General features: G+C 40.8%; 3 protein-coding genes across 7 annotated transcripts; 2 read left to right on the forward strand and 1 right to left on the reverse strand.

The window, feature by feature from the left end:
• Positions 1-9,250: 9,250 nt before the first annotated feature.
• LOC146622374 (furin-like) lies at positions 9,251-86,168 on the forward strand. Its single transcript, XM_085365087.1, has 10 exons — positions 9,251-9,430; positions 10,077-10,180; positions 26,785-26,898; positions 54,522-54,632; positions 54,860-54,953; positions 58,453-58,638; positions 76,870-76,993; positions 81,790-81,959; positions 85,470-85,532; positions 86,007-86,168. Exons 1-10 carry the CDS (start codon positions 9,266-9,268, stop codon positions 86,166-86,168), a joined length of 1,293 nt encoding a protein of 430 aa, XP_085221213.1. The 5' UTR covers positions 9,251-9,265.
• A 7,837-nt stretch (positions 86,169-94,005) lies between these two features.
• pou3f2b (POU class 3 homeobox 2b) lies at positions 94,006-95,277 on the forward strand. The gene has a single exon (XM_085365088.1). It carries the CDS (start codon positions 94,132-94,134, stop codon positions 95,275-95,277), a length of 1,146 nt encoding a protein of 381 aa, XP_085221214.1. The 5' UTR covers positions 94,006-94,131.
• A 9,316-nt stretch (positions 95,278-104,593) lies between these two features.
• On the reverse strand, positions 104,594-121,371 carry fbxl4 (F-box and leucine-rich repeat protein 4). 5 transcript variants are annotated; one of them, XM_085366178.1, is made up of 9 exons: positions 121,319-121,371; positions 118,225-118,855; positions 116,135-116,468; positions 114,737-114,981; positions 114,275-114,488; positions 112,410-112,481; positions 109,766-109,890; positions 109,192-109,379; positions 104,594-108,465 (listed from the first exon to the last, which is right to left on the reverse strand). In XM_085366178.1, exons 2-9 carry the CDS (start codon positions 118,719-118,721, stop codon positions 108,302-108,304), a joined length of 1,839 nt encoding a protein of 612 aa, XP_085222304.1. In that variant the 5' UTR covers positions 118,722-118,855; positions 121,319-121,371; the 3' UTR covers positions 104,594-108,301. The 5 variants fall into 5 exon arrangements, with proteins under 5 accessions (XP_085222304.1, XP_085222302.1, XP_085222306.1 ...); XM_085366176.1 differs by lacking the exon at positions 121,319-121,371 and adding an exon at positions 121,221-121,307; XM_085366180.1 differs by lacking the exon at positions 121,319-121,371 and adding an exon at positions 120,999-121,210.
• Positions 121,372-144,179: the final 22,808 nt, after the last annotated feature.

Consider the following 144,179-nt stretch of genomic DNA (forward strand, 5'->3'; position numbering starts at 1 on the left):
TAAAAAATGGACTTCACCACTACACTCTGGCAAATTAATTGCACCAATTAGTGGAGCACTCAAAATTCAAAATTTTAATAACCTGTCTACCACACAGCAAGTTGCAATGACTTGAAACAGCACTGCTTTACAGAATGTAATAAAATAAAAAGTGCACTTATCCAATGCACCAGGCATTAAAAATGAGGAAGCGATCTCTTTAAGCATATTGGGGTTGATCATTAATTGTCTCAGTTCCTGATGCACATTTGCTCTCTACCTTGTATTCATTGAATTTTCCTCTACATTTTGGAATTTGATATTTTCATATAAACACCATTAAGTGGACTTTCACTTGTTAACCTCAGAGGGTCAGAGTAAAATGTGTTCTGTCTATGCAGCTCCGGCATATAGTCTGTGCCCACCACTCTGTATAAGTGAGCTCAGAGACAGGAACTATGTTAACTTTGGAGATGACTCAGTTGATGTCAGTCTGCTTCTTAGAAATGAGTCATCACATGAGTTTGTGTTCTGAACATACAGCTTGTATAGACAAGGAGAAACATCACCTTTGCCTTCTCAGACCTTCACTGAAGTACAGAAAATAAGAAGTGTTAAGAATTACAGGATACAGTCATTGTAATAAGAAAGCGCAACCTCTTTTATTTAAGACACGGCAAAAAATAATCTGGTTCTTGGTAGGTTCTATAATTTTTTTCAATAGAACCTCAGATGAACAACGTTGACATGTTACATGTGATAATTTAACAATAATGGACAACCAGTGTGTGAGTTGACAATTATTTAGTTACATCCAGGTGCTGCCTAATCAAATGCAGTGATTAACTATGTGATCATTTCTGTAAAAGCAGATGTTTTGGCAGTTTGCTGGTCTGAAACATTCAGGTGTGTGTTCACACGATGCCAAGGAGCAGAACTGAAAACAATGATCCCACTCACAGCAGCACATCTACAACAGAATGGTTTTGGGGGGGGAGTAACAAGGTGTTGCAATGGCCCAGTCAAAGTCCAGAGCTCAACCTGATTGAAATGTTGTGGCAGGACCTTAAGAGAGCTTTGTAGAAAAACAAATGCCTGCAAAGCCTTTTGTTAAATAAATAAATGAGAAGATGTGCATCACCACAGATGAACATCGTGTTTACATATGTAAATCCTTAGTATTGACAGAGAGCGCACGTTCTTTTTGACATGACTGTAAGTACCATGATATTGACTGACTGAGAAATTGAGGTCTGTGCTGATCTAATATAAGAAATACACTTTTAACCAGAAAAATTACTTGCAAAACTAAATCCATCATATTCTTTCTGTTTTCTTTTCCAGGTTTAGATCACACAAACAAGGACCTAAAGAAAAACTTTGTGAGTAAACTCAAAATCAATGTGCCTTAAATGAATTTGAGCATTATCTTAGAGGCTTTTCTCTCAGCTAGAGTTGCTTCTCTGTTCGTTAAAAGATGAGACAATAAAAGTTTCATATAGTTATAAAGCTGCGAGGCTGGTGTTACACTGGCTGGCCATAAAGCATATGTGAAGTGGCAGCGTTGTTTGCTCCTGCCTTGTCATTTATAATCCTATAGGCAGTTTGAAGCGTGCAGGCCAACTTGTACTTTGTCACAGCAGATTGTCTGGCATGGATAAGCCTGGCTGCAGAGAGAGAGAGGGAGATACATAATTGCTCTCTTGTACAGTCTGCTGCCAAGACATCCTCCTCCCGTTATGCCTATATACACTGGCAAACAAGTCATTCAAACATGTTCACTTTTATGACACACACACATAAACCACACCGACACGCAGCAGCATCTCCTCAGTGACAGTGATTGCCGTCAGTCAGAAGAAAAATGTTGACAGTCTAATTCAAGTGCCACTATCGAGAGTTTTTTATGGGATTGCTTCATTTCCTGTCATGTCATCCTGATGTTTTGTGTTGAGGGTTATGCTGTCGTACACTACTCCGCATTTGTTTTCTGTCTCGCTTTTCCAGGAGGCCCGTGCCAGTTTTGACCTGCGTGCATCTCACGATCCCATGCCTGTCAGAAATGAGGAGAATAGGTAATGACTCCTGTCCTTTTACTCTTACCTCTAGATATCCGATCCCTATATTTCTCCCTTCCAAAACCAGGAAACTGATCAAACGTCGTGTATAGTGGCCCTAACGTGAGACGCAAACATTCAAGCTAAGCAACCGAGCTAATTCTTGGACCTAAAACTAGCTTAACTGGCTGCAACAAGCGACAGCTGTCCTCTCACAGAGAAAGAATCAGTGGACGTTGGTTAGAATGTGAGAATCTTGAGTTTGCCTGTCTGAAATCAGAGATCTATCATGTTACACTGGAAGTCTGCTGCTGTCATTTCATGAAAAAGCTTAACTGACTAACTGTAGCTCAAGACATGATATCAAGGTCAATTTCTCTTTTTGCTAATTAAAGATTTCAAAACTAAATCGTTGCACGTGTCTGGTGTCAACCTACAACATATTACCTGTTTTTTTCATGCTTTGATTATTGGAGGTGAGACATCCAGTATCTTAGTGTTCTTTTCTGACAATGTGAGCCAATCATATTGAGGAGATGCCATAATTACTGCGTGTGCTCAGGCTAAAACCCCTCCCCAAAAAAGAAAACGCTCATCTCAGCTTATTTAGTCTCTGTATGTGGCTAACATCTTATTCCCCCTCTGTCTCAGTCACGGTACCCATTGTGCAGGGGAAGTTGCCATGGAGGCCAACAACTCCTACTGTGGTGTGGGCATCGCCTTCAATGCCAGGATTGGAGGTGAGGAAAACAATACAGCCTTAAAAAGACCGTAGGAGGCAGTGCATTGTGGGTGTGCTGCACTGGCCAAAACGAGGACATGGCATAAGAAGCAGTTTTTAAAACACTTGTTATACTACATTGGTGCTATATTATTATTATTATTAATAATATTATTCGTTTACTTGATGAAAAATGCATGCTTTGTGACTTTAGGACAGCTGTGCAGCTCTATTGGTAAAGACAGAAGAAAGGGTTTTTTAGTGGTGCTCAGTATACCTTTGGGGATTGACAGTAGGGCCAGCACCTTATCTAACAGAAATCTATTCATTTCTGACCAATTATAAACCACTAGTTTTTACAAAAAAAGAGGAAAGGAAATAATTTTAGCACAATGCTGTGATTTTTCTTTGCCTGTGGTTAAAACCTCTTTGGAGGAAAAACCCTGCATGCATAATACACCTGCTCTAACTTTACATGGTCTCACTTACTTTATTATGAAATGATAAATAATTCAAACTCACCTTTACTGGCAGAAACTCGAAAGTAACAAATATTCCAAAAACCAAAATATCACATCCACATGCTGAATTACTTTTGAGAGAAAAGAAAAATGCTCAGCATCATTTCCAGATGCAAATGGAAATGATGCTGAGTAAAACGGTTGATTTTATGTTTGGTTTAGGTGAAAATTAAAATGTCGAGCAGAAACACTGTAAAATGTGGCAGAAAATCACAGGAAATCGTGCCAAATTTTCACAGTGAAGTTTTCCTTGTCGGTATAAATTTTCAACGCCTGTGTATATATTTACAGTGAACATGGCTTTAGGTTTATGCGAATACAGGTCACTACATATTGACTGGGTGCTATTCAGGCATGCTGCCCCTATTTAACAGCTCATTTTTTAGTGTAATGGCTTTTTTAGTGTTGGTAGTAACATCGGAAAAGGATGAATGAACTGAATACATAAGATTGCCCATTTTCCCGTTGTGAAATCAAAGATTTTTACAGGGTTTACCAAGAGTGCTGTAACCCACAAGTTAATGAGGAGTACATAATGTGTTTGAATAAGAACACTTCCTGCAGCTCTCAGATCCTAAATGACTCAAACTGAGTTTAATGCAGCGATGGCATCAGCACGAAATAGAGAAAATGAGAAGAGGAATCCCTCAGTTGAACTCTGGCATTTGAACTCTGCTCTGTGATCTTTAATCTCTGACCCGTCCTCGTTTGTCACAGGCAGATGAGCGTCTCATGCAAAAAAGAGAGCGAAAGAAAAACAGTTTGATGGAGCGAGAGCACGAATTTCTTCCCACAGTTAGATTCGATTTTGCTTTGTTGGTTCCATTTGATTCTGACTCATAAACAGTCTGTATGGCACACAGGAGACGAAGGGGCAAGACCTGCATGAAAGATGCATGTTTTGACTTGAGCTGTCACACAGCTGGCTAAGTGAAGTTCTTTGCCTCTGTTTGTAGTGTTTGTATTGACGATTTGTGTTCTTGTTTTTCATCACAGTCACCACACAAACTTTTCAAAACCTTAGAAAATGTGCATTATTCCATCTGAAAACATGTATTTTTCATCTAAACTGACTGTACATGCAATAATAGATGCTAAGCTGAATACATGTGGTTCTTGGCTATGCCTCTCCAACGACCTAATTCTGAAAAGTTGCTTCGTCAGATATCCCAGCTCTTGAGCATATTAACATCTCAGCACAGAAACTCCATTTCTTAATGTAAAAAAACAACTCTTTAATGCTAGCCAGGTCTAATAAATAAGAAAGAGACTTTTTTTCCTGTAAACCTTCCTTTACTCCACTGTCTCTAGTCGCTGCCATCTAATGACAGCAGTCTTTTGTTCTATCCACAGTCTCTAATTGGAGTGATGTTGTCAAGCTACAATTACAAAGGACACATCCACTGTTTAGAATTTATGCAACAAGCAGCAGAAACCTAAATGCACATCTGACTTGTGGTTTGGATTAATTACTGTATAGTTTCTACTGCAAATCAAAAAGAAAAAAAAATCACACATTTAATGCAATTAAAAATTTTCTCTATCGGATTCTTTCACAATGTCTGACCCTGTCACTTCAACTGGCCGTATTAGGGATTTGAGTTCTCCAAATTTAATTGCATCACAGGTAGACAGTAGCTGTGACGACCAACACGATAGTAGAGAGATTATTTGAAGTATTATTTCAAACATGACATTTATTTTCAAATCCCCATCCATCCATCCATTAATCTTCTTAACCCATTATCAAATTGTTCAATAAAATGTATACTTATTTTTGAAAGCTGCCATTCTCAGTAAAAAAAAAAAAAGATTAAGTATGTTTTTTTTCACACAAATAGAGATTAGCTGGTGAGCATTTACTTGCTAAAAGTGAGACATGCAGGAACTAAAAAGATGGTGAATACTGGATTTAGATTCAAGATGTATATAAATATTAATGTGAGTCTTTATCTGTTGGATGTGGGAGGGACCACATCAGCTTAAAATGTTATGATACACTATTTAAATGTTAGTTAAAAAATATATCAGTGATTGCAGTCCTAAATGAGACCCACCCCCACATAAATGTACTCCAGTTTTGCGATCAGAAATCTTAAAACAGTTGGTAACTTGTGCAGTGCTGACACTCCACACTTTCCAGTAGCAGATTTACCGAATGTTGGGTAAAGTGAAGTAATCCATAGTTTCACCCTGTAGGTTGTATATACTGGGATGTTTTTGGCTGCTTTTCTCAGCTTTGATAGCATGCTAACTTGGGGTGACACCCCCCAGGGTCCCTCGGGGCAAATGGAAGAAAAATCTCACTCTCACTGTAGCTTCTCTGTCCACTGACATTACATTATAATAGTTCATGGCTGCTGCAGACACAGTTGCACTGCAAGTACTGAGCTTCACAAACTCTTATTTCACAGTTAAACTGATGAAGTAACTTCTTTTGAGACATACGTTAATCATTTTATTCAGTTTATAATGGTGGTCAGAAAGTATCAATCAGTAAATGCAGAGGAATGTGAATATATCGACAGTGAGGGGATGAGATATAGCTATAGTTTGTGTTGTTTTCTATTTCCTTTTTTTTTTTCATTTTGCACAAGCCTTCCTCCAAACTCTGATCTCTGTGACCTTTTCGATGTGACCAGGTATCCGCCTGTTGGATGGCTCTGTGACGGATGCCATGGAGGCCACAGCTCTGACCTTCAACATCCACTTCATCGACATCTACGTCTGCAGTTGGGGCCCGAGGGACGACGGGGCCGAGATGGACGGGCCGCAGAGCCTGACAGAGCAAGCCCTCCGGCTAGGAGCTCACAAGGCACAGCTTTCATCTCTAAATTCACACTGCTGTCTGTCAGATGTAAAGCCGACAGTCACACTGTCAGTGGAGCTGGGATTGGAAGGACAAAATGTCGAGTGTTCAGATTTCCTAGCCAGATTTAAATCCTCATTTCCTTATTTATTTATATCTTACGGAGAGTACGTTCATGACACGTACTGTAACAAAGTCAATCTGCTACTTTTGCCACATAGTCAGACTGCTCCAAAACAGACTATTTGTTTTGTTTTTTAGATGAATATTGTGTGTGTGTGTGTGTGTGTGTGTGTGTGTGTGTGTGTGTGTGTGTGTGTGTGTGTGTGTGTGTGTGTGTTGTAATCCAGGCCTTTCATTTATTTGGTATTCACTTCCAATACATGTGACTATTTTTGTTTGTTCATATAGACAGTAAGAGCATGACCTCCCACACAAAAAATACACTGATCAGCCACGACACTGAAACTAATGACAGATGACTAGAATAACACTAGTCTTCTAGAGACCGTGTTCTTCTGGGATATGTTGGGTCCTGGCATTCACAGGGACATCATTTAAACTTAAAGAAAGACGGATATAGCGATCATGGCGTTGCTCGCTGGTTTGTAACATCCAGTTTTGAATCCTTCACATGAGCATTTTCACAGTCACCATCTTGGTATTTTGAAACCAGATGTGACAAGCACGGTGACTGTGAAGCTGCACTCTCATTGGCTAATGACTTGTGACTGACATGTCATACCCTGGACAATTCTCCTTTCTAATATGTAGATAACCCAAATTTAGGAGCCCATAACCCATAAACTAATCAGGAAAGTGTTTATAGAGATCAGGACAGAGAGTTGGTTTTCCATAGATTTCCATGAGACCAAACCACAGGTTTTGCCCCCCTGGTGGCAATGAATAATAATGCAGGGTTAAGATACTTGCCCACTGGCTTCACGTCTTTTTATAGCGCTAGAGGCTACATCTTCTCTTGTCTCAGTCAAACTTCTTCTTGGGTACTTGTAGATTGCACTGCTGTTATTAGATTCTGTGTTTCCTGTTCACATCTTCCATGTGCTCTGGTTTTCTCTGTTTCGCTACTTCTTTACCGCTCTGGAAAAGTAGAAAACTGCTTTTAATTATATTTCCTTTGAAAGTGCCTGTCACCAAGGCAACAACGTCAATGTCCAGTATCACCAATTCATAATTTAGCTGAAATGTTATTCTCTTCAGCGGTAAGTCTAATTTCTAAGCCAGTAAAGGATTTATTTGCACAAGTCTTAGTTTTAAGCTTCAGTAAACAGCACAAGAAATGTTTATACAGCTGCTGCACTACAGTTTTTTTGGTGCCATAAACCAAGATCGAAGAACAGAATTTAAGCACAACTTCACTCTTGACTCTGGAAACACAGTTCTATGATAAAATGTTCAAAACACGGTTTGCTTACTGATTTTCAAGCATATGTGAGTAACTTTAATCCTGGTTCCTCAATGTTTTGGGTTCTTAAAAAGGATTATCATCCTCTGAAGACAATATTGCAGTAAAAGTGTGCTCTTTTAGCAAACTAAGGGTTAAGGATGATAATGGTAACTTCCTGGTTTGAATCTGGATGAGGCATTTTGTTTCAAATGTTTCCCCTTTTCCACAAGCTCTTTCTAAAAAAAGAACTAAATTACTAGCTGTCCCTCAGTTTCAGCATTTTTTTCACAAGTTAATGAGCCTGATTTTCAGTGGTGTACTGGCTTTCAAGATCAAGTGGACACCACAGAAAATATATTTCTTAATTTATTCTTCACTGCTTCAGCTTTGAGTTGTTTTGGTCTTAGTGATGCCCTGTGAGAGCTGCTCCTTACACTGTCCTTTGTGAAGGTTCATGTGCTGATGCCTTTGAGGAAAAAATAGTATTTGAGGAAAATTTTAGTTGCCTCATGAGGCATTAAAAATGTTGCATTAAAAAGACCTAAATTTAGCACAGGATGCGACAACACCAAAAAGAAGACATAAAATGTAGCAACTCAAGGGACCATGTGGGTTGGACCATGGACAGTTGGGCAGTAAGCAGCACATAATCTCATTATAATGTGATGGTATTTTCATTACACTGGGTTCTGCTAAGGCCTTTAAACACCAGACATGTAAAGTTTTGTGAGAATATTTTGACTACGTGAGTTTGCTGAATGAATCTGCGGCATTCATTTTTTCAGCCGGAAAAAGTGCACTCATAGCTCAAATTTTGCACCAGTACAGAATATAAAAATGGTAAAATAATATTGTTTTAACTTAGACACACAGCTAGACACTGGTCTGGGTCATGGCTCTCTGGAATGATTTCTCTGACTCCTCAGATGTTGTCCCAACTCTGGGAACAAGAGCTCAAACGGTCCCAGTTGACATCTTGAAATATGTACGTATGCGATCGGGATACAGCTTCATATTCTGGATCAAACCATGACATTTTCCCTCCTGCTGCATTCTCTTGAGAACTGTAAGAATCTTGGTTTTAGCCTTTTCTTGTTGGAAAACATCAAGACTGAAATTTGTTTTGCATTTTTTGAGAACAACTTTTCACAAAAAGCCAAGCTAGCATAAGCCAGCAATGGACTCCTATGACTTTTGTAGATTGTTGTAGCAATTTATCACATCTGGCTAGTTTCATCATCAGAGTGTGTTGTGAATGCAGTATTCCCTTTACCATGTATATAAAAAAGTGCAAGAAAGACTAGTCTGAATTCAGGGTACATGGGTTTTTATACATATAAAATGATAATACATATTACAGGAACAAACTGTCCATGTTACATTATGATAGGAAAAATAAAAACAGTACTACTACCACATAGCTGGAGTAACAGTATGTTATTGTAAAGCTTGCATTGTGCTTTAGCTTTCAGTGCTAGAATTTAAAGGAAAGTTTGTTGGGATGCAAATGACAAAACCCATCAAAATAGCTACAAAGCAAACAGCTTAAAAGATATTTTATGAAAGACTTACATATGTTGTACACATAAAACAATAACAGCTTTTCCAATAAAACATTTGTTGACAACGTTTGTTTTAGATATAAATACAGTTTTTTGTTAGTATGTGAGATCTTTCTTTTTTTCATTCTCTTTGACATCCCACTGTTTGTTTTCTCAGGGCCGAGGTGGGAAGGGCAGCATCTATGTGTGGGCGGCAGGTAATGGTGGAATGCAGCATGACCACTGCGGTGCAGATGGATATGTTAACTCCATCTACAACATTGCCATCGGCGCCGTCACTCAAACTGGGAAGCCCACCTTCTTTGGAGAGCCCTGCCCTGGAGTGATGGCCGTCACACTGACAGGGACCAGCGTGGGAAGCTCATTACCTTTGGTTAGTGTGTGTGTACCTCCCAACACATCTAACAACAGTATTTATCATTAATGAATGTATATACAGTATGTGTATGTGTGCACATCAGTGCCAGCAGCCCTGATCTTTGGCTCCTGTGAGCTGTAAGAAGCCTGTTAAAGAGCAGCCACTGGTGTGGTATTTATAGAGACTTGCCAAATGACCTAGGTGACTGCTGGGCACACACATGCAGACACGCAGGAGCCAACGAGTGTTAATTGGAGGTAAAGCGTGGCTGTAGTGGCTGAGAAAGAGAGAGGAAGAAGCAGAGGTGTTGATGGCGGAGGTAACACTGAAAAGCCAGGAACAAATCCAGCGCCAGCTACAGAAACAGAAAGGCCAATTTTATCAGTGTGATATCACCCTCGTCTGCAGGGAGGTCTGCCCTTTACCACCTCACATTAGAAGGTGGTTAGACCAGAATGCAGTTGTTTTGTTACTGTTAAATTGTGTTGACGTGTTCTAATGACAGAAGAACCGCTGTTGACACAGTAGCTGCTATAGTGTGGAACCAGTAATGGCTTAATTAGCTGCAAACAGCTCACGTGCATCTCCCCTTTGCAGCATATATACTGGTACATGTAATATAATATATCATGTAAAATTAGTTCCTTTGTGATTCCTCCAGGTGACTGTGACCAACATTGGTGATGGATGTGTCACACACTTTCCAGGAACATCCAGTGCTGCTCCGATTGCTGCAGCGATTCTGGCTCTTGCCTTAGAAGTAAAGTGAGTTTTTTTTCTTCCTACTTATTCTACAATCAAATAATGATATAAAATTGAATTTCACATCGTGTTCATTTATGTAGGATTAATTTTGTGCTGCCTATATAGTGAATCCTAATAACACCTGCGATCATCAGATCTTTCATTTAGCACCCCCTGCAGGTCACATGTTCACTGCTGATTTGTTCATCAATAGCTCAGGTTAGCAACAGGCAGACCACGGTCCAGACCCAGATGCTCTTATTTACGGATCTAGACATATTACTACATTTTGACAATTTTTTATAATTATTTACGGTATGGTTATTTTAATCTGTGCAAGGGTTAAGTTATTTACACCGACCAATCGTGTACATTCTAACTTATCCCACATGATGCTACTCAGCCAATGAAATCATTTATTCAGAGCATGTGTGAAAACAGAAAACTCTGAGATGCAGAAGTCAGATGAAGTAAGTCAGGAAAACAGATAGGGAGCAAGAAGAGTTTTGTCTAGAAACTAATTGTTCAAAAACTATGTTATTTATTTTTGCTTGTAAACATTATTTTACTCAAAATAGGGAAAGAACATTTTATTATTACTTTAATATTTTATTAATAGCAGCACACATTGACGTATTGTTGAATCCTACTTTATTTATTTTACTTTAAAACCAGTTAAAACCCTGGAAACAGACATTAAACTGTTAGACTACTTTCAAATATATTACACTAAATTATCATGCGCATGGAAATGCATGATATTTCGGACCTTTGTTTGAGGACATTTTCTCTGACTAGGCCTCTTTAAATTTTAACTGAATGCTGATTTACAGAGGCCCAGGCCCAGTCAGAATGTCCTGATGACGTTGTGATCCATTTACCCAACATCTGCATTTGTTCAGTATCGGTAAAGGCATTGCTAACAACCTCTTTTAAAGTTCACTGCCAATTAGCAAATGCTAACATGCTAACACTAGGATTTTTTGCTTGTGTAAACATTGCCCTTGCAGATATGCTAGCTGGCTGATGTTAGTATGTGGCAGACGCACTGCTTTACCATTTGGAAATCTCACAAAGCCAATATTGTTGTCTTGACACTTGCTATAGCATAGACAGTCTCTATCTGTATTTGTGCGTCACAAACATTGTGAACACACATTGTGAAACTTTACGGTATTTATGTTTGAAAATAGGCTGGTCCATCTCACAACTGCTGAGTAATGGAGTAAAAATTGTTGTTGGTGTGACGGCCAGATGGTCTCAAGACCTTATGCATAATATTCTAAAATAAAAACACAGGATTAGAGCAGGGCGATATGACCTGATATACATTTGAAAATTTGCGATAATGATATAACTGACGATATAATTGACACTACACAAAATACTTTACAACTCCACAACTTTATTAGTGCAACCCCCCCCCCAAAAAAAAAACATCAATCTATTTTCACTTCAACAAGCAGCTGTTTTTTATGTGCATTGAAGTTACATAAAAATTTAACAGTGCAAATTCCTTGCTGACAGTTTAACCAAAAGGCATTTTCAGTGGAGATTGGCCGACATATCCTCAGCATAACCATGTATGATATCCACAAAACTTAAAAAGAGGTTATACACACACAATACGGTAATATTATGTTGAAGCACAGTACGTATCACTCCGCGAGGCTCCTGACTATGGTAGCCGTAATGCTCCGACAATCCATCAAGCGTTTGCGGCTTCGTAGCTTTGCAAAGCCGTACTAAAACATTTGACAGATTTTCGAGCGCCGTGTTCCACATAAAATCGTTTCGAGGTCAGTAAACACAACCAGAATTCATACATAAGGCACTGTCGATTATTAGAAAAATCAAAGGATTGATTTTAAGTGTGCCGTATTTTCCAAACAACACGGTAATAACGACAGCCCGCTAGCATGCTCTACCAAAAATAGTGCTTTGTTGTGTATCTGACGGACGAAAACTAAACCAGTTCCACACCACTGAAGTTGCAGCAGTTTTACAAACCAATTCTGGTTCATCCGTTTCATTCAACGATCCACTTTCGCCCTTCTCATTCTCCGCCATGCTTTTTCCGCCATCTGTGTATGAAAACAAAGGCATTGCGCATGCGCGTTTTACCCATATTCTGTCGCGATATTTCATTTTCTTATCGTTGCCCAACATTATACCGGTATTACTGTGAATGGTATGATATGGCCCAGCCCTACATAGGATCATTATTGCTAAAGTTTGATGCAGTTAGGTGAAACTTTTAGCTTTATGTCAAACAAGCAGTTTTTTTTCTTCTTTTCATTTATTTTGTTAGTCATTATTTCTATTATAATAGAATCAGTTTTGTATAAAATATGATACAGTTTGTCTCACAATGCCTGTTTGCACTGTTTAAACGTTCAAAACAAAGCTGGGGTTATTTATTTACTTTATATTAATGATTTTAACAATTCACAGAGTCATTTAGTGGATGATTTTACGACTAAAAGGAACACATAAACAGATATAAACAGTGTTCTGTTTTGTTTTTCTACATTAAAATTCTACACCTCTGATCCTTTCCTACCTTTTTCCCCCCTTACTCTCTTCCTTTTCCTCTATTTGTTATTTTGGTCCCTCCTTTGATGTAGATCATTATTTTCTCCTACGCATTTGTTTTTTGCCTTTGTCTGAATCTGCAAATTTATCTCCTCACTCTTTTTTCTTCTTCTCACTCCTTTGTCTTGCCTGCCACTTCGTACAATTTCCCAAGCCCCCTTATTCTTCATCCCTCCTAACTCGCCAGCTGTCGGTGTGGCCTCGAGCCTGGTGTTTTGTGGTGGTATCGGGTGCGTCTACGCCTCCTTCATGTTATAGATGGTACTAGAGGCCGGCTTTACTGCTCCAGCTGTCATGCTGCAGCGTTCTCAGTCTCAGTCGCTTGGCTGTAAAATGGAGCGCGGGTCCCCTGGGCGAGACGACTCCCAGGACATTACTGTTAAAGGCTTTGTCGTGACCCGCTGCTACTGACTAAACTATATATCACCTCTCTTGCTCAGACCAACTGCATTCTGCTCACGTCTTTATGGAACTGGGTCCTCTCTCTCACTCTCTCTGTATATCTTTCTTGCTCTCTTTCTCACATTTGCTCTTTCTGTGTCTCACTCTTTCTCCCCTCAGACGCACAAATCCATATATTCTACTATGCTCACTTTTGCACATTCAAGAGTATTTTTATTTTATCTTCATTAATCAGATACAACCTGTCTAATGTATAGCATCCACAACTTCCTGTGCCTTAGTATATGCAGACAATTTGTATGTAATGTGTATTTACACTGTATTGCCATCACATCCCATTCTTCATCCATAGGATGTTGACCAACCCTTTTTAACTACTTCAACTCTCTGGGAAGGCTTTCCGCAAGGTTTCGGAGTGTGTTTATGGGAATTTTGACCACTTTCCCAGAAGCACATTTGTGAGGTCAAACACTGATGTTTCATGAGAATGCCCAAAGGCATTTTGATGTCAGGACTCTGTGCAATCCAGTCAGTTCTTCCACACTACATTTGCTCCTCCTTGTCTTTATGGACCTTGCTTTGTACACTGGTGCGCAGTCATAAGGGGCCATCCCCAAACAAAGTTGTGAGCAAGAAATATCAAAATTGTCTTGATATGCCAAAGCATTAGGAGTTCATTCCACTAAGGGGTTTAACCAAGCTCCTGAAAAACAACCCCACACCATAATCCCCCCTCCACCAAACTCTGGACTTGATACAATGCGGTCACACAAGTAATGTTTTCCTGGCAAACACCAAACCCAGAAAAGTGTGAATCCTCACTTCAGAGCCCACATCTCCACTGCCCTAGAGTCCAGTGGCGGCGTCCTTTACACCACTGCATCTGATGCTTTGCATCGTGCTCGGTGATGTTAGGCTTGGATGCAGCTGCTCAGCTATGGCAACACCTTCAATGAACCTGTCTACGAACCTGTTCTTGAGCTAATCTAAAGGACACGTGAAGTTTGGAGGTCTGCAACGATCGACTATGCAGAAAGACGGCAAGCTCTACAAACTATGCGTCTCGGCATCCGAGCGATGCTGGCCACGTGACTGTTGATTAAAAGTGTTTAGCCTGTTGGTACACCACTGTGCTTCTGAAATATCGCAACTAGTGCTGAAGAGATTCCTATGAAATCTGGTACAGACATGCATAGTTCATAGAGTATGAAGGAGGCTCTAACATAAGCTGGCTAACACCACTATATGTATAAGTTAGCAAAGTATTTATTACAATGCACAGAGCTGCTTGTGTCAAGTTGCAGTCAGTCTTTATAATATGAGGCAAATCCTTGATTCAACTGTCACCTCCACTATTAACACACATACCATCAGTTTAAACCTTTTTTTGCAGATTGGCTCATTGTGAACATATACGCAGGGTTATTGATACAAAATCTACCCATTACTGCTGCCTAATAATGATTCTATGCCTCTGTCAATCACTCTGTTATCTCCACCTATAATTGTCTTGAAACTGCACTCCTCATGATTGATTAATTGTTTTCCTGGAGTCGTGATCTTTTTTTTTCAAAAAAGAGATCATGACTGTCAAAAAAAACAAGACTGGCAATACAGAAGATTTTCTGCTGGCATTGCGGTCATGCACTCTCTTAAGTACTGATATAAAGAAGCTTCTATGGATTGCTTTCTGTGCTTTCAGAATAGCCTTCAACTTGTTCCTGTGTCAAGGTGTCAGTGTCTATGTTGGCCTGTCTGCCTGTTTTGCCATCCGTCTCCCTCCATCCATTTTGACGGCTGTCCAATGAACCATGAGACCAAATCAATTCTTCACTCATCCTGTTTGTCAGTCTTTCTGTCTGTGTTTGTTCACTTTATCACCGTGTCTGTCACTTTATCTCTGTTTCTCTCAGTCCATTTATCAATCTGTCTATCCATTTGCTCACGAGGAGATGGACATTGGGCTTTGCTGTGATTCCACCTCCTAGTTTGGACATGCAGTTGTCCACCTTTCTGTCCATCCATTTCAAGTTGACTATTTTGGCTGTCTAGAAAGATGGATTGCCTCCTCTTTAACCCGAGTCATACCTGTTCTGAGATCAGATCAGATCAATTTTATCATTTAGCTCCCTTTGCTCAAGTAAGAACTTATAAAATCTCTTAAGCACTTTTGTCTCTTTGGGCAGTTTAGCCATCAATGCATTGCAGCTCTAGGTGCTTTATGGCAAATTCATGCCATATGTTGAATTTTGATAATAGCATCCGTCTGGAATATAACGGCATTCGATCAGCTGTTTTATTAGTGTATTTTCTTTGGATAATAATATTTCTGAAAAGCTGGCTTTTTATAAATGTTGCTTAGACAGAAGAAAATCATTGTTCTTATGGTAAAGACCACAAATAAATGATTATTATGTGTCTAATCAGCTGCAATATAACAGTTTCACTTTGGACATGAAAATCATGTTCATCATTTTCTAGAATACTTTATTATCTTCCCTTTTCCAGTATTCTCTCTTTCTGTCTGTATCCTTTGAATTGAAAAGACAAATATTACATAAAACCTTCTCTCTGGGGGGTTAAGGGGTAATCAGCCTGTATTCTTATTGGTGCACATAAAAATAGTGAATCCACTCACTCTAATTGGTCTTTACTTAACCAGTGTGCCACATGCACAGACAGACAGACACACACACACACATACACAAATCGTCAGCAATGATATCGCCGATATTAATGCCTACCAGCGAAGGTTAGTGTCATCTATGCCCTCTTACAAATACATACACAGCAAGAGGGGATTTTTTTAATGACCTACATGTGACGATACTGCTATTATACATATTGTAAGATACGTGTGGGATTAACGTGCTTATAAAACTCATTGGCCTTATAGACGATACCTTAGATAGCCTGGCTGTTTAACATGCGAGTCACATTTATTCTTAGCTTTATTTCATTCATACATCACTGACAGGTTTTGCAACAGAGAGGATTTAATCTGTTTTCTGGGCTGCCATGCTTTTTGCGATCATGCAGTGCTCTAGTCTGTTCAGTCTGAGTGGAACATGAATGTGAGTACCACGCTTTATGTATCGCTTTGAATACTGTTTGCTCAGACACAAAAATGTCGTCATGGTGTGACTAAAGGAAAAAGCTGGCTGATGACTATATAAAAAACACCCGGCTTTTTTTCCAAATAGTTCCTTTCATATTTCAGTCTGAACCAGCCAACTGAGTAACTAACTGAGAGACCAACATTGCCACCTCTACATGACTAAAAATAATGACCAGTGTACTAACTTTAATCAAGTTACATTACTGTGAAATGAGAAAACAAAATTAACTATTAACACCTTTAAAACAACAACAACATACTTCATATATTTTCCCACAATTTAAAGAGTTAGTCATTAGAAAATATGCATGCATACATCGCACATACAATATTCAAAGCTGGGAGCATATACATATTGACTATACACTAGAAAAGGAAGCAATGAATACAGAGACAGAGATATCTTTGATACAATTTTATACGTAAAAGGATTTTATTTATGTGCAAACACACATTGAACAGTATAATTCCCCAACTTGTTATGCAAAGATCCAAATATGCATGTTAAGCATATTAGCCGCTCATCTGTTTATGCGGCGTAAACACTCGCGCGCACACACAGAGAAGTATAAATCACACAAATGCAGACATACATACGCACTGGTCATGGTTCTTGCAATCATACAAGCACACACGTGTACACATGTACCCATTAACCACAGAACTCAGGGCGACATTAGTGGAGTGTGTTTAAAGGAGATTGCGGGCATGCAGTTATTGGACTTTGCCTAATTGATAAACCCATTAGTAACACTTGTTCAGATAACATGGGAGGAATCTCAGTCTGCTCACAGTCACTCCAAATGGGTTCACTTAGGCTTAGAGTGCAGCACATTAAGAGAAGATTACAGAGCGACGTGGAGCTTCTTGCCAGTCCACGCCTCGCTACTGTGAGATTAATAGAGATGAGCTAAAGACAGTGGCAGGGGTAATATTGGACTCTGACACTCCACAGGGTGGAGACAGTGTATATATATGTGTGTAACTGTTCAGCAGTTGATGTGCTGTATCTACGTTTATACGTTTCTCTGTATGTTTATACATCTGCGTATGTTTTTGGGTCATTGAGATAGACTGTGTTTCTTATATTGTGTGAAATGTGTCTGTATTAATGTGTTTGTGTGTGTGTGTGTGTGTGTGTGTGTGTGTGTGTGTGTGTGTGTGTGTGTGTGTGTGTGTGTGTGTGTGCACTTTGCTCCTGTTATGTGCATTTGCTTGTTTATGTGGGCAGCTCTGTGCTTCTCTGCAAATCTATATCTGCATGTGTGTTAGTTTCTCTGCTTTTCAACTAGAGCTGTGATGTAGCTCTGCAGATCTTAATGCGAAGTGTCCAAGCAGAAGATGTGCCGCCTGGGATGAGACAGTGAGGTTTAAACTGCTGCTCGTCTTGTACCAGCACATTACACCCTGCTGGCTAACAAGCTCCACTGTTAGTGATTTCTCCTTCAGTTACTGCTAACATAAAAAGAAAAGAACAGGAAAATCGCACATGCAGAGCTTCTGTAAAGCGAGCATCAGGGTGCATGCAAATGCTTCAGTCTCTTTCAGCTGCAAATACGTCTAGGATGCATGATGGAGTGGAACCTATTACTTTAGAGATGGAGGTGATAATGGTTAATGTTTGGCTACTCGCCATGTTTTCAATTTGAGGTTTATATTGAGAAATAGCCCAACCACCAATGAGTGGATAGCCATGTAATGTCTTACACTGAGCACCATTTTTCAGATTGACTTTTGTGGTTTAGGATAGATGAATTACTACCTAAATATACTGACAGATTTGATGCACACATTTGTGAACCCATTAGTTTTCATCAGAGGTCAAAATGAGGCCAAAATTTGAATGTGTCTCAACTATAATTCTTCCACCAAGGCATAAACAGAGGTGGAGATCGTGATAATTGCCATTTCTTTGACTGACTGTTTGTCAGCAGGATCACACAAAAACTTACAAGCCAATTTAATTGGAGAGAAAGAAGCCATTTTAGTATAAGACATTCAGTAGTGATTGGTGTAGTTCATTTAAATTGGTTGATTTCCTGTCGTGGTCCACGCATGCATGCTCCACAAACTTTCAATAGGGTTGAAGTTGGGTTTTGAGAAGGCCAGAAGTTCAAGGTTGGCCTGCTTTATCCATCCTAAAACCAGGTTTGATGTCTGCCAGCGATCATTGTCCTTTTGGAACACTTTATTGTGTTTAAGTTTTAACCGTCTAGCTCACAGATGTCGAACTCCAGGCCTCTAGGGCGGGTGTCCTGCAGGTTTTAGATGTGTCCTTGATAGAGATGGCACGATACCACTTTTTTATGTCCGATACCGATACCGATATCATAAATTTGGATATCTGCCGATACCGATATGAATCCGATATAGTGTTTTTTAATCAACAAAACTGTTTTTTTAAAAATATCTTGCTGCATTTTGTATAAGTTCATACTCAAGTTTAAAACAACAACTACACTAAAGCTATTCTGTTATACCTATATGCAAAAAAAAAAAAATTTCATAGTTCAGCAATACTGATCAATCTAATAAACTTAAACCTACACCATCCTCCCTATTCTGGTATTTTAAAGAGTACTTAGCGTAAATATTAAGCAACCTAACTAATAGGGTTCCAACTCCCAGCAACAACAAAAATAAATAAAAAATAGGGAACCACCCCTCACACTCCACCTCATGATGCTTAATCAACGTAATCAACCTTAATTTGATGCAGTGTGAAAAAAAATGCACAGAAATCAATTATTTTTCAAGAAATATTAAATAGATTCAACATCTTTCTTCAACAAAATTGCAGACTGCACAGATGGTATCAGAATCAGAATCAGAATCAGAATACTTTATTGATCCCTGGGGGAAATTATTTTTTGTTACAGTGCTCCATTTTAAACCAACATTAAGACAAGACAGACAATACGCTAACTAAGAATAGTACAATATATACATATATATACATACATACATACATAAGTCACTTATAAATAAATATTTGGAAAAGAAACATGTGTAGTTGTAGCAGCAAACAGTGTGTTAAGTACCTTCCCAAAGGAAAAAGTACTATAGCTTACTAGGGTATATATATTAGACTTAATAGTCACTATATACAGTAATTGACTTCTATTCATTTTACATCAAATTAAAACTTTGGGTGTAAGATTCGGATAATTATTTATTAAAAGCTCGACATTTTAAATGAGAATAAGAAAGAAAAGTATGTCTTTGTGCCCCCTTTTCCCTGTTAATGCCCTATCGGCCCCCCTGGCTAAACTTTGCTAGATCCGCCCCTGCACAGTTACCAGCCGTCAGCTACGTAGAAAAAGATCCTCGAGTAGAAAGTAATAATAAATAAATTCTAACAACAGCTGATCAAGCTTAAATGTGCTGCTGTTGTTCAGCCGCTGGTTTCCTCTTTCTGGTGCAAAGTGGGCCAAAACCAAACCAGAGACACGGACTCGCGACAGAAAAGCCGATCAGCTGATCATTAAGCAGTTTCATGATTGAAGTAGCAGCCAGAAGAGGCAGTCGCTTGTTAAGCTTAACGCAGGAATGCTTTACAAACATTCAGAGATGGACTTACACACTTGCTTTACTTCTCTCGGGGATAACTTTGTCGGAGATGAAATGCCGGGTTGCTAGCGAAGCTCCACATGCTATCCAGACCACCGACAGGTCCCGCATGCCACAGCCGCTCTATCACGTGATGCATACTGCTCCGACGTGCTAACGTTCTGAGGTGAGTTACGGCGTGTTGCAAGTTTTGTGAGGTGCTTTCGTGATATTTAATGGATCGGATTACATTTTTTATTTTTCTCCGATATCCGATCCAGTAATTTAGGTCAGTATCGGACTGATACTGATACGTAATATCGGATCGGTCCATCTCTAGTCCTTGATACATCATAGCTGATTTATATGGCTAAATTACCTCCTCAACATGTCTTGAAATTTTCCAGAGGCCTGAACTAATCATTTGATTCAGGTGTGTTGACCCAGGGTTTCATCTAAAACAGGGGTGTCAAACTCAAATACACAGTGGGCCAAAATTCAAAACTGGAACAAGGTCGCGGGCTAACGTTAATATTTATTGAAAAAAAATCTCTTCTTATGGACTCAAACACATTTTGCTGAAAAACTGAATATAGAACAAGCAAAGCTTAATACTAAACAATATATATATTGGCTGTATAATACCAGTAGGCCAGCTCTAATAATAATTTGGTATGGCTTCGCGGGCCAAATGTAATTAGGCTGCGGGCCAAATTTGGACACCGGCCCTCGATGCCTTGAATTCGACATCCCTGGTCTAGCTGTTGATTTGAGGTGAAGTTGAGGACTTCAGACGTAGTCCTCCTCCTTTATTATTCCACACATTTTGTCCTGTGTACTGAAAGCAAACTAGCGCCTGAGCATGATGCTACCACCACCATGGTTGATAGTTGGTACAGTGGTCTCAGGTTCGAAAGCCTCACGTTTACTCCCCCAAACTTGTCTTGTCCCTGTGGTCAAACTGCTCAATCTTTGTCTCAGCTGATCATATAATTTTCTCCAGAAGGCTTTTGGCTTGTCCGTGTAGGGAGCTGCAAATTTCACTTCAGCTTGAAGATGTCGGTGTTGGACCAGGGGCTTCTTTCGTGGTTGGTATCTTCTCAGTCTATGGCGATGCAAAACTCACACACGGGATGCAAAGCTGCTCCAACAGCTTCCAGTTCATGGCAGGCTTGAGCGTCGGTGGTTCCAAAGTCATTCCTTAACATCCTAATTCATTTCCTCTCATCAAAGGGTGACAGTTTAGGTCTTCTTCTAGATCCTCTTTGGGGAAAAGTGGTAACAAATCAGAATAATTTCTACTTGTTTGATATTGGAATTAGCCGTTGTTTAGAAATGGCTCCATAAGACCACTCCATCTATAATTCTCCTTGTGTGTTTGGATATATTTGACTATGTATGCATAAATTTGACCCTGCTTGGATTCAAGAAGATCCCAAATGATTTTCCAACCCAGTTATTAATTTTTAAATCCATAAAGATTTGTACTGTACAGTAATTCTATCTTTGAAAAAAGAACAGTTAGAAAAGTAATAAAGGCCCAAATTTACCATGACATTCATGTTTATGATAAGGGTGAGGAGTATAAAAAACATCATTACAAGTTACAATGTGTTAAGCTAAATTTGTAAAATTGTGTAAATCATAACCCAGATGGGAGTTGTAAAAATATTATTGATTGATCATGCAAAAAAAATATATAGTCAAATCAACAAGACTTTCCTTTATATTGTGGGAACATGAAAGTGACAGATTTTTGGAAAACTGACAGTAAAATAATGGCTCTATTTATCTTTTCTTCTCTCTTTCCAGCTTAAAGCATTTGAAAGTATGGTTAAAAGAATTACATAGCTTGTGCTCCCTACAGTATTTCATTTTCAATGCTTGTTTACTGGAAGAAAAAAAAAATAGTGGAGAGTAATGCTTCTAAATGATCGAGAGCTGACATTGTTTTCCTCTGGGTCTTGCTCTCTCTTGCTTTCTTCACCCCTCCATCTTTCTGTCTCCTCGATTGCCCATATTTGCCGTTCTCTCTCCGGGCTGGACACTTTGTCCTCACGCTCCCTGTCTCCTTCTCCTCATGCCAGTCCTTCTCCTCCTCCTCCTCCTCCTCCTCCTCCTCTCTGCCTGGGCCCAGTGTGAGTGATAAATTATTCGTGGGCATACTCGGAGGGCCCAGGGCTTCTCATTCCTGCACACAGAGGACTAGCATTGATCCAGCCTGTGGTTCAACTTAATTGGAAACCCAGTTATACCAGCTACAGACACACTTGCGCACAAAAACACAGCGCGCACACGCATGAACATGCACTCCCAGACACTCCACGTACAGTAAAGCCACATTCAGACACACATATGGACTGTTGTATGGTAGAGTATTACACCTGTGTGTAGATGCATGTTTGTTATACATGTTTAGTGTCAATGTTATTACACAAAACACACAAATGTGTCTCGTTTCTTCCCTTAATGCTTTGAAATGCGGCACAATTAACATTTTTAACTGTTTCACATCAGCTGTGTTTTACAGCAAAAATACTAAAAAACTCAAAATTTCATACAAGTGCGTATTGTATCTAAAATACAAGAATAAGTAGGTAAGCATACACACAGACACACGCAGAAGCACACACTTTTTATAGCCACTAAGCCTGCATTCTAAGCAGCACTAAAGAGGAGTAACAGTCCACAGTGGAGCAATATGGAGGCCCAGGTTTATCGATTGGACTGAGACACTGACTATCATACAGCTAATAGATTACATCAGACACATCGAAGCGGCCCAGTCAATGAGGCCTGATCCTATTAACTGGGGATTTGTAAACAGTTGTGTGCTCACTGTGATGGCTGCTGTGCTGCTTTGTGAGCCTTGGCGAGGAGATGACGGCTGTTAGGGTTTGAGGGGCTGCTCGTATACAGCCGAACTCTGCCCCAGCAGACCAGCGATCACTCGGCTCCTCTATTCCTCTATTCCTCTCACAGAAGACGACGCTGTCAGCAATTATAATTTCACACTAGTGAAAACAGCTTCGACAGAGTAAGATAATCCATGACAGGAAACACGAGTTCGTCCACGTATTTTCTTAGTTTGTTGTGTACGAGTTGTCATATGTTTGTCCTATGTGCAGCAGAAGTAATCCCAGCATTCTTTTCGAAACATTTCAGCTTAAAGGCTTAAAGTCAGAGCGGCATTTAAAAAGAAAAAAAAAGTTGGGATTAGTTCATTTCAGTAGAATCAGGTAAGTGCTGGTGTTGTGTGCATGCAGTCATTGTGACGGAGTTAAAGTTACAAATACAATCTTTAGGAAAGTATGTTAACTGGAGAGCTTTGGTATCTGCCTAGCAAACAACAGTCAATCAGTTCTCAGTCCCAAATCAGGACACTCTGTTGCTTGGTCAGGGTCAGCATCATGTTCTAACACAGCTGGTGTTTCCGAAGTGTAATATAAACTCTATAGTCAGACAGAGTTCAATAGGAGTCCCTCTATATCTGAAATGGACACCATGAGGCTCCAAGGAAAAAGTGCCCTGCTGGTGTTTTTACTGATGTGGAACATTTAACTGTGACAACAAAACTTGCAGATTGGAGATGTTTTCTTATAATAAGCAGTTAATGCTGTGAAAGAGAGCTTTGTTTTTTAAACTTAATAATGAAATGTGGTATCTTCACTCCCCAAATAGTGACTGAAAATTCAAGTTATAAACAAAAGTAAAATTTCAGTTTATAATCATGTCCCAGACAGGACGCCCGTCTTCTGGCTGATTTTCATGTAATCACCTGCTTTCTGTATGGTAAAATGGTAAACAGTGCCGTGCATGCTGGAAATAATGATAAAGGTACATCAAAAAGAATGGGATGCTATCATGGTACCTGTTGCATTAAAGTATGACCAGAAAGGCTTCTAGGCAGGAACAGTATGTGATGAGTCCAGAGATGAAACAGCATATTGCTGCTACCTTGACAGCTATTGTATTTCACCACCTAGTCCTTCACTATAAACATCTACTGCAGCCTGTTTTGCAAGCTAGCACGAGTAACGGTTTTATCTGTGCTTTTTTGATTTCGTATATGACATTTGTAGATAATAGCTGATCGCATTTCTGGTGGGGATGCACCAAAATGTACATTGGTAATAGCGCTGTTAAATGGCATCAAACCAGATATGACATTTACTCACTGCAGTAGCAGTCAGTCTGCAGTTAAATGCTTTTCTAAGCGCACTAAAAATACAAAATAGTAACAGCTTCAAAAAGAATCCCCCTTAGACTTTACCATGTTGCTGCTACTTGATGCATTTCAACTTTAGACAATGTTTTCCCACAAATGTTTTTGGTTAAACTCTACGTGTGAGACTGGCTGCATCCATCCATCCCTTTTCTCCCACTTATTCAGTTCAGTGTCACGAGGAGGCTGGAGCTGCTATAGGGTGATAGGGGACAACTTAGACAGGTTGCCAACACAGAGAGGCACCAATAATCACATTCACACCTATGGCCCGTTTAGAATCACCAGTTGAACCTAACACCACTAACTGTGGACTGTGGGATTAAGCCAGAGTACCCAGGAAGAATCTACACAGACTCTGGGAAAAAATGCAAACTCTACACATAAAGGCTGTGGATGGTGGATTTGAACCCAGGACCTTTTGCTAGGCAACAGTGCTACCCACTACTCCACTGTTCCACCATACAATAGGTGGTCAAAAATATAAATACATCTAGGATGTCATAAATAATTAGTGGATTTACTAGAGATGTTGGCAAAACTTAGTTTAGAAACCATAATTAACTTGTATTGTTCTACTTTAATAGTGCTTTGAACTTGTGGCAACTAAACTAAAAGCAGTGGAAAGAAAGAAACGCACATCTAGCATTCCTACAAAGAGCTCCTGCAGCGAAAAAAACCCAGCCACCTCTGTCTGAAATAAACCTCACAAGTTAACAGCTCAGTTCATCTTAAGTCCATTACAGCATAAGCAATAGTTCTGTTTAACCAGCACTATGGCGGATGCTGGTCGTGGGGTTTTCATATTAATTTCGTGGCCTAAACCTATTCACACGTCCCTTCAGGGGCTGTGCTGCAAAGAGGAGTGAAAACACTGCGAAAGAGAGAGAGAGCGGGAGAGAAAGAGAGGGAGATAGCAGCACTGCGCTCTCAGCCAACAGTGTGTTTTTAAGAGCAAAACGACTTTTCCAAAATAAATAGATCTGTGTCGCTGACTGCTAGGAGAGAGAAAAGCCCTCGGTTCAATAATTAATTCCCGAGTCGAGAGTTTTGGAGAGCCGCTGATTGGGCTGATTTTTTTCTTTTTTTTATTCTGTTATGATACAAAGGAGGCCGTTTGAAGTAATTTGTCCCAGAGAGAGCAGCTTGGAATACCATACATGCTTTGATTTAGCAAAGCAAATTTAATTTTGTTTGCTTTATGCAAACCAGCCGGGGCCGCGGGGCTTTCTCTGATTCCACCAGAGGGGTGATGGTGGTGGTGGTGGTGCTGATGATAGAGGTGGGGGAGTGCACACATCGGAATCACGCTGCTGCCGCTAATATATAATACAGACCGCACACTCGCGCACAGACACACACGCATGCACGCGGTGAGCAGCAACAGTTCAAAAGTACAAAGCTTACACACCACCCCACGCACACACGTGCACAGTCCAATCCCTTTGAAATCAAAGCTTAAAATAATTGTTTGTGCGTTGTGTTTTGTTTCATTCTATCCGTCTATTATTAGTGTTACTGGTATTATTCCTATCATGTTGTTTTAGCTGCTTGTTCGTGCTGCTTGCCAGGGTTTTGTTTTATGCTGCTAATGAAAGCTTCTCTCCCCGCTTTTGTTCTGCTTTATTTTTTTCAAATACGTGAATGGAATACATCTGTTTACATCTGCGCCTGATATTTCCCAAGATGTCTAACACCCAGCCGCACAATAATGAAGAGGCTACTTGTGGGTTTCTTCCCCCTTTACTTTCCAAAGGCCTTTTTTTTTTTTTTTTTTTTTAAATCTCCACGTCTTAGTGCAGATTTCGCCGTTGACTGAGACGTTACACCTTAGCGCGGAGCCGGATGCATGCATGATGTGTTGCAGTTTTATCATTAATGATGGGAGAAATTAGCTGTGTAGTATACCTTTAATTACCTTCCTTCTATCCTTCTGTACTGGAGAAATGAGTGCCTGTGTACAGATGTTGAGGCACACAGCAGAAGCGTTTCTCCTCAGGAACAGGAAAAAAAAAGAAAAGGTGTTCAGAATGGGTAGCCAAGCGGTTTTCTTATGCTCCATTCAAGTCATTTTCTTAGGGAACAATAATGAGTGGATAAAGCAGAAAAACCCAATTTCCTTTATGCTTTTTATATCCTGAAAAAGCCCTCATTGACGACCCTTTGGTCTTTTGTTATAGAAAACTGAGCTAATATCCTCCAGCTCTCTGCACAGTTTAAAGGTCTTAATTGGATTCCATTAGTATATTGCTTGACATGACACTTGAGTCCGCTCCATTAGAATTCCCCTGCCCGGGATTAAAAAGAAGATTTTTTCTACATTCGACTCTCTTGGCTCTTTTGTTAAAGTCTCATATATTCTTTGTTGGATTCACAGTTTTTAGTGACACCATTATTAAAAATGTAAGCTTGACTTTAAGTAGGTGCTTTTATGTCTAGAGGACCTGCTATTAAAGGTATGGCAGCGTCTCATCGCGGCAGTTTATGTATCAATAAACCTTTGCATTAATACAGTGCAAGCTTTACATGTGGGCCTGATAAAGTGTGTTGTACACCCCATAAAACCGTCCTCCAGCTTTTTTCTGCACAAGACTGGAGCGCTGAGCTCCCTGCAGGTCTCTTTTCAGAGTATCACGCAGAGTTGAAGTGTTTCCTCTGTGGTTTCAGTCGGTGTAGAACACAGGCCGAAAGGAAAGATGCGTTTGATGATATTCTGTTTTATGTCTCTTGCCCTAGTCCTGAGCTGACGTGGAGGGATGTTCAGCATCTGATCGCCAAGACAGCAAAGATCCCCGACCCTAAAGAGCCTGGCTGGAACATCAATGCAGCAGGATACCATGTTCACCATAGGTACCGTAAAACATGCATGCAACACAAACATGTGGCGTTACCACTGGGATTAGTCCCAGCAGTCTGCCAGCATCTCGCCTACTTAGCTTACTTGTAAACTAAGGTTGTGCAGACAGCACAGACTTTATAAAATCATTTCTCCAGTCCAAGAAAAATTGCAAAAATATAACCCCCATGGGCGTCGTAAGGACCTTGAAATATTTGGTGGTGGGTGGGGATGGCTCTGCCCAGCCCTGAAATTTTTTAGATTTTCACCCAATAAATTTTTGAGCATATATATGAGTACAATGAATGTAGTAAAGGTTCCTAAGATGGTTCCCTAGCATAAAGTGTAAAAAACAAAACAAGTGCAGTCTAACTTCCCTTTCATCTTCATTGTCATGTTTATTTCCAACAGTAAGAGGAGAACAGAAGAATTATAGCCGTGATGTAAATAAAGCAGTCATAGGCTTGACTGTACGTTGCCAATACTTCAAAATAAAATCGACCAATCCGGATCTCCCGAGCTTCTGTTTCTCTTGTGCGACAACGGCCCTGTTTGAGCTGTGACGAAAATGAACTGTGACAAACTGCGTTAACTCTGTGTGTTATCTATCTGATACCCTCCTCTTCTTCACCTCTCCAGGAGCTCTTTTTGGTGTCTCATCTCTCTGTGACACTCCTTATCTGCTCTGCTGTCTCCTCCTCTTCTCTTCGCCTCCTGATTAGATTATAAAATGTTTCTTAGTCAGTTTATTTTATATGTAGATAGACAAAAGGCAAATGTTGTCTTTTTCTTCTGTATAATCATATGGAAAAGGTTTCCCTTCATGATGTTTATATAATACAAAACCACTTCAGAACCTCTGAGCTCGATTGGCTAGCACAAGTGCTCTCTTGTTCATGAACCTCAGCTTGTAGATGACTCATCTGCTGCAACAGCAACAGGAGACAACGCCTCCCTCACCTCCTCTGACCTCACTTGCACCTCATTGCCTTATACCTCCTTTTTATGTTTTTTATTTTTAAAAAAGGGTTATTATAACTGTTGACATCAGCTGCCAACAATGACTCACTCAGCTCTCTCACTGTTTTCAGGTTGTTTGTCCCATTCTCGTGAACACAATATCTCGAATTTAGCATCAACAATAATTTGTATTCAATGATTAACTAATTACATTCTGCTTGCCAGCATCACTATAAATATTTCTGGCAATAGCCCATAATTACCAAACTTCAAATAAATATCCAATAGGAAAAACAGATGACATCATATATCCACTGAATGATTTAAATAGTTTTGTGCATCTCCTGTGGCAGATGAATTGTACAGTCGCTTTATCTGTAAATATTCTCACTCTCCAATATTTGCCTATGTAACAAATATTTTATTTAACTAAAATGTGAAAAGTCATCTGGCCAAATAATTTCATTAAATTCATTTCAAATCAATTCAGTTCTGTTTATATAGCACCAAATCCCAGTAACAGTTGCCTCAAGGCACTTTACATTGTAAGATGAAAACCCTACAGTAATACAGAGAAACCCCAAACAATCAGAAGGGCCCCTTTGAATAAGCACTTGGTGAAAGCAGGAAGGAAAATCTGCCTTTTAACAGGAAGAAACCTCAGGGAGGTTTTCAATTTGATACCATAAGTGCATCTCCTAAAAATGACCTTGACCTCAAGGTTAGAGGTCAAGTTTTCTGAAAACCTTCTGAACATGATAACTCCAAAGAGATGTCATCTGGGCTCTCCAAATTTATACCATTCGTACATCTACTAGGAGACTGAGGGGTAGCACTGGCAGTATCAGTATTTTGGAATTTGTAGTGTGAACGATTAGTGACGTAGTTTCAGTTACTAAAAGTTGATATCAAATTACTGCGGGCAACGTTGTATAATGAGAAGTTGTAGCTGCTGTCAAAGGTACTAAAAACGTCACAATTTCGACTTAAAAGTTTGTGCTGCTGTTGTGTAACAGTCATATTTGAAACTTTCTGACCTTTTTCTGCATATTTGTGAATTCAGAAATTCAGCAGTATTCCTTCATTTCTAAATACTTGTTTTTACTGCTGAAAAGCAAAGTGTTTCAAAATCATTATCTCCTACTGCCTGGGATTGAATAATTTTAATTAATTACAGTTATTACTGGTGACTTTTTGCCTCAATTGTAAATAACAGATAAAAAATGCAGATGAACCATCAGCTGCTGCTTTGTAGGATATATGTTGCTTGTGCCGATAATAAAGATAATCTTTCAATTACGTTACACCTGTGCTGTATGCTTCATGGCATCTTGTAGGCGTAAAATATAATACAGCAAGATAAAATATTTAGAGCATAAAGGAAGTTTTATGGGCAGATTTATAAAAAGTAGGATTCCATTAATTATACCTATGAACTATAATTTTTTCTTAACCATTGAAAACATCACTAAAACTTTGAAACTGCTATATTTAGAAGGGCACATCCTGCAAATTTGTCAGTCTCTATTTAGTCTGGGGCGTTATAGATACTTATGTTGGCCACTGAATCTATTGAGCTATATTAGAGAAATGAATTAATCTATTAAGTGGTTAGGCTCCGATGACCCATCGTGGCAGAACAGAACCCCAATGGTGATAGGGTTTAGGAAATGACTCCCCTGAAAGCTAGATGTTGGTGGTGGTGGCGGCTTGGATGGAGCTTTGAGATACTCGAGTAAGGCAGAAATGAGGAGGAGGTGGGTTGCACAGGTGATATTCTGAAAGGGAGAATGTTGGAAGAGCGCTGAGATTTAAAGCACATAGAGTGGAGGCTCATTGGCTCAATGAAGGTGGGCAAGAAGATGATTGGACTAGTGTAATGATGTCAGCATTGAGTTTGATAGTGTGGGAATGTGGAGGTGATGCAAAGAACAGTCTAACAGCTGAACATCTGGGAAAGCAGTCAGGTGAGTGATTACAGATCTTCTTTTAAGCTCCTTTTGATTCATTGAGTATTGATAGTCTTGTCAATAGTTTTACTAGCATGTCTTTTATGTTTGTGCTCTTTGGGGAATATACTTAACCAACCACTGGGGATTTTTTTTTTTTTGTACTGCAACAGCACAAGTGACCTCTTGGAAACACTGACAAGAAGGTTGAGTAGCAGCATCATGTCCAGCTTGTCAAGCTGGGCAAAAGATCCACACCAAAGGGGGAAAACAAACCTGATTTAAACCGATTAAACACCACTGGTGTAAAAACATCTCAACCTATTCTGAACCAAAGTAGTCACCCCTATGCAGTCCCCTGTTGGCTTCACTTGCAATGCCCGGGAGCAGTGTCCATCTTTTATGTACAGTTTATATCTGAGAGTTAACCTCTAGCAGTGACCTGATGTGTGACACTGCAAACAAGGCAGGCTGAAGCCTTCACTGTGGACTGGGAGCAATAACCACATATAGCCTCTGGCTTGATAAAAAAATATAAGTAAGAGAAAATCTCCAAACACATTAACACATATTAACATTTTATCTGTTTAACCTTAGTACTCAGGTGTTAACATAACAACCAGACTTCTACTACCTATCCACTGATGCTGTTTCCACATGCGCGCACACACACATACACACCACTTTTGTCTGTGCTCACACCTCCACACTCTCCTCATATATAAAGTGCTTCAACCACAAAAAGCAGCAGTCTGTTTTATGACAGTTGAGACAGGTGATCTTGTCCGGGGAGGAGTGTCATTGTAATCCTCTAATGTTATTATCACACCCACAGCGTGTCTGAGTGTCCGTACCTGCAGTGATTTACAGACACAGGCTGGAGGGACTGGAGCTTCTCTCTCTCTCTCTCAGTGTAGAACCAGAGCGAGCGAGCGAGAGAGAAACCCATGCTCTTCTAGACATCCCATAAACGGTTTTACAATGCTTTCACAGTGTCTGCCAGGCGATGACATACCGGTAATCAGTCATAGTGTTAGTGATGCTTTTCCCTCCTCACCGTCTCACTCACCTTAAACTTGCTTCTCTTCATCTTTGCTGTAACTAACACTCCTCGCCTCTCTTTGTAGTTTTTTTTCCTCAACATTCCTCTCCTCTCCTTTTCCCTTTTTGCTCGCTGTTATTCTCGCTCACTCCTTTCTTATTTCTCTCTTCCATCCCCTCTTTCGCAGCATGCCATGTCATAAAATAGATTGTAATTACTGTGTTGCTGTGAGAAGAATGGATTAATTAAAATATAATGATGCCGATCACACCAGCGGGCAGCTGTTGAAATCTGCCCATTTAGGGGCTATGGCAGAGGACTTGTAATGCCCTGATCATACTGCAGCGGCCACACTAATTATAAAGAATGGTTTATTACATGCGTCAGGACGGGTGGACCAGGCAGTGCCACAAGCACAGGGTCACTTACCATCAATAAGGTTGTTGCAATACATTAAAGATTAGATGTGATATCTGTAACGAGAGGATCCAGGTTTAAGAAAATTAAAGACAGTCCTGAAGCGCGTCGCTGTATGAGGTTAGACAAGAGATGCTTTCATTAGTACTTGAGGTCCTGAGAAGAAGATGGCTTAAATAAAATCAAGAAGAAAATGATAAAGAGCAGAGTGTGTTTTCGTTATTAATAATATTATTACCATAAAATAGTCCAACTGTACAGAATTATGTTTCTAAAAGTAGGCTTTGGACAGACATAAAGTAGATCTGTTATACTAATTTCAACTTTAAATCTTTTTGGACTCAACTAGTGGAACTTGCATGATTCTTAGTGTAAATAATCCTTATTTATTCTTATGTATAATCTTTGTACTCGTCCTTGTTTCGTTTAGTTCATCCACTGTCTGAAACAAGCTTTGTCTCATTGGCTCACCTTCATAAATAGCAGGTCTGAAGAGCAGTTGTATGTATAAGGAGACCAAATTAAGGGTATCTGCTGTCACTGACACCATAGAGTGTAGAAAAAACTGTCTGAAACTGAGTGTTTAGAGCAATCTGAAGCCAGAGCTTATGGTTCACAGGGACTACATTCGAATCTGCTGGCCCAATTATTTAAAGCTTTGATCATATTTACAATGACCAGCCCCTAGACATGCATAGGACAGACATAAGAAAAAAGTATAGGGCCACTTTAGGAGTAAGCAACAATACTATGTTGTAGAAATTCAATTCACTGTTAGTTATATGGCACCAACTCAAAAAACAGTAGCCCCAAGGCACTTGATATTAAGATAAAGGTAAGGTAAGACCTTACCTTAAGGTATTATAAGGTAAGACCCAATCCCAACAGTTACACAGCTCCCTTTAGCAGAAGTGTCACTGAGTGGAAGGCTTTGGAACATGTGAAAAGGGCATAGATTTGGGAAAACTGTTTTCTTAAGTTTTCCTCCATGGCCATTCACACTACAACAAAATAACTAAGTAATAGATAAATAACTGTAATCTACTAATAGAAATTACATTTTTTTACACATCGCTTCCTTATAATTTAGTCCCAAAATGTTGTCCTGGCAAAAAATGAGTACTTAGCGACAGCGGGAAGGAAAAACTCACTTTTAACTGGAAGTCAGCAGAACCAGGCTCAGGTAGGGGCAGCCATCTGCCACGGCAAGTTTAGGGGAAAGAGAAACTGAAACTGCACAGTATTCATGCAGATCCGCGTCTTTCAGCTGATGCCTGTTCCTCTAAAATCAAGAAATATTTTTCTTATTGTCCAAAAGTTTCATTTTGTTACCGAAATCAGCATGTTAGTCCTCTAAATAATGACTGACTTTGTCGTGCTGTCAGCGCCAATCTGTCGCAAACTCGAGTTTCTTGTGAAGATTCAAATAACAGCTTTGAAGTGCAGTTTTTAGCAAACATTAATCAAACAGCATCAATAGTTAGAGGCTGTACAGCGGAGGATTACTGATCCGTCAGAGCGAGATGGTGTTCGCAGGATGGACACAAAACGCAAACAACAGAGCAGAACATTATTTCTTCTTTCAAAAAGTTAGCTTTCGCTTTAATTGAGGAAAATCAGAGTTGCTGGATGTAACCTCTTTAAAAGTTTTGTTGGGAGCATGTGCGGATTGGGGACAGATGGCTGCAGAGAAAGCATCGACTGCATGGCTTTGTTAAAGCTGCAGGAAAAATAGCTTCCTTATAGATGTTGGGTGAGTTGGCATTGATGTGTGTGTGTTGGGGGATTTGGTGGGGTGTTGGGTGGGTGGAATGGGTCGCACGCATCCTAGAGTTCCCATCTGTTTGACCTCCATATAGACTGGGAGCTTTTGTAAAAAGCAACAAAAAAAACAACTCTGATGTTGGGGAGCGACCCACCACCCTCCGCCTCTCCACCCTCTGCTCCCACTGCCATGACGACAATAAACATGTCAGCCGCCACACGCCACAGCAATCTGCAATCAGATTTACTGTGCATGAAATATGGTGGTGCTTTTATTGGTCCAAAGACTTGTCACTCATAATTTATAGGTTGTTGCCGGGCCGGCTGTGATGTCAGCCGGCTCCCAGCACCCTCAGGAGAATCAGAAGAGAGAGTGGGGGGGGGGGGGGGGGGGGGGGGGGAATAGAGATATAAAAGGACAAAAAAAACTGTGTGTATGAGTCTGAGAGGGGAGAGGGAAAGAAAGGTGATGGAAATGGGTGAAAAGACGAAAAAGGAATAACACGCATCCATCCTGTCTCTCTCCGTGCTGAGTTTATCAGACTGAGGGAGTGAATTTGTCAGGGTTTTTTTCTAGGAACTCTACAAATGGATCTCCCTCTTCTCTCCTTTCCTTTCCTCTCCTCTGGCGTTGCTCTGTAGTCTTTGAACATTGACACCTATTGATCACATGGTCTGCGAAGGGAAGAAAAAAAACACAGCAACAAATCTGCGTTTCACATCTCCACTCGAAGCCTCTCTAACCTAGAAATAGAAGGAGGAGAGTCTGCAGCAGAGGGATGACGTACGGAGAACAAGCAGAGCGTCCAGACGGGCTTAATTTCATTTAATCTCTTCTGATAGCATAGGTGCAACTACAGTAATTATCCTGTGGGAGATTGAGATAGAAAATAACAGTGGTGGAATAGATCAAAGAAACGCTGCCCCGGTTGCAAAAAAACCCAAAGTGAATATCAAGGAGAATGCATGAGTGGTGAAATGGTGTCTTTAAAAAAAACGAGGGAAAAAACTGTGGCATTAAAAAATGAGATAAGATTCAATCCCTCTTTTGAAAAATGATACTCTGTTCATGGAGAACTATTAGAATGTTTACATTTGCGGCATTTTGTTCCATATCAAAATAATTAATTGCCTCCATTTTCAAATTAAAAGTACATTACAACACAATTAAGGATGCAAATGAGTCTGGGCCTGTCGCGAGGAGCCAGAAAAAGTGAAAGAGTGACTGCGTTGATGTATGAGGCCTCGCGTGCCTTTTTGTGTATTAGGTGTGTCGCAATGGATCATTGTGCAGGGCTGTGTGTGTTTGCGTGATCAAATACAGAAAGAATGTGTCGTTATTTACGAGGAAGACTCAGTGTTGAAATTCCATCAGCCCGGGGACATAAATCAGAGCTCTGCAGTAATAAACAACAGAGTAATTAGGTCACTCTTCCCTCAGCAACTGGAAGAGCTATTCTTTTTGTTTTTAAGGCCTCTGCCGTGGTTTTGAAAATCACCCGACATGAACAGTACGCACACTTTTACATGCATACACATACATATGTCCTCCCTTCTAAAGGCTCTGACCTCCAACGAGCCTGTTTCATGAAAGATTTCTACATCGTGGTCGGATCCAGGAACAGTAAAACATAATTTTGTCATAACCTTCCCTCTTCGGAGGGAAAACAGATATAAAAGTATATAGCCTGTGGTTTACTGCAAGTCCCCCTCACCCAACCTGGCTGCACGCAGGGGTTGATGGATGCTGGGCGTCGGCCGCCTTTTAATTGCTCGTAAATTTTTGATCCAGGGGAAAAAACGCGACATTCTCCTTGTCCCCCGGCGACATGGGTGACAGAGCTGCTCAGGAGGGAATAAAAGAACCTCGGCGAGCAACAGCGGGAGGATGGGAGGTAGAGGAAAAGGATACACACAGGCACAATGACACAGTTTCAGATATAAAGACACGCAGGTGCAGGAAGCATACTAAGTAGAAGGCCTTGTGAGCACACGAAGGACCTTTAAAAGCTATCGCTATGATGAATTTTTATACGGTAAAATCTTTTATACTGTCCACATCGACAAAAAGCAGTAACAGTTGTTTTCTGTTTATAAATGATGATGATACCAAATGCCATCCCTGGCTTCTAGAAATGATGTCTGTAGATATTTTTGATTAACATATCAAGTCATAAAGTCCCCACTGTCTAAAATATCCTGGTAGAATTCAGTAAACAAATGGACAACCACAGGTTTTGTGTAAATTCTTGTAAGCACACTGACAAGAAGAGAGCCAGTGAAAACTTGTAACTGCTGTGGTGTTAAATCATTTTGAGTGCAGATTTCAAAGGTGATCGCAGTATTGTAACACAAATGGGGTGAAGCCTGCAAGCTTAAAAGACAACTTGAGCTGTGCTGCATCATACACATGTAACATGCCTCATCCCCACCACGTGATAGACCAAACACACGCTCACAATTAAGTTGCAATTTCTTTTTTTTACCTCTGCTGTGTTTGTGTAAATAACACTTACATAGATAGCATTTTAATTTTTAAATAACAGGAAGTTTTATCAAAGAAAAACACTTGTTAGTCTTGTTCCATTACCTCTGTGGGAAAACATGACAGAAATTGTCCACGTCGAGCACTCACTGCGTCTTGTGGATCTATGAAAGGAAACAGGGCAAAGAACTGAGGTGTAGTAGCCTGCACAATGCACACGCAGATCTTTTTTCTTCTTTTACTGTGGAAGTGTCCTTTAAGCGCCTGCACGACGCTCACAGTAATGAAGACGAAATTGAAAAATGGGCTTTAAAATCCATTTCTGCAGACTTGCGACTGTTGCCAAGCCTAACAGATGCTCATCTGATCGATTTCCTACCCCGTTTGTCTTCTTCCCGAGATGAAAGTATAAGAAGATAAATACAGGTTTATCCCACCATTTGCTTGTTCATTGCGGTAAGGTCCGACAACCTGCCGGGGATTTTGATTATTTCCTTCTTCCATGTCAAACTCAGCCTAGCATCAGATCCTATCACAATTTTTTTTCCATTTTTTTTTCTATCCTCTTTCCTTCCCTCCTCCTCACCCCTGCTGTTCATGTTGTTCCAGTCTCATTTGGTGGTTCTCAGCTCACCAGGTTTGGCCTGTTGTGATCTCTTCCCTCTCTCCATCGATTTTGCCTCCTCTACCTACACCGCCACTCCCCCGGGGCTGGCCAAATCAAGACACACGGTGATAATCCAGAGGTCACAATCTGGACCCGAGTTCAGAGGTTGAAGGGTGCTGGTCAGGAGCCTGCTGAGCTCTGTGTGCGTGTGTGTGCATGTGTGTGTGTGTGTGTGTGTGTCTGATAGTAGGGATGAGAATGGCGATTAAGCTTCTAATCAGAATTATACTCAGACATATATAGATTGACATAAAAACCTGCAACATATTTGTTATCAAATATAATTTAACATTTTATTTGAATTCTGTTTCTTGATGATTTAAGTGAACTAAGATGTTACTTTGTCACCCTTAAAAACAGTGACAGTATCCACTGTTGTGCTATAAATACAGTGGTTTGGTTGGTTTGAATGTGCATTCTGAGCAACTCAATTTTTTTTAATAGAAAATGGAATTATGGCTGAGGTTCCAGAGTTTTCGTTTCTCCTTTATGATCGCTAAATTACAAGGTCTGATGACATAATTTGACTATTAATAGATGTCCTCATAGAAACATACAGAATCTGTAGGTAAGGGACGAGACTTTTGGTACAAGAAGAATTCAGGTTTCTGTTAGTAGTCCACTCGTAATCTAAACACGCTCACGTCATTAGCCATTCCAAACCCTTCTTCTTCTTCTCAAACACTGTGGCATGACTGACAGTTTAAAACACTCCAAATTCTTTCATCTTAAATGAAACGTTCAGTTTTCTCCAAAATGTTACAATAAAGTATAACATCCAGACATCCATGAAAAGGAGTATTTACAAAGTTGAACAGAGTTAGTTAACAGTTAGCTCGCTAGTTTGTTTGTCACAATAAAATTTTGAAGCCACCGTCTTTTCTCTGGTGACAGTTTTGCTTTTAATTAACATTTTCAAAATGTGTATTTGTAGAAAAAAAAAATTCCAGCAAGTCTTGGTCCTGATATACACCGGCTACAACAGCCAGAGTTTTGCCCATTGTCATCAAACATAGCCAGTGGGTTGCCAGATTTCATGGTAGTGATAAATAGACTTTTTCAGCATCTGGCTCTCCTCCCACTCCATGCACAGAGGTTTTTTTTTGTTTTTGTTACAGATACCTTGCTCATTTAATTAAGATTATAATATTTTCATATCCTCCTATTATAAATACAACCGGTCATTTTAAAAGCTATATTTAGTAGAGTGATGTAATTTTTACTGACCGTACAGATATAGCTTTTGAACTGCTTTGCAACATCTTCTTTTCAAGTATGTAGTATATGAACACCACCTCCATTGGTAGACACAGATAGCCACAGGGTCTTCTTAGCGACAAAGCACCTTTTACAAAAACAAAAACTTAATCAGGAGAAAGTCTTATGTATAAAATCATCTCTGGCAAACGAAGAGTGAGAACATCTTAGCAAAAAAGGAAATATGCTGAGAATAAAGAAGAATGTTTAACAAAGATATCGACAATGCATGTCTTTTTGGAGCAAGAAAAGGTTTCATTTTAATAGAATGAAAATAGTTATCCAGATTCTCTGATATCGCTGTTACAGTTTTTCAGAGGCTAACCACCTTAGCTGCAGTCGTGCTGCCGGCTGACCGCCTCGCAGACCCACAGCTCTCTTCCACCGGCCACAAAGGGAAAGAGAGATGGGTGAGCCTGATCAACCCCAGTAGTGTCAACCCAATTACTCATTCTCTTAAAGGGCTATTAAAACATAATTGCCCAGCGATTTACATCCAAGTTAACGTGGCCCCGAGATAATTTATTATTTTCCATAAGCCCTATCTTTTGTGTGCCGACTGAAAGAGTGTGTGGGGGAGAAAGAGAGGGAGACTGTAATTTCCTGAGTCATGAAGAAAGGCATGTTGGCAGCCCAGTGTAATTGTTTAAACCCCACTCTCAGACACCTTCCAGTCACCCCCTTTTAATCCTCGTTATCGCTCTCATTAGCCTGGGGTCAGGGGTCAGCCAGCTCCCTCTAGAAACACAAACACGGCACTGGGAAGAGGAAGTCATGGATGGTGGGCTGGAGGAAGGACTCGGTGAATGGGATGGAGATTTTCACTTCAGTTCTGAGCATATTGTCTTTGCTTTATCCGTCTTTTTATTTGTATATTAGAGTTAATATTGTTTAACATTGTTTTAGGGTGTAAGAGAAATGCAACAGTTATGAAGGAGAGTTTAGATGCTGTACCAAAGCATGTAAATGCCATAGCAATTAGAAATGTAATTGAAATGTATGAAGTTATTAGAGAAGTTAAGCTTTCAGAAGGTCATTTTTGTTTTGTAAAAGCTGCATTTAATCTATATTCATTGCATCAAAATCCATTAATTTTGTGATCCAAACCTGAATGTGATCCAGTCGACTCCATTAGAATCAGGCTCAAGAATGGGAGAATATTATGTGTATTCAAAGTAGGGATTTAATTCCACGCAGACAGACCAACAGATGTTGTTTCCAGCTAGACAGACAGACTAGCTCGACTAGCATTGCAAGCTAACACATTAAGACTTCTGGTCTTGACACAAATATTGGAGACGAAAGACGATGAGTGTATTTACATAACTGTTTTCCCAGAAGCCACGTGCTGTCCTTTCCCCCTCCTACTCTGTTTTTATGACCAGGAGGAGTTATTCTTGTCTCGTAGTTGTAAACATTAGCACACGCTTTGACCATAGACAGTATTTAAGATGGACATAGCTTGGTCTGGAAAGCAAAGCCACTATTGACGTGTCTGGCTGCATTCATTGTAATGGCCCCCAAAGGGGGGCAAGGACCTGCGGTTACAAAAAGTCTTCCTATAAAAGTCTTGTGTAAACAATTACCTGACAAAAAAATTAGTTCGGTTTAGTAAATTCTGGTCATTCAGAAAGCAGCATTATCTGGGTATGCTCAGTCACGATTTGTTAGCCAGTGAGCTTGCTGTTTCCAAGTTACCTCAAGCTACCTACATTTGCAAAACGCCAAGATGGCAACAGCGCAAAACCTCTTCTCGAGAGTTTAGAATCAGACTTGATAAACCTGTGGGTGACATTATGCTAGCTTTGTGCATCTTATATAACTGTCTATGACTTTGATGCAAGGGAGCTGGAGCTCTGACATAATTACCAAAGCCCTTTGTTACTGGCTCAGTGAACCTTATAGGGCTGCCAGACTCTAGTCAGCTGTCACATATGGGAAGCAAAATGCAGCTCTGTTAAATTAAAAGCAAAAATGGTAATTTTCCCTAAACTAACAAAAAGTAGATTTACTTTCCAAATGTGATATAAGAAAATCATGAGAAATGTGTAATTTGCTCTTGGAAGTTAGTTTTTAAAGTGTTTATGAAAGAAAGTAAAAACTACTAGACCAGTGTTAAGACTTTTGTTCTCTTCCGTACTTACACAATCAGATTTTAAAATGCAGAAATTTATCCAGGCATATGTTTTACACAGCAGGAACACTTTTTAATTAGAGTACAGCATCACATCAGTTAAACTTGTGGGACATTGATCTGGTCAGGCATGTACCACAGTGGGTTTAAAACCAGTTTGTTGTTTTGGTGTTAATGAATTTAACAACAGGTGCACTAGATGGGCAACAATGAGAAAACCCCCAAAACAGGAATAGTTTTACATGTTCAGGCCACTCTTACCTTATCTGACTGTTTTTTCACTAGTTTTGCATTTGGCTAGGGCCAGGGTCACTACTGGTACATGGACCCTGCAGAGATTGCACAGTTAGTCGAACTCCTCCAGGATGGCACATCAATACGTAGCAATAAACTAAAGCCCACGTCTACTTTATTAGGCTGTAGTGTAGAGTGACAGAACTGAACACAATGAGTAACCTTTCATTTTCAAGTGCATGCAATTTAAAGTTTCAGAGCTCTAATGTGCAGCTGTCATGTTTGGTAAATGGTAAATGTATTAACAGGTATATTTAGGCCTTTTTTACTGCTTTGTGTGATTCTAATAATCAAATCTGCAGAATAATTTTCTGGAGCATTACTTGTGTTGCATTTTAGTGTTATATTTTTTAGGCTCTTTGTATATCTGTCGCTCAGTCCTCTGATAATGTCCCTGATTGGAGTAGGCGGTGCTCAATTGATCCATTTTGTGCAGAAGTTAAATGACGCATGAAATGTTCCTTTTCTTTCTGTGAATTGGCCCAGAGCCTGAGGCAGAAAGCTTGGTTAACAGAGAAATTTGATAGCCGCCATCTTGAAAACCATTTTAAATTTTGTCAAACCAGCTAATCCAAAGATAGCATGCCGGTTTTGAACTGGAACTTCACTTTGCTGATTGTTTTCTGTGTTGACACCTTGCTTGAGAACTGTGTGACAGCTTCAGTCGGGTGCTTTTAAAAAACATGTTTCTGTTATTTCGTTGGTTTGTGATCACTCGAAGCCAAGCGTCAGGAAGAAGTTGCTACAGTTCTTCTGTCTCTTGTTGTAGCCCAGACTCACTGTGTCTTTTAAAGGTCAGGGCACTGTGGACAGCTTCGTCTTGTTCCTCAGATGTTACTATGTGATGGATGAAGCACCTAAAACGTTTGCATGTACAATAATTCGCCTTCACCTCCTCACATTCTTTCTCCCCCATTGGTTTGAATATATAGTCTCACTCTAGTAATATATTCCCTGTGATAAATGAAGTTCAAGTTATAGTATGTTCTGAAATTAATTCTCAGGCAGCTGCTTAAGGTGTTAGAGAATATAATTTACACCTAGCAGCACAGTGTAACATGCTAATGTCACTCCCTATGCCATACAGTATGACAAGGTTTCAGCTCGATAGGTCATCAAAACATAATCCCACTATTATGCCTTTTGCTTTTACATCAGCTGTAAATTTATTTCCAGCATAGTTCTCAGAAACTGTCTCCCACTGTTGCTGTGATCCTGCTCACCTCCACTGAGCCGTCTGCAGGAATCACAACCTTGTTTCCTCCCCAGTGTCCCTTTCTAATTGAAGCTAATAAAGATCAATTAAAGTCATTAAGGGCTTTTCTTAAACGAGGCCTGGCTACTAAATGCATTAGCAGGCTCTCTGTCTTCCTCACTATATACTACATGTCTCTCTCTTCCCTAATTGTGTATGCACTGAGGTGTGTTAGGATCTGTGGAGGCCGAGGTATTTCCAGGGACACATCATTGAACAGTAATGCTAGCTTCTCTAAGAGCTGTCAACCACTGCACCTGAGGAGAGCATTGGGTTTGCATTATTTCTGCCACATAGATAATGCTGAGATTCGGTCTGCTTTATGTAATTATCAGAGTTTTACAGGGAAAGTATCATTTTAATGATTGTGATTGCCCATGGAACTTCATAGTACTCAAGAAATATGTTCCATATATTTTTAATTAACAGTTACTGGTTACCTGTCTGGCAAGTTTTACCATTTACTTTTGATTCCTGTACTCTTCTAATAGCAGTGCTTTATCCAGTGATTGACCCTCTATATCAGGATCCTAAAAAACACAAAACGCTACTTGAATCGTATACAAAAAGAGGCAACAGATGTCTACAAAATTAATGCAGCTCCTCCAGTCAATACAAAAGCCTTAGATAGATCCACAAAGACATGCACATTTCAGCCATTATACCTGCCCCCCCATTAAATTCACACGTACATGTGGGTACAGTATGTTTGGTTACACTAAGACACTGAGATTCCTGTGTCTGTAAAGTTCGGGTCAGAGCGATACTGCATTATCCAGCTACTGTAGCGCTCGAGCTCTATTCTTACCACAGATTCAACAGAAAACAAGTGATGTGACAGAGCGATAAGAGAGATGAAGAAGAAGGAGAATTGACCCATTCACAGGACAGCAGGGTGCCTGATGGTGCTACCGTGAGCTGACAGGACTGTCAACACACTTCACACAGAGGACTGTGTGTGTGTGTGTGCACGTGTGCATCTACATGCACGCGTGAGTGTTTGTATCTGAGAAAATACATGTGAGTTTCCCTGTGTGTGCTTGCATGTCCTCTGCGTGTGAGATTACAGTGTGTATGTAACTGAGAGCGCGTACAGTATGTGTGAGACCGTGCAGATTGTGCTCACATTACTGCAAGTGAGAGAGAGAGCTTATGTATCTGCTAGCATTTTAAGACTAAGCCTTAGCCGATACCGCATCTCGCTTCTGTGCGTGCTCAGTTTGAGGTGTGTGTGCGTGTTTGTGTGTCTTCATGTGCCTGTCCTGCAGCTTGAGTACAGTATAGCAGCCATTCTGGTACAGAGACAAGGCGGAAAGCTCCCGATCACTCAGCCTGGGCACTGCCTCCCTCTCCATATGGCCACGGAAAGCCTCGGCTGCCTCCCCGGGCCTCTGCCACTGCGAAAAAGCAATTGTGTGTAATGTGTAGGAATTAAGTATCCCATCATTCAGCGCAGACATGCAATTAAAAGAGCTGCAGCCGTCACTCGCAGTAGACATTGTGTGAGTCATGTCACTATAACTCAGCGAGGCTGATGGCTGCCATTTTTTTGTTCTTAAGAGAGAGCGGAGTAAACACAGAGACACACACTTCCTGTCTCTTGTTTGCTGAACACAGATATTTGCATAGATATTCAGAAGCATAAATATTTCTTTTTTTTATGTCTGTCTAATGAAACAAAGTTAAGTAGTTATTGGTTTCCACAATCATTTTTCATGTCCAAACTGGCCTTCATTTCATCTCTTTCTTGAGAAGTCTGTGATCAGATGTATTCTCAGTCACATTTTGGTCGTATAGTTTAAGCAGCACCGTTTCAGTATGAATTCAACTTTTAGCTCCTGTTTTATGTGGGTTAAACAACTGTTTCTGTCACATTTACCTGAACAGCAAAGTGCAGCATTATAAGAATCTTTCAGGATGAGAGTTTATTCATGTTGTTAACCTCTTAAGCCCCAACGCCCCCTGATACAGGAGCAAAAGGCAGGAGATCAGTTAGGCTTGGGGCTTAAGAGGTTAAACAATATGAATTTCTGTGATTGCTGCTTTTTCACTTCACCTACGAGTGTTGCTAGATATAACAGAACTATGAATGCACATTTTGTACAATCTTACTGCTCTTGTCTTATGTGTCAATGTGCGCAAAGCAAGCACATTGCAAAGGCATGGGAGTCAGTGATCTGAGCTGCAGTCAGTAACTCACTTCATCCCCTTAAAGGCTGTGAATGACCTTTGTTTGGCATTAATAATGTTCAGTTGTATCTGTTATTCTTTACAGCCATTTCTTGGAGCACTTTGGGGAAAAATTTGGAAGATTGAGACTGCAGATTTGGTCCCTCGTGTCTAACGCTGCAATCAAATTCTAAAGAGTTCCCTTATGGGAAAAGAAGGAAAAATAGGGATGAGAATGCCATGTTCACGTATAAGATAATGCACTTTGAAAATCCAGTTTGAAAACAAACTTTGAAAATCCATCCACCCATTCTCTTCCTCTTATCCAGTTTAGGGTCGTAGGAGTGCTGAAGTCGATCCCAGCTGCCATACGGTGAAAGGTCACCAGTTCGTTGCAGGGCTAACACAGAAAGACAGACAGCCATTCGCACTCATTCACATCTATGGGTAATTTAGTACCACCAGTTATCCTAGCCCATTAACTGGGGTTGGATTGGGGGTTAGGTCAAACTTTAAAAACATACTTTAAAACATCTTCACAATAACAGGTGATAAACTTCTGACTAGCCGCGTTGGTAAGTTATATATTGCATTTGGGAATATAATGAAAGTGTTGCATTTTCCTATGTGCCCCGCATTGGAAGAGAAAAACACACATTTTAACTTTTATAATTTCACCAAGTAGCTCCACTGAGGTTAAGAGTCATTTTTGTCAAGTGGCCAAAAGAGAAACATTACAGATGCCGTAAAAAACATTTAATGACTGAACCCAAAAAGCTCTTATTTGGACTGCGAAAGACCACATATGTGAAACAGAGTGAGCCTCCAAAGTCAAACTGCACCGCTCCACACTGAGCAGTTTTCCTTCAGCGTTCTAAAAAGCACGTTTTATTGCCACACCTACTCTGTGTACACACTGGTGTAGTGCTTGTCTCTGTAGTATTTCCTCTTGCTTGCTTCTATCTCTTCTGATAGCTCATAGCAGTCTGTTCACAGAGCTAAGCTTGAGTGGGCTACAGTGTAAATATCCCAGACCTATTATTACTCCAGCAAAATGTTCCTAGCCGTTGTCAAGCCACTAAGTACAAAATGGTGAATTGCAGACACGAAGAGAGATAATTGCCACTCACACTGTAAATTTGGCAAGCGTCTTCCCCGCGAGACCCGGATGAAATGGTGCTTCAACCCCCGAAACTGTCATTCTTAATGAAATGGTAATTACAAACCCAGCGGAACAGCTGAGGGGCCTGCCGAGGCCCACGGAGCCCAACTACCAGAATAAACCTGCTACAACAACCTGCAGAGAGGAGGGAGAGAGGCAGGGAGGAAGGAAGGAGGAGGATGCGGGAGGGGGGTGGGAGAGGGGGGGCAGCAAGACTACATAAAGCAGCAGAGACGTTCAGGTAGGCACTACTGTAACACCAGGAATCTGAGATTTATTTCAATTGTGAAATGTAATACACACTCCAGGTTGGAGTGTGCAGTATGCTGGGACCCTCATCAATAATGCCGGCTGTGTGGAAGGCAGGAGGGGAGGTTGGTTAAAAGCGCCCACACAGCCTGGGTAATTGATTGCTTTGTAAGTGAACGTGTCTTTAACCTTTGGGAGGTCAGGCCCAGTCGGACACCATCAGTCCTGCCTGGGGTTGAACCGCTTCCAGCCGTTTGTCTTCCGCTGCTCCCCCGTCTCAGGGCCGATTTGTCAAGCATGAGATGTTTTGGGTGTTTAGATTACAGGCGAGATGGGAAAACAAAGGCAAAATGCCACCCCAAACAAAAGGCCTGAGCCTGGATCTCCCACTGATCTGCAGGCCGGGCAGGAGGCCAGCTACCTGGGGTGCTGAAACTGAAAATGGGGAGGGAGGTGGTGGAGGGGTGGCTTTGCTGAAACAGAGCCACAATGAAGCCCCCTGAAAAACAGCCACTGTGGAGCTTGAAACTGAGCCAGAATGGAGGCTGAACCGGAGCCAACGTGAGAATTGAATGGCAGCCAGGACGGTGACATGAGATAGAGCCGGAATAGCGCCTTGAGACGGAGCCAAAATGGCAGCCAGAAACTCTGGGAAATATGAGGGAGCTCGGGGCAGCTAACTGTTTTCTTCACGGTGATACCCCCTCATCACTGGAGATTTTAAAGTGTCCCTTTGCCACCCTCCCAGGTACTTAGGGCTGTCTGTCTGTCAGGCTGTTAGAGAGTGACTAAAGATGATTTATCTCCTAGATTATCAGGGCCAGTGGCAAAGCCATTGCTCATGTGCTGCCCCACAGGGACATAGCAGAAACAGACAGCACCTTCTCGGACCAACATCCTGACACGTCTCCTTTTCTTATACGAATCTTATTCCAGCTGACCTGCGCTTTTTAGCACTTTTGGCAGGAGAAAGTCAAACTCCTAGCTTGTTAAGCGCGTGTGTGGATTAAGGCTGTGTATTTATTTTCAGCTGTGATATTTTAGCACTGTGAGGTAAAAGCAGCTTATTTTTGCGTGTTTGTGTCAGTGTGTTTTTGTAACATTTGAATAAGTACGCTCGCATGCAAGAGCATGTGTGTGCATGTCTCAAAGCACAAGGAGCTGTGTGTGCCTGCCAGTTCCATCTGCTGTTCTATTACCATAGACGTGATGTACCTGCCACTTCCCTCCTCAGCTGAGGTGTGTGTGTGTGTGGTGTGTGTGTTTTATTCTCCCATCCTGTTGTTAGATCTGACAACCACTAACACAGGCTTGTGGTGGAAAAAAAAAGAGGGGGAAAATACTCTCAAGTTCCAGATCCCACCCAGAGTCTGAGAGACAAACTGTCTATGGTTGTGGAAAAGCTGCGCTCCACTCTTGCCTTCCACTCCTCACCTCAACTCCTCTGCCAAGATTTAAATAACCAAAAATTCTATTTGACGTTGTTTCCCAATCTACTCAATGCAATATGGTGTTCCTGTGCTTCTACAGATGGTATTTACTATCAGAATAACGTGCTTCAACGTTTGCTCCACAGTGACGTTGTTCTTTGTGCTGCGAGCACTGCTTGAGTTTTGACATCTTCAGGCATACTCCTCCCTTCTCCTTGCGCAGTGGAAGCAGGTGAAAATGTGCCAGAGGTCTCTTTACTGTTTCCACAGCTTACATTCAGCACTTGTATCACCAGTTTGTATGGATAGCAGGTCTTTCTGTACCAATTTCATGAAAAAAGAAAAACACCTTTTTTTATCTGATTGTTCCAGGAGCTAATTATCCATACACCAGGAACTAAACTCCCTGTTGTGCACCCCACATTTAAATAAAATATTACTTACTTATCTTGTACTAGGCCTGCTGGGTCAGCCCCTTAGCTCATCCTTTCTCTCAAACAAGCTTTTCTAACTCCTCTTCCTAAAACACCACCCTTCTTCTGATTGGCTTCCATTTGCAAACACAAGGTTTAAACATCAGGTTGTGAGCATGAACATAATTAGGGTTATCGACTAAAGAGTAAAAAAAACTGTTTGAAACTGAGTGTTTTGCTCAAATGTGAAGTCTGAACTTTGACACTCACAGATATTGAACGGATTGGTTCAATATATATGATGTAAACATACATCTGATTGTTGGGGTTGTATTAATGTAGGGCCGTTGCCTTACAATATAAAGCAACTTGAGATGACTGCACTATATAAATAAAACTCAGTTGACGAGAATGTAAAATATAAATCACAATAAATATAGAAAAGTACAATAGGTCCATGTTAGGAGGCAATTTTCCAAAATGCACCACATGAAGGTGGAAGGAAAATCCAAGTGATACACACTTCACTTTGATGGTTCCTGAGCTGTGAAAAGCTAAAAAGACACTGCATCTTAAAACAAGAACATTTGACTTCTAGTCAACAGGTAGGTTTCCTACCTGACATAAGATGATTTCTTTGACCCAAGGAAACATCCTGTGCTAAAAGCAAGGAGTGAACATCGGTTAATGTCTGCATGTCCTTTTAACATTCCTGTGAACCTGTAAAAAAATACGACAGAAAAAGTGGGACGTGGGAAGGAGAAGTGCCAAAATATTTGCATGCATTTCCCTAACTACATTTACTGTATCTCTGTAAATAAAAGCAATGCAATCTTGAGTCTGAACAAGACCAGTCTGATTTGTTCTTATTTGGTCTGTCTGCAGAATTGACCGGAGATCAATAGTCTCACAACTCTGTTAGGTCTGTAAATCCACATCCAGAGCGTGTTAGTGCAGCACACAGTTGAGAGTTCACATACCTGCATGTTTTGCAGTGTTTTTGTGAGGCTGTGCTGATATGAGAGCCCCGCGCATGTACTTGTATGTTTGTGTGAGAAGGTGCATACACACCTAACGCATTGTGGCGAGCCATTTCTGTTTCGTCATGGTCATAGATCGTACGAGGGCAGCGGGTCTTTCTCTGGCTCCCTGGTGGGGTTGGAAAACTGGCCTCGCGTCTCTGCCCCAGCCAGATAGATTAATTAATTATCCAGAGCTGCTCTTTTTTTCATTGCTGAGCCAATTACTCTGTGACTGAGCCTGTGGTCTATATGTACGCCACTATTTAGAAGAGAGAGCGAGAGAACGTGTGTGCATGTGCAGGGTAATTAAAGAAATAGCTCATCCGCAGACTAACAGTCCCCACTATCACTTCATTTCGGAGTAGCTCTGCAATGATATTGTTTCCTATGAAGGAGAGTAGATCTATGTGTAGGTAATTGTTGGATAATTGAGAGGTTGCAGGTTCTTTATGTAGGTGGGAGCGTGGGTGGGCAGGAGAAACAAAGCCCTTGTGTTAATTTGAATTTGGCAGAATCAGAAAGAAGAAGACGGGCAGTCTGGATAAGCCGCGGACCCCCGACCTGAAATTATGATTGGTTATTTAGACGTACAAGTTTTGTTCAATTGCATAAATGATCGTACTTCTCAAGTTTTTGCTTTAACGTCGTCTCTTTAAACTTTTTTTTTAAAAACAAATTTCCACACATTTCTAAAGTGTCCCTGTATTTGTGAGCCTGAAGTGTTGGAATAATAACTCTACTTCTACGCAGAGACGCACAATGTTGATGGTAATTGTGTGTGTGTGTGTGTGTGTGTGTGTGTGTGTGTGTGTGTGTGTGTGTGTGTGTGTGTGTGTGTGTGTGTGTGTGTGGATGTGCATTTGATGGATGGGTCAGCAGATAAACTGGGCTGAATATGCCGAGCGTGTGTTTATGTATGTTTCTGCGTGCCCTGGGGGACAGGGGGAAGCGGAGCGCTGCACCTCCTGCAGGGGGTGCCGTGTCTCCCTGCAGGGGGGTGCAGCAGGCAAACAGAGGGGTGCCAGTACACCCCACCACCCAAACCCCTGCACACGCACACACAAACACACGCAAACACAGACATATCACCCCACTCCACCCTACTGCGCTACAAGAGGGGGTGGGTGAAGGGACCCTGCACTCTTCTAAACCTCAACTGATGCATAATTCATGTACAAGTAGCAATTCTCATATTTTGCTGGTGGGGTGGGGGGAGGGTTCAGAAAAAATAAAGTTCCATTATAGTCCGCACACTCATCTTTAATCCACTTTTTTTCCAAGTGAAATTGTTTTGCTGTGGCTGTAGACTAATGGCCAGAACCAAGCTGAACTTCTTAGAACAAGTAGCATTAAAATATTTATAAAACTATGGATTAATGATCTTAGGTATTAACTACTGACCACAAATATGCTGTATCCTTCATTGTTAGGTTTGCACTAAAGTCAGCACTGTTTCCATATTGACTTCTTTGTTGTTTCTTTCCAAATTATGCATATTTGCTAGATGATTTTTATGATTTGTTCCATGTGCAACAGTAATGATATGTGCACCCAAACTGACCCATAACCCAAGCCTGTCATCAAATTATATTCTCTAATCCTGCATGTGGTGTACAGAATCTTTAAAGTCCACGTGGCTCCCGTGATGAAATCATGTAGCAGATGTCACCAACGTACAAAAACAGACTTTTTTAATCATTACATGTGCGTTTGCTCTGTCACGTTTTAGTGATGTGGCATCTAAATCTCCATTCCTTTGAAAAGACAAACAAAGGCTCCTGGTTCGGTGTTTGCTTTGTCCGGACTAAAAGAAAAACGCTTGGGACCCGGGTGGGAATCTTTTGCCAAGCTTGTAGTGCAGGGGCTACTCAATCTCTCTCTCTCGCACTCCGTCTTTCCTTCCACACAAGGGCAGAGACATCCAAAAGGACTGTACCTTGGTGCGCGTCCAACAAAAGCTCTCTGCCGAATTTCATCCTCTTTTGAATTTGTGTTTGAATAACACTCGAGCTACAAATCAAAATATGTTGGACACTGAGAGTGAGGTCATGGGGTATAGATCATCATGGCTTCCAGAGAAGTCTCCTTGTGTAAAAGACGGGAACGGGTGGCTGCTGCTTTGACTGATGGCTATAGAAAACTGAGAGGGCTGTTCGGGGCCCATTCTCCCGAGACTAAGTCCCATGCCCGTGCCAAACCCCTCATTTTCCTCCCCGCAATATATTTCATTAAACTTTTAACTCTTCACAAGGTAATTCACTTGGCATTTTGAGACTGTGCTGTTGAAGGCTGCTGAGTGTTTCTCTCTCTGTAATTTAACATCATGCAGATATTTGTCTAATACAGCACTAAAAGTATATTTCAAAATCTATTTTTTTTCTTTGTAAAAAAAAAAAAACAAAAAACAAAAAAACCCAACACACATTCAGAACAGTTTAATGGATGAAACTGTGTAACATCCACACCAACAAAGCTGAGCTGCGCGGCACAGCATTTCATGATTACAGCCGTGCAGGTCCCAGTGGCGCAGATATAATTAAGACCTCTTCTTAATTACTTAATAAGCCTAATTAGTAACATTTCTGAGCAGCAGATTTGGCTGCAAGAGCGATGGAAATCAGAAGAATGTTAAGTCTATTTGTTATTTCATTTAAATCCTAATGTTAATGAAATTAGTGCATTATGATATAACTGAAACCAACCACGCTGGGATTGACCAAAGGGCTAATGCAGTTGTTTTATGCTCCTGATAAACATTCAATTAAGAGCAACAAAAGGAGGGCAAGAAAACCAAACCAAAAACAAAAAACCCACACAAAAGAAAATCTAGTTTTTCTTAGGTTTCTACAGTCACATCACTTTCACCAAGCGATCTTGTTTTCTCTCATCGATCATTTTTCATTAGTGGGTGCCCAGATGTGATGGAGAGGGTAACTAAGGCAAGTCCACCAATCATGTGTTGGAGCTGCTGCAGCATTCCTGGCCACTTAATTAGAAGTTGTTGGTACCACAGAAGGTGTCACCAACCTTTTCAGGCACTGAACAGATGGTGTCCCCCTTTTTTGAGGTCCTGCCAATGCCCACTCTGTGGCTCCTGGGAAAATGACCTAACTCACAGGCAGCTGCTTAGTGCGGCTTGAGTGATTCTTTACAGCCACTTCTATTGGGGGGGACTTAGCAGGACGTACCACTGCAAACAAGGGTTGAGACCGCCGTAGCTGGGTCCCCTGGTAGCTGCAGAAATCTGTTTTGGTTACAGGATAGAGGTTGTTAAAGCTGTGTTTTCAGCGCCATGTGCAAAAAGACGAAGGAAAGACCTTAACCCCCAAAGATCTCTATGTCTAAGTGCGAGTTGGGTTTGTGTGCACCTTCCTCTGCTTTTGGCAGATGGTGTGAATATCAACAGAGAAAGGACCTGGGAAACCCCACAGAACAAAAAGTGAAAAGGGTTCCTCGACAGTTACAAAGAGGCCCCATGGAGCGGTGTGTGTGTGTGTGTGTGTGTGTGTGTGTGTGTGTGTGTGTGTGTGTGTGTGTGTGTGTGTGTGTGTGTTGGGGTGGGGGGTGGGGGGAGTGGCCTTCATGTTAATAGATAAAAAGAAGGAGGGAGTAAGAGATTGGAAGGGCATTTGCCATCGAGGAGTGAAAGTGGATAGAGAAAATGTGAGGACCGTGGGTTCCATATGTGAGGAGGCGGGGGGTCGGAGGGGGTTTAACATGCTTCGTGCTGCGTGGACAGAAGATCGGCTGTCATTCTGTAATCGGCTTGGCTCAGCCTCCTTCCGACCACGCAGGAGGTGGAGAAGGAACAAGTTGAAAATTGGATGACTGTGTTTTTCTGACTAATTACTTGATATGCTTTACACTATGTGGGTTTTATCCTAAAGACATTTGCAGGATTCCAAAAAAATGAAAGAAAATAAAAATCTCAATCACATGCAATCCTGATATCAAACTACTCACAAATTCCTTCCAGAAATCACAATGCTATTTAGAAGGTGCACGACTCTCTCCAGTCCTTGCTCTTGATGATGAGACGTCTGAAAAGGCTGGGGAGTCTACTTGAAAAGTGCCCCGGCTCAGTAGTGCTCTTTCACTGACATGGCAGGGGACATAAAATCTGTCATTTTCATCATGTTCTTTCGTGGGGGAACTTGTTTCCTGCAGCTTTCTCTATCAGATACACTGTATGCCGGTTTGGGTTTATGGCTGTGGAGCAGGGGCAAGCCCGATCGATCTGTGGGAGCCATACGATTTAATAGGTGCACAACTCTTGCTAAGGGGCGCTGGGTAGGAGGGATACATTTAATCACTAAGAGGGAGCATGGTGGCAAGGCCTGGTCACCAACAGTTTGTTTTATGAGAAGTCAAGGTATCAATTTTCCTCCACACTGTGAAATATCTTGGGTAATCTATTTTTAGTGCTAGTGTTTCCGTTGTGTTTTCCCATTTCCAACTATTCCCCTATCTGGCTAATTTATTTTGGTAACTTTCGGAATTTCAAGTATTGACAGCTGCTCCTTGAAGTGCTCTATGGCTGCTGCTTAGATAGTGTTTGTGGCTTGTAAGCTCCTGTCTCAGAGCATTACAAACTGCTATGTAGTGTTGACATTTAATGTTTAACATGACATTTAATAAGCTGTCCAAAGTTCTTCACGAAACAACTGTCAGCAATCAGCAGTTATTTCAATGCCCCTGTGTGCATGACTAGAAAGAGAACTGTAACTTTAATTTCACTGGTCACACTGAAACTTAACAAGTTCATTATTAAATCTGAAAATTAAAAAAAAACATTTTGCCCAAAATAAGGTTTAAAAAAGCTAAAAGTCAGACTTACTACTTGGCGAGTCTGACATAACATGAGCACAGAAGCGAGTTTGGGGTGTTAACTTGGCCTCCAAATTCCCCAGATCACAATCCAATTCAGTAGAATGTGCTGGATAAACATTTCCAATCTAATGACGCCTTGCCTCACAACTTACAGGACTTAAAGGATCTGGCGCAGATACCAAAACACACCTTCAGGGGTCTAGGAGTCCATGCCTCGAGAGGTCAGGGCAGTAAAAGGGAGACCAACGCCAACCAACACAATATTAGGCAGATGATCATAATATTATGCCTGATTGGTTTATCTGTCCATTACCAAATAGTTGAAGCTGCTGCGAACCTCAAATGTGCATCAGTGCAACAGCTATCTTGTTGCTACTTAAATACTATGCATTTTCAATTCAATTCAATTTTTCTTATACAGCACCAACAACACAACAACAGTTGCCTCAAAGCCCTTTATATTGTAAGGGAGACCCTACAATAATGCATACGAGAATAACACAACAATCATATGACTTCTTGTGAGCAAGCATTTTGGCAACAGTGGGAAGGAAAAACTCTTTTTGCACCATTTTCAGCAAAAAGGTGTAGATTTCACATGTAGATTTTGTTTTCAATCAAACAGTCTATCTAAAATATTCAAGAGTAAATTACAAAGAGTTCAGAGACATTGTACTTTAGTTTTTGGTGCACTGACAACACAAAAAAACATTAAGCAATAACAGCAATCCATCTTTAAATATGTATTAGGGCAAATTCAGGGCCACAGCTCCTAGTCATCAGTTCAGTTTTGGTGACTTCTAAACACACATTGATCAATAAATAAAGACATTGTCATCTTCATTTATATACAATAAGCACATTTAGAACTCATTAGGATAAAGGGGGTAAGACGAGGAATCACTTCTCTGCACTGAGCTGTTGTCGGCTGTGTTTTGCTCAAGCTCTTCACAGCTTTCACAAAACCTCTGAATAACCTTGAACTTCTGTAGTGCACCTCAACCCCAAACAGCCGTCTGCTTAATGCTGTTATGCCGGGCCCTACATGCTAAAAGTCACTGGTGGTGATAGTGGCTGATTAGATTGTGTCCATTGATTGCACTGCGTGCTGTTAGGACGAGCATGATGCGGGCTGCAGATCCTGCGTCTCCTCCTCCGAAACACTGACAGTCTGAGACAGAGGAGATGGAGCCCCATGCAGGGCAGCAGATTGAGTTATTGATCAGCTCTCTCCTTTCTCCTGTCTCCGTCTCTCGCTCTGCTGCTCCGAGAGACCCCGTCATCAGGATAATGAATTTCACTTATTGCAGATTAACGTCATAAGGTCTGTATGGTAATAATGGCAGGAATTAGCTCTTTGTCACCCCCTCTGAATTTCCAAGAAGGAGGGGCGATGAAGGTTGTTATTGCCCCGTTACTCAGTCTGAGGAGCGCGATTTGAACAAAAGGGAACGGTGAGCGGAGAAGTGCATGAAAATGAAAGATTTGAGGGAGAATTAAAGAGAGACTTACGAAGACTGTGATTTCAGCATCACTGAGGCGGCTGCGAAGAGTTCTGATGCAAGAAATTTGTGTTTGATGAAGGAGGGTGAAGGAGAATTTAGAGAGGAAACCAAGACTGAATAGCAGGCTGCTCTGTGAAAAAGAGAGGCCAAAGAGGAAAGATGAGAGGGGAAGATTCAAAAGGGATGAGTAGTAAAGTGGAGAAGAGAGCATGATAAGCAGTGGTCATACAGTCACCAGGCAGCAACGCCGCTTAAGGGTCGGCCATTGTGTCTCCAGCCCCAAGATTGGGGTAGTAACGAATGAATAATGAGGCTTGATTACAGTCCGTGAGATGGCACATTGTTCAGAATCAATCCTCCAGGCAATTACAGGCGCACAAACAGCAGCCCTCAGCCTCAGCACGGACAGAGCGGGAAGCGATTGTGTCAGAGGACAACATCATCTTCGTCAATGACTTGTTGCCTCCTCGTGTCGGAGCCATTAGCACTTACTCTGCTCCTGCAGCCACATTCAGCCACCCACATAAAAAGCCTCCAATTTCACGTTTGTGAGGATAAAAACGCAACACCATGCTCCTGCTCATCATATTCACAAATACACATAATGGACTGCTTCTTCCTTCCTTGTTGCAGGTACGGCTTTGGACTGTTGGATGCAGGGCTGATGGTGCAGCAGGCCGCACACTTCCACAGTGTTCCTTCACAGAAGAAGTGCACACAAGAAGTCACGCTTGATCCTGCCAGGTAAAATACAAAGATTTTTTTTCAAAAAAAACTTTATTGACTCTATCTGCTAAGGATTTTCAGATTAGCCCCCAAGAAACTGGTTTTGATATCAGCATCCATGATCTTTAACTCAACTTCATCTGTCCTGTCACTGCTTTATGCATACATATGAAAGTGAAATGAGCATGTGAAAAGAGGCTTTTGAGGCTTTCGACTTACAGAGGTAATGACTTTGTATTGGCTAGAATCTTTTATCCAGGGCAAGGAGTCAATGTGAACATCCAATCAGAAGCCTGTCGAGGAAGGGCTAATGAGATCAACACTCTTGAGCATGTCCAGGTGGGTAATTTTTTATTTTTTTGATTAAATACATGACATTTTACAACATTTTTTGGCATTAATTTGTTTTTGGTAAATGTAATTATTCACCTACTTGCAAAGAAATATTACTCTCCACTCACTGAGAAGTTTTCTCCAGATTAAGCATACACAGAAAACTGAAAACAGTGAATTAGTGAATTTCAGAGGAGCTAGCAGGTGGACTTCAGCAAAACAGAAGCAGGCTACTTGTCTCCTTTCCATTTTTTAAAGGCTTTATAAAGACTTTACCTTCTCCTTTGTCTTTGTGTGCATGATATGAGCCATAACATATCAATCTATAAAAAAATTACAGCAAGAAAGTGAACAGGCTTGTTTTCAAAAATGTTAAACTATAACAGAAAAATTCAAAGAAAGATTCCAAAAGTGAGTTTTTTTCAATAGCATAGGCATATACATTTACACTCCATGTTAGGTACGCCTTGCTAGTTTAGGGTTGGACTCTTTTTTTGCTCTCAGCACTACATTAATTCTTTATGGTACAGATTCAACAAGGTGCCGGAAATATTTCGCAGAGTTTTTGATCCATATTCACATGATAGCATCATACAGTTGCTGCAGATTTCTTGGCTGCACATCCTTGATGCAAATCTTCCGTTCCACTACGCGCCAAAGGTGCTCTATGGAATTGAGATCTGGTGACTGTAGAAATCATTTGAGTACATTGAACTTGTTTTCACATTCAAGAAACCAGTCTGAAAAGATATGAGCTTTGTGGCATGCTGTGTTACCCTGCTAAAGGCATGGACATAGTCAGCAACAATACTCAGGTAGACTTTGGTGTTTAAACAGTATTAAAGGGCCCAGAGTTTGCCAGGAAGATATCCCTCACACCAATACACCACCGTCAAGTCAAGTCAAGTCAAGTCAAGTCAAGTGGTTTTATTGTCATTTCAATCATGTACATATAACAGACAATCAACACAGGACTACATAAAGTGCAAGTGTGCAAAAATTGCAAAAAACAGTGCAACACCAGACAGAACAGAACAATGCAGACACAACAGTGCAATAGAAAAGTGCAACAGTGACAGTGGGTTGTGCAAAAGACTGAGCATTGTGCAAAAAGTAACTTGATGTATTAATGTGTGTGTGTGTGTCTGCGTGACATTGTACAGATAGGTGCTTGAGGTAGTGAAGTGTGTGAAGGTATGTGTGTGTGTGTGTGTCAGTCCAGTCACTGAGTGTCACCAGAAGCCTGAACTGCTGATGCAAGGCAGGATGGATTTATGCTTTTCTGGTGTTTATGAAAAATTCCAACCATATCATCCGAGTGTTGGAGCAGAAATTAGGTCATTAATCAGGTGAAAACTGTAGCCTCAGTTTGCTGTTCTTAGCTGACAGGACCAGTGTGGTCTTCTTCTGAAGAAACGTGCATTCAGAGATGCTCTTCTGCATACCTTGGTTGTAACAAGTGGTTATTCGAGTTACTGTTGCCTTCCTATCAGCCTAACATAGTCGGGCCATTCTCCTCTGACCTCTGGCATCAACAAGGCATTTTTTTTCCCAGGGAACTGCTGCTCACTGGATCGTTTTTTTTTCTTCACACCATTGCTTTTAAACCCTAGAGATGATTGTGTGGGAAAATCACTGCATCGTCTGAAATACCCAGAACAGTCTTTCTTGCACCAACAACCATGCTACATTTAAAGTCACTTTAGTAACATTTCTTCCCCATTCTGATGCTCCATTTCAGCAAGTTGTCTACATGCTTAAATGCTTTGAGCTGCTGCCATATAACTGGCTGATTAGATACTTTCGTTAACATGCTACACATACAGGTGTACTAATAAAGTGACTGATGAAGATGCTTTTTAAAATATTTAAGTGTGATGTAAATCTGCTCCTATAGTCTTTCAATGTTCCTGTTGCCCTTGACAGGACAGAAATCAAGCACAAGTGCATTCAAAAGTTAACTTCTGCCTACAGTCAAGGGAGCTTGAAGATGCCATATAAATTGTTTTGGGGTTTCAGTGTCATGTGCTTTATCTGAGAATAGAGGAGATAAAAAAAACCATCATACTGTGATGTGCAATGTGTTGGCAGTGTAATTTGCAGAAAATGGCAAAACTGAGTTTTCTTGAGCACAGGCACATACATGCAAATGTGTTTATGCTTGATTGTGTCAGCAGGCATACGTACTGTACGTGTCTGTGCGTGGCTCAGTTTGTGCGAGTATTCTGTGTTTGTGAATGTGTGTACTTGTGAAATGGCAAGGAGAGAGAAGGAGAGCGAGCGAGAGTGTGTCAGCATGCAAATTGAAAAGGCTTCATCTTTGCGGCTCTGCTCCCTGGCAGAAAGCGTGGGTCAGGCCATCGCTGCGAGGTGTGATTGATGGATGTGTTGCCGTGGTAACACGCCGTAAACAGGAGCGGGCTGTCAGTCTTTTTGCAGCTTGGCGGCTCTCTCTGCGATGTGCCATTGTCACACCAGATGTGCTGCTTGTGATGAACAGGGACAGGGAGGGTGTTTACTGGGTGCTACTGGTGGTGGCAGGGGATATGGGCTTATTTAAATCATTTAGCTAATATCCTGCACAATCGTGTTCCATTTATTATACTTTCTTCACCTGCTTCCCTTTGTCTTTGCCTGGCTATGGACATATTTTTGGCTTGTCCATCTATGTGCCACATTATCTCAGACAATACTTATTGGATTTAGATTTAGATTTAAGCAATACAGCACTCTCTGTTCTATTTTCATAATTAGTCAGCGGACCTTATCAGGGAGGGAAGTACATTGTTTGTTCCTTCATCACATGTCTTATCTAGGATGTCAAAGATTAAAACAGCAAATTGATTAAGAAGGCACATTCAAAGAAAGTGCTAGAAAAATGTGCCATTTTTGGAGGGAGTCAGATGAAAGCATGGATGCCAGTTGTCTCATATATATTAAGCTACAGTGTAGATATGGTTAAATCTGCATGACTAAAACTGGGGGAAAAAATGGAAACAACGGAAATTAGTTAATATTGACTTGGTGCAAGGTTAGCAGAATCTGTCAGCAAAAACTCGCCAATTGCTATGTTGTCTCTTTTTTGTTTAAACTGCACAAAAATATTTAAAACAGTATAAAACAGCAATCTGCAGTTTAATAGGACATTATAAATGGAACTATCTTTTACCCCAGCACAGTAATTTCCTCTCATCAATATGATGTTGTAAATCTTCTGGTAGAAACTCTCAGTTAACACAAAAAATACAAGTTTTTTACCCGAGCAGATTAAACAAACTGATATAAAAGCTGAATATGATACATGTAAAACAGTCAGGCTAATTAAGAGAATCAGATCGACAGTTTCCCTTTATGTTAAAGGGAGCTAAGTGGCTGCTAGCAGCTTTTTCATGTTTTAGCTCACCCAACAGTTGTATCGAGCTTATTATAGGAAGAAGATGAGAAAGTGAATATCCTATAATGTGGAACTATTCCTTCATGGAGCTTGCCATCTGTCTCTCAACAGGTGAGAGTGAGTATCAACGCAGCGTGCCGTGGTGACCTATCCATAAGCCTGGTGTCTCCTGGTGGCACAGTGTCGGTGCTGTTGGATACGAGGCCTTATGATGCCTCCACCGCTGGACTGAAGAACTGGACTCTCATGACTGTGCACTGCTGGGGTGAGCAGCCACGAGGCCGCTGGAGCCTCCAGGTGAGAAAGAAAAGCTGCTCCTATCAGTGTTTAACTGTTAGCCCTGGTTGCTATTTAGCAAATGATAGCAAGTAATGGTGCATTCCTGAATAAGTGTGCTGCAGTGGTGTTTTTAAGTGCAAATAAAAGTATTATACTGCATTGCTCACGATACCTGAATGATTCTGCCTTGCTAAGAATCAAAACAAATCCTGTTTTTCCTTGCTGTAACGTGCTAACTCGGGCATTCCAACATCCAAGTTTGAGGTATGAAGACAAGCCATTAAACATCACTACATCTGTTTTGTTATTGTCCCCATGACCACTAATGACAATTGATGTTAGCATTTAGCGAAGCTAACATTGTTAGTGGTTCTTAATAACATGTTCATGTGTTTTATACAGCATGTTAAAACATTTGGCTAGCTTTGAACTATAAAAAGTAGTAATTACACTAAAAGCCTTTTGTCTGTCTCTTAATAACTGATATGACTTGGAAACTAGTAAAGAAGTGACAAGAAAAAGTAGCCAAAATCTTTGTGACATAGTTTATATATTAATTTTGCTCTCCTGGAGGCCTTGTTTCGCATACCTTCCCTCATGATATAGAAATAATTTGCTCCGCTTCACATTGTCCTCTTCCAGTAGCTGTGTTGTATAGAAGTTTAAAAATAGCCCAGCCCGGCACAGCTCAGCTCAGCTTGGTTCAGTTCATTTTGCAATAGCAATGTGAATCATCCTCTACTTTCATCTCCAAGATTCAGCCAAGCATGGCAGTCTTCATTTTCCTCCCCACACTCTTTCTTTTTTTTTCTCTCATAGATGTGCTGATGTTTGATATGGAGGAAGGAGCTAAAATGGAAGGGAAATTAAGACTGGAAGGTTAAGTAACCTTGGCCGGGTTTGACAGGCACAATACTGCCGACATCTGATTAGAATCCATACTCTCAGACAGTAGCGCGCTGAGGTCATTTACTGTATATATGTGTGGGTGGTAGCAGTTGGGGGGGGGGGACGACTCGCTATGTAGAAATGTGTGTGTGTCTGTATTTGTGTGTGTGCAAATAGGCGTCAGTCCTTGTAAACAGTTGGAGGTTTATAAAGAAAAAGCTGTGAAGATGAAAGACACCCCCCCTCCGTCCTCGTCACCTACCTCCTCCTGCAAATTCGCACACATGCAAACACACACACATACACACACACACACACACTCTTTCTTTTCTCTGGCTCCATGTCTCTGTGTCTCTCCCACGTCCTCGTACAGATTTACTGTCCCCTCTGTGACCAATTACCAGGGCCCAGTGTGTCGCAGAGATGGGGAAGAAGCACCGTGAAGCCGAGCCACATAACGGTGCCGTTGCTCATTACCGGAGGGCCGAGACAAGTCGCCGCGATGCTCGCAACACGAATTAACGCTCGCATCTGACGTGCCGCATGCCTTAGCACGCCACTAATCAGCCCATACACACACCCACACACTGATTGGTTTCATGCTGGATGTCAGCTCTGCCGTAGATTGGAGAGCAACATGTACACACTCTCACAAATACGGGGTGCTTGAAAAGGAGACAGTGCGTTAGCATGGTGGGGTGGGGAGGGGGATACCAAGGACTTACATGGCTAAAGTTGAACAACAATGTCCAACTATATGAATCAAAATCTCTCTTTTCCGAAAGTGTATAGATATTGATTGCTAAATAACACAAATTGTCATTTTTAATGGTTTTTGACATTTGGCAGGCTGCTACAAAAAGCCTCTGACAAGCAGCTACGCCAATTAAATCTGACACTGATACATGGAGAGAACCAGAGGACATACAGGACTAAGAAAAAAGAGGAGTTTTAGAGAGAGGCAAGGGTAACCTATAACATGGAGCCCTGGGAAGGGACTTTACCTGGACTATGTTTTGGATCTGTGTTTAAAAACTCAAGGGCGGCAGAGAACGAGGGCTGAGGGACACGGGGTCTGTGGAGAAGTCCGTATTGATTCGTCATGATGACAATTGTCAAAGAGCGCTGTGGTTCTACTAGGAATAAAAGTGGGACTGAAGTGAAAAGGGAGCGAGTGTTATGGCTCGAGGCTCAGCTGACCTTCTAGCGTTGTGAAGGAGACGGGAATGCGGGGCTGGAAATACATACTCTCTCTCGCTCTTGTCATAACTGCTCTCCCTTGTGCTCACTCTACCGCCATCTGTGGTGCCTCAGCTCACCTCCCTGCTTTTACTGTTGACCAGAGACAGTATTGCACAATATGGAAATCCCACCGCCATCCTTAATGACAGCGTGCAGTTTACAATATGCACGCTGTCATTAAGGATGGCCCATAAGAAGATAAAATGGTAATTTCACCCAAATGTAGACATTTTTTCCTCTCTGTGGTGAATGTCGTCACCAGTGGTTTTAGTGTTATTTAACCAGATTCATCTCCACCGCAATCAGTGTCCCCACTTTCCTTGATAATCAACAGACCTCGATGTGGACTATGCACATTTTCTTTTTAACAATCTGAACACTTTAAGTTAAAATTTTGTTGAGGTTAAAGACTTTTAAGCTTCAAACTTCCTAGCAGGAGCTGTAAAAGGAGTGAGATTTATGTGAGCTGCAAAATACAAGTTAAACAAGGATAAATGTTTTCTAAATAACTAGTTTATTTATAGTCAGGGAGCTTCATATCTCAGGCCAGTTATGACTCGTATTGAAACAGAATCTGGAAGCATCATGTCTTGCTGTTAAAAGAGCATGTGTCACATGTATATGAATCGGGGGCTCATTAAGTTAAATTGTAGATGATGTCATCAATTTTTAGTTTGTGCTTATTCTAATATTGCTACACTAAATCAACGTTTGAAATGAACTCAATTATGATTAGGTTTATATCATCAATAGTCCCAGCCCTAGACGGACGAATGATATCTTAAAACCTGAGAATATTAAAAAAACCTAACTACACTGTGACTGACCATGAAAGGTATGAGGGAAGTATCCCTCTTTGTAATTTCACTGTACGAAGTCTTTTACTGTGTGCGTGTGTGGTACAGTAACAACTCTTCTAATTGGTAACTATGACTGACAGCAGTTTTTTTCTATTCCTTCTGCTGCCTGATACAATGAGTTTTCAAAGAATATTATAGAAGGGTGTCATTACTGTGCTCCACTTTCACTGAGACCTTATACACACAAACACACAAGCAGAAAAAAACACGGCAAAAATATAAACACACATACGTTGCTCTCCCACCCCACCTGCCATGCCCACAGGGTAGGTTTGTGTGTGTGTGTGTGTGTGTGTGTGTGTGTGTGTGTGTGTGTGTGTGTGTGTGTGTGTGTGTGTGTGTGTGTGTGTGTGTGTGTGTTTATAGCAGTGTGGCAGCAGTCTTTGAGCAGTGACATCTCTGATTCCCAGAGGACTTTGAGACTCGAGCTGACTGTGACTAGAGCGGCTGTAGGAATATAATAGCACTATTTAGCCTGCAGCACTGTGGTCACACACACACACACACGCTCAGACACACAAACAGCCACCCTTGCTGTCTGTGATAGACAGATCATATATTTACCATCTTCATCCCTTGTGCTCCTTCAGGAGTCTTTCCCCTCTTGTCTCCCCAACAGATTACACAAACCAAACACAGACACACACATACACCGTGACTAAGTGATAATAGAAAAACCTGAAGATAAAGTATTAACTACGCAGTTTCTGCCACTGTCTTCCACCTTGGGTTGATGAATATGGTACAGTTTGTGTTGTTCATTCTCGCTGGGTAAATGATAAACCCTTCTGGGGTAAGATGGTGTTCGTTAAAAACACCAGACTGTTACGATAAGGTTGTTTTATTTGCTTCATCATCATATTTGGTATTAAATACAAGCGTGTGCTATTAGCTGCAGTGCTCTGATATTTACTTTTTAGACGTTGCATTTTGAAAAAGTATTACACTAACTGGATTTTATGTTTTTAGTCTAACTGTACAGGCCCGATGAATGTTGTGTCCTGTCTTCCTCCCCTCATCTTCAGGCTTGGCAGGTGGCCGCCTCTCTCTGAGCCTGGTTCTCCTGGAGGTTTCTTCCTGTTAAAAGGGAGTTTTTCTTTCCTACTGTCGCCAAGTACGTGCTCATAGGGGGTCATCTGATTGTTTCTCTGTATCATTGTAGGGTCTTTACCTTGCAATATAAAGCACCTTGAGGCGACTGTTGTTGTGATTTGGCGCTGTATAAATAAAATCGAACTGAATGTGGTTTGACTATAGTAACTAATTGGAAAGCTGGATTTAACTTGTCGAAGGAGAAAATGTGTATCTGGGGCTTTTATGAACTCTACACTGAAAAATAATTCAGAAATGAGAAAAACATACTCGCTGCAGTCTCATATTCTTAGAGGTGATGTTAGGTCCCATTTTTAAAAGGCAGATTTTTTTCGGACTTTAAAAAGTTATCCTACAATGTTATGTACTACCTGTACAGGGGAGAAGTACTGCTGACCTCTGGTAAAACCAGTGTAAGAACATCTTCTGTCGTTACTGTAACAGCAACGTACTTGCACACAGTATCAAGTTTGGCAGAAACACTGTCAAAGCCTGAAGTAGAAACACAATCACACGCAAACAAACATGCATTTTCATTCACACACACTCACTCACTTTGGCCCAAGGTGGATTTCTAGAGGTGCATATATTTACATATATTTGCATGTTTAATGAGTTTTGGGAGATCAAGCGATCCAAGCGGCCCTTTGTGGGTATTTCTTTCTTTCTTTCTTTCTTCCCTTCGTTTTTTTTTTTTTTTTTAAATTTGTGTGTGTGTGTGATTGTGGTAGGAAGGGGAGTAGTGGAGGGGGGTCTCCATGTAAATATCACCCACTGTGTGTTGGCACCCGTCGCAGATGGTCGGGGGCGAGGGCACCCTGTGGGCACAGGATACCTATTTCTGTTTATCTGTTTTGTGTGAGACTGGGAGGCACAGAGAGTGTGACTCTAGTTTGTGTGTGTGTCTGTGTGAATTCATTGCACTCTAGGTGTTTGTATGTGTGTGCTTTTGCAGCATATTATTCTGTATATTCGTGTGTCTCTTCTGTTGAGAAGCTGGCCGTGTGCGAGGGTGCAGTACATGCGCGTGTTTGCAATTCACTGAATATTTGTTTACTCTATGTGTGTGTGCGCAGTTTTATGTCTGTGTTGATGGAAGCAGTGTTTGTGTGTTTGTGCAGACATTTGCATGTAAGCTTGCTGCAGTGTGTGTGTGTCTGTGCATGTGTGTCTCCCAGCATGCAGCGTGGCTATGATGGCCCTGTTTTGGATGATTGATGTGTTGGAGGGAGCAGTGAGGAGCCCAGGTTGGGCCAGAGCCTCAGTCTGACACACTGCTGCTTCCCTGCTGCTTTACATATGTAGACGCAGCAAGACTCCTCCTCCCCTCCCATCTGACACTGCTTCACTCTCTAACACTGCCAACAATCGCAGGTTTCTTTTTTTGGAGGTTTTATTTTGAAGCTTCTGTTTATTCCATGAGAGTAGACTGAGCCCTGTGTGCCGTTGTCTAGCAACTTCCTGTTGCACATTTTACACCTGTTAGTACAACTGCAGACTGAACTGTTGGGTGGGAAACCTTATTATTTAATATTCTGTTATCTGTGAAAAGAAAATAACATTTAACAGACAATGCAGCAGTTTTGTTTTTTAAATTACAGATTTAATTTTTCTGTTATATAAAATTATATGAAGTTAGACTTGATAAGTCTTTTAAAATGGGACCTCATTTCTCGCTTGATAGTTTTTATTCTTAGAGTCTACTACGGTAGCTTTGCATAAATCAAAGCTTAGAATAATCTTCATTGTTCTTGTACTGGGCACTGGCCCCTCAGTTTATACGTCTGTCAATTTAGCTTGTCAGTCTTCAAGCCAACTTTTTCTTGATTGGCTTCCCCTCCTAAAGTGAGTGAGTGAGTTAATATGTTAATGTACTTATTATGATCACATACTATTTTAACAGTAAATATACAGTGGTGGAAATAAACCATTTCTCGTTTTTATGCTAGTATCATTTTAATTGTGAGAGACAGAATATTAAACAGAAATCCAGAAAAAAAACACATTACATAAAAGTCATAAAGTGATTTGCATTACATTGAGTGCAATAAGTATTTGATCTCCTACAACCCATCTCCAATTCTGATTCCCACAGATTGACTGTGTGCCCATGTGATACACAGATTACATCAATCAGTTGCTTAATTTCAGATACTCCTGATTAGGGCTGTTCGATATAACGATGATATAAAAGCCATTTATCGTTTCATCGCTATCGTTTGTTTCGTGGTGTCGCAAAATAAACTGTTTATGGCAATAATTTTTCATCATTTTGATGGTCACTGTAGTGGCTATATTTATTTCTTAAAGTTCTCTCTTTCTCTTATATTCAATATAACCACACTACAGACCGACATGCGCCTGTTTTCATGCGTTGTCGTTAGCAACAACGACGATAAAACCATGGCGTGTCCGCTTGTTTATTTTCCACATACGCCTTTCACAATAAAGCTCAAGATCCTGTTGAGACTTTTCAAAATAAACGGAATCACGTGAAACAGTATGAAGAGTGTTTACGGATGAGAAGCAAAAAAGAGCCGTTATGTGCTAAAAAATAAACCTTAGATGCAAACGTTGGAACGGGCTTTCCCCCGCAGCACACCGTGTAATAAATACAACGAAAACTGCGGCCGTTACAACTTATGTAGAAAAATATATAGTTTCATGGATTGGGTCAAACACTCGACTCCGGGTACATGACGCCCAGCTGGAAACACTTCACGCAAGTCGAGCTGCCCGAGATTCACAGAATTTACAGAAAATGTTCAATTTTTGTGATTTATATCGTTATAAATAAGACGATAGATGTCTTATATCCTGATCTCAACTCATTACGTGAATAAAATGCTAGCCTGCCCACAGAATCAGCTTCTTCCACCACCATGGTCAAGACCTGGTCAAGACAAGATTGTACACCTGCAGAAGGCTGGAATGTGAAGTCCATCAGCAAGAAGTTTGGTGAGAAGGTAGCAACTGTTTTAGTTGCCACCTTCTGCTAAAGAAGAACCACATTAAGGTCATGGAGTGGTCTAGCCAGTCTCCAGACCTCAGTCCTATAGAAAATCTGTGGAGGGAGCTGAAGCTTGTGAAGCAGCAGCCAAGAAACCTAAAATATTTAGTTTCTGTAAAGAGGAGTGAAAAAATCCCTCCTGAGATGTGCAAACCTGGTGACTAACCACAAGAAACGTGTTACTAGTGTACTTGCCAACAAGGGTTTCTCCACCAAATACCAAGTCAAGTTTTTTGTGGGGGATCAACTACTTTTTTCATAATAATACTAATAAATAAAATAATACTATTTTCACTCAGTGACATGCAAATCAATTTATAACTTCAGATTTTTGGTTGATATCCTGTCTCTCTCTCCACTAAAATAAAACTAGCACAAAATTACAGACTGTTCATTTCTTTGGTAGTGAGCAAACTTACAAAATTAGCAGGCGATTAAATCGTTATTACAAGTATTTCCCCCACTGCATGAGAGAAAAAAGAGTGAAGGCATAATTGGTTCAGATTAAAGTGAATCTATATTTAAAAAATGTGGAAACACATCTCAGGAAAGTATTTTATATCATCACAAACTGACCATTTCTTGGCAGAATTAACAAAGCCATTTATTTAGAATTAACACCCATAGTAACAGTGACTAAACAAACATCTGCCACCTGCAAAACAATCAGTACGTATTTGTAAAAAGGTGTCAACTTTTAAGAAGGAGAGGATGGTGTAGAAATGGTTGGAGAAATGACACAGCAGTGATGCCTAATGTAGCTGCTAGCGAGCTTTGCTTTGATTCAGAAATTTAACACGGTGCAAAGTCACGTCCTTTCTCAGAGGAGCTGTACTTTTAAGAATTATGGACTTGTGGTGAAAGTATCTTCCAGGTGTATGATTGTATAAATGTGGAGCGGGGTGTCCTGGAAAGGAGTTGATACTTCCTCTGGGAAGAAGCACTGAAAACATCATAAAGTACAGTTTTCTTGTCTTTTCTTTGCATGTCTCCATTTAATTGTCTTTCTCAGTGATGCTCTCCGCTAAATGCATAATTTGTCCTCTGTTTTTGTTCTTTTCATCTCATTTTGTCTATCATCCTCCCACTCTCACCATCTCTCACTGTTCCTATGTTGTTTTTTTTCACAATTCCACTACCTGTGTATCAGCATCTCTTTCTGAACTCCTTCCTCATCATTCCCAGTCACCGGGTCTCGCTCCCATCACCCTGACACTCACCCGTTTCGATATCCTGCCATCTCTGGCCCATCACTAATCCCCCTCTCCAACTTCTTTTTGTCTCTGTAGTTTCACTCTCTCTCTCTGGCTTTTGAAATCCTTCCACTTTCCCCTCTGTTCCTCTACTTCTGCTAATCCTTTCATGTTCTTTGTCTCCCTTTTGTCTAAAAGTCAGTTTAACATCTTTCTATCCTCTATGCCCCGATTTTGTCTCCACATGTAGTTCTCACATTTTTTATAACATTGTAGTTAAATATCATTTTCATCACGCCTTCAGTGTAATAGCTGGATGACTGCTTCTTAATTTTTGCCTTATCTTCAGTTATAATGAAGATAAGGTGCACTTATAGTTGACACCAAATATGTGCTTTACAAAATGATTACAAAGTTATGGAACTCACAAGTAGAGATGGCACGATACCACTTTTTTATGTCCGATACCGATACCGATATCATAAATTTGGATATCTGCCGATACCGATATGAATCCGATATAGTGTTTTTTAATCAACAAAACTGTTTTTTAAAATATCTTGCTGCATTTTGCAAGTCTGCAAGTTCATACTCAAGTTTAAAACAACAACTACACTAAAGCTATTCTGTTATACCTGTATACAAAAAAAATATTTCATAGTTCAGCAATACTGATCAATCTAATAAACTTAGACCTACACCATCCTCCCTATTCTGGTATTTTAAAGAGTACTTAGCGTAAATATTAAGCAACCTAACTAATAGGGTTCCAACTCCCAGCAACAACAAAATTAAATAAATAAAAAATAGGGAACCACCCCTCACGCGCCACCTCATGATGCTTAATCGACGTAATCAACCTTAATTTGATGCAGTGTGAAAAAAAATGCACAGAAATCAATTATTTTTCAAGAAATATTAAATAGATTCAACATCTTTCTTCAACAAAATTGCAGACTGCACAGATGGTACCTTCCCAAAGGAAAAAGTACTATAGCTTACTAGGGTATATATATTAGACTTAATAGTCACTATATACAGTAATTGACTTCTATTCATTTTACATCAAATTAAAACTTTGGGTGTCAGATAATTATTTATTAAAAGCTCGACATTTTAAATGAGAATAAGAAAGAAAAGTATGTCTTTGTGCCCCCTTTTCCCAGTTAACCCTTTAAGACCTACCATAGAACCAAGTCCGCCAGAGCTTATATTATATTCTGGGAAGTAGCTAGCCGGTCGTCACGGCAAAGCTACGAGAGCGTCTCTCAGCATGGGCCCGAAAAAAGTTCTGTCAGCCGAGGAAGGAGACGATATTAAGAAGTCGCTGGAGTTTATGACAGAGGAGATTTCTACTGTCAAACTGCAGCAGAAAGCCATCCTGGACCTGGTCGAGGAAGTTAAGGCTCTCCGCATCCAGAACGCCGAGAAGGATCGGCGGCTGGCGTACCTGGAGAACAGAGTGGCGGATTTGGAGCAGTACACCCGGATGAACGATGTTATCATCACGGGGCTTCGCATCAAACCCCGGTCATACGCCCGGGCGGTCGCCACTGACAATGTAGGAGGGCCAGGAGAGGAAGATGTCAACTCCACGGAGCATCAAGTGGTTACCTTTCTACGGTCCAAAGGTGTGGAAGTGGATTATAACAACATTGAGGCTTGCCACCCTCTACCCCGAAAAAATGACCGTAACAAACCAGCCATCATTGTGAGATTTGCAAACAGAAAACAGAAAACAGCACTGTTAAAACAAGGAAGGAAACTGAAAGGATCCGATGTCTTCATGAACGAACATCTGATAAAAAGAAATGCGGACATTGCCAGGAAAGCACGTTACTTGAAGAAACAGGGAAAAATTCAAAATACATGGACCACCAACTGCAAAGTATTCATTAAACTCAATGGAACACCGGAACAAGCCAAAGTGTTGGTCATCAGAAATATGGAGGAGCTGGACAAATACTGAGGTCAACTTACTCTGGAGGTATGAATACACATGTGACGTGACACACAACACAACACATGGCACAGTCCAAAAGAACTTCATCTGCATCCGGCAACAATATCAACATGACTCATTGGAATTCTCTTTATGATAATCTGGAACTGAGAACATTTCGATACACAGACCATAATGTTCTAGACTTAGAAAAGGATATAGACCCGGAAAATAATTTCTTCTACAACATCAGCTGTAACTGCTGCTACTTCACTGATGAACAGTTTAAGCACACCATCAACACGGAAAATAAATTATCAATAATCCATTTTAATAGCAGAAGTCTGTATGCCAACTTCAACAATATAAAGGAATATCTAAATGAGTTGACAAATCCATTTGGAATTATTGCCATTTCTGAAACATGGATCAATGCGGAGAAAGGAATGGACTTTGGACTGGAGGGATATGAAGTGAATTTTGTAAATAGAAGGAACAAGAGTGGAGGGGGAGTAGCTGTGTATGTGGATAAAAACCTAAACTACAAGGTGGTAGAAAGTATGACAACTGTAATTGATAATTTACTAGAATGTATAACAATTGAAATTTATAAGGAAAAAGAAAAAAATGTAATAATTAGCTGTATATATAGAACACCTGGCTCTAGTATTCAAGTATTTAATGACTTCATAGAGGAAATATTCTCTAAAACAAATCAAAAAGTTATGTTTATCTGTGGTGATTTTAATATTGACCTGTTGAATCCAAAAAAGCATAAAATGACCGACGAATTCCTAAACACTATGTACAGTTTGAGTTTACATCCTAAAATAACCAGGCCTAGCAGAATTACACCACATTGTGCCACCTTACTTGACAATATTTTCACTAACAATATGGAAAACAACATTGTGAGCGGAATATTAATTAATGACATCAGTGATCACCTACCAGTTTTTGCAGTTTATGACACTAATTATAAGAAAAATCAGCATGAAGAACAACTGAGATACAGACGTGTAAGGACAGAAGAAACTATGACTGCATTTAAGAACGATCTATTAAATCAGGACTGGGACAAGGTGTACAAAGAAGCTGATATTGATATTGCATATGGCATATTTTTAAGAATATTCATGGAGTTGTACGATAAAAACTGTCCAACAATAAAATACAACAGAAAGCACAAATATTCAGATAGACCATGGCTCACTAAGGGTTTACAAAATGCATGTAAAAAGAAAAATACACTCTATAGGGAATACCTAAAACAAAGAACAAAAGAAGCTGAAAATAAATATAAAAAATACAAAAATAAGTTGACCAATATTATACGTGTATGTAGAAAGGAGTATTATAGTAAAATATTGAACAACAATAAACATAATATGAAAGGAATATGGGATGTTTTAAACGGTATCATTAAAAATAATTCTGGACAACAAAGTTATCCACAATACTTTATCGATAATGGCAATATTATGGAAAACACTGCTGATAAGGTCAACAGCTTTAATCATTATTTTGTAAATATTGGACCAAAACTGGCAGAACAAATTCCTGAGTCACTGCCATCAGTAGAATGTAGTGAAAACCTGATTGATAGGAACCCTAACTCAATGTTCCTCACATCAGTGGAGGAAAAAGAAATAATTGACATTGTACACATGTGTAAATATAAAACATCCACTGATTGTAATGATATTGACATGAAAATCGTCAAGAAGGTCATTGAAGGAATTGTAGGACCTCTAACATATATTTGCAACTTATCATTTCAGACGGGAAAAGTGCCAAACAAAATGAAAATAGCTAAAGTTGTGCCGCTGTATAAAACCGGGGATAGACGCCACTTCACAAATTACAGGCCTGTTTCTTTACTACCACAATTCTCCAAAATCCTAGAAAACCTGTTTAATAAACGATTAGACAAATTCTTAGATAAATATAAATTACTCTCTGACAGTCAATATGGATTCAGATCAAAAAGATCAACATCTCTGGCATTAATCGAATCAATTGAGGAGATTACGAATGCTATAGATCAGAAACAGTATGCAGCTGGAGTATTTCTGGATCTCAAAGCATTCGACACAATCAATCATGACATATTAATTAATAAACTGGAACGGTATGGGATTAGGGGGGTTGTACTGCAATGGGTGAAAAATTATTTAAGTGACCGGAAACAATTTGTGAAGCTGGGTGTCCATTCCTCATCATGCTTGGACATTGCTTGTGGTGTTCCACAAGGCTCTGTACTGGGTCCAAAATTATTTATTATTTATATAAATGATATTTGTAAGGCATCTGATATATTAAAATTAGTATTATTTGCAGATGACACAAATATTTTTTGTTCTGGGGGGAATCTAAAGGAGCTGCTGGATACAATTACTTCAGAAATGTGCAAAATTAAAAAATGGTTTAACAGGAACAAACTATCGCTAAATCTAAGTAAAACTAAAATTATCTTATTTGGGAATTCCCTTAGAAATGCACAAGTGCAGATTCATGTAGATGGTGTGGAAATTGAAAGAGTACTTGAACATAAGTTTCTTGGTGTGATTATAGATGATAAATTAAACTGGAAGTCTCATATAAATCATATACATAACAAAATTTCAAGAAGTGTCTCAATCTTGAGTAAAGTAAAACACATTCTGGACCACAAATCACTCCACATTCTCTATTGTTCCCTGATTGCACCGTATTTGAATTACTGTGCAGAGGTTTGGGGCAATACTTACAAATGTTCGCTATCATCAATCTTTATATTACAAAAAAGGGCCATAAGGATAATCCATAAAACTGGTTACAGAGATCATACAAATCCACTATTCTTAAAATCAAAAATTCTAAAATTCACAGATCTGGTTCATTTTCTCACAGCACAAATTATATATAAAACAATAAATAACCTGCTTCCTGACAATATTCTAAAAATGTTTTCTAAAAGGGAACGGGGATACAATTTGAGGGGGGAATTAAATTTAAAACATCCTCGTATCCGTACAACATTAAAAAGTTTTTGCATCTCTGTGTGTGGAGTGAAGCTGTGGAACAGACTAAGTAAAGATATGAAGCAATGTCCAAGCATGGCGCAGTTTAAAAAGCGGTTTAAGGATATGGTTTTTACAGGGTACAGGGAAAAGGTAGAGATTTGATAGGGTGTTCTTGTCTAATATTTTCATGTGTGTGCGCATGCACGGGTTTGTTGGTATGGGTATATATGTATGTGTATATGTATGTATGTATGTATGTATGTATATATATATGTGTATATGTATATGTGTATATATATATATATATATATATGTGTATGTGTGTGTATGTATGTGTATATATATATATATATATATATATATATATATATATATATATATATATATATATATATATATATTAAATATATATAAAATTGTAGGTTGTGTATCCTTCAGGTGTTAATGGGGTTATTGAAAATGTGTATATGTGCGTATGTGTGTATATACGTAGGTATGGATAGATAGAAACATATATGTGTATATATTAAAAAAAAAAAAAAAAAAAAAATTACACATAACATATAATGTAATTACAAGGAGGTATTTCTGTAGTCTATTGATACTAGATAGTGGAAAAGGGGTGGGATTAAATAAGCTTATGCTTCTTCCTGCTCCTTTTTGAACATGGACGTTATTTGGAGTTGTGGTTGCTCGTTTTCCTTTTGTTTGCTTTGTTCATTTGTCTCTTTTAATTCTATTTTTTTTTTTATACTTTTTCAACATGTTCAAAATAAAGATTCAATCAATCAATCAATATTTTTACATGCTGTGGAGCCATTTTTGGGAGCATTTCAAGTTGCTATACATCAATACAACCATTATAGCCCAGATTTTAATAATATGTATTCATTAAGTGCATAGTAATTACATAAATTGCAAAAAAGTGCAATAAACTACAAAAAAATTGAAAATCGTTTTTGATTTTTTGACATATATTTGTAGTTAGAGAAATTTAAGAGTCTTATCCCTCAAAACTGTAAATACAAAAAAGTTGCACAAAATAGTTTCCCACCACAGGAAAATTATTTTGAGTGTCTTCATAGTTTTATTTTTGAAATACACCAATTTTTATACACTGTAGGAAAAACGAAAATAAATATTATTCCGCAAATTTGCAAAAAAGCAGCATATGCATCAAAATAAACTATTTCCAGCAGTGCAATATGAGTCCTAAGCATCCCAGAAACGACACAGAAAGTCATAAAGTCAAAGATAACTTTTAAAAAGAGCAGTATAGGCCCTGAGGCCCTGATCGCAAAAAAGACTACATTTCCGCGAAAATGACGTCACTTCCGGTTTCGGGCAGGTAATGGCGGAAATGCAAAAGTTCGCGCTGACGTCTATTCCAACGTAGGAAGTGTTTTGAACAGCTGATCAGATCGGTAAAGCGTGTTTCTGGAATATTATGTTTTTGTTCCTGCAAGCGCTTTTTATGCAGTTTTTGCAAAGCTTTATGTGGAAGGAAACCGTGACCTAGGACAAGCTGATGGCATCAGATGTAAGTACAACTCCTCCGGTTTCATATGCAAAAAAATTTTTTGCGTTAGCTTACGTGGTTGCAGTGCTACTGGGATTTAAAAATAGTTACGCATAACAGAGCGTTCCCGCTCCGATCGGCTCTAAAGGGTTAATGCCCTATCGGCCCCCCTGGCTAAACTTTGCTAGATCCGCCCCTGCACAGTTACCAGCCGTCAGCTACGTAGAAAAAGATCCTGGTGTAGAAATTAATATTAAATAAATTCTAACAACAGCTTATCAAGCTTAAACGTGCTGCTGTTGTTCAGCCGCTGGTTTGCTCTTTCTGGCGCAAAGTGGACCAAAAACAAACGAGAGACAGACTCGAGACAGAAAAGCCGATCAGCTGATTTAAGCAGTTTCACGATTGAAGTAGCAGCCGGAGAGCGAGAGGCAGTCGCTTGTTAAGCTTAACGTGGGAATGCTTTACAAACATTCAGAGATGGACTTACACACTTGCTTTACTTCTCTCGGGGATAACTTTGTCGGAGATGAAATGCCAGGTTGCTAGCGAAGCTCCACATGCTATCCAGACCACCGACAGGTCCTGCATGCCACAGCTGCTCTATCACGTGATGCATACGTTCTGAGGCGAGTTACGGCGTGTTGCAAGTTTTGTGAGGTGCTTTCGTGATATTTAATGGATCGGATTACATTTTTTATTTTTCTCCGATATCCGATCCAGTAATTTAGGTCAGTATCAGACCGATACCGATACGTAATATCGGATCGGTCCATCTCTACTCACAAGCATATTTTATGAATTCAGGAACATAACTTTATGTGTAAAACGAACTTCAGCTCAATTAGAAACAATCTGGAATTTGAAATATTTGACTCGTGAGGTTTCCCGGTGACAGCAGGGTTGCAGCTCTTCAGAGAGCCATGTCAACCTAGTAGAAAGTCCTGCTGGGAGGCGGGGAGGCGTGCAAGGCATATCGATCCACCTGTAGCATCCAGCTGTTTGTTTACCAACAACAAATCAATGCAGCACTCAGCTGGGGGCTGCCATGCCTGGCCTCCGATCTGCTCTGAGCACTCTCTCACACACACACACACACACACACACACACACACACACACACAAACACTGCGTAGAATATACACACACACAGGCAGAGAGGCAGACTGGACAGTTGATGTAGCAGATTTATGGTATAAAGCCATCTTTGAACAATGCTTGACTAAAAGGGGATTTTGTGGGTTTTCATAACAGTCAGGTAATTTAGATATGTTTCTTTTAATTATCTGTGGGCTGAGCTACAGAAAAGATTTCGTTTTTCCATTTTTTATCCAAATACTGTCCTGATTTATGAATAAAATAATGATTTGATGTAATTGAAAGTGGAAGTCAGAGAACTGACATGACAGAGTGAAAAAGATAGTTTTCACCACCCTTTGTAGCCATAACTTGAAGTCATAGTTTTCCGTATGACTTTATCAGTCTCTCACATTGTTGTTGAAGACTTCACTCTTCTTTGCAGCATTGCTTCAGTTCATTGAATTTTGCAGGCATTCGTTTATGCACAGATCTGTTAAGGTCCTGCCAGGCATTTTAGTCGGGTTAAGGCTGGACTTTGACTGCGCCATTGCAACTCTGTTGCTGTTGTAGATTTGCCGGTGCACTTGTGATCCTTGTCCGGTTACTTGACCACATATGGGACAAGCTTTAGCTGTCAGACAGATGGCCTCATGATTAAATCTAGATCTAGGTCTGTATGGCAGTAGTCGACAGTTGGTTGACCAAATGACTGCAAGGTATCCAGGTCCTGTGACTGAAAACGAGACCCAATCATCACACCTCCACCACCATGCTTGACAGTTGGACAAAACATCACATCAAACATCTCCATTTTGGTCTCGTCTGTCCAAAGGACATAGTTCCAAAAGTCTTGCGGTTTGTTCAGATTCAATTTTAAAAACTTAAGATGCGCTGCCATGTTTTGTTTTGCTTTTTAATAGAAAGAAGAAGCTCTTTCCTGGCAACCCTTTCAAACAGGCTATATTTGTTCAGCCTTTTTCTAATTGCAAGTCATGATTAGCATTTAACATGCTAAGTGAGCTCTGTAGAGTATGAGATGTAGCTTTTGGATCTTTTTGGACTTTCTCTGCGCATTGCACGGACTGATGCTGAGGTGAATTTCACTGACAGCTGTCTAGAATGTTTTCCACTAATGAATACTGTTTCTGTTTTTGGAATGGTGACTTCAGATTGTTAAAGAAAATGTTCTTATACCACTTGCCATATTGACAGGCAGCAACAGTTGCTTCTCTAAGATCACTGTTGAATGCTCTTGACCAGCTCTTGTAGGGATGAAGTTAATTTTTGCCTTGAAAATTACGGAATGATTCATCTTGTACCTTTGGAGATTACAGACCTCAACTTGCACTTTTGCTGCAACACGCTGCATTTGCTGCTGTGACAGTCAAAGGCTTTTCGTTGTAAATTAAAGGTCACAAGTCTTTTGTGTTGTTGTGTACAAGTTTTAAGTACTAAGTCATCAGATTGAGCTGTCACATGATCTCACCCCCACCCACCTCTAGCCAAAAACATCCCTCAAAACAGCTGAACAGTTGGCATGTCGATACTCTTTGTGGTTGTTTAGAGTAAATGAATAACTTCTATCCTTCACTTAAACTCTTAAACTCAATTAAAAAATAATAAATAAATAAACTAAAAACTGTGGATGTGAAATTCTGGGCTGAGACTGATGCTTACAGTAACAGTATTCCTTATTCCTTCTTTCCAGAAGATATCTTCATTATAAAAAACACATTACTGAATATCCATCCACATTATACACTCAAGGTTGCCATCGAGTTTATTTTTGTATTGTTGTATGAAGACTTTATGATTTTGTAATCTACACTTTGGTTTTAACACATAAGCTCTTCCTGCCTTAAAAATGTGGGTTGATTAAACAAAGTAAGAAGCGTTAGTTAGTTTTATCTCTGTAACAATGCATGCTGGGAAGTCTGCTACTATGTTTATTCTCTTTCTTAACCTCTTGAGACCAGAGCTTCTGTTGGGACGCATGTGCAAAATCCGATGTAAGCATCTGGGATTAATTCAGCTGATATGAACTAAAGTTAGATATTTAAATTATGCCAGAATGGATCGGTGTATTCCACTAAATTCCTGCATGATAATTTACGATCAAAATCCATTTCATGTTTATGTATACCATTACTTCATCACCTTTTTATAAGAGAAGTCTGGCGCTTTCCTAAAAAAAACTTTTTCCATCATGAAAAGGTTCATCCAATAGTTTACTGTAAGATAAATTCTCAGTTTAACGATTACATGCTTTATTCACATACTGCCAGATCTTCTCATTCTTTGCCTTTGGTTTTAGTATTGCTGTGTTTGGACATTTTCACATAAAATATTGATTGACTTGTTGATCGATTGATCGGTTTTTTGGTGAAATGGTGTCTTTGTCATGGTGATTGTTTCCAGGTGACTGACCGCAAGGGCACAGTGAGGAGCTGCGCGAGGCCAAGTGAAGAGGAGGCAGCCGGAGCTCTACACAGCGTTACACTCATCCTCTATGGCACCTACCACCCACACAGGACCACGCACGGTATGTGAAAACGGCAACCGGTACACTCTGAGGTGGGCACGGAGGCTGAGTTACTGTAGAGGTGTGACATGTGTGCTGGACGTACTGCAAACGATGCACAGAGTTAATATAAAAAACAGGACAAGGAAAAAATAATACACCAGCTAATTAAACAATAGAAATCTGAAAATAGATATAACATGTGCTATCCTTATTATTCCAAGTTTCCTACAACCATCCACTCCCACCACCACCTGCCATCCCTGCTCGTGTGGCTGAGGCACCGCAGTCAGAGGAAGTCAGTGGACTGACCACAGGGACTATGATGTGTAATTACAGCGTGACCCCTGGCTGCCCCTTCTCAATCCCACCCGTTCCTCCACAGTGTGTGTCAGCTTCCCTGTTGCACACAACTTACACACACACACACACACACACACACACACACACACACACACACACACACACACACACACACACACATCTTGTTAGCCACACACAGCATAAAGCCACAGCGCCTTCCTCTGTGTCCCTGTCGGGGGTTTCAGGTTTGTTAGACTCACCGAGGCATGCTGGGAGAGAGAGACGTACCCAGACTTTCTTGTTGATCTCTGTCAACAGGGGTTCACACTGGTCATGGAGGTCCTGGAATATCACTTTTTACTGATAGTCAGGCAAAGTCAGGAACCTTAACCAAAGTGCTGTCAAAGTTTAGATTTATTTTAGATTTATTTTTTTCCTCGCATTACATCCCTGTTTCAGCCCAAATTAGGAAGAAGGTGTGTTTTTAGGACATAAAAGTACTCAAGCTCAGTTATGGAAAAGAATTTCACCCGAGGGCCGCAGTGGGTATCTCCTCTCTTTTTCTGTGTGTGTGTGTCTTGCTCCGTTGCTCACTCGTCTCTTTCTGTCAAGATGCTGATCTCTCTGTTGAGAAATCAATGGCTCCCCCCCTCTTCCCTCCTCCCTCTCTCTTCATCCATCCATGTATCCCTCCCCATGCTCCTGGATCTAACCCAAGTTCAAGCTGTTAGTCAATCTGCTGTCCACACACACACTCACTTCATTCACAGGTTCTTACAGTGTTGCTATTCCTCAGTCGTATCCCCAGTGACATCATTCTGTAGTGGGCCAGTTAGCCACACTGTGCCCTGAGCATCACCCTCAGTCATGACTTTGGATGATTCTAATTTCCAGACTAGCTTGTATTACGCTGTGTGCAGAATAGATTAGAGTGCGTTTTCATATTTTTTATAAATAGCTTTCCAAATCTGTCTGCTAAATATGAAGTTTGTCATAGAAACAGTAAACTTAAACTTAGTAAGATATGAATTTATATGTTTCAGACTTGATTGTACTTAATATGTGTACTTTTTAAAGTAATTAATGAGTTCCCTGTAGAAAGTGATATGTTACACTATTACATCATCACAATACTGACTGCAAAGTTGATGAAAACTAGCTGCACAAGAAAATTATCATTGAAACAGCACTTCAACTGTAGATTTGTCCCAAAAATGTCTCTCCTCTGCGTGATCCTATAAGCCTGTTGATCTCTGCTTTTTGTTACCTTTTAAAAATTAATCTTTGGCAGATGGCATCAGCATCACCCTGGGTCATGTGGTCTTTAGCTGCTATGTTTGTGTTAGTGTATAACAGACTTCTGCAGATTTTGAATGCCTTTAAGTCAGCGTCACTACTACCTAGGCTTGTTACTTTTTACAGGGAGGGATTTGCTCTTGTTCTGACACAGAAGAATTATTTAGGTTGCATGCTGATGATGGGTGAAACCATGGCTCACATTTGGCATTCTCACTCATCCTGAACATGTATGGATGGAGTTTGAAGACACAAAATTTGTCTGATTTCTTGGAAAGATAAAATAACAAATCTTTATGCCACTCACAGAAAAAGAATATCAGAAGCAAGGCCCAATAGCAAACAGGACCATTGTGGAAAGGTTATTTCACTCTTAGTTAATGATGATGATAATTATAGCAACTTACTGATGATTTTGAGATCCCTGGTGTCATAAAGAATGTGCAAGAAGTGATTAAGATGAACAGATTTGGGTCACAAATGATTTCTGTTACTTACTTACAGCGCGTACCCTTAAATATACCGAGCTACATTTGCTAGACAGAAGCTGTGCTATTTATAGTGGTGGCAGTACTGTAATGGACATGTTGGGAAGTGCTGTTGCTGTTCATCACATATTTAGTGAATAAGCATTTCACTTAAATTGTTCTCTGCCGTCGTCCTCCGTGTCTGTTTGATGCTGGTTAGCCTGCGGATGCCTCCAGATGAGCTTCACATTAATGATGTGTAGAATGAAGCCAGTCTGGTCAGTCTTTGTGATGCGGCTGTGTCTCTGCTGGCGTTTGTGAGGGGAAACCGCCTCTGTATGTGCGCCTGTGCCTCTGTGTGTGTTTGTTTGGTGGCTGTGCAGCAAGTGAAGGTAAATTGCTGTGATTATGTGGCAGTAATTGAACAGGGATGGTGTGCTTAATTGAGTTGTTGTTTCTTGATGTTTCTCTGTAGTAGCAGGAACCACCGAGCTGACAGGTGCCTCGTCTCGTCTCGCCTCGCCGGGATGAGGGCTTTTTTTTTCCTTCCATACTATAGGCTTTGTTGTGTCTTCTTTAAAAAATATGTGTGTGTGCATTTGTGTGTTTGTGTTTAAATGTTCAAGCAGGTAGAAGAAATTATGGGGTTTGTGAGATGGTTCTGTGAGCTTCTACAGGTTATTTACATAATATTTGTACAGATTTATGGCTTTAAATGTATGCCTCTGTATATGAGTCTGTGCATGCGTGTCTTTCATGTATGGGCTCTATGGAAGAGGGATGGTGTGCATGCATCCTTGTTTCTTTGCATGTGCTGATTCTGTGTGTGCATGTAGCTCTATCTGATCTGCCTCCTGGGCTCTGTGGCCCAAATCAAATGGTAGGAAACATCAATTTCACCATTCCGTTTTCCTCCTCCCCCTTCCTCTCCTCCTATCTCCTTGTATAATTTCTCCTCTCTTCTTCCCTTCCTCCCCCCTCTTCAGCCTCTCCTTCTCTCCTCCCCTTTTCGATGTCTTTCTCTCTGCGGAAGTGTGATTACGTTGCTCCTCTGAGCACCAGTGATCTGAGGGTTCAGCATGTTTATATGTGTGCGCGTGTGCGTGTGTGCACGCGTGCTTGGTGACTGCTTGGTGATCTGAGCAGCCCGGCGCTGGGTATTGTGCAGCGCAATTCACGGACGATGTCTCCAGATGAATGCCTCCATTCACAATTACAGCCTCTCCATTAGCTGCAGCCCTCACCGCCTTGTTGTTGTCTTTTCTTCCTTCGCTGCAAAAGGGAAAAAAAAAAAGAAAAAGCAATTAAAGCAGGACAAAAACAAGCTAGAAGAACACAAGTGATGTACCTGGAAGAGAAAAAAAAACAGCAAAGGCAGGGGGAGTTGGGAGTGTTTGAGAGGTGGGGGGCTGATTCTTCAGTCGGGATTCACACTACACACTATCTCTGTTTTATTCTCAAGGAAAGCTTGTGGATTTATTTGAACATTTGTGCATGAACTCAGTCCCCTCAACTACAAATACTCTGTCAGATATATATTTTTCATTTTGCTGTTTGTGCTGTAAGTGACTCTGTCCTGCAGTTTCATCCTTACAGGGATCTTTTAATACACAGAAAGCTGAGAAGCATCCTCTAAGTTGAGGACAGACTAGTGCTTTTTATGTGTGTGTGCCTCTATTACTACAATATTATACTCTGTAATATGATAGAATACATGCTTCCTGCTTTTTTTCTTTCTTTTTTTAATTCTGCAAAATGATTCTTACACATTCTTTGATATTATTAATGCAAGGAACAGATGGATATGTTGTGTCACTGCGCTTACTTATTCTAACTAAAGAGGATGATGTCAGTGAGATAAATGGAAAGGCTGGATTGCATCTTCATGCAGGGAATCCCTTTTGAAGGGTAGACAGTTTGAGTCTGACACTGAAATGGCAGAGTCTGCCGCTAACAATGAAAACTCCTGCATGACTCTCTTGGCTCACAGTGAGCCCTTGGTGGGGTGAAGGCAGTGAGTCTGTGTTGCAGTATCTCACCGAAAACAAAAAAGTACTGTAAATTTTCTTGTTGAGTAACAGAAGTATAAATTCAAAAATCTGGTTTTAAATCAGCTGCTGCTGATTTTAATATCAATCTAAATAAGGGCTCTTTGGAAGAACAAGAACTCCTCCTGCAAGTAAAACCCTGCATATAAAAATATTGCACAACAATGGATGAAAATAACAGTTTGTAAACTGTAACAAAACAGGATTGACTCGATAAAATCTTCTGATGTATGTGCAAAATGAAATTGCAAGGCAAATATCACCCAATATCATTTATTTTAGCAAAACTGCCTGAATAACATTTTTCTGCTACTAACCTCAGAAATGGTAAATGGACTGGTTCTTATATAGCGCTTTTCTACTCTATCTGAGCACTCAAAGCGCTTTATACAACTTTTTCATTCACCCAATCACAATTTTCTAGGTTTTCAGTGCTACCTAACTAGCATTCATACACATTCACACTCCGATGAATGCATCCTTGGGCAAGATATTTGGCATGCAGACTGGAGCACTTAGTAGGTGACCCGCTCTACTACCTGAGCTAGAGCCACTCCAGCACACTTTATGTATTTACAGACCACAGAACCGTTCCTGTCTTATTTTAAAAATGAAATAGAAACATATTTGGCATGTACTGTAGATAGAAACATAGGTAGTGAGGCATACAGCAATCTAATTGTGCTTCTATTTTTAACTTCAGAGGGACCCCTGCAGAGTGTTGTGTCCATGGGGTTGAATCACCCTATCCCTCATGGGTGGTTGTTCCAGAGGGACCAGTCCCCTCCTATGGACCTGCTGCAGTGGATCTACCAAATGGAGAGGGAGAAGAAGGTGCGAGCTGCTGATATCGCCATGTCACTAAGAGGAAAGGTACAGTATGGCGTACAGAGCTGGAACACAGACTCTCCACACATCACAGGCACCATGATTTACTGTTCCAATAAATCACTTGCGTCGCCTAATTTCCTATGGATTTCAATTTCCCCCTGGACATATCTGCATTGATCAACTTCAGGTATAAGGATGTGCCAGGCGTCGCTCACTGTGACACTGAAGAATGGCTCACAGATCTCTGTCAAGGGTGTTTCTGTGTGTGTGTGTGTGTGTGTGTGTGTGTGTGTGTGTGTGTGTGTGTGTGTGTGTGTGTGTGTGTGTGTGTGTGTGTGTGTGGATAGGGGGTAGAGCCGTGGGATTTGTGCACATGCAGCATTTCTATTGAGCGCCGTCGTCGTCACTGTCGAGGCTTTAGGATACAAATCCTTGAGTGTGAGTAATAACATCTGAAAATGTCAGAATCATACAGGCAGAGATAAGGATCAGACAGTTGAATCGGGACTCCAGATATTGTTATTCCTATCATATCTGCTCGTAGTCTAGGCCTGATTATGAGGAACAATTAAATATCATTCTGGCTTCTCCAACAGTTGTTACTGCAGAAAAAACACCAGGGTATAACGCTCCTTAGAAAATTAGACGACATTTTGCGGTCTACTTAATCATTGCTCCAGCCCCAGCGTTTGAGCTGAAACAAATTCACAAGCCCCTGTCACTGTCCTTTATGCTGCATTATCAGGCCAATTACAGCCTTGACAGAAGTGTGCCGCCGGACGACAGGTAGCTGTTTGCATGCACACATTGCTGCCCGACGTGTCCTTGCAGGGGTACACGGTCCCCGGGCCTGTAGATGAGTTTTGAGCCGGTGTTAGGAGGCAACGGCAAGGCCTGACAACGTCTTTACCCCGAGTTCCTCCCCTAGAGGCAGATCTGAATGGATTGCAGAGGCAAGGAGGAGAAATAAATTGGAGAAAAGGATAAATCGATGCTTGGCGGAGAGGCAAACAGACCTTCCAACCCCCGGCCCAGAGACACACACACACATGCACGCACACACACACGCACACTCGTACCACAGCGTGGCTTTTTTTCCTTGGGCTGTATTGGATTGGTATGCAGAGCTGAGGAGAGAGACGCTCAGAAAAAGACTTGGCCTACAAATGATGTCCTTTGTTTGATCCATTAGGTTGGGGGGGAGGATTGGTTGGTTGGGGGTGGATGGGGAGGGTCGTCCCACGGAGACGGTGGAAGGGCTGGGAAACAAACGTCTCTGTCTGTGAGCCTCTCCCTCTCTCTACTCACCAGCATCTTCTCATCTCAGAGAAGAGAGAAAGATCAGCTCGAGGAAAAGCTGGTTGTCGTCTGTCTGCGGTGATGTGTTGGAGGGCAGAAAGGATGCAGTGTAGGTGTGTGCGCCTATTCGCTTGAATATGCTAAATTTACCAATCTGAAGCTTTTCATCTGGAGGTTGTTTTTATTCTTTTTTTTGTGGTCGTGGATTTTTCTATTTGTTCATCGTAGTTGTCGTCCTTGCTCTTGGATAACAGTAACACTGTGTTCACCACCATCATTTCTGATCTGAACTGGGAACTCTGTGACACAATTACAAAACAAACAGTCTGACAGATATCTTTGGGTTTTCATTTTAATATGTATTTTTTTTTTTTTTTAAATAAAGCAATCAAGGTTGATGCCAAAAATTTTTTTGTTAATTGAACAATGAATGATGTTAATACACAGCAAACAACATAAACCCGAAGCTGCTGTTGCTGTTGAATCGTATTACCTCTGCCAACAGGTAATGTGATCGGTTGAGTTGGTCTGTTTTCACGCAAAGTTATTGCAATTTTATTTTTTTGTTTGGTGTTGTCAAGAAAATATCACAATCTGGTCTCTGTTCTAAGTTCTTACTTTGGAACGGGTTTTAGCCTTAGCTGAGGTTTGCAGCATCACACTGTGCTTGTTTGATAAGTTATCAAGGCATATAAATACTGTAAGACTGTAATATAACATGGCAGTGCAGAGAGAAACACTCTGATGTAAGAAACAGCATCATGAGTTTGGACTGGGTGCTTCATTTGTTTTCACCCATGTTAGCAGCATAGCGGTATGAGCTGAAAGGTCAGTAGGGCTGGGAGTCAGTCCACTGCTTTGATCCAGACCCCAAAAATATATGCGATCAACTACAGGACGGATTGATGATGATTATGTGCCGAAATGTTTGTATTCTGTCTGTTTTTCTATAGCATTATCATCAAGCCAATAATTTAAGGTGGCAGGTTCACAAACAATAACCTACAGTAGAAAATTAGCCATATTCCCGTTAGCCTCATTTGTGCTTAGCAAATGTTAACGAATTAGCATGCTAACAGCGCAAACTTAAAAAGCAGGTGTTCTCCTTTCTGAAACCCATGTAAGTTGCAGCAAGTTTCCATCAAGCCTTCATATTTAATATTATGAATGGATCTGCGTGTATGAGAGGCTCTTTGATGCCCACTACTTAGAGCATCAGGCCAACATAACTCTAAAAACCGATTCATAAGATGCTCTCAAATCCAAACTTCAACCTCCTTCCAGTTATTTATGCATCCATTTTGCTCCATCACCCCTACTCTGGTCTGTACTCTACGCTATTTCTGACTCTTTTTGGGAGGCATGCATTTTTCTGAGCTCTCCACCAAGCAACGGCACACAACGCCATTTATTTTAGCTTGGGAGTTCTCTTTTCACTCCGTGTCTTTTTATAGTTTTGTCGTTCATACTGTACTCCCCGCTGTGCTTCTATTTTCATGAATGCTGTGAGAAATAATTGAAAGCACCGTGTATGGTGCCGTCTGTTGCAGCGCTCCCACTTCCTCATGCCTTGTAAATACTGTATCACTAAAACCCCCGCTGTAAGCTGCCGGCTCGGGATTCCTCACAACTCTGAGACGTCAACACTCACTGAAAACTTGAGCCAAGATCAAATCGTAACCAGAGCCTGAACGTTGCTCCTGTGGACAGAGCCAGCGTTTGATTGATTTCAAATTCAGCTGTTTGTCCTTGCCTTTTTTCTTGCAAAAACAGAGTTGAATTGGATTCCTCTGAACAGCTCGTGGCCCATTTCCTCTGTGTGTTTTCTCAGCTTTTTGACTTCCATAAGGAGGGGGAAAAGGATGTCAAAGGAGTCGCGACTCCTGCTGCAAGTGGTGGTGGTGAGAAGTGCAGCAGATGGAAGCCCACAAGGAGCCTTAACAAGAATAAATAACGTACCATAGCTACTAAAAATAAAATATTGCTTATTAGAAATGAGAGTTTCTCTACTGGTTTTGCACATGAATGCAGCTTGCTAGTGTAGCCGAGTGCTGCTCAGCCTGTAAAGACATTGGTGTCACGGTGAGGAATAACTTTAAGAAGCTGAAAAATATGGTTCATTACCAGGTTGGAAGAAATCTGCATTATGGGAAATGCAGGAATCAGTGTATTTTCGCTTCCCCCACACAACAGAGCCATATTTTGTACATATTTTGTTTGTCTTTAACATGAAACATCTGTTTCATTAACCAGATGGGAAAAACTCGAGGAGACAGACCGGTTAAGTCGAGCCTGACATCTAGTCTGGCTTTCAAGGTAAGCTGCAACCCCCACCAGTCCTAAAACACAGGTTATTTTTATAGTTTGGGTTTTTTGTTCTTTTTCTGTTAGGGGGGGTGAAGACTGAGGAGTGGAATAGATGAAGGGAAAATGATTTGATTTAATGAATTCGAGGAATGTGAGTTTGCACGCTAGACACATGGCACTCTGCCCATTTGGCCACCAGAATGCTTTATTTTTTTTTTTCATAATAGATATGTGGTTGGTCTTTTTGTTTTTGTTTTTGTTTGTTTTTTAACAGCTGAAACAATTATTTAATTGAATTGGCAACTATTGTGATATTCAGTTAATTAATTAAAGAGATTTTTCCCTATTGAAATGTAACCCACTCAGGTACAGCGTTTTCGATTGTAGGAGAATTTTCATATTATAAAATTACCCAATAAGTGAACTGAAGAGCAAAATCAGACCCTAGACTGCTATCTTATGACTATTTACACTGTCCCACAGATACTTGACACACATGTTGCCCAGAAAACAAGACCTACTGTTGAGAGGGAGCCTCCTGAAACCGAGACCTTCGGGGACGACGCGGATGAGGAGCGCAGGTCCTTGCCCTCACAGAAGATCCAGGATGTCGGCACAATCAAGCGTTTTAGATCCAACAGATGACGGATCTGTGAGCAGAAAGGCGTGAGAGGGGGCGGGGCAGAGGGAAGGGAGTTAAAAACACAACCATGAACCATAGTTTCGTAAAGACTGTAGTTTTCCACAGTGCAGAAAAGCCAGTTAATCATGAATCAAGTCAGCGTACTGTATTTTGACTTTGTGGCCTCGGTATCAGCAAAGATGACTTATTGTAGGTCGGCTTTGAAACCCACTTTCTCGCCTACACAAACCCCAAAACCCTGTTTCTGAAAAACAAATAGCTCCAGCAGCGCTCGTCTCCGCCCCCCAACCCCCGATCCCACTCCTGGTTTGCCTTCGGAAGTAGCAAAGGTTAGTGGAAGATATGTTTGTCTTTTTCCACTTCAATGAAGGGTGAATTCAGCTCCGTGCAATAAGAAATGGATTACCCCGTTCATTAAAGGGGGCTGCGTCACTCCTCATTGAGTTGGACAAATAACAAATTAATTCCTAGCCGCCTAATTTCTCTCTGTTCTCCACTGAATTCCCAATAACGTCGAATTACTGATCACAGCCATGTGAGCTCTCTCAACTTTCTATCAATTCATTAAAATTTTTGCCACAGTGGAGATACTGCTGAGGAGGATCTCTTCCTTTTTTCTTTTTTCTTTTTTTCCCATGCATGCTTCCTTTAACACCACAAGCTGTATACAAACAGAAAGCAAGTGAAGTGTTAATATTAGGAGATTAAAAAGACCAGGAAGCGTTACAGAGAAAGTTACTTTCACCCCGGGCGGTAAACTTTTTTTTTTCTTTGCCAGTCTAGTGCAGGTCTGTTGGTGGAGGTGTTTTGTAAAGTAGCAGTAGTGTATTGACAGGGCAGTATTGATGTTTCAATTAGAGCAGCGTTACATAGTGCTCCAGCATGGTAACACGGTGCGTCTTCTGCCATCTGCTCTGCCTCCACGTCTGACGAACGAGGCACGTGGGGCTAATCGAGCCGCACATGAGCGATGGGGCTGCGAGATCTTCCGCGCACACACTCGCGCGCGCACACACACACTTATCCTGTACACACGTCCTTATGCAGAAAAATAAGGGGGGAAGGACGATGGAGAGCTCCTCAGCCCTGCTGTTTAAACAGCCTTCAGAAAGCCTGTGATTCCTCGCTTCACATGTGCCACAGGAGAAGCCAGCAGGTTATTTCCCCGACAAGAAAACGGGCAAAAGCGCCAGATGCACAAGTTAAAAATCTTCAAAAAAAAAAAAAGAAGCTCATCTGATAGAAAGAACAAAAAATAAATAAATAAAAGAGAGAGAGAGATCAGCTTCTGCCAGGTTTTCTCGTGCTGGGACAGCCTGAAATAACAGTGTGTATTATGCCTGGCATTATTGCCTGCCAAACCACACGAATCAAAGACCTCATTGTGTGGATTACCTCGTTAATCTGTTGATGCCATTGACTAGTATTGCAGGTGCTAATGTGCCAGGTTTTTTTTCCTCCTCTTTCCTCCTCTCTTCTCTTATTGGGGAGGTGTAGCGTTAGGTTTGTAATCTGTTTTAAATGCTTTCTGGGGAATGAGACGCACTGAAAGCCAGCCAAGAGAGCTCTGCTATCATGGAGCGCTTTCTCTTAATACAGCACACAGAGGGGGACAGACTGACTGAGGCTGCGGCGCCTGTGCCAACGGGGACGAGCTAGCGAGCTACACGCCCCACGCCACTTGTTGAAATATATGACTGCATGAATAATGAAAGAGGAAGAGGGAAGTGGTATTGCTAGAGCAGTCCCACAATGACATCCATCACAGGAATGCCTCATTGCTCCTCTTCTTCTGTTTCCTCCTGCAAAAAGAAAAAAAAAAGGAGCTCCAACTTGTGTCTCTTTGGAGAAGCTAACGGGAGCTGAGCTCAGTTGCCTGCCCGAGCTGATAGACTTTAGAGGTGAAACCAGAAAGAGAGGAAGATAAAGAGGCAGAGAGAGAGAAAGACAGAGGGAAAGGGGACAGAAAGAGAGGTAATCCTTGCTTTTTTTTCAGCTCCCCGGGGTGGTCTCTTCATCCAAGGCCTCAAAGAGGGACAGAATACACGTCCCTGCTACAATGAAGGGGACCCACAGGGGATGTTGCTATCAGTGTGTGTGTGTGTGGTGGGGGTGCAGCTTTAAGCAGGCCTTTGAGTGGCCTAATTGCATTGGAATACAGCAGTCTGAGAGCTGGCTCAGATCACGGCGGGCTGCTGGAGGGGTGAGCGCCCGCACCTCGACAGCCACACTCAGCAAAAGAGCCCCGGCACAAAGCACACAATTAATGCTGTCCCTCTCGTTAACTCTCTCCCCACTTTTTGTCCTCTCCTACTTTTCTCTCATTCTCCTCCTCCTCACCCCCATACCTTCGTCTCTCGCTCTCCTCTCCCTCTCTCGCTCCTCCCTCCCGCCTCAGTATGTCGTCACTCACCCACTGTATTAATCCTCCCATACAGCCTGTCAGTCTCCCTCGTCTTTGATGCACACAACAATTACAGTAAGGATGAAAGGCGTGGGTCGGCTCTCGTTATGCAAGATTCGAAACGGGCCTTGGCGAGAATTATTGACATCCGAACAGCTAATCTGAAATAAAACTCTGTTATTACTTCGAAGGAAGTGATCTGTGCTCGCTGCATATATTTCTGGCTGTATATACTCAGGATTAGGGGATCTTATTTTATTGCATAAATTAAAAATAAGGCATGTACTTTATTTGTATTTAAATGAGCCCACACTGATTGTATTCTTCTGATCTGAAGGTTTTGTATCAGTTCTGCTATCAGCTAAAGTCAAGGCAGCTGATAAATGCAAAGTAAACAGATTTCCATTTCATCACGATTGTTCCCCAAAGATGACACCACGGTAGAGCAATAATGCTCCAGCGGGGACTGTTTGTATCTTTGCTGCATTAAACACAAAGCTGTTACAATCTAAATGTGCTTCATTGGATTTTATCTTTTACAAAGAAAGCCTGGATATCATACAGGAATCTAGAGGTGTATTATATTAGAGATAACCGTGATATTTAAAAAAAAAAGATATATCAATATTGTGCTAGTAATTCATAGGTGGTAATGCTGCAAATAATTGTTTTTTTGTTGTGTGTGCTTTAGTACAGTTATGTAAACATTTGTCCACTGGTATTTTGAGTTTGTTTCATTTAAACTATGAAAAGTCATAGATTATTTTCAATGATAACATTATTTACATTACTTTAAAAATATATTTTCTACAGATGTTACAGTATTGTTTCTATATTTTATTATAAATCATCAAACTAAATTCTAGTATTTTCTGATATTGATTAGACTTTTAAATACAAGGTAAAAAAAACGAATCAGATTTTCAAATATGAATATCTAGTGACTGTTTACGGCTTCTAAGGTAACCATATGAATCTTTTTGGATTTTGGACTGTCGGCTGGACAAAAATAAATGTTTATGACGGGAATTAAATTAATTTAATTTAGCAAGTTGTTCCACACATAAAGTTCAGCAGCTTCACTGAAGGTTTATTTTAGACTGAAATTTCACTGGAAAAAAAATTAAACAAAACAAGTTAACCTACTGGACACAAGATAACGCATCTGCATCACCAAGAAGCCTGTTTTCAGTGAATGGAGGCTTTCAAATCACATCACACCAAAACTGCATACTGAGTTGTGATTGGCTTTCAAAATGATGATGTCATGAATTGTTTTTTTATACTGTGCATGCATATGCAAGGCAGGTTTAAGGTGAGCACAGCCAAACCTAACCATACCTGTCAGCACATGGGTGTGAAAACCTTCCTACTGCACACACACACACACACAGACACACACACACACACACACACACACACACACACACCCCACTGTGTTCTGGGCTGTTTGTGTTCTGGAAACTGATAAGTAAGTTTCATTAGTTAAGACTGTGAAAATAATCATGATTACAAATTTCTTTCTGAAAGGTCTGGCACGTTAAGGTGCTGTATCCTCTCTCTGCAGTGGGCGGTGGACATACTTTTCATTACACGGGTTAATATAATCGTTCTTTGGCGTTCACAGACAGCGAAGAGTGATTGGGCCTCGCCTTCCTCTCTCCCTCAGTTTGGACCCCAATGTCCTCGTCTTTAAATAGGACTCAGCGGACTGAGATCGTGGAACAATCAGTGATTTAAAAAACATATCATACTCAACCAGCCCCTCCTTTGATTTTCTTCATTACACGAGCCGTGTCTTAATAAAATCAAATTATTTCCGCTCACAGGACGCTTTCTGGTGAGAAATTGGCAGAGGGATGTGAGCTGATGTATGGGGAGACAGTCGCCTAATTAGAGCGTTAGAAATTGAATCTTTACAGCACACGGGTCATATAATTATCCTACTGTTAATTTAACGCTTACATTCTCTACTGTTCATTTTTATTCCCTTAAATGCAGTTTGGCAGCGACCTCACTGCGTCTCGGTGCATGAGAGGAAAGGCAGCGTGGCCCCTAACGCTGGCCCCTCTGTGTGATTGAATAACTACGGACCCTGCAGTCCAAATAACAAGGCTCGCATCATTTATGCATTGTTAAGCCACGTAATTGAAACGAGCCATAGTTTGCATATTACGCCATTAAAATAATGTGCTTTGCGTTTCTCCCAACACGACTATTTAAGCCTGTGTGGCGATGTGGTAATTCCTTGAATTACAGCCTAATTACCACAATGTTCTTTTGATTTGGCCGATTTCAATGTTACACCACAATAATGTTCAATATTACCAGAATGAATTACTGAGCCGTGCCTGGAAACTTTTTCCTGGTATGACTTAAATCCTGGCCTCTTCATGTGCTGTCGGTGCAGCTGGATTCACTCCTATGAAAGATTATTAGCCTCTGAAATGAGATCCATTAAAGGCCCAATCAGTAATACTTAATTGAAGAGCCCGAGTGATACATGGAATACGAGGATTTTGCGTGTGTTTTTGCTCTTCATCATCACTACTCGCTTTATGCTGCTGCGTATTACTGATGTAAACAGACCATCAGAAAGCATTGTAGCAGTTGTCCACTGTTTATCTCCGCAATGAATCAGGGCTGATGGCAGTTTTCTTTCTTTTTGAAAGTTTGCTGACAAAACATGTATTTACTATACAGCTAACAGTCTCAAATGTATTCTAAGTTGGTTACGTTACTTGTCTTTTGTTCATATTTTGTGGCATAAAAGATCAGAAATGAGAATTTTGGCCACTTAAGCGACATCAAAGCGCAAAGAAAAAGTTGTAGTACAACTTAAATCAGCATATGAATTGAAACTGCAATTCAGGTAATAGAGAAGCGACATTTTGCAATTAGCACTTGCTCTTTGTTGGATGGCCCTGCATTGTTCCCAGACCTTTGTCTATATACACGACATGTGTTCCTGTGTGAACTTTTTGAATAAATTAACATCACTAATAATGATTTGTGAGCGTGAATATTCACCATTTGTGTTTTCGTTGCACGGCTAGAATTTTTTTTTTTTTTTTTTTTTTTTGGGAGGGGGGGGGTGAAAAGTATTTCTTTGATAATTGCTTTTTTATTGCCTCTTAATTTTACTGCAGGTCCAAAGTTATTAAATAAAATGTTTAATTACAGTTTGAGTCATTTGCATACTTTGAAAGTTATAAATTGTGGATATTGAAGAACTGCCTGCGTTGATTTATAGGTTTAATTTGTGGCCAGTATGTATGACTTTATTTCTGGTGGACTGAATTGTTGTAGGCCATAGACTAACCAAAGGTACTGTTAATTGCACACATGCAGCAGGAATCATTAATGTCTTCTAACATGCAGAATTACTGCCTCAGAAGTTAGAAAGTTAAACATGTGCCTCTGCCAGTGAAAAATGTCCAAGATGTGTTTGTCATTTTTTTCACAGTTTGCTTTCTCTCAGCGGAGTGTGAGGAGCAGCTTTGAGGACAGACATAATCTCTCTCATCTTTTTTTTTTTTTTTTTTTGCTTTTTCTAGCCCTTTCTCCCTCTCAGGGCCCTGTGCTCTTTACTCCTCCCTCCTTTATCCCTGCAAAAGCTTTGTCCCCGCAGTAGAGAGCCTCTCTAAATAGAGGCCTTTAGATAGTCCGGGAACAGGGGTGGGGGAGAGCTGCAGCGATGCAACTGCTGTTGTTTCATTTACCTCTCCCTATGGCAACCAGCAGCAGTTGGCCAGGAATGTCCCCTCTCTGGACAAAGTCCTGGTCCCCGAAGCTGACACTGGAGGGTTGGGGGGGGGGGGGACAGCTGAGACAGGATGGAAACCTGCCCTCCCTGCTCTGGACTAGAGGCCTGAGTTTGGACTTAATCCTCCTCTTCACTTCTTTCTAGTTTCACTTTAGTGGATGACGAGCAACCAGAGAAGGTGTTCACACAATATTAACTCTGTAATCGTTCTATATAAGACCTGAAAATAATTTTGAAATCTCTTTTAGTGAAGTGAATAAGCCTTCAGTACAGTTGCACCATGCTCTAATGGCCCCATATACAGGTTCTTTACAGTGTTGTAAACAGCCATTTAGTCCCTCATAATATCCTTTAAACTGCATGTAATAAGGGCACACTGGATAGAGTTTTATGTCTCTCTTTTTTTTAATCACTAAACTTTGCAAGTCCTCCATGCTATATATGTATAGAGAGAGAAAGCCATAACTTCAACTGGGAGGGGGGCTTCCTTCTTTTTATCAGCATGTAACCAAGACAGACTTGTAAAACTCACTTTACAGCCTAGTTGGACACAAAAGTTGATCTGTTTACTTTATGGGCTGTTAAAAGTTTTAAAGTCAAGACAGCTGACCGACATCTACATTTACAAGCCTTCGGTGAAGGGAAAAAATATACTAGTTTACACTTTTACAGGAAAGCGTCAGTGTTTGAGGAAGTGCAGCTTGAATAGCCGATGCTTTTAAAGATCCCAGTCCCCATTACCAGCTGCAAAAATCACCTGAGACTGATGCCAGCTAATGGCACACACCTCAGTTTAAGCAGAGCGCAATGTTTTTACCTGAAGACTTTAAATACATTTCAGTCTGCATGGCAGCAAATGTTCAAAAGTTTGTTAACATTTTGTTACTGTCTTTTTTTAAATAAAATCAAATTGTTTAAAACATGCCTGAGCTCCTTTCTCTATCAAATATTTCACTTTAGAAGCTTCTTGTGTGACAGATTTGTTACATTTAGTTTCATTCCAATATATGTCATTATAAAAAGTCATTATAAAAAAATGATTGGCTCATCTAAGATATATATTCATCCTCGAGGAGAGACAGCGCAATATGATGCATTTTTCCTGCTTACAGTACACAGACAACTCTGCACGAACAGCAGCAGACATATGAATATGCATGCATTACAACGACAAGCAGAAATGTTGCACTAAAACAAAGATGTCAGACGGAACTAAGCTTTACTGCAAATGTAGACTACACAAAACGCCGTCTAGTCCTTGATGGCACTGAGGGGGGGAAAAGTTATGCGCAAATCAGAAGGGTTCGCACTTTTTCCAGTATTTAATGCCATAAATGTGCATAAAAATCTGAAGTCCACCTAAATTAGGGATTGAATGGTTAAATACAGAAGAGCTCCGGGTCTCCTGGAACTAGACTCCCTGCAGTCTCAGTCTGGATAGAACGAGATTATCAAAGTAAATGAACTGGATCTTACAGCTGCGCTGCTGATCCCGGTGCTCCGTCTCCCCATGCTGCACTCCGGCTCTCCGCTTCCACGGGAGCCTCGGCTCGCACCTCTCCAACAAAGACAGTAGTGTTTGTTGAGACTTCCACGCGGCCAATCGCCGCGCCGTTGCCCCTGGTAACCCCGTCCATCATCCTCCCGTACCCAATGAGCGGCGGGGGGCGGGGCGGAGTCCAGGTGCGCTTCGGCGTCCACTTGGCAGAGCGCCTGGGAGCCGCCTGTGGGCAGGAGAGGTTCTGTCAAATGCGAGGTTCCTTTAATAAGAGCGACCAGTCCGGCTCCGAGAGTCATGGCGACCGCAGCGTCTAACCACTACAACATTCTCACCTCCAGCGCATCCATCGTGCACTCGGAGCCCGGCAGCATGCAGCAAGCCACGGCGTACCGGGACGCGCAGAGCCTGTTGCAGAGCGACTACCCGCTGCAGAGCAACAGCCACACGCTCAGCCACGCACACCAGTGGATAACGGCGCTGTCCCACGGAGAGGGAGCCCCGTGGTCCTCGAGCCCGCTCGGCGCGGAGCAGGACATTAAACCCGCGGTGCAGGGCGCCCGGGACGAGATGCACAATTCCAGCAGCAACCTGCAGCACCAGTCACGGCCGCCCCACCTGGTGCACCAGACGCACGGGAACCACCACGACGCCCGCGCGTGGAGAACCACCACGGCGGCGCACATACAGAGCATGGCGACGACAAACGGCCAAAGCCTTATTTACTCTCAGCCGGGCTTCACCGTCAACGGGCTCATCCCGGGCAGCGGGCAGGGGATGCACCACCACAACCTAAGAGACAGTCACGAAGACCACCACAGCCCGCACCTCAGCGAACACGGCCACCCTCCGTCCCAGCATCAGCACCAGCACCGGCCGCAGAGCCACCACGACCACTCGGATGAGGATACGCCGACCTCGGACGACTTGGAGCAGTTCGCCAAGCAGTTCAAACAGCGCAGGATCAAGCTGGGATTCACGCAAGCGGACGTGGGACTCGCCCTGGGGACCCTGTACGGAAATGTGTTTTCGCAAACCACCATATGCAGGTTTGAGGCCCTGCAGCTCAGCTTCAAAAACATGTGCAAGCTGAAGCCTCTATTGAACAAGTGGCTGGAGGAGGCGGACTCCACCTCGGGCAGCCCGACCAGCCTGGACAAAATCGCGGCGCAGGGGAGGAAAAGAAAAAAACGGACTTCAATCGAGGTAAGCGTAAAAGGAGCTTTGGAGAGCCATTTTTTGAAGTGCCCTAAACCGGCAGCGTCGGAAATAATCAGCCTGGCGGACAGTCTGCACCTGGAGAAAGAAGTGGTGAGGGTTTGGTTTTGTAACAGGAGACAGAAGGAAAAACGCATGACCCCTCCGGGAGGAGCGCTGCCGGGGAGCGAGGATGTGTACGGGGACACGCCGCCGCACCACGGGGTCCAGACCCCGGTCCAATGAACTCTGCCGGACCGGCTCCTCCAGGACTTGTTTACCGTTTTAATTTATCCCACCCCCCAAGGTTATATATAAATCACTGGACTATGAAACGATATAGTGGGTGTTTTATGTATAATAGATTGCAGTGATTACTGACACAATATCTGCAGTGAATATCTGAGAAATGGAAAACGAGTGACGGGAGGACAGGACATTTTTTGTCCTCCCCTCTCGCAGAGCTGAAGGAACATAAGCCCGTGTTATGTTCTCCGAGGATACATGCCCAGCACTGTGACTCCAGACGACGCAGTTTCAAGGTGTAGCCCCTATTGTGTACTGAAATTATACTTGACGAAAAAAGGAGGGGAGGGGAAGAATGGTTTTAGAAGAAAAGCTTCCATTTTCCAGTTTTTTTTCTTCTTCTATTTTTTTTTAATATATATCAATTCCAACCTTTTTGGGGCTGTGCGTAAAAGGGAAATCAAAGACGTTTTTTTAATCTTTTATTTTATTTTCGTTTCTTTTTCTTTCTTTTTTTTTTAGTTTTGTGGCTCTAAATTGTGCGTCCAGCCGTGATGGGTGTGTGGGTAGTGCAGTGGGAGGTCAAAGGAGCTGCGTTAATGGAGTAAAGTGGAGGCCGGTATAGGCTTCAGCCCCAGTGCAGTGGAGTCCAGCTGAGGGTGAGCATCGCCTGAGTCCCATCTGTCAGCCAGACCGCTTTTAATTATTCTGTGTGGACTGAGGTCACCATTTAGTTAAGAACACATTATTATTATTATTATTATTATTATTATTATTATTATTATTAGTGCACGTGCAGCTCACTGGTTAAACTCTTCAGTATAAATGGCCTGAGCGCAGAGATGTGGTAAATAAAAAGTGTGTGACCTCTATCGTGAGTCAGCCAGCAGTCTAAACAACAAAGTCCGTGTTTTCCACACAACAAGCGTTAAATATTATTATTTCCCCCCTCAGAGCGTCTCCCAGCTCCAGGATTGGGGCTCCGTGGCGATTGATTGGATTATATGGCACCTTTTTCTTTTTTTCTCTTTTTTTTCTTCTCCCCACAACAGGATGGGCTCCACACACACACAGATCTCGACACAAGCAACTCTCACAGAACAGTTTGGATCCGCTTTTGTAAATATTGTATAACTTTAAAAAGTCATCCCTCTTTTTTCTCGCTTTTTCTTCACTGGGGCACTTTTTCCCATTTTCTTTCATTTTTTTGTCCCCCTCCCCCCAAAAAACAAAAAAACAAAACAAAAAACAAAACAAAAATCACACACGAGCAGGTTGAGCTTCAGAGTCCATAGCCTAAACCCACCGCCTTGCACTTGTGTACCTTTTTTAAATGGTTCGGACTTTTTTTCTTTTTGTTTCTTTCTCTCTTTTTTTGGTAACGCGTTAATTTTGACGTCTAAAAATGTCTGCTATTTTTGTTTGTTTTTTAAATTCCTCTGAACTTTTATTTTGCATTATTATTATTTTTATTTATTTTTTTTTTGGCTTAATTCGCCTAGTAAGAGTTTGCTTTCGCCATTTTGCGCCCGCTCTGAAATAAAAACAGTGCTTTAAGAGTGAATCCACATAAATATAGCAGAGAAATGTCCACAAATAAACGATCTAAGGGGAGGATTACAAAACAAAATTAATGTGCGAATAATTTGTCCTCAAAACATATTTTAGTGGCGTTCCAAAAATTGCAGCATATGATCAAAATTATTATTATTTTACAATAACCATGCAGCCTTTTTGTTCGTCTGTTTTGCCTTTTTTATGTAACGGGGGGAAATTGCGCGTAGACATTTTATTTAATGTTATTTTTTTTAGTTTTGTTAATGAGATTGTAATTTATTCTGGGTGGCTTTTACAGAAGAGACAAAGGGTGAGATATATAAGAAATGAAGAGCCGAGAAGGCTTTTGTTTTGTAGGGGACGGGGTGACAGAAAGAGAGACCTATTTTTCTTTCTTTTTTTGTAATAGCGGGATTGCCACAGCCTGGACCGTCACAGCTAAATGTATATACATGTTTTTCTCCGTGCAGTAGCTCGCCTTTTTGTTTTATGCAAAGAGAGAAATCCAGGGACTTTTTTCCCCTCTCATGTGGAAACTGCTTTTCTTTTCTCCTCCTCTTCCTTCTCTGTGTTTCATTTGCAGAAAAAATAATAATAATATCATTAACAAGCAGAAACCATCATGGCATTGAAATCTTTCTTCCAGTAGCTTTAAAACCAATCGATCCAAGTCACAATTCACCGGAAATACAAGTTGTGGGATGTAGACCTGTAGCAATCCAACGCTGTTCTTCTTGCTGTTTTTGTTTAATTGCTTGTTTGTTTGTTTTGTTTTTTGTTTGTTTGTTTTTTTTTTGGGGGGGGGGGAATAGGCTATGTCATATTCACTGGATGAACTTGGGGTAGATATGACGCAGAGGTGAGGAATGCCTGCAGGTGTTTCATCACTTGACACATGAACAACGGACTTGCACATTTTTAAATAACGGGGTTGATATTAAACAGCTTTTTTCCAACGTCGAGGCTAAATGTATTTATTTTATTTACACACACACACACACACACACACACACACACACACACACACACACACACACATATGTATACACATATATATATTTCCGTGAAACCCAGCAAATCAGGGAGCTGCTGCACTGAGTTGCCTGACAGCTGTGCTGTTAAAAAATATGCTTCTTGCTTTGAGCCCATTCGTTTGAGTGGAATTAATGGCCGAGAGAAAATCAGGGTTGATGAATGGAAGATTGTGAGCCGATGATGTGTTGTTTCTGCCCCGAGGCTGCTTTTAAATGAACTGGCTTTGGCTGGGAAAACCACAGCTTCCATCTAGGGTTAAATTAGGACTTCCCAAAGTGGAGTCCGAGGACTAAAAAGTGGTCATTTTGGAGGGCTGAATCACGGTCCAATGCGGTAATCTTTTTCTTTTACTAATATGTGGACTTTTTCTTTTATCACGCAGGATTACACACAAAGATTGTGAGCAGATGTAGATGTTTTTATTTAGTTTTCCCCCCTTCTTTTGCTCCTCTTCTCCTCCCTTGAATGACGCTGTCTAGTTTATTTCTTAAGATAATTAATTAATCTAAGAAGACAAAAATGTATCTTATGAAGTCAGCTTTCAACCCTAAGCACAACTTTAGGCTGTCGTGATTAAATGAGGGTTAAAAGACTGGCAATTGAACGCATCGCGACGATGCTTTCCTGATTTCAGATAAAACCTGAACGCTTTAAATTTGTCCCGATGTGCTAACATAAAAAATACTAAGAAAAAAACCCCTCTTCTTCTGTTTCTTCTCTTCTGGTGACCGTGAGTTTGACACTGGTGACCCTGATGGCATTTCCCCCTTTCCCTTGAGTGAGTTATTTCCCCACAGTAAGCATTGGTGTGATGTTTGTGTGCACGTGTGTGAAAATCTAGCCTAGCTGATTATTATTACTATTTTTTCAAGCTTGGATCTGACAGCCAAATGCAAAAGTTCCTGCTTAAAAATGTGCGTGATTGCGCGCGGGCCTTGTGCCTGTCAGAATAATATTAATTAGAATCGGATCCGTTTCCTGTTCTGATGTCTGCAGCCTCACGAGCATGGATGAAGTGCTTCTTTTCTCTCTCAGAATTAAGAAGCAAACAGAGAGGTGGATTGGCAATCAGTAGCTAATAAGGTATTGATAGTGTTTATCAATAAAGCTGATCATAAAGAACTAAAAACCAATCGTGTGCTTTAAACAGAAAAATAAAAAATATGCAGATATCCTCTGATTCAAGGTGGGTGTCATTCTAATCAACGCTAATGTGCTTAACTTAACCTATACAGACGATGATGATGTAATACCAGCTTGCCAGAAAGCGCGTCTTCACGCGTTGTTTTGATGTGGGAAGAAACACCATCATCACCACCCCCACTCACCGTTTGACCTGCCATTTGGACGCCTGGTATGAAATGACCCCGGCATTTAAAGCCCCCTCTGCAACTCTCTGATCTCTGAAGTAGACTTTTGTGAAGCTCTGTAATAAAAATAAATAAATAAAATAAATAACATTTTAAAAAAGGAAAAAAGTGCGCCCTCGCGCCCTTCATCCGCTCTCTAGCAGATGCAATTAATAGCGCGTCGCGTTAATTACACCTTCCTTTTTATTTAGGTGACTTGAAATTTCCCATTAGGCTCACAGGCAAGGAGGGAAAGCTGCTGTGCTGATGCTGTGGCGCTGACTGAACCGAGCAGAGGAAGAGAAGCGGGAGGGTTGGGGTGGGGGGGACACATGGTCGATGCTCTAGCGCCATCTTGCGATACCAGCAGGAGCCTCGGGAGGAGGTCGGGTCAAGTTTTCCTTTCACGACAGAAACGTGGAATAGAAGGCTTCTCTGTTCTTTGGGGATATTATGTTGGGATACTGTTGGGGTATTTTTTTAAGTTCATATTCTTATGCCAATTAATGCAAGGTAAAAAAAAAATAAAAAAAATAAAAAAAAGATTTCACTAAGCTGACAGATGAAAGTCAGGTTCATTGTTCATCCCTTTAACTGTCCGACCAGATGGAGGACATTACTTTTCATTCATAAAAACAAAACAAAAATGGGAAAAATTCAATGTGCAGAAATGTTAAAAGTTGAAAAGATGTTACAGTTTATTAATTCCATAAAATCAGGCTTTAATGTTAGCGTCCCCATGAAAGGAGGGAGTTTGTCCAACTACAATTCATAATTACAATTCAATCTAAATAAAAGTGCAGTGGAGCAGTTTTCCACTGGTTATATCTTTGCCATTCACAGCTGGCCAGTCTCTGTGTGGGGTTGACCAAAGTGCAAGTGATTCTTCAAGCCTCCACCAAGCTCCACATCCCTGCCCAGATTCGTGCTCACTGTGGGCCCTCCGCGTTAAAACTACAAGCTGATTGTGAAAGACTCTTTTACACAAGTATGAGTCAGGTTGTCATGTCTCACCTCCATTAGATAAGCCTCGTCTGTATGTAAACTTACCTCGACAGCATTGGAGGGTTTTGTTCTCTTCTAGTGACAGAACCAGTGTCTCCAGCGGTGGGCAGTGTGAGATTTAAGGAGCATCGCTGACTCAGCACGCTCAGCCCTGCCACTAGATGAGCATGTGCAATTAGTGGTTTTACTAACTTGCTAACAGGGGGGCTGTTAGGTGTAAGTGTGATTCGACAAATGTGGATACATATCAAAAAAGTGATACACAATCTCACTCAGATCACAGAAATCTAGTTTAACACTGTGTGTGTAACTACGCAATGTTTCAGTGTGAATTTCAGGGGTCTAATTGATTTTGAACACGAAGGTTTTAGCCATCCATCCCCTCCACAGTGATCTTCACTTAATGCGTTTGTACGAAGCATCAAACATCAGGGTCCATCTCTGAGTCCTGTGAGGACCAATCAGCCCAACAATCGCTCACTTATCTGTCAGTCTCTCTTTACTCACACCTCCTCCACGCACACACAGAAACACACACAGATAACAGTGATACAAGCTCACGAGCTGAACATAATTCCACCATTTGACATTGTTGTTGTTTCGGTTTCACTCAGATGCATCGCAGCTAATTACACTTTGCACACTTAAGCACACAAACGCGCGTGTGCGTTCATTTGTAAACGAGTTATTGTTTAATTATAACTTCACATGAACTTTGCTGATCAACGGGGCGAGTCGTGTCTCCCCTTCAGCGCATAATTATTCGGGCTATAATTGCTCGGCCTGTTTGTGAAACATGCTCATCCTTCAGCACGGCCATCGCACACATCCTGTGCCAGACCCACGCTGTGAAGGCCCGGTGTAAGAACAGGAAGCTTTAGGTGGACAAATAAAGCTTTTATATCGGCTGTAAATGTATCATTGGCCACATAAAAATTTTTTAACAGTGCCATTATATTTGTATAATCACAGAATTATTTCCAAAAAACCAAAAATGACCAGGGTCAATATTATTAGTCCCCTTTTTACTGAGCCATAGCACAAACCACTGCTGTGCAATGATGTGCTTCACCTCTGTATTGCTCTATGCAGTAAAAGCAATTTAAAACTGAGGGTTATCTTCCAATTTACACACAATATAAAAACTTCAGTGGAGAAAACATCATGCCAAATACAAAAGACATCTGTTTAGACTTGAGAAAAAGAATTGTGGATGCTCACAAAGCGGGAGATGGATATACAAAGTTATCACAAAGCCGCCAAGTGTCAAGAACTGGACTGAGATGTATCATCAAGGAATTCAAAGAGAGCCACACAGTACAGAACAAGCCTGGCAGAAACAGGAAGCGAAAAAACTTCAAAGACTCTGTAAAGCAAACTAGTGAGAGATGTGTCTGAAGAACCCAGAACAACTGCCAAGACATGAATGAATTACTTAGCAAAGTCAGGACTGTTGACGTAAAGAAGACTATCACTAGAATTCTGCATATAAGTGGACTGTGACGTGGACAAGAGAAAGAAGACACATTCAAGCCAGACTGAAGTACGCCAAGGACAACCTGGAGAAAGATTATGCTTACTGGAACTGTGTCCTTTGGTCAGATGAGATGAAACTAGAGCTCCCTGGACACAGACACGCTGATTATGTTTGGAGACAGAAGGAAAAGACATACAATTCAAAGAACATTGCTCACAGTGAAACATGGTGGTGGGAGTGTTATGCTGTAGGGATGCTTCAATACACCTGGAACTGGGAATCTCATCAAGGTGGAAGGAACCATGAAGAAGCATATGTGAAGATTTTGAAAAAGAAAACCTCATGCAGGCAGCAGCAAAACTGGTTCTCGATGGATGTCTTGACAATGAGCCAAGACATACATCGCTCCTGCAGAACTACCTCCAGAGGACCAAAGTAAACGTTACTGGCTGGCCTTGGATCTTTTACTTAAAGCTTGTTCCTCTGCTGCCACAATTAGTGCCTCTGCGCTGTCTTTTAGTCCAGCCACTGGTAGTATTTAGACATTTATATTATATTATATTATATTATATTGTAACCTATCCCCACAAACTGCATGTCTTTGGACGGTGGGAGGAAGCCGGAGTACCCGGAGGGAACCCACGCAAACACGGGGAGAACATGCAGTTTGTGGGGATAGGTTAATTGGTTAATCCAAATTGCCCATAGGTGTGAATGCGGGAGTGAATATGAGCGCGAATGGTTGTCTGTCCCTGTGTGTTAGCCCTGCGACAGACTGGCGACCTGTCCAGGATGTACCCCGCCTCTCGCCCTATGACAGCTGGGATAGGCTCCAGCGCTCCCCGTGACCCTGAAAAGGATAAGCGGAAGCGAATGGATGGATGGATATTATATTATTATTTTATTTAATAAAGACAGATACTCACACAGGAAAAGTCTAAAATTAAAGTGGATTACAGTTGTAGTTCAAAGCTGAAAATATTGAAAGAGTAAGACTAAACTGTCTACTCTCTAAATTCACACACACTTTGACTTCTTTCTCTGTTTATTGAGAGGAAAACAAAAAAAAAAAAAAGCCGTGACTAAGGCCAGCATTTGCAGGCAACCCTCTGTTTAATAATGTAGATGTCACTTTAATACATTTCTAATCATCTGTGCCACCAGGTCAAAGTTGGTGTGAAATCTGCAGGATGGCTGTTTGGTTCAAAACAAGAAAAACTGTGTTGTTCATTTCGAACGAGGAGACCCGAGATAATGCTGACGGGTCACACTATGATTAGAGGGATAAGAAGGGAAAAAAAACACTTCAGGCTCCTAAAAATTCTTCAAAGGAAACAATCTCAGCAAGGAAAGGCTCTCCTTGTAACTCACGTCCAACACTGAGGCCATAGCCTGCAATGAGAGGCCAGATTTTTTTTTTTTAAGTCCTAGAAAATCAATTTTCTGAAAGGAGACCAAAAAAAAAAAAAAAAAAAGAGGGACTTGATGTAACAGGATAGAGTGAGTTCATTTTGAGAAACAAGCACCGCATCTCTTCAGCCAGCATCAGATCGGATCTCTGAAGAGTCACTGTGTGGTGGCACTTTGTTTACAATAATTAGGGCGAGGTATCACAGTTTGGCAACATGTACAAATAAAAACAGTTATCCTCGTGGATGCACAGACGGCTAAAGAAACAGTGTACCCCTGTAGCTTCAAAACACCACCCTGTTGAGTTTAGTGCTTGGAATAGATTTAAGAAACTGAGTGCTGACATTCAATATCCTTAAAAACATAACAAAAGTAATAAGCTTCAGACACAACGGTGAGGACTGCCAGGGATGTCTTCATTATTAGAGTCCAAGGAGGGAAACTAGAGAAGCAGCACCAAGCCACATAATGATGGGTATCACGGTGAGGTCTCCCTCAGGCAGGTCTGAGGCCTGTCGAATCCCAGCCTGAGGAGGGCTCAGAGGAGGTAGACCACAGAGAAGACTGTTTCTGCTGTCAGCTTTGTCCAGGTATGCTCTTGTGTCACTCACACCATCTGGAGATAAGGGGGGGGGGGGGAAGAAAAAGGAACGGAGAGACCTTGTGACACCACTCCCTACCCCCCTCCCATTTACTTTTTAAACGCTGGATTTATTATTCAGGAACAATATTTCCATCCATATATTCCCCTTGCAGATTCGTCAAGCTATGTCTGTAGGCACTTGAAAGACAAATAAAAAGCTGAACTAATTGCTGTGGAACCCCCCCTGGATATATCAGGCTCGTAGAGGAGCGTGACAGCAAGAAATCAAGCTGTAGTGCAGAGCGGAAAGCCTCCATGAATCACGTTTGCATCCACGCTCGCGCGCAAGCACGCGCGGCGACGTTAGTGGCTGAGGAATAATCATTGGGGAGGCAGTCCAAATTAATACTTCAGCCGAGGCCGCCTCGTTCTCCGTCATTAGGGCACATTACAGGGCCACAATATACATCATTAAACTAGGCATAAACAATTCATTAAAAGGCAGTTAAGAAGACAAGCTAATGTCACTTCTCCCTGTGGTATTAATAGACTGTAAAATGGCAGAGGGTTAAGGCAAAAAGGATCATTCCGCAACGACTATCCAGTCACTCATCCTGACTAATGGCTCTGCTAGTTGTTGTGGATTCAGTAGACGAGCCTACTCCCCCCCCCACGCCTCCAACCCCAAATCACACTTAGACGACTCTCTTCTTAAGAAGCCCCAACATGATACAGCGGAGCAATTTCCATTTGTTTCGGCGGCAGTGGCGTGCTGTTCAATGAAGCTGAAGAATAAGAGAAAATAGAATATGAGCGAGTTAATGCCTTCGCAGCCACTTTGTTCTACAGTCAGACTGCTTACATCTCTGCTCCTACAGGATCAAAAATGAGTCACACACACTCAGTCATCAGCCTTCGGTTTATTTAAAACCTGGTGAAATTGAAGCACCGCATTTCATCGCGACAGAGACACACAATCTCTTTACACAACAGTGGCTTTCACGCTGCAGCGGAGGGAGCGCCGCTGCAGGTCCTCCCAGTTCATGGCACAAAGGTTGATCACATATCCAGAGTGGGAGAAGAGAGACTGCATATTCATTAGAGGAAGAAAAAAAGAAGCATAGGGCCACCTCAGAAAAATACACCAAACTGCATCACTGGTCAAACAGTGATGATCTGAGAGTGGTGCTCACTTTTTAAATAGTTTTGCCTTTGCAAATTAATGCTGTTGCAGATAGTTGCTGTACAAAGTATAACAGTGACAGTGTTTTTATTGTGGTGCAGTAGTTATTACTGACATAATTACATAATTACATGATAGCAGGTCTTCGAAATGAGAGCTTTACCTGGATAAATAACAATTTAAAAAAAAAACAACATCAAAATGTATTAAAAATTTGGGTGGGCTGGGCAAAACTGATGCATTAGTGAAAGGCCTGGTGTGCCATACTGTTACCACACCTGTTTATAACAAAACTGGAAATAAACCAAGTATTAATTTCCCACTCTTATGCAGCAATTTAACCATACCCACACCAATAACAAGACTGGAAGATCGATATGTGATTGACTTCTGCGCAGCCAGGACCGCTCTGGGTTTAGCCTAGCTCAGCACAGAGACTGGAAGCAGGAACAGAGTAGGAAGTCATTTTTAAGGTGTTTAGAAAGGTAATGACTGTAGCTGCAGAACGCAAATGTCGCTGCCATATTTATTTCTTAAAGCTTAAACAACTGGCAGATGGGAAAATATGTACATTCTCTAACATCGATCACTGAGCAAATCTGAATTTCAGTCTTTTTTACGTTTCTGGAGTATTTTGGGTTACCGGGGGGCAGGTTGCTGATTGGTCTGTAGGCCCGCGTGATTTGAGGTTTAGTGGACTAGCATTGCACAAACTAAGGTAAACTAAACTAAGGCAAAGACGTGCATTCACTCTTACTGCTAAGTCAGACTAAAGGCATGTTTTCAGTCTTTATGCTGAGCCAGGCTAAAAACACATTTCCACTTCATGTTAGGCTAGGGTAAAGGCATACTTTCAGTCTTAGTGCTAAGCTAGGCAAAATACCAAAAAACCCAAGAAACAGTTCCCCAAATTGTATATTACCATTTAAACATCCACCAATAATGAGTATAAATAACATTTTCATTGCCGAGGGAAATATAAATAAACCATTTTTTGCATATATAGCTCTATATTTTGCAATAATTAACATGGCTGATATAAGGTATATGGCACAGAAACTGGTCAAATATAGGTGTGAGACTGATGACGACCAGATTAATGTGTTATTACTTTGGTTGAAGGGCATTAAAAAAAAAAGAAAAAAAAAAAAAAAGCGAAGCACTTCACCACAATCTAAACCACTTGGACACAACATTCAAACAGGAGCATAAGGCACAAATATTGACTAGTAGCATGTGCTTCAACTAAAAATTCAAGTTTGTTTCAAACACAAAAATGCTCTTCAAGCACTTCTCCCACACTGCAGCCTTGGCTTCATATATTACAAAAAATAAATAATCAGCAGCAGTACATTTTTCATACAATTACTGCAACATTCAACACTCAATAAGCTCTGATTAACGTCTCTGTTACGCCAGTGCAAACTGACGATTTGTGTCACGTGTGTGTTTGTTGTGAGCAACACCAAAGCCCGGTAACCTTAAAGCTAACTCAAGTCTGGTGTTACTTTCTGTAAAGATGTCCTTTGTGCTGGTTTCTGGAGTAAAACATGTTTTTAAAAAAAGTGACATTTAATGAACATGAGATTATATATAGCCCCTGAGTTTGAGGACAAATACTGAGGTCACATATCGTACTTACACTCGTTACACGTTAACATTACGTCCTCGGCTTAATTTACAGCACTCCTTCTCAGCGGTGGAATTTGATCGGAGTGGGTTATGTAGTCGGCTGCAGTCAGACAGCAGTGACAGAACTCAACAGGAACGACAACAGAAACAGCACTAACATTATGACACTGCAGAGGGCCTGTCTTGCACTTTCAAAGAAGGTGTTCTGCATTTGCAGCTAATTTTAATGCCTGGGCCCAGCTCTCCAAGTTTCATGAAACTCAGCTTGTGTAAACTTGCTGACAGAAAAACAGCACTGAAAACACTCCCCCACCTGAGCTCTCACCTCGGCGGAGGAGCCAGTGACTTTCAAACTTGGGGAAACAAAACTTTAGCCTAAAGGCCCCAATTTGCCTACGCTGAAATGTTTACACAACCTATGAGGTCTGAACAAAACCAATTAGCAAGCACCCCGATTATTAACACTTTCTATTTCATTTAGTCCACTGAATTGTCTGATGTACTGTATACAGCCAAACACATTCAACTGCTTCAGCTGCAGATGACTTTCTCTACAGTATTCCAACAAAGGCCTCTAGTTAATAACTACCCCTGTATTTCTTACTTGTTAACACTCGGACTTAATATAGAATATTACTACATTCATCTGAAGTGTCTGATATGTGGTGACACATTAACAGCTGCCCAGGTAATACAGTTGGAAATTCTTTCATATTATCCTAGTAAAAATATTAACTGCTGGACCAAAAGCGCCTAACTGAGAGTTGGAGAGGAAAAGATTTTTAGATTTGTTTCATGTCATCTTAAATAAGATCTTCATTACTTCTCTGCGCTTTTATTTCAAAAGAGTCAGTGTGCATATCTTTTGAATTTGATGCCTTTAGGTGTTTTCTGTACTCCTGCAATTTTAGAGCATGTGGAAATGAAAACAATTTTTTTCCCCATTGATGGAAACATGCCATTGCTAAATCTCTAGTGCATGGACATTTAATGATGATCCTGCAGTTTGTAGCAACACATATTAACTTGTGATAGTCTCATTAAAGTAAAAAAATAAAAGAATAACACTAACCACAGTGCATTGCATCTAGTGCAGCTGTTTTCACCTTTAAAGCCCCTTTGAACACAACACCATCCACTATGATTCAATGAAAGTGAGTGAATGGTGATAAACACCACCGGAAAGACCTTCATGTACAAACCAGCCTGTTCATATTCCACAATCAAACAAGGCACTGACCAAGGCCCTGATATGTAGCTAATATTATTATGTGAAGTCCAGTAACAGGTAAGAATGCTTTGTGTTCCATTTGTTTTCCTAAAAAGATGCTTAAAAGAAGTTTTCTCTCAAATGTTGCTTTTTTCATGTGTGATTTCTAGTGGTAAGGCATATTTCCTTGCCGTTTGTTATCTGGCAATACATACTGTAAGTGCTGATTCATATTGTGGGAACATGTGGCAGCTTCACTGCAACAACCCTGATTTAAAAAACAAACAAACAAAACCCCCACCCAAAAATACAAGTGTCTTATGTTGTATAATCCTGCTCCTACAAATCTGTAGTCATTTAGGTTCACTAAATCAGTAAAGCCAGTAAAATCCTCCTCACCCAGTCCCACCGCTTTTTATACTGACCGCTAAAAGAAGATCTCGTCCGTGATACAAGCAGAGGCAGGTCTGCAATCTCCTCCTGCATCTGACCTGCCTCTGAATCACTCTGGGGCAGTATGTGCTGACCAGTACCTCCCTCCACTTGCTACATCTCAGTAGTGGGAAATGAGCCAATGCTGGGGTCACTGAGTGAAGCTTTTCTTGATGGCCACATTGGGGAAGAGGCCAGAGAGCTCCTGGACGATGCGCATGTCTATCTGTGAGCAGAAGGAGACGTCCAGGAGGACAAGCTGAGGACACGACTGGAGGAGTTTCTTCAGTGAGGCGGCGCTCACTGACCGTGTACCTGTCCGGCAGACGTATCACAACAGGGACACGCAGAAGGTGAAAAACACTTCACAAAAAACGCATAAAAAATAAAACAAAACACAGAGCTGTGAAATAAAAACAATGATATTTTTATGTCTGGCTACTTCTTAAAAAGGAAACTGCGTGTGTATTTTCTTTGTAAATGAAGTAAAGTTCCTCTCTGCCTGTTCACACAGATCATAGAGTCCAGACCAAAATCATTTGCACACCTTCCAGCGAGTCAACCACTGAAGCACATCTGAAATAACTAAAGAACTGACACATCAGCATAGCCTGACTAACACTGAAGCTACTGTGCTGTCAAAAACACCAACTTATGCAACTGGAACTAGAGTGTTACTGCTATGGTGTGCTGCTGTAACTTTGCTTACTGAGCACTACTGTATAGCAATATTAAGCTGATTATTTGAGTTTGTGTTCGAGGTTAACTTGAAGGTTTTTTTCACCCCTCAAATGCTACACTGGGAATGGGCCTGCTGTGAATATGATAAGTGAACGATGAGCTAAATCAAAAATGCAGTTGCCCAACTGACAAAGTCTCTTATAAAAAGTTAAGTTGTGGCTATGCTGCTCTGATGGGGAGCTTTATACACCAACGTGATGAAACATAAGTCATGACCGAATAACCACGAACTTGACACTCATTAACAAATGATTAATAAGGCAAACGTTTGTTTCCACATATGTGTGAGGGAGATCTTACCCAGAATGTCGAGATGCCTCAGACAGGGGCAGCTGGCTGCCAGCTCCTCTATGTCTGAGTCGCAGACGGTGCGGTTGGCAGTGAGGAAGAGCTTGCGCAGGCGTGGAAGGCTGCGGGCGAGGTGTTGGAAACATCCCGTACTGCTCTGCAGCGTGGGACACCAGCCCAGGTCCAGTTCCTCCAACATCCTGAGCAACAACAGAGCCAACAAGTAAACTGGGGTGACGCAAGGACAAATTTGGATATTCACAGAGAAACCATGCAGTGTCTCTAATGTGTAAGTGTTTTAACAAAAACAAAGCAATCGCAGAGGAAACTAACACCATTTCAGGTCCTGGACAATTTTACAACCAAAGATGTTATATGAGAAGAATCCTGAACTGAAAGCTATGAAAACTCCCCACCAAGCAAAAAGATGGTGGCAGGAGCAGAGAGGGGGGAGGAGCTTCCTGAAATCTTATTTTGGGGCAAAATTTGCACTTAAAAAAAAAAAAAAGAAGCTGTTATGAATGGTTATTTTGCACATGCCTGGAGTCCGCAGGTGTTATAAACAACAGTAGCTTCAAGTGACTACCTGCACCCTGAGACGAGCTCAGTCAGGCCTCGATCGGTCAGGTTTCTGCAACGCCACAGGTCCAGAGAGCACAGCGAGCGACAGCGAGTGGCCAGCATACTGGCTACAACATCATAGTCTTCGATCTGTAAGTGAGACAGGAGCATTTACTCTCTATACAATATGCAGCATTTGCAGCTCACAAGCAAGTTCCCAGAGGGACATTTGGACGATTCAGACCCGCTTTAATGTGCAAAACCACCCTCGTCGTATGCTGCAGTCGATTCAGATGTTATGATTTGTACACGTCGGTGTGAGCGATGTACGGGCAGAGGTGCTGTGATCTGTGCTCATCTACAACACTGTCACAGTCCCAGGCTTTTAAAAATGTGCCTTTAGGATAACGTAAAGGAAGATGATGCTGTCAGGATGAGTCAGTCAATAGTCTATCTAATATATTCTGAACAAACTTTTGAAATGCTGCGATAATAAAAAGCTGATAAGCGGCATCACCCGGCTTGTGGCTCGTAACCTCGCTTCCTCGAGAGAGCAAAAGAACAAAGCACTAACGCGGAATACTTTCACCGTAAAAAACAAAAACAAAATAGTCTTTCAGGAACTGATTTATGTTTGCGAGGCTGTTATTGTTCTTTGGTGTCAGGTAATGCTGGCCATATTTCATTGTTTCATCCAAAGATGAAAGCAAAGAAATGCAATTTAACAACTAAAAACAGCCCGAGCAGATAACTCAGCTACAAAAATGACAGCAAGAACATTTCTCAGAGTTAGCAGTGATGGATATTTAAACTCTGGCAGAGAGAGTCGCTGCCTTTATGCATTTCTCTTGCCAAATGTTGCATAACTTTATTTCTGATGATGACAGTTATGTCTTGAGAAAGACCACAAGAGGATTTTCTCATGTATTATATCAATATTTCCATCAAAGTCATTCAACTTTTTTTAGGGAGTTAAACACACACAGATGCCCCATCATTATCATCATGATACACTAAACATTTATTAAAATGCCTCATTAATAATTCTAAAAGATGTTAATAATAAAATGTATTGTACTTTAATATCATCATACATATCTGTCCACAACAGTTGCTGTATACCATTCCCCTCATATTCAATGAGCCATCATTAAAGGAGTAACAGGAGAATGACACCGCTCTCACAGAAGTCTACAACTACCAACCAATTATCTTATCTTAGCACAGACTGCACAAAGATTAGCCAGTGACCCCATGCCAACCACCGGCTGTTAGTGAAAAATGTGTATTCCCAGACTGGTTTTCAAGTGGTTGTTGGCATTTGCTGTCACTGGGTGAAATTGGTACTAAAGAGGTACACGGTGCTGCACTGAAAACTTCTTTGGCCCCCAGCAAGTTGCCATGGTTGACTGTAGTTTGCACGGAAGAAGCTTAATGTCACTGCTGTCTAAACATGGAGCAGTAGTGAAACTTGGTTTTGGTCTTAAGACGCACGTTTTTCCAGATCTCATTAGCGTTCTATGATTAGCGTTTGCAAATGGGTGTCTTCCATGCAAACACTAAGGTGAGCAATCGCAAAGAGTGCATGGTCAGCACCCTCTTTGCATCTGAATTCACTTGGCAACAGCCAGAAACCTCCAGTAATCACTCACTAACCAGTCAGGGTATACATATTTATCACTAGCCACTAGAGTATCCTAAATGGTGGCCAAATGGTGTCTAGGCCTGTGTGACTACAGCATTATGCAACAGTCACACTAAGAAAAACGGTGGTTGAGGTATGACCAAAATGATTGTGACCTTGTGCAATGACCTTGCAATCCTGTCACAGACAGGGACCAGGTCTTGACCACTCCCAGTCAGTTGCCATCTTCAAAGAGACTTTGGCGTGGCAAGATGGTGATAAGAGTGATTTGCCTATCAGTCTGTCAGCTGTGCTGTCAGCTTACTACTGAACTGGGTCAAGTTGGCAATTACATGCAATCATTTTGTGTTAATACAGTGATTAACTTGTGACAAACTGTCAACAATTGCAAATGTGTTGCAGTGTACATACTCAGAAATCAATATTAACTACTTACAGAGTCGAGCGAGAACCTCAGAAATTCAACAGAAGCAATTCCTCCAAAAATAGAGACCTTGCTGCTTCAGGACAGCGATTTAACTGCAATGTGATATACTGTAGGTGCTTAGCAAACCTTGACTTTATGTAGGAATATAACCAGAACGCACACAATTGGCCACCAGCTGACTGGCTCACACGCTGACTGCATTTTCAAACTGTTTGTGTTCATAAATTAAACATCATTTACTTGAAACCTTCACTAATCAGAGTGATTCCAGTGAGTTTGAATCAGGCCACCATTGTTTGCAGACAGGATGCCTTCCATCAGACAACCTGTGCGATCGCACAAGTGGGTACTGCAACTACTTGTAATCAGTTTTTAATGCAAAAAAACATTAAATTCAATTATATAAGCACAGATTTTTCCCAGTTACGATAAGATTGCTGTCCTACTTTTACTCCAGTGTGACTAAGCCATTTGCCAGGGATCACAGGGCTCTCTTTCATCTTCCTATCTGGCATCTTTTAGACAAGCTTCCAAAATGAAAGGTAATAGTTAAGATTGTAGCTTTCTTTGAAACTTCATATGTGTGCACATTCTCACCCTCACACAGCTCCCCAGGTTGAGGTGTCTTAGCTCTATGCAGAAAGTCAGAATGCTTAAGATGGCTGTTTGCTGTGGAGGAAAGGAGAGACGGAGACAGAGGTGCACAGGTGAAAACCAGGTAGGTAGAAGAAGCAAAAGAGATTTAAAACACCGGTAGCATCTTACCTGAGTGTAAATCTATATATAAGATAATTTAAAAGAATAGTAGCGGTAACAAATCCAGTCATGTCACCTAAAGTTCCCGTTTAAGTAACTTCCTGTCTGTTACCTGGCACACCCAGCACTTTCAGGATTAAAAGGTTTTTAATAAAGCACAGGAAACAATTTTTCCACCTCCTTGTGGAGTGAAAAAAGTGAAAACGGAGGCCTCTCGAGCAGCACTACAACTAGTATATGGAGATATCAGAATTCAGTGCTGCAACTGCCAACACATGCACCTCAGCGGTAGGAGAATGTGTCAGACATGAAAGTGAAAGCCTCTTGTCTGCGTGTGCGCGCGTGTGCTCGACTCGGTGTAAGGCATTTTTATAAGTGCCTCTCTCCCGTAAGCTAGCCATTTAATTAGAGCAGTGACAAGGTAATGACAGCTGAGATGTCAGGGCCTCAAACAGACACACGGCTCGCTCTGTCTGTCCGGGTGTAAACAACCTGCAGCACGCTGCCTGGCTCCACCGCAGAAACTCTACACTGTCTGTTGCCCACAACGTCACTCTGAAACATGACAAACACTAGAGAAACGCTGAGGTGCACCACCAAAACAAGGCACAGTGATATTACACATCAGACATGCCTGAGCTTGAATACATGCAATGTATATTCAACACCCTGTAGAATCAGAGTTTACTCAGTTCATCTTAAATCTTTCTTAAGGAGAAATCATTAGTTTTTACATTAAATGCACATTTTTGGGAAGTTTTGTTCAAACCTATACTATATGCATGTTTCAAGTGAAACAAAGGAGGTCATCAGATGATTAACTAAACACGAAAAAAATAAGATTAAAACATCTTTAAAACAAAATGATGATCTTTTTTTTTTATATTAGTTCAGTTACACAGGTGGACCTCAGACTTTATAAATGAGGAAAATGTGGTTTTAATTGCTTACAGATCCCCTATCACAGAAAAGTCATAAGTCATCAGTATGTTAATGCTGTAAAACCTGAGTTTCTGAAAGGGGGGAGGAGGCCAGTGGAGGCTGTTGGTAACAGTTCATGTGGCCTAGCAATGAAAGAGGTTATGACATGAGCTAAATCGGTTTGCACCAAGGCTTAGTGTAAGATAAAGGATTCGTTTGAACTGTGAATCATGCAAAACTACTCTAATACAGTCCAAGAATAAAAGTACAGAGTTGGCGATGAGCAGGTCCCCTTTAAGAAGATAAAAGCTGCCTCTGGCTGCTCTTTTATCTCAAGGGGTCGGCACAGTGGGCAGCTCCTCATGTTTGATTTGCCAGACGCCCTTTCTGATGCAAACCCAAAAGGCATTTTCTGCTTTATTAGATACAATTGATCAAATTCTGTTGCTTGAATATCAGGAAAAGTGACTAAATTCTCTGACCTTTCCACCGTGTGGAATCTACCTCTTGAAAATCTCTGACATTCTATATATTCAAAATACGAAAGATAATTCATTTTTTAAAAATCTTTTTGTAATTTTTTTATAACAGCTCAGCATCAATGGTGAATAAAACATTTTATACATTTAGAAAAAGGAGCAGTCTGCAAATTATAAACAGCCAGGGTATCGGATATATCATTAACCAAACAACAATTTGACCTGCTCTATATTTAAACAAGACAGATCGAAGTCCACGCGAATCACTCTGATTAGTTTCGCAGAGACACTGTTTGCAGCGCATACCTCTATCTTTGTTCGGTAAAGCACCAGCCTGCGGAGGCGTGTAAGTTTTGAGATGTGCGTGAAGGCCTGTGGGGGGAGACGATCACAGGAGGACAGGTTGAGCTCCTGGAGTCCAGGACAAGTCTGGGAGATGACCTCGAGACAGGCTTCGTTCAGGAAGTGGCAGCATGACATTTCCAGGCAGACCAGGCTGGGACCACAGGCCTTCATGAAACTAAGGCGGGAGATTGAGAGAAATGAGTGACAAGAGGCCAAAAACAAAAACGAACAAAAAAGCCATCAATTCCCCAGTAGTCCTTCATCCTCTTCTTAATTTATTTTTCAATCAGTTACAGAAGAATGTGTAAACTGATTTTCTTTGTTTCAGTATGCTCCTCCTTGAAAAAGTGCTTTTACTTCTATTGCTACTTTCCAAGGTCATTTCCCTGTTTGCTGCCATTCGTGGCCCGCTGATAGTCTGACCTGCTGAAGCCCGTCAGGGTAAGGGCTCCACGGTTGCCGGTCCAGGACAGGTTGAGCCTCTGGAGGAGGGTGCAGCGGCTCTGCAGGTGTCCCAGGGAGGCGTCACTCAGCCGGGCCCAGTAAGGCTGCAGACTCAGCTGGGTGTACTGTAGCGGGTCACAGCAGTGCTGGTGCAGCAGCTTACAGCTCTGGGCCAGACGGCAGAGGTCTGGCAGGGTCAGGTGGCTCAGTATCAGCTGGATGAGCTGTGGACGGGAGTCGGGGGAGAGGGGTTAAGATAGGAGACGAGGAGAGGAGAGGAGAGGAGAGGAGAAATGGTAAGATACGAGGAGGGTGAGAGACAAGACATGTTTGGTCTTGTAAGAAAACATAAGCAGAAAATAACACATAATAGAGAACATTAAAGAATAGTGGAACCTAGCAGAGAAGAGAAAATAGTTCAGTGTAGAGTGGAGAATGTTAATTGCGTCCCCTCTGTCAGGCAGATCTAAATAGTGGTTATCTGGGAGACACAGCACCGATAGCAGGATCAGCGGTGAGCCGGCTTGTTTTGCACCGCATTCGTGTGTCTCTCAAAGAGAAAGAATGGTTGTGCGTGTGTGTGTCACAGTGGATTAACAATACACTGTGTTCAAGCTGGTATCAGCTGACAGATAATAGCTATATTGTGTTTCTGAAACAAACACACAGCGGTTGTGAAGACTGCTGTTAATGGCAGTGGTTTGGATAGGAGATAAGAGAACAACTATCAAGAGTACTGCTGGTGTTTTGAAGCTCGCCTCAGACAACATGATACATCTGTATGGCATGAAAATGACTGTCTGTGAGTGCGAGATCAAGAAAGTGCCAGAATGGTTCAACCCGCAGTGTTCGTGTGTGACACGTTTTTTTTATTTTTTACAACAACAACAAAAAAGTGCACGTGTGCACACATGCTGAGCACATATAATAAGGAAAAAACTTGATGTGCATAAGGAAAGCTTTAAAACACTTCAAATAATCAGCGTTGCAAATGTTTTGTGTGCAGAGAAATGACTGCAGCACCTTCAACCTATATGTAAGACTAGTGCATGCGACTGGAACATCTTCAAAAAAGAAATTTTAGATATTGCAACTTTCAGGCAGTAATTGTAGAAGTAATGAGGGCGGCAGCTGAGGAGTCAGGTTGGATCTCTGTGCTTGTCAAAATAGGAAGAGTGTGATAGGGAATGGTTAAACCTAATATTTATTAAAGAGGTACTGATCGAAAATACTCCTGTCTGTACCACTAAGCAAACAAGATCACATCTGAAAAATAAAATTTAAAAATGCAGTTTTATTTCATTGTGCGTATCTAAACTTTCAACCCAGGCTTGGATGACGCAAGCCTTCTGATTTGTTATTAAGGACTGTAATCACCTCATATGGCAGTTTGTCAAAGTAGCCATTTCCTGTCCTCTGGTGCTTGCCATCTCCTTGCCTGAAAGGACCTCCCACATCAGACAGCTCCTCTTCGCTGTCGCTCAGGTCACTGATGTCGATGATGGGCATTTTATAGAGAGCCAGCATAGGCCTCTCTTTTACCCCACGCAGGATAACAGCATCCAGTTCGGTGTAATAGTCCAGCAAAGAGCTGTTCACCTCTAGACGCAACAGGTTGGTTGGGAAGCCGATATGCTTTATTTTAGGGGAAAACTGGCGAGCCTGTGGAGTCAGCACCTTGGTGGGCTCACCAGACCACAACACCTCCCACCTGGACAACACAAAACATGTGCAAATATAAAAATAACATTCTTTAACCTATATAATGCTATTAAGACTACTTTGCACTACTCTAGGTACTCGTTGAAAGCAGCAGGAAAATACAGTCCTAACAATGTTCTTAAGCCTGTGTGTGGCATTGTGCACAACAGTGTTTGCCTCTTTATCTTAACATATTTCTAATAAGCAGAGACAGACGGATTTGCCCATATATGTTGTCGGATATGCCCCCATATGAAAACTGTCTTTATTACAGTAAAAAAAATTTTTAAAGCTGTGCGGTGTAACTTGTAAATTATGTTTTTACATAGCTTAGCAAGCAGAGCAGTTTTCCCTCTGTTGTTTGCAGTACTATCAGTACTTTATGCAACACATGTTCACAGGTTGTGAAACACATTGGAAAGTTACTAAATAACAACCCCATCATTGTCTGTTTTCAATATAAATCAAACATACAAATCAGGCATTTATAGTATTCTAAAGACTAATGATATAGTGATATCAAAACTTTACACTCTCTAAAAATCTGTATCAGGTCCAAAACTCCAGTGTTGATAAGATAAGATAAGATAGAACTTTATTAATCCCTCGGGTGGGTTCCTCTGGGAAATACAGAGACAAATATAAATAAAATATACAAAGGGGATAAATAGAATAAATAGGAATAAAAATAGAAATACAAGTGAATTGCACATTTCAAGTATTGAGGTCTATTGCACCATTGACTATTTACAAAAAGTATTGCACAAGGTATTGTACAGTGAGGTGAAGAGGCACTACAGCTTAGTTGTTCCCCTCTCCTCCTTTGTCCTCCTGATCATGCACTCTTAAATAGTGGGACTACTTTGAATGGCTTTTAGCAGCTGACCACATCCATATTCCATCAGAATTGTATACCCTGACTTCTGTCTCACTTCTTTTTTTGCTGGCTCCCTGTGTGTCTCAGTGGACATACAAATAATCCTTACAAGCCAGAGGTTGAGGCTTCAGAGTAAAAGCTGATACTCTGCTCTCTATGGTGTCAATGACAATGTACCCCATTTAGTAATCTTTGCTCTACACGTTTTTTAAAAAAATGTTTTCAATGAAAGGGGCAGCCAATCAGAGGAAAGCAGGCTTGTGGGGGAGGGGATTCTATGACTTGTTTCGGACAGTAATGAACTGAGACACTGCACCAAGAGCAGGACCAAGGCAACATAAGGCAACACCTAACACGAGGCAGTAAACACCAAGCTAAAGCTGTAAAAAGTGAATAAAGATCCAGGCAAATCTTAAGACTTTATACAATTTTATCAGTTTAGTTTTTTCTAATCAAGGTAGCCTAAATCATTTATCTGCATGCAAACATGGCTAAATATGATTCAGTGCTCTCCTATACATAATACTGCGTCTTCAAGTCGGAACTAAGAAATTAAAAAAAGCTCAGTCTCTGCATATATGCAGCTCCACTGTGCAGTGTGACTCCCTTGACAATTAGCAGTTAGTGCTATAGCAGGTAGATTGTTGAAGAAATCATCTAATCATCTAATCTTCGTGATAAAGAATTGTAATAAGCTAATCCCATTGCATCCTCTGCCAGGTTTCTGGTAGTTTTCTGGTGGAAATTCTGGCCAAGCAGTACTTTACTCCATGAAATGCCAACTGGATTTTATCCAAACACTGAAGCCTTGTTATGTAATCGAAAACTGTGCAATTTACTGGTATTGTAAAGTTTTAGAAATGGCATAGTGTGGAGGAACTATTGTTACCTGACATCAGTAGGCGGATTCTGGGTGAAAGGATTATGAGAGCAGGCCAGGATCTGGACGATGGCTCCAGGGTAATAGGTCTCAAACACCTCCACTGCTGTCGGGTAGACGGGCTCCTCAAAGCCTAGCTCAATGTAATCCTTACTGTAGAAGCCTTTAGGAGTGCGACGAAAAGGCAGCGGAGCACTGGCACACTGTTCCCACCACGTCCCATAAGTTCTGAATACAGCTGTCTGGGTGAAGTCCCCTGAGCTGGGGTAGACGTTAGGCACCCCTGCCAGGTTCCACATGGTGTAAGACATGCTATTCTCACTGCCATAGTGGGAGCTGAAGTCCAAAACCTCTTTGGCGTACTGCTCCACCTCCACACTGACTGGCAGTACCGCTCTCTGGCCAGATTCCACAGCCCGTCGACTGGTCAGAGCCTCGCCTCGAGTTCCACTCCTGGAGCGCCGCCGCAGACAGATATAGTAAAACATGCTCAACAGGGTTAACATAGGGAACTCTGGGACTGATGGGGGCAGTGGGGAGAAACGGAGTAGGAGGATAACCCTCCACCTACGGGTAGAACATTATCTCAAGCGCTGGGGATGAACAAAGCGCAGGCTAGAAGGCTGGCTGCATGCATGACCTGTGGGTTAGGCAGAGACAAACAAGAGTGAGAAGAGCAAGACAGCAGGTCTAAGACACCACAGAGGGACCAATTTCTGCTTGGTCCCGATATAAACTTGATCATTTTGGATATCTGAATCCTAAATTTAAATGAAAATAGCAAGAAGCAAAAATACATTTTTGGCTGAATATAAATTGAAGGATTGTAAAACCAAAACAAAACAAAAAAACGTTCCATGTGGAGAAAGCGCTACTTTATGTTGTGCATGATTATACTAATAAATAATCAATACATTCAATACATTTCTTTGGGGTTGTCATAAAAAAAGACCTGCTTTCAACATAAGGTTTTTACATAACAGGACAAAAGATAAAATCATCCACCCTGTAGCAGGTCTTAAAATCAGATAAATGCAAGGTCAGGAGAACAACATCACATGACATATGACGCATCCCTACTCATTTAACAAAAATTAAGCCAAAAATACAGAAGCAGTGTGTGAAAGACTAAGCACATGCCTGGTTTCAGCAGCTTTTAGAGCCCTAATCATCACCCATCCACCGCCATGCATTACTGGCAAATATCTCCATATTAGCTCGTCTGTTTAAAGGACACTGTTCTAGAAGTCTTGTGCTTTGTTCAGATGTAACTTTGCAAATCTAAGCTGAGCTGCCATGTGTTGTTTTTTTTTTTTAGAAAGAAGAGATTTTCTCCTGAAATCCTTCTAAACAAGCCATACTTCTTCCAATTGTACCATCAAGCACAGTCTGACCTTGGGATGCATCTGCTGGGAGATACACTCCAGGGAAAATTGGCAACGGTCTTCAATGTTTTTGCACTTTTTTTCCCCCACTTAGAATGATAGACTTCAAATTGTTTGGAAATGGTCTTTTAACCCTTCCCAGATTGATGGACAGCAACAGTTGTTTCTCCAAGCTCACTGCTGATGTATTTCCTCTCTAGCATTGTGTTAACACATACCTGGCTTGTCCGTACCAGTAACCTCCCAGAGCTTCTGCTTTTTCATTTGTTAAACAAATAATGATGTTGTGCAATATGTAAAATGTTGTTGGTTATCTGAGGTTATATTTGTTTAAAAGGTAAGACTTACTAAGAACCATGTTTTGCAATTTGTGCTGATATAAAAAATTACGTTAATTAAAAGACAGGCAGCTTCTTCTTACCATGACTATACATGTATACTTACTTTTACATTTTGATGCTTTCTTGTAGACAAATGATTCATTTTTACACATTGACAAATTACAGCAAGAAGCTGGATCTAATTTCTAGCGATTTCTTCACTATTTTAACCACTTTGACACTTTCTGAGAAGAAGACTTGCTTATTTAATGAATACTTATTCTGCAAACAAACCAAGCACTTCTGCAGCTGCCAATCTTCGAAAGGTATAGCCTTGTACCGCTGCTTGCGTGTGGCATTTCTTCATAACTACATGCGGTAGTTTGTGGTTAAATGAAACACGGCAAGACATTTATCAAACCAAAATGCAAACTGTAGAGGTTAAATCCATGTTAACGCTTGACACCATCAGAAATCGCTAGCACTGACTACAATATTCAGGTTTCAAGACATCCTGGTACTTAATGGTGCCTGGTAGCCGCAAATCAAGAGTGGCTACATGATACCAGAAACTTCTGGGTCTGGTGCCTGACACTCCTGCCTCACAGGTTTTCAGTATCACAGATTGACCCAGCTGTAGGCTGCAGTGAGCAGTACACGTTTGCCAGGGACATCCTGTGCTTATGTGTAAACAAACAAGTAGCCCTACAAGCAATAACAGGACACGAGTCCCCACCAACCCTATATTAACCGCCTTTAACATTAAAAAACAATTACATTAAAGCCAGTGATGTTTAGACAACAACCACGTTTTGATAAAACTAAAATATTAGCTTTAACTGTACACATGAAATACTAATAATACTGTAAAAAAATACTACAGTTCTGACAATAATGTGGCCTTATTAATACTGTACGGGAAGAGAAAAGGAAGTGTAGCGTTTTCTGTCTTGCCAATGTAACCTTTGATATTTCATTGTGCATTTGAAGCTAGCTAAACTAGCCCTCCAACCTTGCTACCTTTGAAGGCATTTCGACATTACATTAGGTAAACGAATTCTGACATACGTAAGCGTACTTTAAGCCAGCTGCCAGGAAGAAACTGTCTTTTCCCAAGTCCTTGTTCAATAAACTGAGCAGTCTCCCACAGCTAGTGCTGTCAGTGTTAGCTAACGATAAATAGTTAGTGTTAGGTAGGCAGCTAGCTAGCAGACACAGGCTGAGCTGTCAAAACATGAACTGTTAGCTTCCGTAATGGTTGCTGTGCAAAAACCGAGCGATCAAAGAGGACAAAATTTACAGTGAACGTAGATCAATGAATCCACTGACGAGGAAAAACTCTCTTCCTTCCATAGCCGTTCACAAAGATTTCAACAATCAAACATTCTTGACGTTTACCTTGTGTTGCCTTCAAGTAACAGTCGGCCAATGCATTAACTCAGAGAGCGCACAGCACAGTCAGCGACATAATCTGGGTAACCCTTCATCTTTGTGTGTTTTAAGTATTAGAGAAGTATCAGTATTATTACTACCACTACACGAGTTATTTCTACAAAACACGATGCACTGGGGCGAGGCTCCAGGGGGAAAGTAATGCAATTTGGAAGACTGCTGCTTTTTTCTCTTTATCATTGCACCAGTGCGGCACTAAATAATTGACTGTGTTCAAATGTCGTGAACAAATGCGAAACATGGCCAATTTTGACTGTTTTTGTCAAAACGTGTGATTAAACAGGACGCGGAAACCTAAAAAAAATAGAAGTTACGTATGAACTTTAAATGTCACACTTTAAATGTACAACAAATTATCAACATCCGGTCGGCTTCTTTTAAAGCAAAGGATTATGGGAAAAGTAGTTCTTTGGTTTAAAACAGACACTCAAAACATTCACCCCAGTTTCATGGTTTTTAATACATTTATAGATAATCCAGCGTAATGTGTATTAAAACATACCATTAAAAGAATGGAGGAGTATAATAAGATTTCATTCTGTTTCAAGGCCATTCACAAACAACATAGATGTACACTATATACACACACCCAAAAATAAAAGGTAGAGTTCGGTCAGCAATGGTGAAAATAATTCTTCAGCTTATTAAACCTTGGAGATAAAAAAAATTAAAACAACTGAAAAAGATTTTTTTTTTTTAAATAAAACACACACCAAAGGAGAACCAGTCATGTAAACAAAGAAAGATATGAGGTATAAGGTAAGAGCTAATTAAACAACAAGGACCAAGATAAAAATGTATTCAACCTTTTAGACATATTTCAGCGTCCTAAAATACTAACGTAATGTAAGAAAACAGTCAAAGAGGGAGTACAGCCTTTCGCTCAAACACAAGAAAACACAAGCAAACGTGAATAATAACTCTTTCTCGTTGAAGGACCCATTTATTGGCAGGTGTTTGAGCAAAGGGGGTCAGAGGAGTTTAGGGAACACTGCTTGTTGCTCTGCTGCATCCAGAATATTGTTCCGCCATTGGGGCGTGTGGCAGTGGTGGCAAGGGGTTCAGTACTGGGAATGAGGTCACCCTGTACTGTCCTATTGACAGCAGGAAGTGGTGCAGCACCACAGCAAAGAATGCGATGTCTCTGCGCGCTGACTCTTCTCCTGGTCCCGTCAGGATGTGATTCAAGCCTCTTTGGACAGTGATGTTTCCAAGAAGTTCATTACTCTTGGCAGTATTAGTGCTTAGAGAGTAATGGAGCAGATTGATTTCTGATTTGCTCCATTAGAGCAGAAATGAGCTTAGTCATTTCTGCTCTGATGGAGCATGTGAAAATAGCAGTGGAGAGCTGGTCTGCTTTAGCTAGGACTACTTAGAAAGCCATTTTACTGAACTGCTTGGGGAGAAGTGCTTAAAGGTGGCAACCAGGAACCTTCATCATCACTATCATCACCACCAAAAATCTCCTGCTGGTGCTTTCTCTTTCTCCTGGAGCACTCTTGATCCTGCCGGGTGGTCTTGTAATTTAAAAGCACTTGAAAGCACCCGTGAAACTTTTAAAAATAAATAAATTAAAGGTACGGGAAAACATTTCTATAAACCTTTAAACATTTTGCCAATTTTCTCACATCTTCTCTTGGTTTTGTAATGCCACTTTATTTTTTAACAAGTAGCTGGTAATGTAGACATGGTGTACTCAAAAGGAAACAAAAAATAAAAAGCTAGCATGCCCACTGCATTTTCAAGAGTCGTAACTCTAATGAATGTACGCTACAATTTGTACAAATACTGAATATTATCTTTTGGGGCTGCCAGTCAAACTGAATGTTTTTCACATGCTAAAAGTCTCTTGTCTACAAAAGAGAAGTCTGTCCTCCACCATCTCCTCATCACCTAAACTCTTCAACGATAACAGACAGCAAACTTCAGCTGCACAGTTTGTTATGCAACAAAATCCATCAAGTGATCACAAAAAAAGAAAGAAAACTCGGTGTTTGCTGCTTGCTGTAGCGTCCTCATGGCAGTAAGTTTTTGGACTGCTTCAAGTGAAGTGTCCAGGAAGGACAAGTGATTTTCAAAAAAGAAAAAAAAGATGGTGCATGAGATGATGAAAGCGTCATGTCGAAGAAAAAGATGAAAATGTTTTCGCATTGCTTGGCAAACACTCCAAAGGCTATAAATACAAAGAAGAGTGAAGTCACAGTGGTGCTCTACAAAGGTTAAAGCAATTTGTGCTGAGCTATTGGTGGTTTAAGAAGTGTTTTATTTTTCCTGGGCACAAAAGCACACAGATCACACTTTTCATAAATCTGAAACTCAGCCATCTTCTTCAACTCGTGAAGCCCTCCTGCTGTAGATCGTTTGCTGGTTTTAAAACCAGCGGAGTAATAGACAAATAGTGATGTTGAGGGAAAAAAGCAAAAAACAAAACATATTCGCAGTTTGAAGACTCTTGATGGAAATCTGTAATAGACATCGAGGTTGAAATTATTGCTTCGTTATTGCATTAATATTAACTATGGGGAAATACATTACATAAAACCTAAAATAAATGTAGGTGCAACATTTTATGTTTGGTTTATGTAAGCGGACAGACACTTAAAAAAATCATGTAACTTCAACCAGAACCAAAGGCCACAGGCACAAGACCCAAAACTGCTAAAAAAAACCCCTCTAAAATTAGTTGCTTCTGATGTTCTTTCCTTCCCTATCTTCTATCTTATCCTATGCATTGCTTTGAAGAGTTACTTTCCTCCTGTATATTTGCTTCCTTTGATTTCACTCATTGGTTTCACCTGTGGTCTTTCTGCAAGTGCCTTGCTTTACTGCAAATTTTTCTATCAATCCAATAACAAGGGTCAGTATTGCAGATTCCAATACCAATACTATAGAGGCAGCTTATACAGGAGACAGCAGCATGATTTATGAGCTGAGTCAACATCAATTTGCAAATTATGAACACATTTTAATGACCACTAAATCACTGTGATTTTTACTTTGCACAATAATTAGTTGATAAAACAAATCACATCTTTCAGCTTTTCATGTATTTGGAAACTGGGTCTTTTGGAGAGCTGGAATGCAGCAGAGATGCAGTGTTCATCTCTAAAGCACTTTGGGTCAGCTTCTGTTGTTTAAATGTGCTATAGGCTATAAATAAAAAAGACACGGCAGTCACACAAAGGTTCAGTTGTTTATTATAGTGCAGGTTTAAGGCACATTTTTTCACTTCCAAAATAAAGTATACTAAAACAACCTCACACAATTCAGTGGGTTACAAACTGAGCTTAGGTGATAATGACAAAGTATCGATCCTATCGTGCTTGTACCAGTTTTGGTATCGATATTATCAATATTTGGATCGATCCACCCACCTCTACATTCTATCCTGTGTGTACATGGTCTGCCTGTGTCTGTAAATGGCCTGTATTTATATAGACGTAGTGTCTCCACGTCTGTAGTGGGATCATCTCTTTGCTCTTCATTTGGCTACCTCTCAGTTCTTGTGCTGCTTTTGGGAACTCTCTTTTGGACTTTGGGTACAATGTTTTTTGGGTCACCCCCAAAAAACATTTTAATTTATTGTCTCTGCTTGTCCCTGCTTCCTGCATTTGGTTGCTCTCTTGTACATTGCTACATTGATATTGCACATAAGAGAACATGTATTAATCATATTGAGACCATGACAGAATTCAGTGTTTGGCATCACCTCTCATAAAACTTTAGTGATATTCCAAAATACACGCACACTCTCCACCCTGTATCCCCTGATAATTAAGAGCCTAATAGATCTTGCGTATGATGGCGGTCGCACTTTGGCTGGCATTTTGCATCGTTGAATGACTTGTCCAGTTGCTCAGTCTCTGCAGCACACCGAGGCTCTATTGTCAAAACCAAAAGACCAGAGTGCCTCGACACACCCGCAGGCGACCAATCATGAGTCCAGCTCTCATTAGCAGGCATCCATTGTGGGTGACAAGTGGAGATAATTACCTTTGACCACAAGAGCTCTCTTGTTCTCTCCCTCTGTCATAGAGACTCTGTCATAGAGTGTTATAGAGACTTTACAGATAAAAATATACCCCATCCTGCTAAATCTGTCACTTTTTTGTAAAAATAGGAGACTTGTCTATGGCTTGCAAGAAAGGTCCTTTGATTGTGATACTAATAGTTCTTGACCGCGATGAACAATTTCACTTTGACATCACTGCATTATATCTGCTGATGCTTGAACATGTTACTACAAGATCAGATTAACTTTCACAGCATGACATGTTTCTTAGCAAATCCTGTACTGGGTTTTCATCACTTTATCTTGATTGATCTCTGTCTAAAAGAAGACTGTAACACAGAAGCACATCAGACACACACACACACACACACACACACACACACACACACACACACACACACATATATAAAGACTACCCAGCCAGATTTAGAGTTAACAAGAAAGGATGATGTGAATAGGGGGCTACTGGGCATGCTCTGTGATTGACAGGCCAAGCTGCTGTCAGCTCCTCCAGGCAAGCATCAACGAGCAGCAGTCCTGCTACTGTCAGAGCTCTGTTCTGGTCCACTGTGCCACACATACATATGCACATGGCCGAGCACCCACAAATGCAAATCAGGTTGGACACACACACACACACACACACACACACACACACACACACACACACACACACACACACACACACACACACACACAATCTATTATTTTCCCTTGTGTCACTCACACGCACATCCATGCACTGATACACTTTCTGTCCCTCTGCTGTGCCCCAGCTGTCAAAAGCCAGTTAAATAACGAGAGTGCTGCTCTCCTGCCTCTTTGCATAGAAGAAGAGAAGCTGGTTATTGCTTGTATGGAACAGAGTATGTGTGTGTTTCTTCCCAGCTGCAGTGTGGTCACCCCACATGGGGAACTGTCTCATGAGGCTGTAAGAGTAACCGAGCATGCCTGCTCATCCCTGTTTAGATTGGATACAGGGAGAAGCGGCCTTGCACTGTGGCTAACCTCTTATTTTTAATTCACTTCCCTGGAATGAAATGTAATATTGTGCACTCTGGGACTAATCCTAGAGTAAGGCAGTCGTAGAAGTTTGATTTATAAACGGATCACAAGTTACAGCATCATTTGCATCAGAAAGATCTGTTTTTGTGCCATGAGCTCTAGATGGCTGGACATGTATCACTTGTATATATTTAATCGACAGGTCAACATGTTTCAGGCATTACAGCCGGGAAAATGGTGTGGCTGAAGGACTGTGGAAACTGAGAAGCTGTATAGGATTGACAAGAGAAAGCAAGGTGCAGTGCAGTCGTTAGCAGGTTAAGATTTACATTGCTGTTAGTTGATATAGAGGTGGTGGCAGATTTGAGCGCAAACTAAACATGGAAATACCAGAAATTTAAAAAAAAGTGTCTTCCACTTTATATTGCAGTAACTGGTCACAATGTTGCTCTGAATGAAAAACTAATGTGAGCATGTTAACAGGTTAATGAGGTGTGGTTTAATGTGTGCAACTAATCTGATGATGGTTCTAGATGAATAGTTAAACACAGTTTGTCCTGCTACTCACATGGTTGTGTGTGTCATGGCGCAGTCCATCCCATAATAAGATGGGTGTAGCCATCAGGACATCATGGTGAATGTGATTGGTGGTTCTTACAGAAAAAATTCCAGGGACGCTACAATCTCATGTGGCGTGACTTGTCAGTCACAATGTTGGCCAGCTTTACTGTTCTTTTGACTCTAATATGGACCATAATTAACAACATGGACATGAATGTTTAATTCATTAGGACTTGAGTTTGCATAGAGCCTATGGTCTGTTTTACTCTATTTTACTTATTACTATTGAATTAAATGGAATTTCAATGCATTTTATCTGAAATTACAATTAAATTATATTTACTTACAAATGCTTATCCATAGATACTCAATAATAGTAGAAGTAATAATAATAATATAATTATAAGAGGTATTATAACAGGAAAAGAGATAATTATACGGTAATAGATTTTAAATGGTGTGTAACTTCAAGTATTTTATAAGAAACAAGAAAAAAATGATATTGTAAGTAATTTTAAGTAATCAGATTTTTATACATATTATCAGAGTACAACTGAATAGTGAAGAATCCGTCATGCACACCAAAAGAAGGTATAATTATTTAATAAGATTGGAAGTTAAGCTACTTCGTAATTAAGCCTACGGCCCTGTATGTACTGCACATTTACAGTGTAGGTTGGAGAAGTATTATTTTTGTGCTAAAATACATGGAAGTTTCTCACTACTTAAAATTACTCACAGTATAAATAAATCTTCTTCCTTGTAAAGTATCTTACGTTACACACTACTTACCATTTTTACAGTGTAGTCTGTTTCTTCTCTAAAATACCTGACATTACTCAAAGTAGCATAAAGTATAATTGTTTCTTCTTTGTTGTAAAAATGTGAAATTATACCCCTTTATGCTAGTGTATAGGTATTTTAAGCTAAATTAATAACATCTTAATTCTAGCAGAATTACACCCTTGCTGGGAGCCATAAAGTGCTACCAAATGATAAATAGTTTACAGTGTCGTTAAAATACATTGAAATTTGCAATGCATTTTTTGTTTGTTTTTAATTCTTTTCCTGTGCTTAAGTTTTAATCTGGTAAAAAATTATAACACCTTCTGTCAAGTACTGATTGACAGTAATAGTAATTACATGAAATTTTAACTGTGTTTTATTTATACATGACATGATAAAGCTTCAAGCATACTAAAGTATGTTTAATAACAATTTAGTCAACTCCATTAAGAGTCCATTATGACAAAGAACTTAGAGAAATCTAAATCTATGTCACAGGATGTAACCATATGATTTGAGATTTTAGATGATATTAATCATCAGTCACTCCGCCCCCTCACACAGCTACACCCATAGATTTTTCTGTTGCCTTGAGGCCACACACAGGTATAAAACTCCAAGACAAATCTAATTTCCCTGTTTCAGTCATTAGATGAAATATTTTAATATATTCTATCCACCTTGGTTTTCTTGTTACTTATCCAGACTTTCATCCTACAAGAGAGCGCAGTTTCTGAATAATCATACTGATATTTCATTCAGTAAGCACCAACGCTGTGTGTGAGTTAGGCTCTGAGTTGATGAAACCCACTTAACAGCCTGTCAAACCTGATTGTGGGATCCATTCACCCTCGCTGCCCTTGTCACCACCATCCACTGGAGCAAACCAGTTTATTAAGTTTCCTTTCTTCCTTTTAGACACTAAAACGCGCGTGAGCATCACTATATACCAAAACTATTACCTGTCATTATGATTTTAAATCTTGCAGCATCCCCATCATTCACTTACTCTTCTCTTCATTTAACTTTTCGCACAGCTCTGACCTCCGATCATAGTCTGTCACATGACATTCAGCTAAACTCTGATAACTTTGCCTACCAAGATGCTTTGAACATTTTCCACTGATTGCAAAACTTCTCTTAATGACAAAATCTGCAAATATAATTACTGCTGCAAGAAAACCCAGCCAGAGATAGCGGACAGAAGCTGTCATCTGCTATTGTTTTCTAGTCCTTGTCCTCCAACTGAACTTCACCGACCGACAGTTTAATTGGTTTCAGGGAATCGAGTGTGAAGAGGAGTCATGACCTTGATCTTTCTCCCCGATAAATGACTTTTTCTTTTTTTTTTTTTTTACGAACTATACATGCAAATATGCAGAGTATGTGTGTTCGAGAGTTGAGAGGGAAGTAAACAGATACATATTGTCTCATTTTATTGTGTGTTTAGTGGCTGATTAGAGGCCTAATTAAATACAGTGTTAGTGAGCTCAGAGGCAAACAGAGGAGACACTGACCCTGCGACTTCTAATGCACCCTGGGGATCAGCTGAACAAAGAGAGTAGATGCACATGGGAGGACAGAGAACATGCATTCAGAGACTTTGAACAAACAAGCATCACCAGACCTTTATCACCTGAACCTGTCCTTAATTCACTCTTCAACCCGCACCATAAATATTAATAGGAGGGCAGCAGGAAACGAAGCAGAACTAAACATTAGATCATGGTGATGTTGTTTGCTTCAGTTCAGACCCGAGGGGTACAAAAGCACAATATTCAATATATAGGCACGAGGACCAATGTCACAACCTTGACATATACCCACAACTGACAACTCACCTGCACTGATTTCAAAACAGGATTTAGCAGAAATATCTGTAACGCTATCAGCAGCCAATCTCACTATCAGTTTCTTTCCATCTGATGCATTGATACAGCAAATGTTCACTTCAGAATAATATGATTATGTGAGAACGCTGCACGTTTTTTGCCCTTTGGTTGAACAACCCTGCGTTGTATACATTTTACATATATGTAGTGTTTGGAAAACATACAAAACAGCACAATCAGATGACTTACACAATCCAAATCTGTCGTTTGTTTCTGTTATTTAGTTTAGTTTTATTTCCTTTTAAAAGTTATATCTCAGGTAAGCCTGAAAACTGCAAATTGGATTATTTATAATATTGCAATTCTCACTAGTTGACAATAAGATTATTATATGTTACTGTATTTCTTTTTTTCTTTTCTTTTTTTTTGCTTCTGCTACAGACTGGATGTAAATGGTTTGTCTGTTTGTCATTGTAAACCGAATTACATAAAAAGTTATGAATGAATTCATAAACAAATTTCAGGAAACCAGAAATCCAGGATTCAGAAGGTAGGGTTTTTTTAATGTTGCAAGATGGGGGGAAATTGGACCCTTTCCATTATATTTTCATGAATATATATCAGATTGAAATAGGAAAACACAGAGAGACATCTAGACGTTCTCTAGAAAATGATCCAAACTAATAGAGATCCATGTATTCTTTACATTATAGGAATTCAGTTCATACATATTGTTTAATGATTTTTTCCATTTCTCTGACGTATGTATTTGAGGATCTAGGAAATGCAATTTGAAAAACAATGCTCAGAACTGAAGGAACATGTGGAGGCCAATATAATCAAGACTGCATTTCCCACAGTGCAATTCAATACCACATTTTCACTGACTTAGCTGCCACTGGTAAGATCTCTTTCTTTTCTTTTCTTTTTTTATTCTTTCCTCCTGATTTTAGTTTGATCTTAGTGCAATTAAACAACCCCAGTTACATCATTAAAGCTGCTTTCTAAAACTTCAGACAGTTCTCTAAGGAGTCACATGAGACATGGTCATATCCACAGGCTTAGTGCTGTGAAGGTTTTTTTTAATTATTATTTTTGTTGAAAAAAATGTTTCATTAATTTTTGGGACTAAAAGCCAATTGGGAGTGCTTCCATAACTTAGATTGGTATGAAATTGCGGCAGGTAATTCAGTCCAAATGATTGGGTCATATTTGGGAATATCTGTGTCATGGTCTGGGTGTGTGGCTGTAAAATTCCATTGAAGGTCTGGACCTCCCTGGTATCCACCTACAGCCCCCCTCACCTGAAGCTGATTGAGGCAATCAGGTTGGAGATTTAATCTGCTTGCTGACACTGCTTCCTCGCCAGTTCGTCAACTACCCTATGTTGGTAACCAGGCCTCACGCTTCATGTTCATGAATCTCAAGTGCTCTACTAACCTTGTAATCTCGTGTTCTAGTTACTCCAGGAAAACTCCATCATACTGAACCACTCATCTTGGAAATCTGGTTAACCCGCCAGCTCTCGGAATCATCTCCTTGCCTCACCTGCCTGCCTTCCTGCCCTTACACCACCTCGGGACCTTCACCACTCAGGACAGCTGCCACACACCACCTAACCCACCTGGACCGCACCACCTCTCCCACAACGCTTCCATCTCCCACCTGCACATACTTACCTAATCACCAGCAGCTGCCGTTGCTTTCTTGGACCTGTCCCCTTGCTTGTCCCTCTCCCCTGGCCAAGACCCTAACGTGAACGTCATTTTGGTGTTAGTTAATAAACCTTTGGTAAACCCTTTACTCTGCCTCCGCCTTGGGTTTCCTGCACGTGGGTTTGATTTTTGGTGCTCGGCCTAGTAGGTGCAAGGCTTGGTATGTAAACCTTTTCAAATGAGAGATTAGCTACACCTTCTACAAACACAATCAAAGAGCATTACAATTTGTCCCAACAGGTGCTAAAGCTTGGCTAAAGAGTTTCACTTTAAAGCATTTGAGTCTTAACCCTGTGAGGTATGGTTCATCGCTGTTGATAAGCCTAGGCTAACAGACTATGTCATGTTTTTTGTCAATGTTTGCATCAAAGAGTACTTGAACTTTTTTCCAAAACATCCATTTTCCTTTTCTCCAAAGGATTCAAGTCCTGTTTTTGAAGAGAATCCAGCAGCTTGGGGTCTGCATTTTGTAAGATTGGAGCAGTGGTGGTCAAAGCTTGAAGTGCCACTTAAGGCGCTTGACTTGGTGCATGACAGCTATGAAGGGCTTGCAGTAGTCATTAGCAGCAGAGAAAGTGTATGACGTGGGGCTTTATTTCATTTTCTGGGGCAGTGAACGTAATGTACTGGTAACATAACATATAACACTTCTTGTGGAGAAAGTTTAACAGCTTACACTATGTTAAACACACACACAAAACCCCAACAATTTATTTGACTGTGATGTATAGAGAGAGTGAGAGGAGTAAAAGGGGTAAAGAGAGAAAAAACATAGGAGATAAATATGCAAAATTTATTTATTGCTGTACAGATATATGGTGCTTATCCCTGCTTCTCTAGTGCTGTTCTGTTGTGGTATTATAGACCTTATGTTGGGGGGGTTACTTTTTTTTCTTTTACATGAATTAGGAATATGTGTTGAGTTCACAGTTGAGCACCTCTCCATGCTCTGATGGTATTCTGCTTCTTTGCAATGATATTTCGCTTCAGAAATGCATGACCTCTTTGAGCATTCTCAGGACTCACAGGATTAGCATTGATTACACACCTAATCACACACCTAATGTGTTTCTCAGTAAATGTTAACATTTTGGGGATTACGCACACCCCACTTTTCAGTTATTTATTTTTGAAAAATGTTTGGAATCATGTATGATTTTCGTTCCACTTCTCACGTGTACACCACTTTGTGTTGGTCTTTCACGTGGAATTCCAATAAAATTGATTCATGTTTGTGGCTGTAATGTGACAAAATGTGGGAAAGTTCAAGGGGGCCGAATACTTTTGCAAGCCACTGTAAGTATACCTTCAAGGTATTAGAGAAACTGGTTATGGAGCTCGAAGGGAACAGCCTTTCAAACAAGGCCCTGGTTCTCAGGAACAGGCTGTACAAGTGAACAGTTTTCCAGTTATGACACGGGAACAATATGTTTACTACTTTGAATATGTGTCCTTGTTTATTTTTTGTAGAACACTGGTAAAATTACAGTACACAGTGAAACTGTAGCATCCAGTGTTCACTTTTCAAGCCACGGCTCTTTTGAGAAACAGAAAGTGTCATGACATTTTTTCTTCTTTTTTTTCTCGTCACCTTGAGACTGAGTGTGCCACACCCTCTGCTTCTGGGCAATCATTTTCAATCGCAAGTTGAATTACCACAAACATTTTATGTAATGCCAACTCAATCGACTGCAAAATGATCACTGCATTACTGCCGTCTTGATTCACCAAAGGGATTTTGAAGCTGGCAACTGATCTCAGGTGGTCACAAACCTGGTCTCAGTCATTGAAGCAGCTATTTAGAAAGCAGTCAGTTTGCAAGTTCATTGGACATGGTCACAGTAACTGTGGTTGTGCTGCGATGTCTGGCCACTGTTTTCCCTAGAATGATTGTAGCATAAGTTATTGTGATGTTTTGGTGATAGAAGCAAGCCAATGCTAATCACAGTTTAGGTCTCTTGGTTATGTCCTTGCAGGTTAAAATGTTGGAGTGGCACAAATAATTTGTGTGGCATCAAATTTGATGCAGAACAGCTGATTGTTCTGTAAATACTTTGAAATGTTTATTTTTAAAAAAAACCGCCTTGGCTGCATTTTTAGGTAAACAGCTGCAAAAAAACTTCATTGTTTGCAAAACTCAGTTACTTTTTTGAAGAAGTAACTATATAATTAATTGCCCAACACTGGTCATTATATACTGTATCTTGCGGACAGAGAGTTACAGGACTCTTTCCCAGACCACAGACTCATACTCACAATACAAGTCAGAGCTTTATAAAAAAAATTAAATAAAAAAAAAGTTGTGTTTTCAAAATTGGAGTTCAAATTATTTTTACTTCCAATAGTGTTAACATACTACACAGGTCATGAACAAGATTTTTTTTTTTTTTACATTTTAATTGTAAGTGGGCTAAAGCAGTTAATTAAAAGTAGTCTAACATAAATGCTGTAATTTGATTATTTTAATAAACCATGTCACTTGGATGGATTCGATGCTGGCGTGACCACAGTGCACATGTCTGCTGTTGCTCACAGTGGTCCAAAGGACCGCACAGGGAGTTTGTGTGTTCGCTCAGACACATGAAAAATTAGAGGGAACATTGATCCAGAGTGATCTGCCAATCTTCAGGCATGTTTTCATCAACCTTCGGGACTGTCTTGTCGGAAACTGACAGTCTCCCGCTCCTTTGTTTGAAGTGAATTTCAGTACGACTGGCTGCAAACTCTCTACATCGCTTGCGAACATTTTTGACATCCATGCACAACTGTCCATACACGTCTCTCAACTGGCGATGAATTTTAAAGTGGTCCTTTTGCGTTCAAAAACAGAATAACTGCGCGCGCTTCGCACTTGGCGGTAGCGTTCAATGGGAGCTCTATTTTCATAGGGCTGCCAAGCCAAGATTGAGCATCCCAGCGAAGCCGTGCATGCTTGTTTGGGAGTGGAGGAAGCACCAATCACAACAGTGTGGCCAACAGCCGTACGAACAGTTTCTATACGTCACCACTGCTTTGGGAGACCTTACTTTTGGGATTGCCCTCATATATAAAATAAACTTAGCAGAGAATAATCTTGATAATCTAACCTTTACATTTTACATAAACAGTTAGTGGCCAATAAACAAGTGGTTTCTATAAATATTCAACAGAAATGAAAAGCATAACAACAACACAAAAAACCATGTTCATTGCAAAATAAATTGTGTGTAGTTACAATAACATAAAAAAGACTATGGTTGACAAAGCATAACTTAATTGCGTGCAACCGATGTACATATGTTTTTAATGTTAATCCAACAGGTTATTTTTTTCAGTGTAGATGGGCCCTATAGTTTCTGTTTTACATTAACATGCAACATGCAGACCGCTGCACACGCATGATGTCCTAGACAACTTATCAAAACAGATGAGATTAAACTTTCATTTTACCTGAGGGTGCCTTTGTAGATACGATCAGAGATGTGGTAATACATGTAACATACTAACAATGTCAAGTGGGAATGATATAAATATTTAGCTAAAACCAGAGGTTTAATTATAAATGAGGAAGGACATTTGAGAGAAAACGGTATGGATGATGCAGTCTGAGGACGTGTGAAGGAACAACCACAAAACACCAATATTGTACATGGCAGGTGAAACGAATGGGAAGCTGTGGTAAAATAACCGTTTCAAGCCAAAGCTGTACAGATTGCAGCTCACTGCACTCTAACAGGTGTAATGAGGATACAGAAGGTATGAAAAGACCTAGGTACTGTACACAATGCACATGTCAATCTGGTGAAAATAAAGTACATGTAGAGGAAAGGCGATCAGTGCCACAGAGTGCACAGAAGCAGTGAGAGTGCAAAATATATCGACACTGTCACCTACTGACGCGGTCATTATCACTAATCTAAGATGAGGGAGGAAATCGTCTAAAATAAGCTAAAATATCACTGCATTGGCCACACCTTTGATTTCCATTTAGCTCACGTTGCTCCTGAGGCCCTTGAAGGCTATTTTTCATGCAGACCCCCTCCTTTGGTGCTCCCCCCCCCCACCCCCACACCACCCCTTTTTTATTCCCCAGCCCTCTCATCCCCTCTCCACCCCATTGCCGCCAACAATACCCCTCTCACCACACCGCCCCACTCTCAACAGGCTTCTGTGGAATTTATTCAAATATTTTGACATTTCGCCTCCCCTCACTTCCCGAGCAGAAATGATTTGTGACAGCTGGAGATGGGTTCGGTCGGAGGAGCTTCATCTAACACCCTGCCTTCTTTTTTTTTCCTTCTCTGTCCTTCTTTGTAGAAGGGCAGATTTTTCTCTTTCGACTCCCCATCTTTTTTTTCCCCCTTCTTTATTCACCACTGCTCCTGTTAGCTGGCACAGGCCTTGAAAGCCTCTCACCCAGTTTTTTTTTTTCATGTGACTTCCTAGTGTGATAGACAAACTGGGTGATATTCTTCTATTTGTTGACATTTTGTGTTTGCTGTCTCTTTTTGTGCCTTTTACTCAGTGCCCACCTACTGTTTGATCCTGGGCTGACACCATGTATTGGTAACATGGAGGGTAATCCTTCTATGAAACGCCTTTCATCTGACTCCTCTGACGATCGAGTGCAACAAAATCCTCGCTTGTGTTGCCTATAGACAAATATAAATAACACAATTTTTCTACAGTGTGATCACCTGCATGGTGTTGCGCAAGCTGGACAGTAAGGGAATGACACCAGCACTTTCAAGGTGCCTTATTTTCCCACATGCATTTCAATAGCTGATAAACTGATAGAGCATCAACATGAGGAAGCGGTGCATCAGCCAGTGCTGCCTGTGACAGCAGAGTGCGGACTACAGCGCGGTGCACTGACAACAAAGACTCCATTTGAATAATGCTGCTCATTAGTTGGGGGACAGGGCCTTTTTCTGTTGGCGCCTGTCCCTGGTCACTTTGCACCACTGCGATAGACAAACACGCACACACACTCAACACCAAGGCTGTCATCCATCACCACGCTGGGAGAAAGGTAGGCGACGCTCAAGACAAATGCATTTTTCGTTTTTTTGTTGTTTTTTTTCCTCTGCAATGATTAGACATTTTCTCTTGTGGAGCATCACAGCATCCACACAGAGTGAAGAAAGTGATGCCAGCTCTCTTGTACTGTACATGGCGCAGACTGAAGGAAGCTATTGAAGAAAGATCTGAGATTCCAGCGGAGACTCGAGCTGTTGGAAATCCTTTATCAGCTCCAGTGTCAGACTACTGAAGAATAATAAACTTCCTGACTGACCACATTAAAAAAAAACAAAAAACAATGAATTGTCATTATAATCTGGCATCTGCATAAAATTAATGAGTTTCTGTCTAAATTATACTAAATTAAGTAGTTTTACTGTGTTTCGTTAATCTGTACATGTCCTAAAATTTTACCTCCATCTACTACAATCTACCGCCCCAAAAAAATGAAAAATAAAAAATTGCCATGAATACGAATCAAAGTCCAGTATCCAGGACTAAAGTTGGATATGCTTTTGCAAGGCAAGTGGAAACATGAAGCTAGCGTCAAAGACACTTCAGTCCCCACAGAGTCAAGTGAAAATGCCTAAAGCAAAAATAAGCATATTTGGTTTCCGTATGATAGGAGCTTATTGTTATTCATCATGAAGGGCTTGGCTAATTTGACTGACAAGTGGATGCTGTTTGGTTTTTTTTGTTGTTGTTGTTGTTTTTAAAAAGTAGTGAATTACTGATGGACCTTGCTGAAAAGCTAGCTCGCAACCACCACTAGCATTTATGGTTAACACCCTAAGCTAGCTCTGCCTGTACTGGGGTTAAGCTAGCTTAAACTGCCAGCTTAAATAAAAACAATTTTTAAAAAAAATAAACAAAAGAAAGCACAAAAGCAGGAAGCCAAAAAGAAAAGAAAAAAAAAAGCAAAATAGTGTTAATAATGAGTGATTATTTTCGATAAGATCTTAGCGTCATTAGCTAATGCTAGCTGCATTTATAAACCATACCAGAAACTCTGCAAACATGGTTGAGGGGTCCAATCTAATAACACCAGTTAGTAAAGGTGAGGCTCAGCAGACAGCTGTGTGGGCGTAATGAGTTATAAAAAAAAAAAAAACCCAAAACATCAATCTACCATACAGCTGTTATGAAGTTAAATGGATTCATACTCATTTAGTGCTTTTCTACTCTGAGCATTCATGCATTTTCTGCTGCAAGCCTCAGTCACCCAATCACACACACACATTCATACAAGTGGTTTTTTTTTCTCTACCTAAGGGCCTTGTATAACATTCGCACACAGATTGAAGCTGATGGATGCATTGGGGGCAATTAGAGATTCAGTATCTAGCCCAAGGATACTTGGACATACAGACTGGTGTAGCCGGGGAACTGATCCACCAAATGTCCGCTTAGTAGATGACCCGCTCTACCTACCCACTCTCTGCCCAAAGGTGGAAACAATCCAAAGAAAAACAAAGCATATTTTTGTACCAGGCTGTAGCCATCTATGTCTTGGAGTCAGCCTGAAATTGCCATTCCAGGAACTGCAGTTTCACCGTTTGATTAATTTTACAACCCTGGAGGTTGTTGCTTGCTTCAAATGCTGACTTTGTGGTTCTTTTTACAATGAAACACTCCCTTTTGTTTTTACAAGAGCACTTGTATCAGTCATTTCAAAAAGTAGCACCAGACAGCTGATATCAATGTTTAGCTGCTCTTTTTAGGACATCTTTATTTGGACAGAGCCAGGCTGGACTAAGCTAACTGCCTGCTGGTGGTGGATTCATAACAGCATTTTCCTCACTATGATATGATGATAGTTTTTCTTTAACTTGACCTTTTTGAATGATTGCACTACCTCAGATGAAAATATATACAGCATGCACCATAGGCATCAACTGAGTATCGGGAAATCCATCTTCAAGTACGAGCACATCTCTGGTAGAATTTAATTAGACAGTGGTTTATCCTTTATGCAAATAAAAAAAAGATGAAACCAAAGTAATTTGACTTAAAAAAAAAAAAGAATATTGTGATTGTTTGAACAGACCTGTGGAAAATCCAACTGTAGCTCTATAAAAGGAAAAGAATCAGTCATCTGCCAAGGACAGCCGGAGCTAATAAGTGTGTAACATGATAGAAAAGAAAATTAGTTCATAGCTGTCATCTTCTTGATGAAGAGGCAATCAAAATCAAAGTGAATCACTCTGTGAGGAGGATTGTGTTTTGGAATTCAAACGGGCAATGCTTCAATATGACAAATCAGCCGGTGTGGTGCATGTTGATTGATTCCGTCCATGAAAACCTAATAGATTTAGCCCTCTGTGAATTTGGCTCTCATTAACCTCGCAGCGTTTTCATACGAGAATGTATTGGAGCCATTTTATCCACCACTCAAAGGCAATTCAGTGGGTGATAAATCCTTTGGCTTATCTGGCTGCAGGTGACAGCACAGCAGAGCACTGAGGCTGACGGGGGCACAAACACACTCTCGCAGAAATGCATGCGCACATATTCACACTCCGCAGACACACGCAAACACACATTCTGTTGTGACGCACACACATTTTCTCATAGGGGTCGCCATGGTGACCCATGTGCGGAAAAACCCTGTGATCCAACCAGAACCGAAGACATGCTCCTCGACCCGAGCGGCCAGCCGTAACACAAAAATCTTCCTCTCAGCTCCCAGAAAAGAAGAGGAAGAAGAAGAAGAAGAAGGAGGGTACAAAAAAAAAACTGAATTCAATTACACAGTCGAAACCCACTCCTTGCCCTCCGGGAGTGATATCAGCACCATTTAAAAGTCTGATTACTCACAAAACCAATAACATTTTGACTCCTTGGTAATGGACCAGTAGATTAGAAAATTTAGATTACATTTAACTGCCTGTAGATTCTCATTAAAACGCCACCAACTAGTTAGAAACAATAGGTAATTAAGAGTGTAATGAAGCGCAGTAGCGTTAGCGCACGTCTGCACGTATGCTACTCTTGTGGGACCCAGCCTTACTTTGCACTTATCCTGCAGCAAAGCCATACCAGCGTCTCATTTGGGCAATACGACATATTTAATTAGATTAATGAATTTCGGTGCTGTCTCCATGGGGTTGGTTGCGCTCCTTGCAGTGACAGTATAACAACGCATTATATATTGGGGGAGGCTTGCAAGCTGCAGGCAGGCCGGTTTTAGGTTGGTCCCCTGACAGAGGCGCAGTTTGTGACAGTTTGGGTGGAACCTGTCTCAGGTTTACTCCTGCAAAATTGTCAAATGCAAATAATCATAAGCAAATGTGCTGCAAGATTAAGCACAAACTCTTATCCAAAACTCCAGATTTGATTTAGTAAAGTGAGGTGTATTGAATTAAACATGATTGATTGTAACAAAAACAGAACAAAAAGTGAAAAACACAGGCAAGAGAACTAAGGGTGATAAATGGGTTAGTGTTTGGCATAAAGCTAGTCTCTGTTGCTCTGGCCAGTCAAAAGTAAATGCTTCGACACAAAGTAAAGACTAAAGGAAATTAAACGGGCCGTGGGTCTCTGAGGCTGCAGCTAACTTGTTTGAAACACTTGGAGACTGTTTTCAGCCTGCTGTAACAGTCAGTTGAAGAAAGTTTTTATTTTATAATGAAATGGCAAATAACTCAGAAATACATTTAGCACGAAGTTCATAGCACCAGTGTGATACTACCTTAATATGTTAGCTTAAACAGTGTTCCAATTGGGTTTACAGGCAGTTTTTAGGCTGAGATAATTTGCTACAAGAAGATGAGAAAAGGTTTTGCTGAGTGTAACATGAATAGGTGTTACTGGAGTTGAACTCACCTCTTACGACACTGCTGCTATGACACTTCTCTCTTCCACGTCAGCATTTCTGTGCCTGTGTTGAGTGTCTTATCTCGCACAAACCTTTTGGGTGGCAGCGACAGTCGATAACTCTGTTTTAACAAGCAGCTTATCTCACTGAACGTCACCTGTTTTTGAGCATATAGTCTGCTTTAGTGATTATTGGCGTAACCGGGGCCTTTTAATAGCTCTGCTGTGTTGAGATATATTTAATTAATGAATCATCCTGACTGTGCTGTTTACAAAAGTTGATTTACTTATTGATTACTGAAAAAACGAATCATTCGTAAGTCATTTTTCTTATTAGGTTACATGTTGTGAATTTTTATGTAATTACTTACTCGTATGCTTTGGCAGTGTGATTATGTAAAGTTTAATGTCAAAACACCACAGATACTAGTAATAAGAGAGGTTACAATCCATGTGAACAATAATACAGTGAGCACTATCATAAAATTCTGACTTAAAATTTAAGGGGAAAAGCAAACAAAAAAGGCAAAAATTGCATTGTTGATTTCAATAAACAGATTAGACTTTTGTTGAAAAAATGCACATGTCCAGATAGGGTTGATAGAATTGACTGCAAACAAAGAACAGCCCCTGGAACTAATCACCTTTCTCAGTTTTAGAAAATTTAAATGTAGTATACTACAAGGCCCTGATTGATCCACTCTGTGGGAGGAATAATTGCTAGTTATTAAGTTACTGATGCTGGCTACTCTGGACAGAGTATGATAGTTATTCCGAAAAAGAATGGATCAATAGAAGTTACAGCTGTTTACAGCTGTCGTTTAATAGCTGTTGCACCATCAATCCATCCATACTATACCAACTGTCACAGTGCAGCATGCGCTGTTGCCCCATGGGATGGCAAATTAATAACAAGGAGTTAGTAGTATATAGTAAATGTTTTTATCAAACTAAGTATTAGCTATAACTGTGTTTTAGGTTAAGGTGGGAGCTCTGGTTTCTGCTTTTTCTTTAGCTGTAACTTTAGCTTTGACTATTTGCATTATTTTTGTTTGATTCGGTTTTTAGAGCATTACAAACATTTTAACTGGCACTAACAAGAAGTCACATATTACTCCAGTTTTGGATTCTCTTCATTGGTTGCCAGGAAATTTTAGGTTTCATTTTAAAATCTTAGTTTCAACTTTTAGAAGTCTATGTGGTGAAGCTCCCCAGTATATCTCTGACCTGTTGAAACCTCATGCTTCTTCCCGAGCACTTCCCGAGGTCTTCAGGTCAGAAGTTTCTGTTGGTCCCACGCACTAGGTTCAAAACATGTGGGGATCAAACTTTTCAGACACTGGCAAGGCAACACTCTTCTGTTGTCTTTACACTCCATTGACTCTTTTAAAAAGACATGTCTATACACTTTGTGAAGACAATGTAGACCTATATGGACCATAGACTGTAATGGGGCTTAGTAACCGTGATATTATCTATTGGTTAGGGAAGTTTTTGAAACTTGGAACTGAGCGTTTTCCCTGTGGGCATCTTGCTGTTTTAAAATTAAATGTGATCTATGATAGTAACCATTAGGAGTCTCCCTCTGCTGGCTATTATCAGAATTAGCACATGTTTAAAGCACTTTCACTTCACTGCATCTTAAAGATGGCTGCAGCCATCTTTAAGATACAGTCCCTGTTTGCACAGCATTACACTGAACCATAAAAACACAATTCATAACTGATGAATAGATAGCATTCAAAGCTTTAACCTATTTAGTCAACTGTGTCCTCATCAGAGCCAAACAACACAGTTTATATTAACTGTACACTTTTGCACCTTCGCCTATGGACTGCGAAGCCATGCTCGCTATCATTTTTCTTTTGTAGTATTGCACTGCCCTCTATGGGACTGCATCTAAACTGCACACAGTTTTGTGTGTTTCGGGCATATCTCCTGCCCAACTGTTTTCAGCACATTATGGATCTATATTTCAGCACAGAGGGCATTACATTTTGGAGAGAAGCTTTTTAATAACAATTTCTCGAGCTCAGCTTTATTCAGTGTCTACTGTAAATGGCTTGCTGTATTTTAACTTTTTGCGCTGATTTTAGAGACAGGCACAGATGTTCCACTCTCTATGTGTATAGACACAGCTTGTATGTGAATCACTAGGGGAATATGTCTAGAAAGCGCATACGCATTTGCACACCTCCAACCTGGTAGAGTGTTTGTGCTTGTAAGTACTTGAATAATTGAGCCAGATTCAAACACACCATCTCTCTGAAAGGAGTCATGGAGGAGGAGGAGGAGGAAGAAGAGAGAAGGAGAGCAGATGGCCCAGTGCAGATAGACTCAGAGACTGGGAGCGAGGAGTGTTCTCTGAAGGACAAGGTCTTGTATTGTTGTGGCTGCGAGGGCAGCTCTGTCACACGTCGTACCAGGGGTCCCCAAAGAGCCAGGGTCTTATGGTGTCAGTGTCCCCCCCAGTCCTCATCCCCCAGCCCTGGCCTATTGTGATTCTTGTTTTTTAATTTCTCAAACGCAATCAAGTGTGACACAAACTGTTTACCTAGCGTGTCTGCCACAACCAAGAAGAGAAAAGGAGAGGAGAGAGAGAGAGAAAAAACAGGCACACAAGCCAGGATCTCGGCACAAAAATAATCCTCCATAATACCAGAGAGTTTAAAGAGGCTTTGCCAACACCTCCCTGAATCCCCCCCTCCACCTCTCTTTGCTCTTATGAAAAAAGGAGGGGGGAGATAAAAAGAAAAAGGCAAGAAAAAAAAACACATCAGAAGAAAGCTGTTAAATTCACCCCTCAGTCTCGTTTGGGATTGCTAATTATTGTTTTTAGAGCACAACAATTGGGGTATTAGGGCATAAGCGGCTGGAGATAACATCCAGAGGAAGGCGAGGGGAGGGAAAGGGGAGAAAAGGGAAGAGGTGCACGGGGGGAGACAGATAATGGCTCGACAGAAGGGGAGCTATGATAGGGTCTGGTCCATGGCAGCGTCTCTCTGTACTGCGACACACCACAATATCGGGGGACTCGCTGGCTCGCTCTGTCTCCAAGGATCTTGAAAAGTGAAGAAAACTTGGCAAGGAAAAGTTTCTAATGTTTGACAGATTATGAATTTGGCTGAGATCAGAAGAAAGGGAATGAGAACAAAGTCACCACATCACACCACAACAAACAATGTTAATATAACCAAAATATTCAGGAAAAGAAATGTAAAAATGCTGCTATAACACATATGCCTTAAGAAATATATAAAACCCTTGTGGAATTATCATCAAACACAACATTTATCATCAGCTTTATGGGAATTTTATGACTTTTAGCTCTTTGTTTCAGTTTTGGGCCCACATTAGACGCAACCAATGAACAGCAGAGTGGCACATTTAACAGATAAAAAGACATATTTCTCTTAGAGGACTAAGAAAGCACGATCTAAAGCAAAGGAGAGACAAAAGATTTTGAAAATCAGCTGTGGAATGAGTTACTTGCGAGCACAAAGACTTTTATCATCTTTCCATGACTTTTGGTGGAAAAAAAACCCTTGCAGTTTCTGTCATGGGTTACATTTTCATGTTACGAATGGGCCAGTTTTGGTGTTGGAGGTCTGCAAATGAAAAACTAGCAGATTTTGTGACATCACAACCAATATATAAGAGAAGAATCTAACTTTTTAAAGCAATGATAACTTTAAATTAGAGGTGATCCAAACACCGATCCTTGTGGAACATCAAACATGAAATCATAGACAGAGAGGACATGGTATGGCAACATAACATGTTTAATGATGTTGTTTATATTACATGGCTTGACTTGATTCAGGTTTATTTAGGCGTGAGTGGTTTGTGGTGCTTAACTGCTGACACTGATGGGCAAAGATAGATGGCACACTATCGTATTACATAATAATTTTATTTCAATGAAGAAAAGAAACTTTAGAGTACCAAAAAAAGTACCTGGAGATGGCGTATGCCCCAGAGGAGAGAGAAAAAAACAACTGGAAAACACATTCATACACACACACACACACACACACACACACACACACACACACACACACACACACACACACACACAC

The sequence above is a fragment of the Diplotaxodon limnothrissa genome, linkage group LG11 (genome assembly GCF_057381915.1).
Source record: "Diplotaxodon limnothrissa isolate DT_005_m linkage group LG11, D_limnothrissa_male_GT1.1, whole genome shotgun sequence".
NCBI classification, from domain to species: Eukaryota; Metazoa; Chordata; class Actinopteri; order Cichliformes; family Cichlidae; genus Diplotaxodon; species Diplotaxodon limnothrissa.

Bases quoted from the DNA above. Each gene is read 5' to 3' on its own strand.
- LOC146622374 (XM_085365087.1), top strand. From the start codon at position 9,266: ATGCAGCATGACCACTGCGGTGCAGATGGATATGTTAACTCCATCTAC. The intron at 58,639-76,869 runs GTGAGAAAGAAA...GATTGTTTCCAG, and splicing joins GAGGCCGCTGGAGCCTCCAG to GTGACTGACCGCAAGGGCAC. The intron at 81,960-85,469 runs GTACAGTATGGC...TTCATTAACCAG, and splicing joins CCATGTCACTAAGAGGAAAG to ATGGGAAAAACTCGAGGAGA.
- pou3f2b (XM_085365088.1), top strand. From the start codon at position 94,132: ATGGCGACCGCAGCGTCTAACCACTACAACATTCTCACCTCCAGCGCA.
- fbxl4 (XM_085366178.1), bottom strand. From the start codon at position 118,721: ATGTTAACCCTGTTGAGCATGTTTTACTATATCTGTCTGCGGCGGCGC. The intron at 116,469-118,224 runs GTAACAATAGTT...TGTGTTGTCCAG, and splicing joins AATCCGCCTACTGATGTCAG to GTGGGAGGTGTTGTGGTCTG. The intron at 109,891-112,409 runs GTGAGAATGTGC...TCTCACTTACAG, and splicing joins ACCTGGGGAGCTGTGTGAGG to ATCGAAGACTATGATGTTGT.